The following is a 144179-nucleotide window of genomic DNA, read 5'->3' as shown; positions in this document are numbered from 1 at the left end:
TCATCTTTCTAATTTTTTTCTTTTTCTTTCAAAATTTATTTAGGAATATGACTTTCTGAGTGTGTCAGGAGGTTTAGGGAAAGATTTTGACAAAGTCAAAAACAAGATATCAATAAAATTTATATTCATAAAGATGTGGTCTCCTAAAGAATATCATATGTAAACACCTACAGATCCCCTTCTCAGAATTCATCAAGGATGCCATCTATACCAGTAATTAGATTGATCTTGTAAGATTTCTTTTAGTAATGGGAAAATGGATATTTTGTTAGCAGATATTGCTATTTCTTTGTTCATTTTCTGGGGAAATTATATTTGTGATGTTTTATGAAATGTCCTCAAATTTTTATTGTCTTCAGCATAAATATTTTCTGCTTATTCTTCATCTAGTTTATCTGTGTCCTTTTTTGAATTCGTCATGCAAAAATCAGGAACCAGGATCTTAATGTCATTATGTGGTAGCTTCAATCTTGACAGCTTTGGGAATTTTTTTTTATTTTTTCTGTTTTTCATCTTTTTGTTGTGGTTTGAGTTCTTTCTGTAATAGTTCTTGGGATAATCAAATTCAATTTTATCATTTATCTCTATTTGTCTGATTCTAGATGTTTCACATATGTAGCACCTTCCAAAACACCAGATCTCCAAAATCCAAGATTTGAGGAAATTCAGTCATCTAAGCTCTAGAACTCACAATGAGGGCTGATTGATGAGTTTGCCATATGGATCACTATTTCTAGCCAATGCAAACCAATCTAATTCAGTAAACATTTGTTAACTATGGCTCATAACACAGTGTTTTGTGCTGGTAATACATTTAATAAAAAGACAGTTCCTGCCCTTACAGTTTATAATCTAATATGGTAGAGAAAGGGAGACTTCATTGGTTCCTTGAAATCTGAGACCATATCCACTAGCTAGAATATTTTAGTAGTGTCCTGAAGTTTCCCCCTTTGTTTTCTGTCACAGAATCTTAAAGATGAAAGATGCCCAGTGAATATATAGTCTAATCTGTTCTTGAGTAAAATTTCATTTCATAGTCTCTCTAACATGTGAAAATCCAGCTTGAAAATCTTTAGTGATCTATTCTACTTTGAGTGAAATTATTGGATAGTTTCCAATAATACCTAAATTTGCCTCTATGCATCTCCCTCTTATTGTTCCTACTTCTGGCTTCTAAGGTCAAGAACTCTCATCTGTCTTCCACCAGACAATTCTTCAAATATTTGAAAACAATTGTTTTGCTTATTCTCCCTGACTTCTCCAGGATCTCTTCCCTCTTTAATCTATCATTCATATTGCTTCCATAATATGTATGTACCATGTATAAATACAGAGGATTTCACTCATCTGATCAAAATTTTTCCGTCAATCCCTATCGCTTAAGTTTGTGTTCCTTTGCCTATCACTCAAGGCCCTTTAAAACTGGTTCTCAACCTAACCCTCCATTTCCATATACTTCTCTCTCCTTAGACACCATACTTTATCCAAATGGAATTCTGTTCTCTTTACTTTCCTACTGATGCAGAGAATTATGAATGCAGAAAATTTCTAATTAGAAACAAATTCTGTAATCTTGTATATTGTGGAAGGCTGTATGCTCCTGAGATGTAAGTTGCCTGATCCTGAGATGTAAATTGACTCCTATTATTTCATTGTTAGATATAAAATTTGTATCCTGCCTCCTTATTTCCAACCCCTAGTTTCCAGCCTTCCACCTGATTTCGAGTCATGTAAGGAGGAAAAGATTTCCCCTTTTTTCCCCTTCAATGCCCAGATAATGGGCAAGGCTATAAAAAAACCTGAGCTGGACCCCCCACTGGCTGGTCCACCCTCTGGCCCAGTCAGTTCTGTCTGACTGTTTTCCTTTCTTCCTCCCCCTTACCTCTCTGTCTGTTTCTGTTTCCCAAGCAACTTCACCTAATGTCCTAAAATGCTTGTTGACTCACTGGGAGGAGAAAAGTTTTAACTTGTATACTTTGTAAGCCTTTTATAATAAAAATCCTGAGCAGTTTTAAAAATCCCAGGGAGCATGCAAATTCCTTCATTTTTCAGGAACTCATGATCTCTATCATTATTTATTTGGTTACCCCAAATCACATCAGCAACACTACCTCTGTCTTTTTTTCACACTGTTCCCCATTCCTGTAATACTATTCTCTCCCAAACCTCACCCTCAAATTCTTTTTCTTTTTTCCATTGAATTCCTGATCATCTCTTAATATCAAATTCAAATATCACATTATCCAGAAATCTTTTCCTTACCTCTGGTCTCCATCTCAGTAAGAAATGACTTTTCACTCCTTGGATTCCACATGATACTATTTTTTTACTTCTTATCCAAAGAACTTGTCATATATTATTTTTGAATTATGCTTATTTTATCAGAATGATATATTACCCAACTAAACTGTGAGTTCCATGATGGCAGGTGTCATGTCTTATCTAAACTTTGTAACTTCTTTAGAATTTGATTGGCTGTTAATAGATATTTAATAAATATGTTTAGTTAAAATTTTCAAATCTATAACCCACAATTTAAATAACCTAAGATCTCTGGACTCCAAAAATTTAAGGCAAAATCTTTATAAGGACAAGATTCTATAAAAGGAAGTAGAAAGATATGTCTATCTATCTCTCTCTCCCCTTCTTCTCTCCCTCCTTCCCTCTTATCTCTTTTTTTGTTCTCTTGTTCCCTCCCTTTCTCCTTTTTCTCCTTTCCTTTTCCTCAGCTTCTTTTCCCTCTACCTCTCCCTATACTCAAGTAAACATATCCAGAATAGTTATGCTTCTCTAAAGCAATTTCCAGTCCTTTAACTCTGAGGATTACTGTCTGTGTGTCTATTGACCTACTACCTCAGAGTTGCATTGGGAACAAGTACTATAAAATGCTAAGTACTGTCATTTACATTTAAATAATAAATTTTTGCAGAACTCATTGCACAAAACCCCCAAAATGTCTACCTATACTGATATGCAGCTGAATACAAGGGAAAATGGTTTTTCATTTGAGAAGAGGGCTGTGAAAGTGCTTTGAAAATAAGCCTAGACTGGTGAGGTGGCCCCAGGAGGTGCTATTATCACCTTCATTTGTAATAGTAATTATCTGTAAACCCAGTAAAATCTCAGCCAATTTGGAAGATTTTGCAGGTTCCATTAATAATACTATGGCAATGTTCTGTCATTTCCTGTAATACAACACTAATACAGAAATATCACATCCATTAAGCAAAGATAAGACCTAGGGAGACTAACCAACGTGTCTTGTTTAGAGTAAAATTACTCATGAGGCCTGTTGGGTGATTTACCAGCCATTCCCAACCTGTGCAGAAACTAGAGAGAAAAATCAATTAATTTCCATGAATGTTAATGAACTCAACTTGTTATGAGAGCAAGGGTAACTCAGAAAAAAAAAAGAAACCATTTGAAAATACAGTGCCCTAAACCATGGAGTCTCTGAGGGAGACAGGTGTATGTTTCACTTAGTCTCAGATATTATCTATGCAAATACATACTTATTAAAAGCTTTTTGTGTTGATGATGAAGACATACAATTGTGTGGTAGACTTAACCTTTGCAAAAAATCTAGCAGACATTTGCAGACCTTAGGGGATGTATTGATTGTAGATGCTTAGTAAATTATGTATTCACCATAAAGTAAACCTAGCAGTATATCAGTTTAACTCTGAATATGAAATCCATCTCCCATCTTCTGAGAGTATTGCAGTGTTGTACCATGAGAATACTATCAGTGAAACAGAGAGCCAAAGAAAGTAGAGAATAAATGGGAAACTGAATATATGCATATTCTTTTAAGAACTGTTCCCAGTCCAACTCTCCAATCACGTGTAAACTGCTTTAAGGGCAGGAATCATGTATACATTTATTTGTCACCCCTAAGACCTGGTAAACAGGAAGAAATTATTACACATTGTTAAGCAATCATTAAAAAAATACTGAGTTAAAATTGTTTTGCAGAATGGTCAGTGGCATATATTCTGATTAATTAATCCTTCTGGTTAATAGGGATGCTACCTTTACTATATGTAGATTCTTAATTTTCAAAAAATAAACATACCTTAGAGGCAGAGGGATCCATAACCAAATTCCCTGGTCCCAGCTACAGAGGTACTTTTGTGCAGGTGGCATGACCAATACACAAGGGAAAGAAGATGATCAACCAGGAGAAGTATACTCTCTACACTTGTGCTATTTTTTTTTCTTGAAGGGACTTTGACAGTGGGCAAGAGCTGAGTTTCCATTCTGGAAAACTCAACAGACTTTATTCTGGGTCTAAAAAAGACAGAAATATAGAAAGAACATTGACAGATGGTGGAAAAGGCAAGACTTAAAACCTCACTCCTCTGCTTATTCAAGTCATTCTGCCTTCAGGAGAGACTTCCAGGTATCTTGTAAATCGTATGTATTGAACTAATGACTGACCTGATTCTGATCATTTAGGGTGGTAAATGAAATTTGCCAATAAAACAAAAAAATCTATTTTTATTCCTCTTTCAAAATGTAGCAACTGAATACTGATCTGTGAGATTCTGCTGGTGATCATTCTAATAGCTCAACAGGGTAGTAGGTTAGATAAAGAACTAAGCAAGTAGGTTTCTTGCTTTCCTATAGAAAATGGGGATGAGTCTAAAAATCCCAGAAATTTAGCAAACTGGTGCATTGATATCTTTATTTTAATTCATTGCTAATATTACTATTAAAGAACAATACACAATTATAGAATACTTCAGGAATGGAACAAGATGAGGTATATTCCTTAGAACATGGGGATATGGATGAGCTATTGATATGATTGAGTAATCATCAATCCTATACTAAAATAAAAAAGAAAAAGTATGGTAATATGAGGCTATCATTTGTAGTTAACTGAATACTACTTAGGAATGTACAAGTATTCAAAATCATGACTATTGTCTTTATTGTCTTGTATCATAGAACCTCTAAATCAGAAGGGATCTCAGAAATCCAACTCAAACATGAGCAATAATTCTTTCTAAAAACTAGGGAATTCTTAATTTGTAGTCTATGGATTTTAACTATAGGTAGATGAGGGAGACAGAAAGGAAAGACATATTAATATATTTCAATATAATTGGTTTCCTCTCTTATCCTGAAGTAGAGGAATATTATACAGAAAAATATGTTTTATAGCTGTTCCCTCTCTACTGACCATATACCTTTTATTAAGACTGACATCCTCCAACCCATCCCATTGTCCAAGCTATGAGATTAGGTCAGTAAACTTTTAGTAAACTATCTCCTCCCTTCCAATCAAGAATGTCTAGTAAATTTTTGCTCCCAGGCACAAAAGAAGCTCCTATCAACCAATAATGAATACATGCCTTAGTCTGAAAGAATTGTCTTTGACACCCCTCATCTACCTATCCCAAATTACCTCATCTTTGCTCTCTGAGTTACTGTCCCCATCCACATATAACTAACTACCTTATTTTCCTGCTATTTTAAAAGCTTATTCACTCCTCAGATGAGTTGTTCTTCATCCTTTGATAGGGCAGCCTACTCGGGGGGAGCATGTTCCCCCAAATAAATTCTCCTGCCCCTTCTTTCCTGCTCATCTTCTCCTGAGGCTGATGCATTTTTTTGATGATGCTGAGGCTAAACCCCTTAGAATATCAGAAACTTTCTGCCTTTAGTCTTTCTTTCCCTTAGTTTCTGCTATATTACATGTACTACAACAATATTTAAGCAAACTTTTTTGTACTTAATGTTTTTTTCTGTGTCAGAGTTGACCTTTCAAGTGAATTCTTTAACTTTGCTTGAACCCCTAAAACCTTTAGCTGGTCACATTTTCTAACAACATTTCTATGTATTTTATGCATTTAAAAGCATGAGAAGGAATTTACAAATTCCTTCCTGAGAAGGAATTTATAGATTTCATCAGAATATCCCCTCTTCTCTCCTTCCCCCCATCTCAATCCTAATCCTCCCCCCAAAATAGTCACTTTGCTTAAAGATATCTGGTAAGAATTCATTATTTCCTTAGGCATCCTATTTCACTTTGAATGACTCTAATTGTTAGATTCTTTTTTCCCTTCTATCAAATTTAAATCTTTCCCTCTGCAACTTTCATTCATTGATCTTTTTTTCTAATATTTGGGACCAGAAAGAATAAACCGCATCCTCCACCCACATGATAACTCTTCAGATATTGACGACATATTGGTATCATATGAATTCAGATTCTGACTCTGTTCTTCAATGCCTATGTGAATGACCTCCCTGAGTCTCAGTTTCCTCATCTATAAAATGATGATGAGATTAGATTGTATGTTCTTTAACTCCAAGCTCTTCCAGTTCTGAGACAATAATCTGATCCAGTGACAACTACTATCCTGAAGTAGGAAGCCCCTTTACAACATTCCTGGCAAATGATTATTCAATTAGGAGAAAGCTTAGAAGAGGGTACATTTCAGGAGATCTCTGAAGGCTGAACTGTAATGTTTACTAAGCAGTTAGAAGTTCCAGAAATGATGTCAACTGGGGTGGCTAGGTGGTGTAGTGGACAAAGCACTGGCCTTGGAGTCAGGAGTACCTGGGTTTCAAATCCGGTCTCAGCCCTAGCTGTGTGGCCTTGGGCAAGCCACTTAACCCCATTTGCCTTGCAAAAAAAAGAAAAGAAAAGAAATGATGTCAACGCAAAATTTTAACACTTTATTTCCCCCCCGCCTATTTTGGGTTATTTTTTTTTTTACTCAAAAATAGTCTAGCAGAACAAGTAAAAAGGAGGGGAAAAAATCTAGAAAATTATCACTCCCCTCCAAATATCTTTTAACAGTTTTAGACCATTGTACTATTTAATGATTTGAGGAGGTTTTATATTGTCATATCCAAAGCTCTATCACCATCCCCACAGATATAGTAGTATGTCAAGTTTTGAAAATTGCTTAACAGACATTTCATTTTAGTATTACAACCACTCTCTGAATTAGAATGAGATATTTTGTTAATCTCATTATACAAATAAGGAAACTGAACTTCAGAGATGCTAAACTCTGCCCATGATCACATAATTCATAAGAATTGGAGGTGAGATTTGAAACAAGGATTTCCTGAATAAGAATTCAACATATTCTCCAATTTCTCCATATATATCTTCCTTCTCAAAAATACAAGAGAGGTCAGTCTGACATGAAAGAATCTCCCTTGGACTTTTTTTTTTTTGCCAAAGACTTGCAAAGAATCAAGAATGCTAAAAATAAATAAATAACAAAAGAAAACAAAATATTTTCCTATAAAAAGGTTGACAAAATTGAGTCATCACCATGTAGACATCTATTTAGGTTATTTTTCAAGTTATTTAATCAAGAGCATTAATTAAACTACAACTACATGCCAAATATTTGTACTAGGGAGCCAAATATTGAAGTGAAGGAGTGCTGCACCTTCAAGCAATATAGATTATATTTAAACATCCCTTCTTTTTTTTCCCTGTAGCAGTCACAGATATCCTTCATTTATGAGACAGCCTTCCAGGATTAAAAAGGTAGTCTGTAACCATGAAGGAGAATTCTTCTTCTGTGAAGCTAATGAGATAACTTGGTTGTACCAGCTTCAGCAAATAGGCATTACTTTCAGAGAGTTGAGAAATGAATAAATGGCAAACACAATGATGTGTTGTTGTTTCTAAAACAAACAATGAAGTATCTGCCCAGGGGCAGGCATACATTCCAATAAAAAAAGGATTGTAATTCACCATAAATATTTGAATACCTATATTGGTTCCCAGGTTTTCTGGCATGTGATAAGCATAGTTATCTGTCAATTCTGTTAATTAAACCTGGGTGGAAAGAACATCATTACCCTATGTCAGCTAGAGTCTAGTAAAACAGCATGAAACAATGGCAAGATCACTGTCTCTTGAGATGGAGACCCTGCATTCAAACACCATCTCTGATACTTACTAACATTATAACCTTAGACAATTCACTTAAACTCCTCTGACCTGAGTTTGCTTATTTGTAAAATGAAGGGAAAGAGGATAAGTTGAACAAGATGGTTTCTGTGGTTCTTTTTCACTCCACATCTCTGATTCAATGAAATTACTGTGGGGCAGCTAGGTCATGCAGTGGTTAGAGCACCTGCCTTGGAGTCAGGTGGAACTGAGTTCAAATTTGACCTCAGACACTTAATAATTACCTAGCCTTGGGCAAAGTTCCTTAACCCCATTGCCTTGCAAAAACCAAAGGAAAAAAAAAGAAATTGCTGTGTTCTCTGACTTGCTGACTCAAGGAGAAATTCTATTCCCATGTGCTTTCAGAGGAGATGGCAAACTTTTTGAGTCTGGAAACTCTCTGATACTAATTAACTTACTGTGGTACATTGTGCAAATCATTCCTCCTCTCTGGACCTCAATAATAAAATGAAACAATTGGTTATTCAATTTCTTTAAAGTAATTGGGGGGGCAAGATGGCAGAGTTAAAACCAGGGACTCCTGTGAGTTCTCCCCCAAACCTCTCAAAATACCTTTAATAATGACTCTAAACAAATTCTAGCATGGCAGAGCCCATAAAAAGACTGAGTGAAATAATTTTCTAGTCTAAAATAACTTGAAAGGTCTGAGGGAAAGGTCTGTTATACTAGGGTTAAAAAAGGGCCCAAAGCACAGCCTGGGATGTACCAGACCAAACTGGCTCCAGTCATCCAGAAATAAAACCATGGGCATCTGGGTCCCTGGGGGGACAGCAATGGTGATTTCCAGACCTCTCAGCCCAGGTATTGACAAGGACAATTGGAAAAAGCAGAAGGAAAACTCTGCCACACCAGAGTAAGAGCAGAGCCCACTCAAGTGCAGGCCTCAGGACAGACCCAGATCCAGGGGACCAGGAGCAGAACTACAGCTGCTCCTAGAGTGCTCAGCCACAAACAGTAAGGGTCTAGGAAGAGATTGCAAAGGTCTCTGCTATCCTTGAGTCAGGACTTTGTGGCTTTGCTCATATTCATATCCAGGTGGAAATTTGGGGTCGCTGTCTCAGGAAAAGAAGCATAAACAAAAGACGGCTTACTGCAAGCAACAAGCAGGTACTCTCTTCATGTTTCCAGGGCAGAAAGGAGTACTTGTGATCATCTGTAGACTAGATCACAGGCCAGGAGAGGAGTCATATCCTCTCTAAAGACCTTGGAGGAATTGAGAACTTATAGATTCTTGGAGGTATCCCTGAAAACAGTTGCAAAAACACTCAGAAGCTTGATACAGAGCATCCTCCACACTGGAAGCAGAGTCCCACTGTAACAAAGAGTTAAACTCAAGTCATAGACTGAAACAATGAGCAAACATCTGAAGAAAAGATAATCTAACCACAGATAATTACTTTGGTCCTATGGAGGATCAAACTACACATCAGAAGAAAAAAGTCAAAGCTCCTATATCTATACCTTTCAAGAAAAATATAAATTGGTCTCAGGCTATGGAAGAGCTCAAAAATGATTTTGAAAGTAAAGTAAGGAAGGAAGAGCAAAAATTGGGAAGAGAAATGAGAGTGATATGTAAAAATCATGAAAACCAAGTCATCAGCTTGGTAAAGGAGATATAAAAAATTAATGAAGAAAATAACATTATAAAAACCAATTTGGGTTAAATGGACAAAAGCAATTCTACAAGCCAATGAGAAGAATACCTAAAAAAACAAACAAAAAAAAAAAACAAAAGGAGTCCCAAAACCTCTCTGAAGGAAACAATTCCTGCAAATGTAGAATGGAGCTAAGAGAAGCTGATGACTTTCTGAGAAATCAAGAAACAATGAAACAAAAACAAAAGAATGAAAAACTACAAGAAAAAAGAGAAATATCTTTGTTGGGGGGCAGAGCCAAGATGGGGACAGGAGAAGAGCCTCTCTTAGGTGCTCTCTCAAAATTTATAAAATAAAGACCCTAACTAAATTTTTGAGAGACAGAACCCACAGAGGGATCCAGTGAGACAATCCTCCAGACAATGGTAACCTGGAAAATGGCAGAAAGGCTCCGCTTCATGGGGTTAGAGGGGTAGCCACCAGAGTGAAGGAACTTCAGCCTCCTGGAGGCAACCCCAGGGCACCTGGGAGCCTTAAGTCATGGCAGCAGGGGCAGTTTCCTGATGTACACCCTGGGGAGCACCAGGCACAACTTGGAAGGTCATTAGGGGGGGCCTCTGCCAGAGCAAGCACATGAAGCCCAGACCTCAGGGCACTCAGCAAGCAGCTTGGCCAAGCAGCCCAGATGCAGGAAACAGAAGCAGGCAGAGCCGGTAAGCAGGAGACCCCAGGCAACTGAGCCTTGGCTGCTCAGCAGCCCTAAGTTAGGGGAGGGGTGAGAGACTTCTGAGGTCTGTCCTCTATACCTGAAACTGGACTCTGGGGCACTGACCACATTTAGATCCTGATCACAGTCTAGGCCCTCCATAGAACAGCAGGTTCACCCAACCTCAGTCCCGTGGCAGAGGGGTGCACTTGTGGTCATTCACAGACCAGGAGGGAAGACAGAGCCTCACATACGGAGATCCTTCTGGAGGGTCCCAATAATTCTCAAAAGCTCAGGAAGCACCCCCAAAACAGTCACAGACTGGGAAAATGAATAAACAGAGGAAAAAAGAGGAGCACCATTGAGAAGTACATTATCAATGATCCCAAAAAGGATCAAAATACTCAATCTGAATAAGAGGAAGTACAAGCACCTGCATCTAAAGACTCCAAGAGAAACAGAAATTGGGCTCAGGCTATGACAGAGCTCAAAAAAGATTTTGAGTGAAATGGAAGAAAAATTGGGAAAAGAAATGAGAGAGATGCAGGAAAAACATGAAAAAGAAGTCAGCAGCTTAGTTAAGGAGATTCAAAAGATTGCTGAAGAAAATAACATGTTAAAAACCAGCATAAGTCAAATGGATAAAACAGTTCAAAAAGTTATTGAGGAGAAGAATGCTTTAAAAAGCAGAATTGGCCAGATGGAAAAAGAGATAAGAAAGCTCTTTGAGGAAAACAAATCCTTCAGAAGTAGAATGGAGCTAAAGGAAACTGCTAGTTTTACAAGAAGTCAAGACACAATACTTCAAAACCAAAAGAAGTAAAAATTAGAAGAAAATGTGAAAAATCTCATTGAAAAAACAACTGATTTGGAAAAGTTTCAGGAAAGATAATTTAAAAATTATTAGGCTACATGAAATTCAAGATCAGGAAAAGAGCCTTGCCAACATTTTTAAAGAATCCCTACAGAAAAATTGCCCAGATATCCTAGAAGCAGAGGGTAAAATAGAAATTGAGAGAATCCACCAATCTCCCCCAGAAAGAGATGCAAAAAAAAAAAAGAAAACAACCCCCCAAGGAATATTATAGCCAAGTTCCAGAGCTCCCAAGTCAAAGAGGAAATATTACAAGCAGCCAGAAGGACATAATCCATATATTGTGGAGCTGCACTCAGGATCACACAGGACTTAGCAGCAACTATATTTAAGGCTCATAGGGCTTGGAATATAATATTCCTGAAGGCAAAAGAGCTCGGAACTCAACCGGGAATCAACTATCCAGCAAAACTGAATGTCCTCTTCCAGGGAAAAGGTGAACTTTCAGTGAACTAGGGGAATTTCAACTGTTCCTTTTTAAATGGCCAGAGCTGAACAGAAAGTTTGATCTTCAAATACAGGACTCAGGTGAAGCTTAGAGAGTGGAGGAGAAGGTTAAAACATGAGGGACTTAATGATGATGAACTACATGTATTTCTGCATAGAAAAATAATACTGATAATACTCATAAGAAACTTCTCATTTAATAGAGCAGGTAGAAGGAGCTTTTATAGATGAAGCACAGAAGAGAGCTGAATTTGAAGATATAATATATTGTAAAATGGAATCAATGGCTAAAAGGGAAATGTAATGGGAGTAAGAGAACAGAGAGTTGGAATAGGCTAAGATATTTCATATAATAATTTTTTTTATTACAATGAGCTATTGCAATGATATGGAAGGGGGAAAGGCAAGGGGGAATGAGGTAATATTCATTCTCATCCCAGGTGACTCAGAGAGGAAACAGCATATATACTCAATGGGGTATAGACATCTAGAGTAAGAAGGAGAGAAGGGAGATGGGAGGAAGTGGGGAATGTGAGTGATGAAGGAGAGGGTAGACCATGGGGGAGAGTGGTCAGATATAACACATTTTCTTTTTTACTTCTTGCAAGGGTCTGGAATTCGATGTCCTATCCGGGACCACAGAGGCAGGTAGTTGCTGGGCCTTAGGGGTGGTATGTGGGCTCAGAGCCTCTTGGCCCCAGGGCTGGTGATCAGTCTGCTGTGCCACTCAGCCACCCTACAGCACATTTAAGAAGAGGGACAGAGTGAAAGGAGAGAGAAAATAGAGTGTATGGTAGTGGGGAAGAATCAATGGAGAGAATTGCAATCAGCAATGATAACAGTGGAAAAATATGGAAGTAGCTTTTGTGATGGATTTATCCTAAAGAATGTGATCCACCCACAACAGAGCTGGTGGCTTCAGAACACAGACTGAAGAATATTTATTATTATTATTATTATTATTATTATTATTATTATTATTATTATTATTATTATTTGGGGGGAGCTGCAGGAGAGATGGAGTTTTGGGTGGCTTTCCCAGGGCATCATAGCTGTGTGATTGTTGGGTGTTTGAGGCTAGATTTGAGCCTGGGTGCTCCTGACTCCAGGGCAGGTGCTCTGTCCACTGTGCCACCTGGCCACATTATTATTATTATTATTATTATTATTATTATTATTATTATTATTATTATTATATTTTGTTTGATTTTGAGTTTGGGTGTTCCTGACACCAGAGCCAGTGCTCTGTCCACTGTTCCGCCTAGCTGCCCCTATTATTATAATTTTTTTAATTTTAATTTTAATATTTTCCTCTTTCCTTTACTTTATTGCTCATGAGGGTCTATATTTTTTAGGGGGAGGGGGTATTACATTTACTCAAACAAGAATATTTTAGTAATATATAAAAAACCATCATTTGTACAAAAAGAAAATAAATATAATAAAAAAGAAAAAAAGAAATATCTCAACAGAAAAGCACTGTCCTGGAAAACAGATAAGAAGAGATGATTTAAAAATTATTAGAATACCTGAAAGTCATGATTATAAAAAGAGCTTAAATATATTTTTCAAGAAATTCTCCAGGAAAACTATTTTGATATCATTGAAGCAGTGGCTAAAAAAGAATCTACAGATCATCGCCTGAAAGAGATCTCAAAATGAAAACTGCCAGAAATATCATCACCAGCAAGGAAACAATTCAAATGTAGTAGAGTTACATTCAAAATAACACAAGGCTTAGCAGTTTCTACATAAAGGGTTTGTAGGACTTGGAATATGATTTTCTAGAAGGCAAAAGAGATTGAATTGAAACCAAGAATTATTTACCCAGCAAAACTTAACATACTCTTTCAGGGTAAAATATGGGCATTCAATGAAGTAAGGGACTTTCAAACTTTCCTAATGAAATGACCAGAACTGAAGAGAAATTTTTTTAGTTATTTTATTTTTTCAAAGATATGCTATGAAAGTTTTTTCAACATTAATTCATATGCATAGCTATATTTTTAAGTTACAAAATTTCTTCCACCCTCCCTTTAAAGGCTCCCTTCCCTCAGCAGCTAAAAATCAAGTTAATTGTAAATACATATTTTTGATAAACATGTTTACAGATTAGTTATTTTTGGTATGAGGAATTAGGATTAAGGGAAAGAGATATATAAGAAATAATTTTAATAGTGTTCATCATATTCTTAAGTTTTCTTTAATTTTGTTTTGTTTTTCTTCCTCTGGATGGGTATAGAATTGTCCATAGAAGGTCTAATACAGTTGTCCTAGCTCTTTGAACTGCTAAGAGGAATTATTTCCATCAGGGTTGATCATTTCACAATGATGATGTTAAGGTGTACATTGTTCTCTTGGTTTTGCTTCCTCACCTCAGCACCAGATCCTGTAACTCATTCCATGTTTTTCTTGACTCTGACCATTTATGATTTCTTATAGACCTATAGTATTCCATAGTATTCATGTACCATAACTTCATTAGCTATTTCCTAATTGATGGGCTTCTCCTCATTTTCCAAATCTTTGCCACAAAAAAAGAGCTGCAATGAATATTTTGGAACATGTGGGATTTTTCCCTTTTTTTTTTTTTTAACAATTTCTTCTGGATATAGGCCTAGAATTGGAATTTCTGGATCAAAGGGAAAGAACTGTTTTTGTTTTTGTTTGTTTCTTTTTTATAAGGCAGTGGGGTTAAGTGACTTGCCCAAGGTCACACAACTAGGTAATTGTTAAGTGTCTGAGGCCAAATTTAAACTCAGGTATTCCTGACTCCAGAGCCAGTGCTCTACCCAGGAAAGAACAGTTTTATTGCTCTTTGGGCATAGCTCCATATTGCTCTCCAGAATGATTGGATCCATTCACAACTCCGCCAGGAATACATCAATGTCCCAATCCTCCCACACAACCTCTCCAGCATTGATCATTTTCCCTTTTTCTCATCTTAGCCAATCTGATAGGTGTGAGTTGATATTTCATAGTTGTTTCAATTTTTACTTCTCTAATCAATAATGATTTGAGCATTTTTACATACGATTATATATAGCTTTAATTTCTTCATTTGAAAACTGTCTATTCACATCCTTTGACCATTTATCAATTGGTGAATGACTTTTAACCTTATAAATTTGATGCAATTCTCTATATATGTTAGAAATGAGACCTTTATCAGATTTCTGCTTTCCTTCTGATTTTGGCGACATTGATTTTATTTGTGCAACAACTTTTTAATTTATTATATTTGAAATCATTCATTTTGCAGTTTGTAATGTACTTTACTTCTTGCTTGTTCTTATATTTATCCCCTTTCCATAGATCTTATAGGTGGAGTATCTTGGTCTATTCATTTATCTATAGTGTTTCCCTTTATGTCTAAATCCTGTACTCAGTTTGAGTTTATTTTTGTATTGGGTGTGAGATGTGGATCTTTGCCCAGTTTTTGCCATATGATTTTCCTGTTTTCCCAACAACTTTTGTCAAATACTGAGTTCTTTTTCCAGAAGCTGATGTCACTGGGTTTGTCAAACAAGAGATTGCTAGTCATTTACGATGGTTTCCTTTGAACCTATTCTAATGCACTGGTCCATTAATCTATTTCTCAACCAGTACCAGGCAGCTTTGATGACTACCATTTTATAATATAGTTTTAGATCTGGCAGAGCTAGGTCACATTCCTTTACATTTTGTTTCATCAGTTCCCTTGCTGTTCTTGAACTTTTATTGTTTGTTTCAGATGAATTTTGTTATTATTTTATTCCATTATTTGGTAGTTTGAGTGGTATGGCACTGAATAAATAATTCAATTTGGGTAGAATACCATTTTTATTATATTAGCTTGACCTAACCATGAGCAATTGACATTTTTCCAATTATTTAGATCTGACTTTATTTGGGCGAGAAGTGCTTTATAACTGTGTTCCTACAGTTTCTGGATTTCTCTTGGGAGGGCATTTCCCAAGTATTTAAAGTTGTCAATACTTACTTTAAATGGAATTTCTCTTTCTATCTCTTGCTCTTGGACTTTCTTGTCTATATATAGAAATGCTGATGAATTATGTGGTTTTATTTCCTATCCTGCTACTTTGCTGAAGTTGTTAATTGGTTCAATGATTTTTAAAGATGATTCTCTTGGGTTTTCTAAGTATACCAACATATCGTCTGTAAAGAGTAAAAGCTTTGCTTCCTCATTGCCAATTCTGATTCCTTCAAATCATTTCTCTTCTCTTATTGCTACAGCTAGAATTTGTAATACTAGATTGAATAGGAATGGTGATGGACATCAAATAATATAGTTTTAGAGAGATACTTTTTATTATGTTAAGGAAAACTCCATTTATTCATACATTTTCTATAGAAATGGAAGTTGTACTTTATCAAAGGTTTTTTTTCAGCTTCTATTGAGATAATTCTATGATTTATGTTGGTTTTGCTATTGATATGCTCAATTATGTTGAGTGTTTTGTTATTATTGAACCATCCTTGCCTACCTGGTATAAAACTTACCTGAACATGGTGTATCATCCTATTAATAACTTGATGTAGTCTCATGGCTAAAATTTTGTTTAAGATTTTTGCATCAATATTCATTAGAGGGATTGGTCTATAATTTTCTTTGTCTGTTTTGATTTTTCCTTGTTTAGATATCAGCACCATGTTGGTGTCATAAAAGGAACTTACCAGAACTCCTTCTTCTCCTATTTTTTAAAATAGTTTGTGTAAAATACAAATTAATGGTTAAATGTTTGGTAGAATTCACTTGTAAGGGGAGGCTAGGAGGCACAGTGGATACAGCACAGGCCCTGGAGTCAGGAGTACCTGAGTTCAAATCTGGCCTCAGACACTTAATAATTACCTAGCTGTGTGGCCTTGGGCAAGCCACTTAACTCCATTCGCCTTGCAAAAAACTAAAAAAAAAAAAAAAAAAGATTCACTTGTAAACACATCAGAACCTGGACACTTTTTCTTAAGAAGTTCATTGATGGTTTCTACATTTTTTTTCTGAAATGAGGTTATTTACATGTCTTCTTCTATTAATCTGGGAAGTATGTATTTTTGTAAATGTTCGTTAATTTCACTCAGTTTATCCAATTTATTGGCATACAGTTTGGCAAAATAGCTCCGAATTATCTCTTTAATTTCTTACTCGGTGGTTAGTTCACCCTTTTTCTTTTTGATATTGTTGATTTGGCTATTTTCTTTCTTTTCTAAAATCAGATTAACCAAAGACTTGTCTATTTTATTGACTTTTTCATTAAAACAACTCAGTTTTATTTATGAGATGAATATTTTTCTTCCTTTTAATTTTATTACTCTCTCCCTTGATTTTCAGAATTTCTAATTTGGTAATTAATTGGGGATCTTTAATTTGTTCTTTTTCTAGCTTTTTTAGTTGCATACCTAATTCATTGATCTCTTCTCTCTCTATTTTATTCATATAGATATTTAGGGATATAAAATTTATCCTCAAAACTTCCTTAGCTGCATCCCATAAATTTTCTTATGATGTCTCATTAGTATCATTTACTTGGATATAATTATTGATTATTTCTACTATTTGCTGTTTGATCTACCCATTATTTAAGAAAAAGTTACGGGGCGGCTAGGTGGTGTAGTGGATAAAGCACCGGCCCTGGAGTCAGGAGTACCTGGGTTCAAATCCAGTCTCAGACACTTAATAATTACCTAGCTGTGTGGCCTTGGGCAAGCCACTTAACTCTGTTTGCCTTGCAAAAACCTAAAAAAAAATAAAAAATAAGATAGTTATTTAATTTCCAAATAGTTTTTAATTTATTTTTCCATGACCTTTTATTACATGTAATTTTTATTGCATCATGGCCTGAGAAGTGTGTACTTATTATTCCTGCCTTTCCGTATTTGATTATAAGGTTTTTGTGCCCTAGTACATGGTCAATTTTGTTAGATGCCATGAAAAAGGTATATTCTTTTCTATCCTCATTAAGTTTTCTCCAGAGGTTTATTATATCTAAGTTTTCTAAGATTTCATTCACCTTCTTAACTTCCTTCTTGTTTATTTTGTGGTTAGATTTATCTAATTTTGAGAAAGAGACAGAGGTTGAGTTCCCTGATTATTGAAGTTTTGCTGTTTATGTCTCTTTGTAATTCACTTAGCTTTTCCTCCAGGAATTTGGATGCTACACCACTAGGTGCATTCATGTTTAGTATTGATATACCAGTGGTACCTTTTAAGAAGATGTGGTTTCCTACCTTGTTCCTTTTAATGAGATTGTATTTTGCTTTTACTTTATCTGAGATCAGGATTACTCTCCCTGATTTCTTTTTTACTTTAGCTGAGCCATAGTAAATTTGGTTCCATCCTTTTACCTTTACCCCATATTTATCTCTCTACTGTCTTGTAAACAACATATTGCAGGATGCTGGTTTTTAATCCATTCAGTTATCCAATTCTGTTTTATGGGACAGTTTATCCCATTCACATTAATTTCAGATTACTAATTCTGTATTTCCCTCTGTGCTTCTTCCATTTATGTTTTTCTCTTTCCTTTCCTCTTAACCAAAATTTTACTCCCCTTTCCCCTTTAACTTTTCTTTTAAAATTTAACTTTCAGCTTATTTTCACTTATAATTTTGTCTTTCCTTTATCAGTCTCTTCTTCATTTATCTTCCCCTTCCCCCAATCCTCCTTCCCTGTAGATCCAAATGAGAAGTTTCCTTATTCCCTCTCTGGGACAAATATATCAAATAGAATTTACTCAGTGTTCACACTATTCCCTCTACAATAATAAATCTTTCTTCCTCTTTACCTGGTGTTATTTGTCACTCCAGTACTATTAATCAGGTATCACAGTTTGATTATTTGATTGCTTGATAAGCTCAAATTGTTATCAAAATATTATCACAGATTGATTGCATGATAAGCAGCATTGTCTTAAATTATATCAAATGATAATTACAATCATTTTTTACTTTACTCCCTTTTCAAGTACCCTCCAAGGACACACCATCTTCTTCATGAGTCAAGGTATCATCCAAAGCCAAATCCTTTCTTGAACTATTTGTACCCCTCCCCCCACATCTATTTCTCTCATACTTTACCCCCCTCACACACACACAGTGTACTTAACCCCTTAGTAAGTGAATCAAGAATTTAAGTCAAACTTTTATTTAATTAACTACTAGAATTTTGAAGGGCTTTAAGTACTGGGAGGTTCTGAAGGTCTTACTTGAGAACTTTACAAATGATTATAAGTTATGGGAGACACTGACACAGGACTGCCCAGTTTATGATGACCTCATCAGAGAAAGTGTTAAGCTTTGTCAGTATAGGAGAATTAAAACAGGATAATGGGACACTTAAGTTTAGGAGTAAACCCCTGCTTTTTATCAAGGCTTTTTGTCTCAGTCATTTTGGACCTATTCAATGGAGAGATAAGACCCAACTATACTTAGATCCTTTAAGTCCAATCTCTTCAATTATATTTAACCCTTTAATTATCCTAGGAGTAATAAATTTCTCAAGAATTAGAAGTGCTATATCTTCCCTTTTAGGATTATATACAATTTGATGGTCTTGACCAACATTTGTCTTGTTTTGTTTTTTCCCTTCCACTTTTTATTTATTTTTCAATGCAACTCTTGAGTTGTGTATTTGGTGATTGAATTCTCTGTTCAGTTCTGGTCTTTGTGTCAGGAAATTCTGAAAGTCTTCTATTCTGTTGAATACCCATCTTTTCCCTTGATAGCATATACTGATTTTTGCAGGGTAGTAAATTCCGAGTTGTAATCCCAGGTCCTTTATCCTCTGATATATAATATTCCATGTCTTCCGGTCCTTCAGTGCTGAGGCTGATAAGTCCAGTGTAAGTCTGGTTGTATTTCCTTTGTATTTAAATTGTTTTCTTTTTTCTGCTTACAATGCCTTTATTTCTCCTTTATTTGAGAGTTCTGGCATTTGGCTATAACAGTCCTTAGAGTTTTTATCCTGGGTTTGCTTTGTGGAGGTGTTCTGTGTTTTCTTTCAGTGATTCCATTGCCTTCTTATTTTAGTAGATTTGTATAGTTTTCCCCTAATAATTTCCTGCATGATATTTTCCAGGTTCTCTTTTTGATCTAGGTTTTTTGGTAGTACAATGATTCATAGATTATCTTCCCTGGATCTATTTTCCAGGTTGTTTGTTTTTCCTGAAAGGTACTTTACATTTTCTTCATTTTTTTCAGCCTTTGTATTTTGTTTGATGGGTTTTTATGGTCTTATAGTTTCATTGTTTTCTAATTGTTCAGTTCTAATTTTAGGGTTTATTTTCTTCAATTTGAACAGAAATTTTGATCTTTAAGTACAGGACTCAGGTGAAACATAGAGAGGGTGGACTGTATGGACAAATCATTAGGGACTTAATGGTGTTGAGGCACTTGTATTCCTGCATGGGAAGATGATACCAATAACTCATATGAACTTCTCATTTATTAGGGTAGTTAGAAGGAACATAGACAAGGCACAGGAGGGAACTGAATTTGAACATATAATATATTAAAAAGTGGAGTTAATTGGAAAGAATTAAGTAATTAATTAATCCTGGGAGAAAAGAGGAGACACAAAATCAGATAAGTTATTTTACATATAAGTGGAAAGAAAAAGTGGAATGGAAAAAGGGAAAGGTGAGGGAAAATAGGAGTGGAAAGGAATGGGAGAAATGGGATAGATGGAGGGGAGGGGGTTATAGGTGAGAGAAAAGAGAGAAAAGATCATAGGAGAGGGTAATCAGATGCTTCACAATTTTGAGAGACAGTGCAAGGAGAGGGGAAAGAATAGAATTAATGAGGTTGAGGGGAATAGGATGGAGGGAAATAACAGCTAGCAATAGCAATGAAGGTGAAAAAATGTTAGTTATTTCTCTGACGGACTTATGATAATTCTATCCACGCAAAGACAGAGTTGATGATATCTGAATATAGATCAAAGCATACTTTTTTCTTTTATTTTTCTTGAGATTTCTTTTTCTTTGTGGGGTTGTGAGTTATGTTTACTTTTTTTTTCTAAGTTTTTGCAAGGCAAATAGGGTTAAGTGGCTTGCCTAAGGCCACACAGCTAGGTATTTATTAAGTGTCTGAGGTCAGATTTGAACTCAGGTACTCCTGACTCCAGGGTCGGTGCTCTATCCACTGTGCCACCTAGCTGCCCCAGTTATGTTTACTTTTTTCTTTTCTTTTCTTTCTTTTTTAAAGATTTTATTTGAGTTTTGAGTTTTACAATTTTTCTCCCAATCTTACTTCCCTCCCCCACCCCACCTCCATGGAAAGCAATCTGTCAGTCTTTATTTTGTTTCCATGTTGTACATTAATCCAAATTGAGTGTGATGAGAGAGAAATTACATCCTTAAGGAAGAAACAAAAAGTATAAGAGATAACAAGATTAAACAATAAGATGTCTGTTTTTTTCCTAAATTAAAGGGAATAGTCCTTGAAATTTGTTCAAACTCCGTGGTTATTTATCTGGATACAGATGGTATTCTTCATTGCAGATATCCCAAAATTGTCCCTGGTTGTTGCACTGATGGAACAAGCAAGTCCATCAAGGTTGAACATCACCCCCATGTTGCTGATAGGGTGTACAGTGTTTTTCTGGTTCTGCTCATCTCACTCAGCATTAGTTCATGCAAATCCCTCCAGGATTCCCTAAATTCCCATCCCTCCTTGTTTCTAATAGAACAATAGTGTTACATGACATATATATACCACATTTTGCTAAGCCATTCTCCAATTGAAGGACATTTACTTGATTTCCAATTCTTTGCCATCACAAATAGGGCTGCTATGAATACTTTTGTACAAGTGATGTTTTTACCCTTTTTCATCATCTCTTCAGGGTATAGACGAAGTAGTGGTATTGTTGGATCAAAAGGTATGCTCATTTTTGTTGCCCTTTGGGCATAGTTCCAAATTTCTCTCCAGAAAGGTTGGATGAGTTCACAGCTCCACCAACAATGTAATAGTGTCCCAGATTTCCCACAACCCTTCCAACAATGATCATTATCCTTCCTGATCATATTGGCCAGTCTGAGAGGTGTGAAGTGGTACCTCATGTTTACTTTTACAACATGACTATTAGTGTAATGCTTTCATGGCTATACATTTTTAACCTACACCAAGTGAGTAACTTGATTTCTTAATGTGAAGTGGAGTGGAAGGAAGGGAGAGAATCTGCAACTCAAGGTTTTGGAAGTAAATGTAGAAACTTGCTTTTGAATGTAGCTGGGTGTAAAAATTTTAAAATAATTTTAAAATTCTACAAAAATATACTTTCTGCTTATCATAGTGGCTATACTGAGATAGGTTAAAACACATCTGAACCTTTACTAACACAGTTGTTGTTTTTGTTATTATTTGTCCTTGGTTCACAAAAAGGACCATGACATTATAAAGGTGATGTCATGACTTGCAAATGAATTGGATTTAAGTGAAGGAAGTATTGTCACAAGACTCACTTTCTCCTTTGGAACCATCTGGATCCAGTGGTAAGATATAGATCAGGATGACTGGAGATGACCGTAGTTAGAGAGGAAAACTGTGACTTTTCAAAGTAAGGTTTTTGGGTTGAAGGGAATAGAAATAAGGGAAAGGTCATTGGAAGTTCGAAATGGAGGGGTGGGATTGAATAATGGAAATTCAGAATTACTGGGATAAGATGGCTATGACAAGCTGGAATCATTGAGTAATGAGTTCAAATATCATCCTTTTTAGAATTGATCTTGGGTATCAGAAAGATATATGTGGCTGGAAAGCTGATAGAGTGGATTGGGAGCAATATCCTATGATCACTGACATGCAGCTAGTAGATGTCAGATGATAGAAGAACCCTTATCTTCTGACTACAAGTAGAATGTCCTTCCTATTACATCCCACTTAGTTGGCCCAATAAGAAAGTGGAATAGAGAAAATTTGTGGGTATCACAAAATTTTATTTGCTTCATATATCTTCATCCAATTTGCTATAGTCTGATAATTCCACCATTAGAATCACTGATGAGTTCAGTCAAGAAGGTATTAGGTAAGGAAAGAAATAATGGGCATTTCTGGAGAAGACCATAATTAAATTTGTCATTAATTATTTTAGCTTATTAGATTACTTATGTAATGTTTGGTACACTGATTAGTCAAGTTTTATAGAACAAATGAATTTTATTGAAAATTCACTATAGCAAAAAACAATGTAGATAGTACAGCAGGGCTAGACTAAGGAATCAGGCTATGGAAAACTGGAGGTTTATTATTGCAAGCCTAGGGATTAATCCGTTAACTGAGGATTAACCCTATCACTGAGGGTTTAAAAAGTGAAAAAGAAACAGAAAGTATCTTTCAAAACTTTTTCTTCCTCAGAATTTTCCCAAGACCAGTTCTTGGATTTTTAACAAAGGATGAGTAGGATAGAGCATTTCAGAGATAGGGATAAGAAATGATAAAAGGCCAGAGGCAGGAAAGGACAGGTCATGCTTTTTAGAATAGTATGTAGTCCAGTTTAGTTGGACAGGATGTTTGCAGATAAAAATTCCATTCATCACCTACATGCTTCCCCATATCCAGTAGTTTGACATAATGCTGACAGTTAGCTGATTGACTGAAGTTTTTATTTTTGACCCATATGCTCAGAATCTCCAGGCATTGCCACAAGCTCAGAGAAGAAAAAGAAAGCAGAGAAAATACAGAGCTTGTTGTAAATTCTGACCCTCAGTGGAGGTTCTATATGAATACTGAAAAGAGGAAATTAACTCTTTCATTTCTTAATCTACTTGAAATCCAATTTTGCCACACGCAACTTTGAGGAAATATTGTTTGGATTTTAGATGAAACAAGCTCTCTGGTCCTATTGAAGACTTGTATTGTAGTAAGAATATATTTTTTAAATCACCAAAATATATTTCCACTGAGCTCTTGTCTTGTGCCTTCTTTAGAAGTGTCTTCGAAAAAAATCTATGCATGTGTTAGGTTTTAAAATGCAAATAAGTAGATTTTTATAAATTAGACCAGAAAAGTACTCAGGGATAAATGTCAGCTAAAGGACAATTCTGTACTGGAACACAGAGGCTGACAGAGGCTAGATGGTTTCATAAATTGTTTCCTTACTAATTTCTTTTCCATTCCAATTTCAATAAATTGGTTTGCTCTCCATAATTTCATTAAACCTACATAGCAAAGGAAGGCAAAAAGCAGAGAATGAAATTGGAATGGAGGTGACCAAAGTTTTGTGGAAGCAGATTTCATTAGTCAAATAGTCCTTTCACTTCCTGGTTGCTTGGTTGCTAATTAAATGAAAATCTCCCTAGTTGAAAATTTCCTCTCGTGTATTTTAACATACTTCCCTTGGATGTTCCTAACAATTCCCAGACAGGCTTTGACTTATATTTACATTTAAATGGATATCTATATGTACCCACTTCACTGTTCTTTAGGTGGGAATTTTCCCTCAGACTTACTTCCCTATTAGTTTTGTGGAGTTTGAAATATTCTCCCTAACTCCACAAAACTAATCAGTTGCTACATCTTGTTGATTCTATCCCTCAGATCTCTCTCATTTATCCTTTCTTTCTCTTCTCACTATAAACACTATCTCTCACCTGGATGTTTCAATAGCTGTTTAATTGGTCTCTCTACCTTGTTTCTCCCCTTTCCATACATCTTTCACAAAGTCATCAAATTGATTTTCCTGTCTAATGAAATTATTCCTTTACTTGATAAATTTCAATAGCTCCCTACTGCCTCTAGAATCAAATACATACTTCTCTTTTTGGTATTTAAAACCCTTTACAACCTGACTTCAACCACTTTTTCCAGTCTTAAATATTGTCCATCTTCTTGCACTCAGTTCAAACAAACCATTTGATGGCACTGTCTCCTATCTCTGTGCCTCTTGTTGACTTCCCCTGGGGCCTAAACTGAACAAATATTCCTCTCCCTATCCTCTTATATTCCTTAGTTTCCTCAAAGTTCAGCTTATATCCAACTTTCTAAATGAAGCCTTTCCTAGTTCCCTAAGCTGTTAGGGTTTCTCTCTATAATTACATGACATTTGTTTTACATTTATTTACATATGTCCATGATGCCCAAAAGAATATAAAATCTTTGATGGCAGGGATTCTTTCATTTTCTTTGTTTTTGTTGTTCTAAAAGCTAGCATAATGCCTGGCACAGGATAAGTACTGAATAAACTGATTAATAGATCAGGGCCTCTGATCAGTCACTACATCCTATGACTCTGAGACATATCAGCTACTTCAGTTTAATTCAACAAACACTGAAGAGCCTACTGTGTTTATTGCCCTATATTTCCAGAATAAATCCCTGTCACAGTACAACTAGACAGAGAAGGGCTAGATCCCCTCAGAGCATTTTCCAAGGACCATGTAGATTTCACTTAGAACAAAATGTCTAAAGACATTGGAAGACTCATTTTTATCAATTCTGTTATGAGTTCTATTTCACTGTTAAGTCATGTTCCTACTTTTCATCAAATTACATCCACAGAAAAGGTTATTTCAAGCTTTACATATGGATTCATTATACATTTTGCCCAATAAGAACATCTTGCTATAGAGATCATTTCGAAAGCATCAGGTGTCTTTTTCATTTATATGAAAGCAATGGAAATGAGTTTCCATGTGCATGGTTCATATTTTTTGTGCAAATTTGAAAATTACAAACCATACCTAAGGGTATTAGATGGTGTGCTCTCTTATCTGTGCTTGAAAAACCTATTTTGTTAAAGTCCAAAAATATCCTCTCTCAGTCATTTAATGCTGCTGGTTCCTAAACAATAGTGATTGATTTTGTTTGGTCTGGCAAACACAAATTATCCCATAATCATTTCAGCCTGCCAGCCATTCTTACATTGACTTGTTTGTGTTTTAAAGAAGAACATGCAGTGATTGTCATGAAAAATGGAAAGGGTTAGAGGCAAATAAAAGATTTCTTGTACCAAGAAAAAATGCAGCTACTTTAATTTTCTACACCACATGAATTTTGTTTGATACTGAAGTAAAGTGAATTTAAAAATAGAGAGCACTTCAGTTTTCAAGCAAACTGGTCCTACAGATACCCATTATGTGCTTTTAGATTCATAGGTTTGTGCTACACTGTGATGAGGCAGACCCTAAATAGGATGACATTTTCTACCTTTCTCCTTTTTATTTATAAAGGTTTCTTTAGCTCAGATGGCACCACATCAACTAGTCTACATCTGGATAATGGTGTAATGATACCTTCCATTTGTATAATGCTTCGTCTTTTTTCAAAGTCTCTTCACATGTATTATTTCATTTGATTTTATAGAGAATATTTGCTACTATCACAAAGGTACTTATACATAAATATTCAGAGTTCTTTTTCCATAAAAAAACAAACTTCCATAATTAATCACACCTCAAGAACACAATAAACTCAAATTTCTATTCTTTCCTTTTGGCATTTCTCGCTCTTCTTTTCTGATTTGACGTATTTTACCCTGCCAGGCGAATTTTGTATGCATTTACATGCTTCAGCATATCTTTAGGTGAGAGAACATAAATTGTTGTACTTCCTCTTTCTTTCTTCCTTTCAAAAAGGATTCAAATACTCTTTCTAGGTAGTCATAGTTCATTCATTTTCACGCCTATAATCTTGGTCAACTTATTCCCAAAGTCTTTCCTTAAAAGCATGTTAGATTGTTAATGTGGAGGTGGGGGAAGGAAACAGAGTATGAGAAGACAGAGTTATAAACTGGTCCAACAATTTTAGAGAACAATATAGTATTTTATTTTTTAAAAAAAGATTGAGGTGGGTAGGTGGAATAATTACCTAGCTGTGCGGCATTGAGCAAGCCACTTAACCCCATTGCCTTGCAAAAACTAAAAAAAAAAAAAAAAAAAAAGACTAGATTGTCCCTAGCTGTTGGTCCAGAGATTATTCTGCTGAGTATATACAAGGTACAGAAGAGGGTAGGGTGTGCTTAAAGTCTTAGTATAATTTTAAGCAATTAAAACTTATTAAATTAAATTACTAAATCTTAAAACTACACTGTCTTTGGAAACCCTCTGTATTTAAAGGAGTCAAGGATAGAAAGAAAGGTCACTGCTTATTTTTGTAGACTTCTTTGGATATTTCCTTTGAAATCAAATTTCCCTGTTTTTTTCCTTTTAAGCTTTTCAGTCTTTACTCTTCACCACGTCCTTTTTATCTATTGTCTCTTCCCTTTTTCAACTAGTTTTTCTTTTTAGGAAAAAAAAAAATTTCCTGATGAACAGTTTTTGTACATGCGCAAATGGAATTTGAAATCTGTCCCCAATTATTGGTATTTTCTACCTTGTTCTCTATGTATTGAATTTTAAACAGTTTTGCTTCAACCAAGATGATACAGCTATTGAATGTCAGGTTTTAGATATGAACCAGATTTTTGAGACTAAAAGAAGGAGAATAGTTGAAGACATTTTCTTTAAAGGAAGATTTAAGCTTCGTTTTAAAGATGGGCTAATAGTTACATAAACAGGGGGTAATAGGATAGTATTTCAGAAAAGATTAGTTTTCTAGCCTTGCAAACAGTAAAAGTATCATTTATACAAGCAATATATGGTTTTAGGTCTATCAACAACCTATTCACTGAGAAAAGAAACGGGGAGGAAGGAGGGAAAAGATTAAGGCAAAAAGAGATCTCTAAGGCTCAAACAAAATCTGTACCTTGGCAAAGTTCAGTCTAAAAGTCTATTGCACAATCATTACTGTGTTGCTGTTTCTGTGTAAAAAGTTAATATCTTTTCAGGCAACATTCTATAAAAGGATAACAATGAAATCATTGACACTAGAAGATTTATAAGGAAGGACCCTGAAATTTTTCTGTTCCCCTGGTGCACATAAGACTCACTTGATTCTCATATCTCCCCTGTGAGCTAGTTAGAATAGTTTTTATTATCCCCATTTCACAGATGAAGAAGCAGAAATTTTCCTTCATTCTTGTGTTTATAGTAAACAATTGACACTTATCCTTTTCAAAATCCCATCTATCTAAAATGCAAAATAAAGAAGCAGCTGGCACAGCAAAGACACCACAAAAGCAAAACCTAATCCTAATTGTCAGTCCTTCCTTCTTGAAGTGTGTGAGATGATTGCTTTTGTGGGAACAGTAGGGAGGGAACCAAACCTTTACCTAAATGAAAAGACTGGATTTTACACTACTTTAGGCCATCTTTATTCATGATCACAAACTTTTACATAGTTCTTTACAGTTTGAAAAGAGATTTACATGCATGATTTCAATTGATCCTCACATCCTTCACCCTGTGAAATAACAGCCATTGATATTTTTATCTCATAATTGATGAAACTGATGAATAGGAGGCTAAAGGACTTGTCAGTGGTCACATACTGACAAAGTGTCTGAAGTGCAACTCTAACCCATATCTTCCTAACTCCATCCGGTGCTATTCTTCTTATATTTCACTTGTCTGTGTGTGTGTGTGTGTGTTTATTTATTTATTTCATGAGCAAGTTAGGCAATTATCATTACAAGTAACAGGGCATGAAGGTAGGAAGCTTAGTGGGACCAAGCAATTGAAATGAACCTCAGGACTTTCTGTCTTGTCCAAGACTGTATAAGGGAATGAAATTAAAGAAAAGAATAGGTTAGAGGAAACCCTCAAGGATTCTTTAAACAATGCAATACATGATGACGTACAGCGTGTACTGTGCCCCAGACTTAGTTTTAAACTATGTTGTCTAACTTTCCTGATAAAATACAACATCCATTCCTGTTTTAAAAAATCACTAGAAAGTTTAGGGATAAATGGAGCTTTCCATAAAATAATAAATAGTATCTATATAAAACCATCAACCAATATTTTATGTAATGGGAATAAACTTGGAGCATTTCCATTAAATCAGGAGGTGAAACAATGATGTCCATCACCATTACTATTCAATCTAGTATTAGGAATGCTAGCTATAGAAATAAGAGAAGAAAAAGAAATTGAAGGAATGAGAATTGGCAATGAAGAAGAAAAGCTTTCACTCTTTGCAGATGATATGATGGTATACTTAGAAAAACTCAAGAAAAGCATTTAAAAACTCCTTGAAACAACAAATTCAGCAAGGTAGCAAGACATAAAATATAAATATTTATAATACCAGTAATACCAAGACTAGACCTTTATCCAGAAGAAATCATAAAAAAATGGGAAAGTTCCCACATGTTCCAAAATATTTATATCAGCTCTTTGTGTAGTGGCAAAGAATTGGAAAATGAGGGGATGCTGATCTACTAAGGAAAGGCTAAATAAGTTATGGTACATGAATACTATGGAATACTATAGTTCTATAAGAAACCATAAATGGTTAGAGTCGAGAGAAGCATGGAATGAGTTGCAAGATCTGATGCTGAGCAAAGGGAGCCAAGAGCACACATTAACAACATTGTGGGATCAGTCTTAATGGAAGCAGCTTCTCTCAGCAGTTCAGAGATCTAGGGCAACCATATTAGATCCTATGGGCAATATTATCCCCATCCAGAGGAAGAAACAAAACAAAACAAAACACAAAAACAAAAACAATCCTATAGACACTTTATAAAAAAGTATCTCTTATGTGTATCTCTTTCCCTTAATCCTAATTCCTCATGCCAAAAATGACTAATCCATAAACATGTTTTCTATAATTCTGCAAAAGATTATCCGAGAAACATTCTCATCTACTTTCTGTCTCTTAGAATTCCAAATTCAGCTCCAGTGGCATCTATACTAGGTCACTCTTTATACTGTCTCCAGTTTCTAATGCCCCTCCCATGTTACTTTGTAAATTAAGATAGTTAAGAAAGAAAAAGAAACCCTGAGAGTCACACCCTCCTAGAATGATTTTTTTCCTTTTGGACCTTGCGAAAAAGGAAAAGCCTTTTGCTTTCTTATCTGCCTTAATCACTGAGGAACCTCAGGGTCTTACCTTCTCAGCTTGATTTTTTGTTTGAAGTGGTCTCTTTGCCTCATCTCTGTTACCTAACCCTAACTACTGGATGGTCATTTTTGTCTCAGTCAGACTGTGACCTGAGAAAGAACAAGCTTTAGAAGGTCAAGGTATTCAGGGCCATCTTCAGTCATCCTGATCTCTATCTGGCCAATGGATCCAAATGACTATGGAAGAGAAAGTGTGACTTTGCATTGCACCCCCCCATTTAAATTCAATTCATTTGCATATCATGGCATCACCTTTCTGATTTCCTGGTCTTCTTCAAGAAGGACAAACCAATACTTTGTATACACACACACACACACACACACATACATATACAGATATACACCAGATATATACACTTATATATGTGTGTGTGTATTTAATGCATATATATGTATATATATTCATGTAAGCATGTATATATGTATATATATATGTATGTGCTTTGTCCCACAATAAAATGTAAGCTTCTTGAGAACTATGCCTAAATTTCATTAATACATTTTGAAGGAAAAAAAATTTCTTAAATGTTTATTATATACCAGATATTGTACTAAGTGTTGGGGATGCAATTTTTTAAAAATGACTGTACCCTCATGGAATTTGCATTTTAAGAGACTGATAATACATTGAACTCAGGAAAGGGAAGGCAGAATTATTTTTTTTTTCTGGGAGGTAGAAAGAAGGTGGTGGGAAAAGAAGGTACACACAGGTTGGCAGGCACTTGAGTGGCTTCTGCTCGGTCATACTGAATAGTCATACTGTTCAGTTTTTTGTAATCCCATTTTGGATTTTCCTGGCTAAGATACCAGAGTGGTTTGTCATTTATTACTCCAGCTCAGTCACAAATAAGTTGACTGAGGCTTAAGTGATTTGTCCAGGTTCACACAATTAGTAAATATCTGAGGTCACATTTGAACTCAGGTCTTCCAAACTTTAGTACTGGTGCTCTTTTTACTATACCACTGTGGGGCCAGCAAGGCAATAAAGCAGACTAAATGAACTAGTTTGTGCTTACTTAGTTGCCAGTCAAATGGACTGGGCTTTAGGGGAGAGATCTGAAAATAAGATTTACTTCCTCTCTAGGGTCTGAGGCTTAGATTCTAGAAAAATCACGGAGGGTAAAGTGTCCACATAGAAGGTACTTAAATACTTACTGTTGATGATAATACCAGAATGATGTTGGATAAGATTTGTTAAATGTATGGATATGGGGATTGAGTAAATAAACAAGAAGAGTCAAGGATGATATCAAGGCCACTCTGCAAAAAACAAACTGTATTATGTTCTATTTAAAAAAGTATAAAGGACTTCAGTGCATTGTATTGATGGAATAGGACTGCCATTGATATTAATGTTATTGAAAATGAATGGTAGAAAATTTTTAAATGTCTGAAATGAACAAAAAGTAGATATAATTTATATTTTTAAATCATAATATTGTTGAAACATATTCTGAGGGGTTTTTTTGCTTTGTGGTTGTTATTGTTGTTGTTTAATTCAAGAATAACTCCAGAGCTACAAGCCTGGATGACTAGGAGCGTGTTGTTTTCAATACTATTTTTAGAATACTATATTTGGAAATAAAGTTTGGAAGCAGGGGCAGCACCAAGATGATCAGGTAATAACAGCAACCAAGTCAAAGTCTCCCAATATTCCCCTCCAAACCAATTTGAAACAACTACTGAAAATCAAATTCTGGAGCAATAGAGGCAAGATTGGAGTGAGACATTTTTTCCTAGACTAGACTTGGAATTCTTCAGGAGAAGTCTGTGACAGTAAGGTGACAACTGGCCTGAAGCAAAAGTGGTCACAGCACTAGCTGTGGGCCTTGGAATTGACAGCAACAGCCAGCCAGTAGCAATATCCCCTCAAACTCTCTGCCCAGAAGCAACTTGTCAGGTGGAGATGACAGGATCCCATTTGTTGGCACTAGGTACAGGACCTAGAAACAGTTCTGGATCAGTGTTTCAGGGCAGAGAAGAGCACTTGCAGTTAGTCACAAGAGAGTAGAGTCCTTGTTCATAGGTACAAGGCAGAGAGGAGCACTAGTGTTTATGACTACAGGAGAGCAGGGGAACTAGTCACAGGTCCAGGACCAAGAGAAGCACAAGCTTGTGCTTGTGAGGGAGCAGAAGAGCAGGAGCCCTTCTTGAATAAAGAACAGATCACACCACCTTGGAAGCACAGAAAACTTTCAGATCCTTAGAACTAGCTCTGAAAATAGCAACACAGAAAAGCCTGAAACTGGGCCCCTGCTTCCTCACCCTAAGGTGAGCAGAATCAACTTAACATAAAGTTTATTCAAGAAATAGACTGGAAAAGTAAGAAAACAGCAACAAAAGCAACAAAGAATTTGACCATAAGAAGCAACTATGGTGGTAGGGAAGAAAAGAAAAACAACTCAGAAGTTAACAACTATATGAAAACAGTTACATGTAAAACCTCAAAGAAAAAGTGAAAATTAGACACACTATCAAGAAGAATTCCTGAAAAAGTAAAAGAAATTAAAAGTGGTAAAGAAAAAAATCGAGGGAAAAATGATTGATACAAGAAGATTATCAAAAGAGAGAACTAATAGCTTTGCAAAAAAAAAAAAAGTCTTACTCCAACCTTGAAACTATTGCTCCAGAATTTGATTTGAATTGTTGATTCAGATTTGTTTGGAGGGGAATGTTGAGAGATTTTTGACCTGATTATTGCTATTACTTGGTCATCTTGGTACTGCCCCTCTCACAAAAAAATAAATTAAGAAAATGGCATCTTAAAAAGCAGAATTGGCCAATTGGAAAAAGAGAAACAAAAGCTCACTAGAGAAGGTAGCTCTATAAAATTAGAACTAGTCAAGTGCAAACTAATGACTCTATAAGACATCAAAAAATCCATATAACAAAGTCTAAAGAACTAAGAATAAAAGAGGATATGAAATATATAATTGATATATTGCTTGTCTTCTCAATGGGCAAATGGAGGGAAGGAGAGAAATGTGAAACTCAAAATTTTGTAAATAAATGCTAAAAGATGAATATTTAAAAAAAACAAAATTTGTGAAGGTGTAGTACTTTGGGCGCAGGAATGGAAATATAATTACTTTCATTTTAGGCATCTTGGCACTGAATTGTCTAGAGTACTTTCTAGCCACCTCAGGATCATCTCTCCCCATATGCATTTAACAAGTTGTACTCTTCTTACATTCTCAGAATTTCTCTGTAGCTTCATTCAGTCTATTCTCATTCCCAGCAGTTTCAGGAAAATATGTTACACAGCTGTTTATCCCAAATAACCAGTTAAACTGAGTTTTTAAATTTTAATTCTATCCCTATTATAGGACTTCTTTATTTGTCCACAGACCCCTCTTCTCATCACTAAGGAATACATAAATAGATTTCAAAGGATCTATAAACCTAGGTGAGAAAAAATAAATTTATTTTTATATTCATTAAGCTCCAACTAAAATTTATCATTTCCTTCTATGATTAACTTTAAAAATATTCTATGAAATGATCCATCAGCTTTACTAGACTATCAAAGGGATTCATGACATAAAAAAAAGATTAAGAACTGCTCTGCATCAAGAAGTTCTTTGCTAATTATTATTCCACCTTCTCTCTTGTATCTCCAACTTCTTCCTTTATTCATTTTCCTTCATTCACTCCTAGATCTATACGATCTAGATTTTCTGAGTTCTATCACAAAGTTCTTGCCTTAATTTCACAGGGTTCTAGTCTATGAATGTAACTCACTTAGTCTTACATCACTTATGACCTGGAACAAGTTACTTGCCCTTTTCAGGCTTCTATTTTCTCTTCTGTAAAACTAGAATGTTGAACTGGCTGGTTTCTAAAATCTCTTCCAGTTCTAAGAGTTTATGATTTTGGAGTTATTATAGTGGTAAGTACCAGATAAGTCTCCACACTCTTGGTACCTGAGAAATAATGACTAATGAAAATCAATAGGGTACAAACTTTCCAGGGAACTGTGTGCAGCTTGAAAAGTGAGTATCATCGAAACATTCCAACAAAGAGGAGATAGGTGCCAAGTCAGCAATCTGGAAATACCCTTTTGGGTAAAATAGGAAGCAATTATACTCCATCAGATTCTTCTGAACAATTCACCTTGACAGCCATTGCCATTTTAACTTCCATCTCCCCAGTAAATATGTCCTACTTTAAATCTAATTGCTCTTCTAGTCAGAAGCAGTGACTTTCTCTGTTCTGGATTAGATTATCTAAATGTAAATGTACATTTTGCTACACATCTGACATTTCCATTGTTTGAATTTTTCTAGTCCAATCTACCAGGTAGACAGGTGCCACAAGGCTTGATTGTACGAAATTGTCACAAAGCATCATTTCTTCTAATCAACCCCTTTTCACCCAAAACCCCCACAGCATTCTAAGTGAATAATATACTATGGAATGGGGGATAGTGTAGGAGAGCAAGATTATTTTTCGATTTCCACATATCTTAGTCTTTTAGTGCCCATCAACTTCACTTTCATTCTTGGTGACTATTTTATGTACTTTTAATGTCCTAACAATAGAGAAATTCTAGGAGATTTTGCATGATATAAAACTTGAATACACCTAACACAAGTTTTCTGATCCAATTTTCATTTTTTAAAAAGATTCTTCTCTATAATACCCCTAAAATAGGGTATCTTTTAGTCTTTCCTTAAAGATCTCAAGTGACAGGGAACCCTCTACCTCAGAAGGGAATCTATTCCATTTTGTCTGTGTGTGTTTGTGTGTGCGTGTGTATTCTGTAGCTTATAACTAATTGTAAGCTTATAGGGATAAGGTTTAACTTTGGAGGATCCTTGCCTAGTTTCTTTTTAATTTCATACAACCACCTATGGATGCTTCTAGGAACATCAAAATTAATCTTTATTGGTCTATATCCAAAAAAGGGCAAAGACTTTTATCTTCCATATAGGTATTTAAGCTAACAAAAAATTGGGTACAGGAAAGATTTTGAGCCAGAAAAACTCAACAAATTTGAATCTGAGCCATAAACAGTAGGCACCAAACTATTTCCCTCTCTGGTGATTCTCAGTATGGAATCTCAGAAGTACCTCCTTGAGTAGAGTTTCCCTGAAAGATCTGACTACTAGAGGGCCAAAGAATCTATCTTTGTGGTAAGCCTTGTCTCCTTAGATACACATACATATCTCCTGAATTATCATGCAACCCTGAATTGGTACCCACCCACTCAAAGAAAACGGAAGAATTTGGGGATTACTAGACAGTTAACTCATCTAGCTTTTGAATTCCATCTCCTAGAAGTATAAATTTTCCTCTCAATTTATAGCATTACTCTATTGTTGAAATTCCCCTAAATTGAGAAATAATTACATTGCTAAACTCCCCACCCCAACCCTCAACAGCAGATATTACCTTCCTTTGAGACCTACACAGTCCAAGCAAAACATAATGCCAATGAAGGGCAAAGATCTGGTTTACTCCAAAGATCTGTCCTTTCCAGTCCCAGTTTGGTCCAGGAATAGCTATTTAATCTGAGAATGCCTTCATTTCCATTCAATGTGGTAGAGTGATGAACTGGAACACATAATTTCTGAGAGAGATCATACACACTGAAGTCATCACTAGAGTGAACTGATTTGTGTGTACCCAACTTCCTTCTAATCTCTCCTTCCAGCTCTTCACAATCTGTGTCTCTCTTCTCATCTTTCTAAAAACCAAACTCAAAGGTATTGTGCAGGTATTTAAACTGTTTATGGGGAGTCTATCAGACAACAAAGGATAAGACAACAAATTTGTGACATCAAAAAAGGTAAATTTATGCTCTTACACCTAGAAGGAATATCAAAAGGGGAGAGGAGGAAAAAAAGATATCTAATAATTGTTTTCATTTTTATGAAGCATTAATAAAAGGAAATGGATGATAAGAAGCTCTACTTTCAATTAGGAGGGTTAAAACTTCCTTTCCTATCCCCCTATTCCTATCTACATATAAAGAATTGACTTACATGACCAATCTATTTTTAAACAGAAGCAAGATTTACTGACAATGAACTCTCCAATTCGGATTGCAAAAAGTGAATGAATAGGAATCCACCTGAGATGACTTTGGTGAATTACTGCTTGGCAACAGGAGGATGGATGACCCCTTGAGTTCCTCTCAGGACTAATAGTAATTATGGAAACAAGTTTCTGGGAATTCTTTGGACTCACTGTTTTATCATGTTCATGTCAGAACCTAACTGGAGAGTATTAGAAGATGAAGGTCTAAGATAAGTAGCCACAAACACTGATGGTGTTAGACTGAGTTTGGAATGAACAAAATCCTCTTCAAATCTCTAATGTAGGTCAGCTGGGTAAGCAATATTGCAAACCAGAATTAGTACTGTAGTTATGTAGGCATAAAGTATACTAGTCCTGAGTGGAGCTTAAAGTACAAGAGAGACTGAGAAAATGAAAGCATGTTTATTGAGAAACAGACATGCTTGCAGTAAAGATATGTGTATGCAGTTCATTATACAGCAAGTGTGACCAAGAGAATCAGAAATGTAGTTGACCCAACCAGTGATCACACAATATACAAAACACAGAAGCAGAAATTATTAAAAAAAAAAAAAAAGACCCAGGTTTTCGGTCAAATCAAACAAAACAACCAACTCCCTGGCATTTCTTCCGCTTTTGGCCTCCTATTCCCCAGTAAATTCCAGTGACTTTGAATTCTTTGATTGGCACCTACTAAAGCCATTCACTATAGTCCTTTGTTCCTTCTATAATCCACTGGTAACTTCTACAATCCATCTCTGGTAACTGACTCATCTAGACTCTTTTGTATTGGACCAGCTGTCCTCCCAAATTGGCCTTCTCTTGCTACCCTAGAGCAGGATTACCTTTTCTTCCATGGGGAATTTTCCTAATGACTTGCACCTGGCAACTCTGCCCCAAGCAATAAATTAAACTATAGCTAGACTTTGAAGAAATGATTAAGCCAAGTAAGACAGATGAAAGGGAAAGAGAAATTGAAAGAAGTCAGAGTTAAAATCACAGTGAAACTAAAGGGTAACTGTGAAGATAGGTCACTGCCAAAATGAGTTAACTGTCAAATAATAAATTCAAATTAAAGCTATTTCCATACTGCATTTGATGAAGTATTCTGGCTCCACCCTTTTGATCTTCTTACAATGAACCAAAGTTAAACAGACCAGATTCAGATACCCCAGAATTTATAAAAAGAAAATGGTAACACCAACTTTTATTTCTTTAGTAGATGTTTTAATTGTTTATATCTACAGTCTGATTTTATCAATACATCTCCTAGGAAAGAGATTGATATAATTATCCACATTTGATAAGTAAGAAAATCTAGAACCAAAAAAGTTTAGTTACTTTTATCAAAATTACACAGTGAGTCCATAATCAAATCTTAGGTCTCTTAATTCTCAACCCTGCCTTCTTCCAAGACTTTTTTCTTTTACTGATTTATTATACTATTTTTTTGTGATTTTCCTCTACTAGCATGGGCTGCCTACCCTAGTTTATTCCAATATCACTAGAGCAGCATTCACTAGAATGAATGGCTATTATTCTGTCTTGGATACCAACAGTTGCAGACTTCCAAGGTAATATATTCACCTCTTTAAAAAGTACACACATTATATTATTTAAATCTTAATAAGAAAGCTCTCCAGCGGAATTCTATTCCAAAGACTGAATGTGATATGGGAAAGACCTAGCTTTTAAAAAGTCAAGATCTCCTAGGCCATCTCCAGTCATCCTGATTCACATGTGGCCACTGGACCCAAATAACTCTGGAGGAGAAATTGAGACTGGTGACTTTGTACAGCACCCTCTCATTCCAGTTTACTTGCAGGTCATTGCATGACATCCTTGAAGTCATGGTCTTTGAAAACAAAAGACAAATATCAATCATTTCAAAGATTCACTCACATCATTACCTTGCATTCTCAAAGTAAAGTATAAGCTAAGGAACATCTATTTTGGATAGAACTCTACCCAGCCATTAAGCAAGATGTAAGACTTAGAAATAATATAAATCCATAGAAGACCAAACTCTCCCTCTCAGAATCCTAACCTACCTTCAAAGTTCATCTCAGATGTTGCCCCATCTATAAAGTTTTCTAATTCTTGTTTTTATCCTTCTCAAATTACTTGGCTTTTACCTAAATGTAGATGCTATGTTTTCATAGTAGAATGTAAGCTCCTTGAGGACAGGAGAGGTTTCTAGTTTGATGTCTGTATTCTTAGCAGTAAGCACAGAATCTGGCATATAATGCATATTGAATACATTTTTTGTTAGATCAGGGGAACAATCAACAATGTAGGAAACTATAGTGCACATTTATTAATGATGAATGATTATGATCTAGTGTTTTATAAAATTAATGTAATATACATTATTGCAAATTCATGTCTTATAAAATAAAGTGCTTTATCAGGTACTGAGGATTCAGGAAGGCATAATAGTAGAGAGAGTTTTTGAGTGGGATTAGTCACAAAATTTCATCCTGATATCCCATCAAGGCATAGAGATTGAAATTTGAAGGCCAAGCTAATATAGTACTATCATATTATGGTTCTGTTGAGAGATTTATTTTCTTATCCAATGACCAACTTCTGAATACTAAGACATTCTTCATGAGTAAGGTATTAGGAATCACAATTCTTAGGGCAGCTACCCATTTTCAATCAACAGTAGACACTTTAAATGTGAGATGCTTTACTATCGACCTGTGCATTAATGTTTAGAATAAGGAAGAGTTGGAAGAATTGGAAGCATAAAATCCAAGTTTGTTACTCAAAAGATATAATTCCAAAAGAAGATGATATCTAATATATAAACATACAAATATAAGGATTAAGAGAGGTAGAGAAGGTCTTTAGAGTTTAAAAGTTGAGGAACTGATAACTAAATTACTAGAGAGCTCATTAGTAGATTTCAATGAGGTCTCATCACATGCCATATTTTGGTTCTTGATTTAAACATGGGACTACGACAGTTGGTTTCCAGAGTAGACATGAATTAGCACAAGTGGAAAGTGACCTCTACAAGGATTCCTTACAGATACGCTTTTGGACATAGTTATAGGAAATTTTTTACATTGATTTAGGGAAGAGAAAAAAAGCACAGGAAGAGTCTACAATGTTGGAAAGGCTTTAGAGATAGAAGGACCAACCTAGTTTAGTATAAAGCATCTCATCATCAGAAGATTTGGGTTGCAATTTGAATTATTATGATGAAATCAAGGATTTTTCAAAATATTTAAATAGAATTTCAGAAACTCTCCCGTATCTCCACTCCAACGTCAGTATCCTGGAGCAGGCTGGTAAATCCCACTTTGCTACCCTCTCCTTTTTTAGTACAAGGTTTCTGTTGTATGCTGCCAAGGTCATATTGCCTAACTCTGATGATGCCCCCATCTCTAAACATCAAACACTTCCTGAGAGGTTACTGGGTGAAGAGTCTGTGCTAAGAGAATTCCCTATTCAGTTAAGTATGCTGAAGAAACATATTGCATAGGAAATACAATGCTAAACTTGGAATCAGAAAGACCTGGATTCAAAGCTCACCTTAGACCTTTACTGGTTATGAGACCCTTGGCAAATGTTCTCAAATTTTTGAACCCAAATATGTTTATCTTTAAAATGATGAGGATCCAATGACCAATTTCTGATGAGGATCAAATGAGATAATGTGTATCTAATTTTTGTTTTTCACTTGTTTCAGTTGTATCTGACACTTCATTACTTCAGCTGGGGTTTTCCTGGCAAAAACATTTATGTGGTTTAGCATATCCTTCTTCAGTTCATTTTACAGATGAGGAAATTGAGGCAAACAGGATTAAGTGATGTTTAGGCCCTAGTCAGTAGGTGACTAAGACCAGATTTGTACTCAGGAAGAGGATTTTTACTGACTTCAAACCTGGCACTTTATCCATTGTAGCTGTGTATCTTTTAACACACATACACATATATACTTGTATGTGTGTGTGTGTGTGTGTGCCTGTGTATGTGTACTTTTTCCCAAGTGTTTCTTCAGGGATTTTTTTTTAAACTGTCCTATGAGTTCACTGAAGTAGAAAGCCCCCAGGGAGGAATTTTTACTACCACAATCTGGGATCATTTCTTCAATTTAGAATACTGTGATATTATAGGACTCTTCCAGGCCAGTGGAATATGAACTCAGGTTTCCTTAGTTCTAGGAGTAGCTCACTGTTCATTATGTCATAATTGCCTCTAATACCCAGAAAATGAGGTATTTCAATCTACATATTAACTTACTAACAATGTGTTGTTCTTAAATATTTCTAATAAAGATAAAGAAAAGTATTTGGTATAGATATCACGTTAACTGGCTTAATTGAAAATGCAATTATATTGGTTAACTAAGTATCAGATACTTCAAAAAGAACTTGAATTTAGGTTATAAGTGATAAATATTTTTGCAGTCCAACTAGTCTAACTTCATTTTATTTTTTAATGACTAGAAATATCTGTGGGTATTTTATTTTCTTAGCAACTTGATCAAAATATTCCTGGAGTAATTAGATGATTATGTAAGAGGACATGACTTTAATCATCTAGAAAAAGCAGAAACTACTCCTGTTCAAATAAGAACTTTTGAAAAGTTACCTTGTTAAGCTAACAGGAACATCAGTTTTTCAGAGATACAAGAAACTGTCCATCCTCTGAGTCCAGAAAGCTAAGAAATCATTGGATAACAGAAACTTGCTATGGAAACGTCTCCCTACTTGGACATCTGATCCCATTTCTTTATGTAAATCAATGTATTCATGTAAAAAGATACATGTGCACACATATCTCTAATTTTAAAGTATCTTCCAGATAGTAATAAATAATAATACTAAATCATTCAACTTTTATCTACTAACAACTAGATTTTTACTGAAGGCAGTCAATTGTTCCAGATATTTTCTTTTCTAAATAACCCCCTCCTATTATTACCCTTTCTTCTATCATCCTAAAATGAAGAATTGTAGGATGGTAGATTTATAGGCTTATATACAAAAGGGACCTGAGTCTAACCTCCATTTTTACAATTTCTTCCTAAACATGTTTATGTAATGAAATCAGAGTAGTTTTTTCTTCCTTTGACTTCTTTTAGCTAATTACCTTTAGTAATTTATTTACTTTTTTTTTTCATTTACACAAGACCTCTTCTGCCCTTTATAGTACTAAGGTATTACATATGAAGAGAAGTTTAAAGTGATAATTTCTTACCTAGGTCTTACATGTTTCCCCATAGGGACAGAGAGAAAAATGTAAGTTAGCTCCTACCCACAAGGACCTTACACTCTACTTCAGTGCATAGATTAGACATATTTGACACATTAAAAGTAAATACAACATTATTTAAGGGTAAGGGGGGAATTAATTAGAGTTGTTTTATTTTTAGGTTAGCCATGGAGGGACCTCGGGAATCCAAAAGATGGCAATGAGGAGGTGAAACAATACAGACAAAAAAGAACAGATTGTGCAAAGATGTGGAGGACAGGAAATGAATACTTTGTATAAAGGACAACAAGTAAGCCACTTTAACTGGAACATTGAATTCTATATAAGGGGAAGGAAAATGAAATTGGTCTGGAAAGATAGGTAAGGAATTCAATCTATAGCTTCCCCTTCCCTCCTTTTGTGGAGCATCTGGGACTTTGGGTTGGAAAGCATGAAAGAATGTCATCACAGAAAGTAACATGATGATAATGTTTGTCCTTCATTCTTGAAGACATAGGTGATGTCATAACAAGCAATCGAGTTGAGTTGAAGGAGTGCTGTGCTAAGTCATCAACCTCACCTTCTCCTCCAGAGTCATCTGGGTCCAGTGGCCAGATATGGATCAGGGTAACTGGAGATGGCTCTTCAGCCAAGTAAATAAGGTTTAAGTGACTTGCCCAGGGTCACACAGATAGTAAGTATCAAGTGTCTGAGACCAGAGATATAAAGGCACATGCCTTTCTCTTTCTGGTCTGGCCAATGAGATCATATATCTTTGATCCATGATGGGCTAACCAAGGCAAGAGGCAGTTAAAGATACCAGTTAGGGACTATATATCTGAGACCAGGCAAAGCAAAACTCTCATATGTTCAAATTCACACTGACGTCTGAGTTCCACACTTTGTCCTGCACTGAGATTCCAGATTGTCAGATTCCAGAGTTTTTGTATCTCTTTTATTTCCCAGAACTCCTGGGGTCTGGATGAATGGAAGACCCATAATTACTAAGCAGATGCATATTACCACTTGTTCTCTCATTGCTAAAAATTGTAAATTTCCTTCTAAATTCTCTGTTGAGTAAAATCAATTTCTATGAATAGTCTACACAAGTTTGTATGCTTTTTTGACTAGCCAACTCCATTATGCCAGGTCATTTATAGTATGCATTGAAATATAGTAAAATCAAAAAGGAGTTAGGAACTGACATGTAGGTGGGGAGTAAAGAATTAGTTCTGATTGGGCAAATTCACAACATCCATATACCTCTTGAAAAAAGTTAGTATTGCTCTAGAGAAAGAGAAAAATTAGAGAAATTAAAGGGCAGTGACTTTGCCAAAATTCCAGAGAGCTCAGAATTTATTCAGTACTTTTAATTAATTGAGCTTGTGTAAACTTTAAGACTAAATATGACCCAAGATCCTAGTCATTTTTCCTAAACAGGACTGAGTGATTTACTACCTCTATCACCTGGCAGTTAATAATGAATTGGAACTAGACTATGAAAGATTTTAAATGTCAAATTAATCAGTATGTATTTTATCCTAGTAGCAAGAGGGAGCCACTGGATCTACTTGAATGTCAGAATAGTTTGTAGTTTAGTAAGATCACTTTGTTAACTTGTGGAAGATGAATTGAAAATGGAAGAGGTTAAAGTCAGGGAGATCAGTTAGGAGTCTTATGCAATAGATCAGATTTGGCTTTGAATTGTTTTTGTTGTTGCTGTTATTGTTAGTGTTACTTGTCCTTCCTTTTCAAAAATGACCAATGATATCACAGTTAATATCTTGATTTGTATATGAATTAGATTTAAAAAAAGGCAGAGTTGTGCAAAGTTGTCAGTCTCATTTTCTTTTCCAGTCATCAAAGTCCAGCAGCAAAACAAAAGGGCAGAAGAAAAGAATAGAGAAAGATTGAACTAAAGGCTGAGCAGAATTACATAAAGATTCAAAGGATTAAAAGACAAAAGCTGCAAAGCAACAGTCCAAGTTTTATAACAAATCTGTAATGGATAACAATCAGATCAACATAGGGATTTTCTTCAACTTTACTTATGATAATGGTAATTTAGTAAGAATAAAGATTTACAGTTTGGAATGGTAAAAGGTCAAGTTGGCAAGATATTCTAAAGTAGTATCTAATGAAACTTTAAAATGGAAAACCATGAAGTTAATGTTATGTATGAAGGCAAATGAAACAGCAGGGAAGATGACTTGAGAGAATAAAATGAATCAAGAAACAAAAGATAACGATAATGAAGGAAAGAATTGTGTGTATGTGTGTGCATGTATGTGTGTGTGTTTTCTGTGTGTGTGTGTGTGTGTAGAGAGAGAGAGAGAGAGAGAGAGAGAGAGAGAGAGAGATGGAGAGACAGAGAGGAAGAGGAATGGAAGAAGTATAAGGCCAACAGACTGTAATGTGAAGATGTCATTTGTTAATCATCCAGAGATGGTGAGACAAAATTCTGACCATATAAGTATGTGGCAGCAGTAGGGAAGAGAAGGAAAACTTATTATAGAAGAAGCTGAGAAATTTAAAAGTCATTTAAATAAATATTGAAGTTCTCAATAATGATTGCAAATCCCCTAGGTACTTAAATCATTAAGGACACGGGGAAATAACTGGAAAATTGAAACAAGAATGAAATGAAAATGGTGAGAAGGTGGTATAGACAGATTTCAGAATAAGAAATTCCATTCTATCTCTTTGCATCATATTCTCTTCTGAGCCGATTCTTCTATCTTCTTCCCTCCTCAATTAATCAAACTCATTTGTTAAAACACACACTACTTGTGACTATACTACTACTGTTAATGGATAAACCTAGCCTACCTACATATATATTACATCACTTTTCCTTATAGAGCTATATCTATGGAATTATTATTTGACCTATGTGTTATTGCAAATTATATGTATCCATGATACATTGCCCCATATGGCACATTTTAAAGAAGTTCAGGTTTATTTTCATTTTGCAGGGGAATTTTTTTCATTTACTCATGCATTACTCCTCAGTAGTCATAGGATCATAGATCTAGAGGTAGAAGGAACACTGAGTCCATCTATTCAACTCCTTCATTTTATATATGAAAAAACTGAGGTCTAGGGAAGTATAGTGCCTTACTCACAGAAAGTCACCCTAGTATCAAGCATCAGAAGCAGTTCTTCTAACTCCAGAGAGAGCCCTTTGCCTTGAAACACCCTGCCTCTTGGGCCACTCATCTTTTCTTCATTTCTCCTCATGATTCATATTACAGAATTCCTTTCCTTCACCAGTAAACACCAGGTCTCAATATTCCAAAATTATTGAAAGGGAAAACTTATTTGGCTTGTGAATTTATTATTGAATTTATGCCACTCCATAGATGAGGACTGTCCTGACTGTCAGAAATTTGCTGTGGTTTTAAATTAGTGACACTCTATCTACCTTGAATAATTTTTCATGGTTGTTTTAGAACATATATAAAAGTGTTTTGAGAAGCTGATAGTAATGGGAAGTACTATTCCTCTTTTAGGGAAAATGTCATAGCTGTAAAAAAATCTGAGATTCTCAGTGCCTTGTTAAGTCTGTCTGCAGTTCAATTTTCAATTAATCTGACTCTAAACAATGAGCACTCATATAACTGGTAAAGGAATATCATTAGAAATGAATAAAAATGAGATATGAAATTCATTTGGACATTATGGAAGTTAAATAAACATGGCTAATTTCTTTTCATATCAGACATTAAGGGAAATTAATAAAAATAACTAAAAACCTTGTTAAAAATAAGACATGATCCAAGAAATCACTGTCCAAGTAAGTTCAAAGGTAACTTGTTATTCCATGGTTTTATTATAATGAAGAGAAAGATAAATTGTTGAGCACTAAGGAGACAGTGCTATGTCTGCCATAAATTACAGAGGATTACTCATAACAAATTATGCTTGGCAAACTTTATGGCTTTGTGGCTATCATTTCAAAAGTAATGAAGGAAATGCATCATGGGTTATGGATTTGGATTTTAGTAAAGGATTTGATTGTAGTGCCCCACAAAATTTTACTGGGAAAATTAATACAAATTGGTTTTTATGTGAAGCGGTTACATGGACTGAAAACTGGAAATATGGAAGGAAGTCAACGACATGCAGGTAACTAGAATAAATAGCAAGGGAACCAGCTTTGGAAGGAAGAAAGGCTAGCTAGTTTCTGCCAAGCAACAACATTAAGAGTTGATTTGAAATGATGCTTTATGATTTGGAAGAGGGAATAAGCATAACTATGGTCAAATAGACATGGGCTATTAAGCAGGAGAATACTGCCAACACTGATTTAAATAATAACTCACTTCTGTATAGTGTTTTACAACTTGCTAAGCCTTTTCCATATACTGTCTCATTTGATCCACATATAGAATCATTAATTTGATCTGCTCATAGTCTCTAAATATCAGGCAAAGTTCATTAATGATATTTCTTCTTCAGGACTTACAGGGCTCTAGCAAGAAAGAACTTCCTCCACTACAACCCTTTAAATCCTACCCGCCCTTCAAAGGTTAGTCAAATACCAACCTCTCCAAGAATACTTTTTTGGACCAAAGTGATCCCTCCCTCCCTCAAGCACAGAGCATTTACTGTCACTATCAGTTCCTTTATCAGAGAGGCAGTGTAGAATAGTAGAATGAAAATTTGGAGCCAGGGAACTGTCTTCAAATTCTGACTCTTCTCCTTACCTAGCTGTGTAACTAAGAGCAATTCACTTTGACTCTTTGGACCTCTGAGTCTGACCAGATGATATCTCCAATCTCTGCTAGAACCATATGCATTATATGTATGTCATCCTTATATTATTATTATTATTTAACTCTTCAGATGTGGATGGAATTTAATTGAGATCAATGTAAAGTTTTATATTGACCCCTCCCTCCCCCCCAAATAGCAAGTTCATACAAAAATAGATGGGTAAAATGTGGTTTGATACCATTTTGCAGGCAAAATATCTGGATATTTGAATGGATTGCTAGAATCCATTGTAAGACTCAATAATGCACTATGTCATCTTCTCTCCTTCATCCCCACCTCCTTCCATACCCATCCAATCAACTTTTATGTGTCATGGACCCCTTTGGCAGTCTGCTAGAACCCTTCTGAGAAAGATGCTTTTCAATGAATAAAATAAAACACATAGGCTAATAAAGGTATTGTTGTTGAAATATACTTTTCAAAAAAAATTTAAGAAGAAATTCATGCACTTGTACAAAAATATTCATAGCAGCCCTGTTTGTGGTGGCAAAGAATTGGAAATCAAGTAAATGTCCTTCAACTGGGGAATGGCTTAGCAAAATATGGTATATGTGTGTCATGGGACACTATTGTTCTATTAGAAACCAAGAGGGATGAGAATTCAGGGAAGCCTGGAGGGATTTGCATGAACTGATGCTGGGTGAAATAAGCAGAAACAGAAAAACACTGTATACCCTAACAGCAACATGGGGATGATGATCAACCCTGATGGACTTGCTCATTCCATCAATGCAACAACCAGGGACAATTTGGAGCTGTCTACAATGGAGAGTGCCATCTGTATCCAGATAAAGAGCTGTGGAGTTTGAACAAAGTTCAGGGACTATTCCCTTTAATTTAGGGAAAAAAATCAGATATCTTATTGTCTGATCTTGTTATCTCTTATACTTTTTGTTTCTTCCTTAAGGATGTAATTTCTCATCACACTCAATTTGGATCAATGTACAACATGGAAACAAAGTAAAGACCGACAAATTGCTTTCTGTGGGGGGTGGGAGTAGGGAAGTAAGATTGGGGGAAAAATTGTAAAACTCAAAATCTTTAATAAAGAAGAAGTTCATGAACTCTGGGTTAAGCACCCCTACTCAATCATATGTCTTGAAGCCATTCTTTACTCACACAGTCACCACAAAAGTTCAAGCCCTCCTCATCTCTTTCCTCTTCAATCTATCCTTCATGTAATGGACAGCCAAGAAGTAGCTAGTGGATAGAGCACTAGACCTGCCTGGAATCAGGAAGATGAGTTCAAATCCAACCTCAGACACTTACTGGCAATGTGAAAATCTGGACAAGTCACTTACTTGCCTCAGTTTTCCCCAACGGCAAAATGGAGATAATAGAAACTACTTCCCATGTTTACTTTCAGGATAAAATGAAATAATATTTCTAAAGTACTTATTCTGCTGCTTCACACACTGTAGGCACTTAATATTAATATTTGCTTCCTTCCTGACAAGCAATCTTCCTAAGTCACAGGTCTAATCATGGTTCCCAGCTCATGATAGTGCCTCATTGAAGTTTCTGTCCATTTTGACAATAATTTCCTGAGTCACAACTCTGACTAAGTCACTTGAGAATAACCATTCCTTTTCTTTGTTTTCTATGGACACATTTTCTAAAGGAGTAGAGGAAGAACTTAGGTAAAAGTTTAAGCCTTTGGCTAGACTGAAAATTACGCACTTCCTTTCTGGATTGATTGCCAGGCCGATTGCCTGCAGGCCGGAGTTCCCAAGGCAGTGTCCTTTGGGGAATAAACAAAAAAGGAACCATGTACTGTGATTCATATCAGGATAAGGTAAATTATGGGAACAGTTCTAGAAGGGAGGCTTGTCTGTTTACTGAACTTTGCCTCTCCTCCATATCCTGAATGCAAGTCTCAGCACAGTCAGAAGGCCAGAAGGGACCAGGAGAGGTCATTTATTGACCTCACCCTTAGCCCTAAAGTAGAAGTATCCCATGAATCATATAGGCTTTCAGGGCATTTCACATAAGACCTTTTGAATTGGAAATTGCCATGGGGTTTTATAGATGGAAAAAAACTATAAAGTCTCTTTTCTTCTTCTTTTTATTGGAGCTATTTAATTTTTACTATGGAAGTTGAGCAAGAGGCTGAAAGGGATACAGAATCTACTCAGCCCAGTGCAGGCAGCATATGGTTATTCAAAGCCAGCCTCTAAGGACTCCACTCTCCACAGGAGGTCATGGAGGGAAAGTTGTCAAAGCCTTTAATCCAGCCTAGCTAGCCTAACATGGTATACTTTCATAGCAAAAGGGAAGATAGTCTTGTTGCTCCCATCGGGAAAATAGTTCTTACATCCACAACCTAATCCAGTTAAGCTAAGCAAGATGCTGAGAGAGACCAGGCTGGATTAGGACATGTTTGGGAAATCAGTAAGGCAGTCAGTTAAGGTCTAAAACTAGGTAGCCCTGGGAGAGGGGAAATGGGGAGGGACCTGTAGCAGACATAAAAAGAGCCAAGGAAAAAGGGAGTTGCTGTCCCTGTCTCAGGAACCTAAGCATCTAAATTATGGAGCCCTAACACAAAGCCCATCTACTCCACCATAGATAGATGTCTTGCACCTAAGTCCACAACACTAACGGCTTGACATTCTTTATTGGGGGACATGGTGTCTCCCCACTCTGAGTAATTTCCCTGGCTATTCCCCATACCTAGAACTCTCTCTCCTCATTTCTGCCTCTTGGTTAACCTGACTTCCTTTAGATCTGCTAAAGTCGTACCTTCTACAAGAAATCTATCCAAATCTTCCTTAATCTTAGTACCTTCCCTCTGAGGTTGTCTCAAATTTTGCCTGTGTTTATCTTGTTAATACACTGTTTTTGTGTATAGTCCCCCTCTATTAAAATTGTAGACTCCTTTGAGGAAAAAAAGGCAAACATGAACATTTAAGTATCTAATGAGTATCTACTGGTTATAGGATTCTGAGGAAGTACTTTATAGGAAATCTGGTGGTAACTGAACCTGGAGCTAGGAAGACCCAATTTCAAATTTAGCCTCAGAAACTTATTAGCTATGACCTTGGGCAAATCACTTAAATTCTGCCTCAGTTTCTTCAATCATAAAATGGGAATAATAATAGCACGTATCTCCCAGAGTGATTTTGAACAAATGAGATAATATCTATAAAGTGTCTTACTTAGCACAGTGTCTAACACATCATTCCTTTCTCTTCATTCTGTGCTTATCACTGAGGAAGGAAAAAAGAAGAGAAAACAAGGTGCTTAGATTCCAGTTAGGGAGATCCAAAATCTGCATGTAAATATAACAAAACCAGGAAACTTGTGGCAAGATCAAATGATATCATCAGTAAATAAAAGATGAAGGAAATGCTTTTCATCGGAGGAAGAGGTCAGCAGTAGCCTGAGCAGGCAGGGCTCCCACTGGAGCAGGAAAGAGCTATCTTGTTCAAAACTTTTGTACATGTGAAGAGTAGAAACAAAATATCCTAAACCATTTAATTCCCCACCACTAACCTGCTTGAGATTATTTATCAGGGGACGCTGCATCTCCCCACACTGAACAATTACACTGACCATTCACCATATCTGAATCTCTCTCTCCTCAGACAAAGATGCTGATCTTCATCATCTCCATTTCCTGTGTAATTTTAACGAGTGTAAAGCAATTGCCACAATATAGAGGCCAAAAGAGCCACAAAGCTGCCTTAGTCAGCATACCCAAAGGCAACACCAGTTTAGAATACAAACTAATTTGTAACACACTTCAGAGGAGATTGAATATAAGCAATATCATCTCATTAAATGTCAAAAATCAGAGGAGACAAAAATAAGTCCATAGAAACCTTGGCGTCTCTGCTAAAGTTGTACTTTCTACAAGAAGTCTATCCCAGTCTTAATCTTAGTATCTTTCCTCTGAGATTATATCAAATTTTGCCTACAATTATCTTGTTAATACATTGTTTCTGAGTATTGTCTCCTCTATTAAAACTGTAAATTCCTTGGGGAAAAAAAGGCAAACACGATTACTTAAGTGTCAGACATACAGCCCTGTGGCCCACGGTCTCCAGAGTGAGGAACGAGATCAAAATGTAATTAGGAGGGGCGGCTAGGTGGCGCAGTGGATAGAGAACTGGCCTTGGAGTCAGGAGTATCTGAGTTCAAATGCAGCCTAAGACACTTAATAATTACCTAGCTGTGTGGCCTTGGGCAAGCCACTTAACCCCATTGCCTTGCAAAATCTAAAAAAAAAAAAAAAATGTAATTAGGAGGGGGCAGCTAGCTGGTGTAGGAAATAGAGCACCAGCCGTGGAGTCAGGAGGAAATGAATTCAAATCCAGACTCAGACACTTAATGCTTCCCCAGCTGTGTGACCTGAAGCAAATAACTTGACCCCATTACATTGCAAAAACCAAATAAAATGTAAGTGGGAAATAGCAACATAAATAAAAATACAATAAAACATAGATAACATTACATTTTAAAAACTAACCTGGCAAGGATCACTATGCTCTGATTAATGACCTCATCTCTATTTGAATTTGATACTATGAATAGATTAGAGTTTTATACTGAATTTCAAAGCATAGGAAGTATATAAAAACACAATAAAACATAGTAGTAAGAGTACTGAATTTAGAATTTTAAATTCTACATTCATTTGCTGCTTCTTGTGACTTACCACAAGCAGCCTAACTTGCAAGAGCTCCAGAGTATTCTGGTAAATTAGCAACTAGGATGTGAGGAGGTGAGAGGATGTTTACACAACACACATTTAAATTTAATCTGTTATTAACCCTTTCTGAAGTCTAGATAACAGCAAAACAATAAATCAAGACCTGATTAGTAGCTTGTGTTAAAACCTCAGGTGTGAATGCTAGCATCAACTTTAAGATCCACTAACCAGGAGATGCTCTACTACACCCCTTCCTGAGCTACAACTTTCTCATTTGTAAATTGGGAGGTTTAGATGAGATGACCTTTACAATCCCTTCCAGCTCCAAGTGTAAGGTCCTATGTACAAATTTAAAGGAAAGGCCATACAAGACAGGGAATAGTATATTTAAAGCAGGGGCTGGGAACCTCTGGCTTACTTTCTGTACTGGTGTGGGATTGCCAAAGCAACTGCCTGCGGGGACTTGAAATTCAATATATTTAGTAGTTTTTCAGGGGTGAAAAATTAAATATTTGACCAAATATAGCCCAAGTATGATGTTATAAATATCCAAATGGTCCTTGACAGAAAAATTCTAAAGGATCATAGGCCTTTGTCTAAAAATTAAGCAATTATTAAAAAAATAGAACTTGCTGCTTTTATAAACTATTTTCTTCTATTTTAGTAAGAAAATTAAACCCAACAGTTGTGTATAAATCTCAGAATCTCTGATTTTTATCCCATCTTTTCCTTTCTAGTCTCAGAGATAGAAACACATTTCTCCCTTATCAAAATAGAAGATGCAATAGCATGAAGAGGAAAATGTCCCTAAAGAATGTTTACTGTCTCATATGTGAGAGGAAAGAAGAAATCAGGAGAGAAGATGAATTTCTACATAAGACTTCCTTTCAGAAAACAGCCAAGGGCAGCTAGTATTTATATTAAGGCAGGAACCAGATCATTTCATGTCAAATTTACCTGAGTAAGTAAACAAGTAGTGGAAATTATAAAAGGCAAAGAAAACCTGGGAAAAAAGTCAAGACAGTTTCCTATGAATAATAACTCATTCTTGATTCCATAAATAGGGACTCTAGCCAAGGGACCATTCAAACTTCAAAAAGGAAGGAAACAAGAATTTATTACAGATCCAGGCAGGTCATTTCACCTCTGTTTGCCTCACCTGTAAAATAGGGGTGATAATAGCAACTATTTCCTAGTGCAATTGTGAGGATTAAGATATTATTTGCAAAATGTTTAGTAAAGTGCTTGGCACATAAACTGCGCCATGTAAATGTTATATATTATTATTATTTAATATGTGCTTGCAAGCACAATAGTAGATGAATTATAAATATAATGGTGTATGGCTAACTGTAGGTGATTCAGTGGATGAAATGGTGGGCCTGTAGTCAGGAAGACCTATGTTCAAATCCAGCCTCAGACATTTACTAGCTGAATGACTCTGGGCAAGACATTTAATTTCTATTTGTCTTAATCTACTGATGAAGAAAATGGCAAACTACTCCAGTATCCATGCCAATTAAACCCCAAATGGGATCATGAAGAGTCAGGCACAACTGAACAACAACAATATAGATTACTGATAAATAATAAAAGGCTAAATATAAGAGAGAGTTATGATCCTCACAAAATCCCAAATGATAAGTGATATTATCTGCATTTTAAAATATATGAAACAGAGATTAAATGACTGCCTGGAGTCACAGAACTAGTATGTGTCTGAGATCAGATTCAAACTCTAGTCTTCTTCTTTCTAAGTTCAGAATTCTATTAATTTTGCCACAGCCATTTCTAAGAACTAATCACCAGGTTAATAATAGTTAAAATGGAAGTCAAGGAGAATTTCCCAGAGGCCTACAGAAAGGGCATTACATTTCTGCTCCTGTTAGTGGCAAATAACAGCATAAGTATACAAAATGCAAGATAGTCTCCCTTCCAGAAAAGTTGGGAATGAGGAAATGTCTTTCTATTCTCCAGTCTATCAGGGAGAATAAAGGGTTCCTGAAAATAATGGAAGAAGTGCTTTAAGGGGAAAAACAAATGGGGGGACAAGAATCTGAAAAAGAAGAGAGGATTCTTAACTAAGTCAAGAGGGAGGAGGATAAAAGAATGCAACACAGAGAAGAAAGGGATTTATATGACAGAGTTTAAGTTCTTTCTTAGGTAGTGAGAATGAACAGTGGAAAGCAATTCCTCTCCAGATGATCAAAATTATCAAAAGGACAGAAGTTAGAGAACAATAGAGGAAAAAAAAAACATGAGTTGCCCCTCATGGAAGGAATGTTCCGACTAAATCTCTGGACTACACTTTTAATAAGTTTAACACTCCTCTATCTAAACTTTACCCTTGTGATTTTTCCATGAACATTTAAGGCTCTTCAGTTTCACAGACATGCAAAGAGGATCATTATCATGGGTAGATAGAAAGATCAATACAGTATAGAGATATTTTTTTGAAAACAGCTGATATCCAGAGAAAAATTAAGAACATTTTTCCCTATGCAACTGTTTATACAAAGTACTAAAAGTTACTGAGATTCAAATTTTAAATATATGAGTTGTACTTATTCTCAGCTTATCTCACCTTCCTTATTTTTCAAATTATTTAATGATAAATCTAGTTGTAAAGAATAACAGAATAATAATTTATTGTTCTATATGTTGCTGGCTTACTATATTTTTGAAAGCTTTTCCACTCTTAGACCATTTGATCATTCCAGCACCTTTATTAATTAGCCTAAATATTATCATAACAAGATCATAGCTTTAGAATTAGGCCTTCAAGATCATCTAGTCTTAGTTCTTAACCTGAGATCAATGAACTTTTAAAAAATATATTCCTTTATAACTCAGTTTAATTATATATTTTTGCTTTGTGCATCGTTTTATACATTTAAAAAAATATTCTGAGAAGAGCTCTATTGGCTTCATTAAAGGATCATTTGGTAGTCTACCAACAAATGCTTAACAACTGGCTGTCTGGGGGAAAAAAATGTGTGCATTTCACACTTTTTAGTTTATAGTATTAACATTTCTCACCATTACGTTCTTAATTCCAGACAACCAACAAAACAGAACAACAAGCAAGTCCTGATTTGTAGCATTTTGCTGATTTATGAAGTATAAATACAAAAAACTTAACAATCAGTTTTCTTAAACCAGTAACAAATGACTTCAGCACATCACTGGATCCATGACACAAAAATGATTAGGATCCAGTCTCCTTATTTTACAGATTAGACTGAGAAACGTGCAGTGATTTGTCCAAGAACACAAAGTTCTTAATTCTTCTACTGGATTTGGTGTAAGAAAGATCTAGGTTAAAACATGTCTCTGATATTTACTAAATGTGTAACCATTGCCAAGTCAATAAACCTCTTTAAGCTTTAGGCAGCTCAGTGGAGCTGCTACCTGTATATATGGAAAGTGTTCCTTCACAGAAAAAATTGCAAATCCTCAACATGTTAATTTATGCTTTATTTTTTAAAAATATTTTATTAATTTTCCAATTATGTACAATAGCATTTTATCATTTTTTGTAAGATTTTGAATTTTACAATTTTCCCACACCCTCCCTTCCCTCCCCCCATGCCCCCACGGAAGGCAGTCTGATAATCTTTACATTGTTTCCATGCTATACATTGATCATAATTGAATATGTTGAGAGAGAAATCATATTCTTAAGGAGAAAATAAAATGTTAGAGATAGCAAAATTATGCTGTACATAAGACACTTTAAATAAAAGAAGGTGATAGACTTTGGACTTTCTTTAAACTCCACAATTCTTTCTCTGTATAAAGGTAGTATTCTCCATCACAGGGACTCTAAAATTGTCCCTTATTATTGCTCTGATGGAATGAGCAAGTCCATTAAGGTTGATCATCACCCCCATGTTGGTTTTAGGGTGTACAATGTTCTTCTGGTTCTGCTCATCTCACTCAGCATCAGTTCATACAAGTCTTTCCAGGATTCTCTGAAATCCCACCCCCTCTTGGTTTCTAGTAGAACAATAGTGTTCCATAACATACATATACCACAATTTGTTCAGCCATTCCCCAATTGGTGGACATTAAACTGAATTTCCAAGTCTTTTGCCGCCACAAACATAGCTGATATGAATATTTTTGTACAAGTGATGTTTTTACCCTTTTTCATGATCTCTTCAAGATATAGACCCAGTAGTGGTATTGTTGCAGCTGATGGTTTCTTGACCCCAAAATGAATAACTGACCCAAGATGAATCACAACTCAGACTCAGGAATGCAGGTTTTGGAGAGAAGATAGAGATTTATTAGAAGATGTTACAACACATAAGAAAGGTGATAGAAAAGTTGAGTTTAAGGAGTAGACCACATGCATTGATGATTGAACTGGTCAGGCCAGGGTTTTCAGCAGGAGTCTGGAAACATCAGAAAGAGAGGGAGCCCCTTCCTCAATCTCCTTAAATTCTCCCTCAGAGTCCATGGGAGTGGTGGTGACCTGGGAGTGACCCAAATCCCATATTGGAGATTTTGCCTTTTGGGGAGGGGGTCTCTTTTAGGTGATCTTGAGTGTTTCTAAAGCCTGTGCTTCCTGGGTTTACAGCTAGAAGACCAAAAAATCCAAATCAGGTTGAAGGTCAGGCCCTCAGGTGTGGCCTAAATTAGAAGGAAGACTGAAGATTCCCTTAACAATGTAAAGGAAAGATTTACAAAGTTTGTCTCCAACTGATCTCTGTATCAGTATTGCTGGATCAAAGGGCATGTACATTTTTATTGCCCTTTGGGCATAATTCCAGGTTACTCTCCAGAACAGTTGGATGAGTTCACAGCTCCACCAACAATGTATTAGTGTCCCAGATTTCCCACATCCCTTCCTACATTGAACACTGTCCTTTTTTGGTCATATTGGCCAATCTGATAGGTATGAGAAGGTATCTCAGAGCTGCTTTAATTTGCATTTCTGTAATCAGTAATCATTTAGAGCATTTTTTCATGTGACTATGGATAGCTTTGATTTCCTCATCTGTAAATTGCCTTTGCAAATCCTTTGACCATTTGTCAATTGGGGAATGGCTTGTTTTTTTAAAAGTTTGACTCTGTTCTCAGTATATTTTAGAAATGAATCTTTTGTCAGAAATACTAGTTGTAAAAATTGTTTTTCAATTTACTACACTTCTTTTGATCTTGGTCACAATGGTTTTGTTTGTCCAAAAGCTTTCTAATTTAATGTAATTGAAATTATCTAGTTTCTTTTTAATGATGCTCTCCATTTCTCCCTTGGTCATAAACTGCTGCCCTTTCCATAGATCTGATAGATAAATTATTCCTTGATCTCCTGGTTAGCTTATAATATTGACTTTTATGTCTAATATGCTTCATTTTTAACATAAAACAGGGAAGAGTAAGGTTGAAAAATCACTTGGTGACTAGAGATCTCAGAAGTTTGAGGTAACTGTCCTCCCCCTGGTGAATTAACCTGATACAAGTGTAAACTTTTCAGAATGAGAACCACATGAGGCCCTCTTAGCCTTGGACTTCTCAAACTTCACAGCATGACTGAAGGCTTCTTTTACTTTCTAGTCACCAAACATGTATTCTTGTGAGACCAAGGGAAGATTTGCTCACTTGTATTATTTAGGAAAGCAATTATCTACCTGAAACTTTAATTTCCCAGTGGTCAGTCAAATGAGACAAGAATCCCCTTCCAGTAATCCAAGGTTCTAACTCTAGCCTTGCCAATGGACTTCAATTCTCACCTTGAGTTAGTCACTTCAACCAAGGCACCTGGATTACAATTCCAACTTTATCACTTAACATGTTACATTTTTCTTGGACAAGTCATTTTGCCCTCTTTGAACCTCAGTTTCTACATTAAGAAATAGCTCTGGGGCGGCTAGGTGGCACAGTGGATAGAGCACCGGCCCTGGAGTCAGGAGTACCTGGGTTCAAATCAGGCCTCAGACACTTAATAATTATCTAGTCCTGTGGCCTTGGGCAAGCCACTTAACCCCATTTGCCTTGCAAAAACCTAAAAGAAATAGCTCTTCTATTTTCAAGGCTAACTCTTGAAATTAATCCTTGATTCCACTCTCTTTTCAACTTCTCTAACAGATTCTCCCCTCTTTAATTCTCTCTCATACACAAATGTATTTGTATACATATGTATGTGTGTGTATATATACATACACACACACACACACACACACACAGATATGTATATATCTTTTATGTAGCCAACTATTTACATTAGAAATAGAATTGTGATTTCTCATTAGAATGTGAATTCCTTGAGGGTAGGTACTGTTTTGACCTTAATTTGTATCCCTCCTCCTCTTCCCCCAGAGTACCCATCAAATGCTATATATTTTATAAATGTTTGGTGATCACTCCATAAAACCTTTGAATTTGCTACTTCACTGCTACGAACTTCAATTTCCTTCAAAGTTCTATCTAAGTGACCTCTGAGATTTCTCTGGTATGAAAATTATATGATCCTGAAAGTAAATGACATTAAAGAGTTCTTCCAGTTTCATCCAGAACTCTCAGGCTTTCAGTACTAGTAAGTTCATAAATTGAAAGAAAAAAAAATTCCATCAGAGTCAAGAGAATCAGTAACTGATAATAGGAGAAAAAAACCTCAGCAAAGTAATATTAGGACCTTGCTGTTAACAGGAATTACAATTACAAAATATAATTTAAGGGTTGTTTGCCCAACTTGGTAGTCATTTGCTTAGTGCTCTCTTCCAAAAGAGACACATCATGGTTTCTAAGACTGAATTGATGAATAATAGCTTACATTTATGTTCACTGCTTTACTTTCCACACTTTTCAAAATATTTCAATATATAGTGTTTCATTTTGTCCTTAAAATAACATTGTAAGACATATCTTTGACAGAAGAGTGATAATGTGACATAGTGGATAAAGAGTTGAACTCAGAGCCAGGAAGGACTGGGTTCAACTCCTACTTCAAACACAAATTGGTTGTGTGATCCAGGACCAATAGCTTAACCACTTAGTGTTCTTAATAACTTTCAAGAGAAAAAAAAAAAGATTTACTTTTTACCTTGGTAGAAAGAGTTTCCTGAACTAGCAGGTCAATTCAGTAATCATATATTAAACATCTACTACATGTCACACACTATACAACAAAGAAAAATTTAAATATCATCCCTGAATTGAGATTATGATCTAATGAAAGAAGATAATACCCAAAAGGAAGCTGAAAAGAGTGGAAGTGGGGAGTTGAATCCAAACAGTGATGCTGGGGAAATGGAGAGATATTTGGAAGAGATTTATTAAATTATTATGTCCCTGGGCAAGTCTCCTCATTTTTCTGAGATTTTCTTATCTGACAAATAGACATAATTATATCTTGTTTTAATTATAGGGTATAAGAAAAATCAAAGTATAGTGGATGAAGAACTGACCTTGTAATAAAGAACAATATGAGTTTTCATCCTGCCTTGGACACATTCTTGTGTCCTGTAACCTTGGTCAAGGCATTTAACTTCTCCATAGTCAGGAAACTCTTAAAAACTCCACACAGCAGATAATCAATATGCTTTATTAGAATGGGTTTTCTCACCAGGAGTTCCTTGTGCCAAGGAAATCATAGATCCAGTTCAAAAGGAGGTTGGGGGAGAAGAAGACTGTTATAAGAACAGAAAAGAAAAGAAAAGGCACTACAAAAATATATTAGTATAAGCAATGTGGTGCTGGTAAATAATTAGTGACTCTCTCTCTAAAAACATATGGCACACTTTTAAGTTTAATCTTCAATATTAGCAAATTCATATCTTTAATTAGTCTAGACAATCAAGAAAATAATAAATCAAACCCAGATTTGTAGCACTTATTGATCCACCAGGCAAAAATGCTCACACTTGCAATTTAACAATCACCTCTCAAACTGATTCTGAGATGACTATAGCTCCCTTCTGAATAAGTGATTTATTTTTATTCAATGGAGTAGAGCATGCAGGTCTAATTGATCATACCCCTACAGGTCCTTACCCCAGGATCACTAATCCATAGATAAGGATCCCTGTGAGCTCTCTGGGGAAAGTTTTGAAAAGTAATATTATCAATGTTTTATTGTATTTTTGTTTATTTGGTTAAGAATTTTCCAAATATATATTTTAAACCCCTTACACACCCTTCTTCCTCTGCCTCTCCCTTCACCTCCTTGTTTGACACCTCTACCTTACTTTTCCATCTGCACTTTGCAAATGTTTTATTTACTTCCTTTTGTGTTTATAACACTTTCAATGAACAGCCTAGCAGTGAATTAGAGGGAGCTTTAGTTTGAGAGGAAAAATTTTTGAATTGGTCAAGTCAAAACTCCTATCTGGGTGTCAGCTGTCTCACATATAAAATAAGGCAATGATGTTGATTGGTCATTTTCAGTCATGTTTGATTCTTTAGAACCCCATCTGATATTTTCTTGGCAAAGATACTGGAGTGGTTTGCTGTTTCCCTTTTTCAATTCATTTTACTGATGAAGAAACTGAGGAATAGAGGATTAAAAGACTTGACCAGAGTCACCCAGCTAATAAATGTCTGAAACTGGATTTGGACTCACATCTTCCAGACTTCAAGCCCCACGTTCTAGCCACTGAACCACTAGTTTTCCTAAAATAAAGAATTAGACTGGATGATCCTTCGGAGCTTTCACACTGTGTTTCTAATCCTTTGCAGATTCTAGATGACTACATATCTATTGCTATCTCTTGACCATGCCTATGAAACCAATCATAGGAATGTTCTTGAGTGGATACATGGCTTTCTAGGTCACTTAAATGTCTCCCATTTTCAAATAAACTCTTAATATTTGTTTTTCTACAAGGAGAAGGAGGCAGTGATAAGAGGCCTGTTAATACTTGAAAAACCTTTGGCAGTGGGCATTAGAAAGAAGATGCCAATGGAACTGTTAACCATGACAGATTCTTCTCAGTTCATCCTAGCCTTCTGTAGTGACAAGCAAGTTCATAAATGAGAGAGATGGCATTTCCACCACAGTCAAGGGATTTAGTTACTTTAATAAAAATTTTAAAAGCACGCTGCCAGAATCTTGCTGTCAATGGGGATTTCAGCTGGTAAGTCATTTGGAGGACTTCTGCTGAGTGTTCTATTCAAGCTTGACATTTCTAAGAGTCCAGGAACTGCTCTGATTTGCCCAGAAGGAGGCCCACTTATGGAAGACCTGTCATGATTTCTAAGAGGCATCAGTGGAGTAGTTCAAATTCTAAGAAAATAACATGAAGACAGATTTTTCACATTTCTGAGTAAAAATGCTTCAAACAAATTTCTTCCCCAGTGTCTGTTAAATGGTTGACTGATTTTTGACAATGGTCCCCATAAAGTTCTGGCAGTGACAAACTATTAAGAAATTATAAGTCTATCTCAAAGAGAGGTACCTAAGTGGTCCAATAAATAGAATTCTAGGCCTGAAATGTGGAAGACCTGAGTTAAAAGGTGATCTTAGACACTTGCTATCTCTGTTACCCTGGGCAAGTCATTTAACATTTGTCTGCCTCAGTTTCCTCAACTGTAAAATGGGATGATAATAACACCTTTCTCACTGGGTTATTATAAGGACAAAATTAGATGATATTGGTAAAGTATTTAGTATGGTTTCTGGCAAATAACAAGTGCTCAATAAATGCTTGTTTTTTTCCTCCTTCCCAGGATCCTTCCACACCTATTAAGCATCTGGGCTTTGTGCTTCCCTGTAGAAATTTGTGGATAACGAATTTTGAATTTTGAGCAGCCATTTGGTAGCCTGAAGAAAATAAACATTTTCATGAATAATCTTATGCACAGTATAGTTAGATCAAAGGCATAGGCATAATGAATCAGGAGGATACCTGACTTCACAGTGTTTTGAGGTTTTCAAAAAGAATTCCATGAAACAAAAGTTTCTCCCTCATCAGCTTGCCATACCAGAGAAAATAATTGAAAATAATAACAATAATGATGATGATGATGATGATGATGATGTTTATATAGTACTTACATGCCAGACACTGTACTAAGGGTTTTATATTAGAGATACAATTAGAAGTTTCCTTTGAGACTATCAAATCTAAACACTTAATTTGTTGATAAGAAAACTGATGAGTAGAGAGATCAAGTATCCAACTTATTCAGAATCACATAACTTTAAGGGTCTGTGGAAAAATTTTAACAAGAGTCTACTCTGACTTCTAGTCCATAATATTCTATTCACTATTTCATGATACTTCTCATATTCCTGGGAGTTACTGAATTATTTTTAATTATGACAATAAAATATAAATCCCCTAAGAAGTTATATGTGAAGATGTCAGATGTTAGTCATTAATATCACCTTTCAAATTTGTTCAGTTTTTATTAAACTCCCTACTAAGTGAAAGTTTTAAATGATCTCTCTCTCTCTCTCTCTCTCTCTCTCTGTCTCCCTTTGTCTATCTCTGTCTCTCTTTTTCTTTCTCCCCCTTTCTCTCTTTCACTTTCCCTTTTAGTGTACCTAAAATACAATAATCTTTTATTAAAATTTTAAAGTAACTACAAATAAATTAATAAATACAGAATGATTAATGATGATTACAGAGAGGAACTGTAGATATATTGATACACCAATTCATTGTTCAATCATTTTCAATTATATCAAATTCTTTGTGACTCAATTTAAGGTTTTCTTAACAAAGATACTGGAATGGTTTGCCATTTCCTTCTCTGGCTCATTTTACAGATGAGGAAACTATGGCAAACAGAGTTAAGTGACTTGCATAGAGTTACATAGTTAGTATTAAGTATCTGAATCCAGATTTGAACTCAAGATAATGAGTCTTGCTGACTCCAGACCCATTACTCTATCCACTGTATCACCTAGCTGCCCCCACATTAATCCATACCAGAATTAAATTAAAATTTGGGATTATGTAGATTCATGATAGTGGGTTTTTCCTTTCTTTTCTTCTTGTGCTATTTCTACCATTTTGAGTGTGCCAATAATTATTTCATTATTGGGAGGGAAAACCGAGCCAACACACAACTAGTGACAGTGCAGCAGAAAAGGAGTGGGCAGCTTTCAGAGATCTGGTGTACAGCACTGCATTTACTCATTTGGGTCAGAATACTCACAAACACCAAGACTGGTTTGTTGAAAATGACGGGGGAGATATTTTTTTCCAGTTGAAAGTTTATGGGAGCCAAGATGGCAACAAGAAGGGATACAGTCTTAGGAGCTCTCTGATAAAATTCATCAGCTAAGGATTCTAACTAAACTTTCGAGAGACAGAACCCACAGAGGGACCCAGTGAGGCAGTTCTCCTACTCAAGGTAACCCGGAAAAGAGCAGAAAGGCTCTGCTCCCCGGGATCGGAGAGGGAGCCTGATAGAGGGGTGGCCCACCAGAGTCAAAGAACTTCAGCCTCCCAGAGGCAGACCCAGGGTGCTGGAAGTCTCAGATCACAGCAGTGGGGGAGTCTCCTGAGCTGCACCCCGAGGAGCACCGGGCACAAAGTGGGGGACCAGAGGGGGACCTCTGCCAAGAGCGAGCAGGTGGAGCCCAGCCCTCAGGGCACACAGCAAGCAGCATGGTCTTTCCCCAGCCCTGATCCAGGAAACAGAAGCAGGCAGAGCCTGTAAGCAGGAGCCCCCAGGGCATGAGCCCATTGAGCTGAGGGGGGAGAGTGAAGAGAGAGAGAGAGAGAAACTGGGAGCTTGGTCCTCTGCCCCTGGAACAGGACTCTGGGGCTCTGACCACATTCAGATCCTGATCGCAGTCTAGGCCCCCCCATAGAACAGCAGGGCCCCCCAAACTCAGCCCCGTGGCAGAGGGAAGTGCTTATGGTCATTCACAGACTAGGAGGGAGGACAGAGCCTCACACACTGAGGCCCTGGTGGGAGTGTCCCAAAAGCTCAGGAAGCACCCCTAAAACCAGGCCCAGGCTGGGAAAATGAGCAAGCAAAGAAACAAAAGGAAGACTATTGAGAAATATTTTGCAAATGAGCCCAAGAAGGATCAACATACTCAGTCTGAACATGAGGAAGCACAAGCTCCTGCATCTAAAGACTCCAAGAAAAACAGAAATTGGGCTCAGGCTAGGATAGAGTTCAAAAAAGACTTTGAAAATCAAATGAGGGAGTTGTAAGAAAAACTGGGAAAAGAAAGGAGAGAGATGCAGGAAAAACATGAAAATGAAGTCAGCAGCTTAGTCAAGGAAATCCAAAAAAATGCTGAAGAAAATAGCATGCTAAAAACCAACTTAGGTCAAATGAATAAAACAGTTCAAAAAGTTATTGAGGAGAAGAATGCTTTAAAAAGCAAAATTGGCCAGATGGAAAAAGAGATAAGAAAACTCTCTGAGGAGAACAAATCCTTCAGACAAAGAATAGAATTCAGGGAGATTGATGAATTTACCAAAAATCAGGAATCAATACTTCAAAACCAAAAAAAATGAAAAATTAGAAGAAAATGTGAAATATCTCATTGAGAAAACAACTGATATGGAAAACAGACTTACGAAAGATAATTTAAAAATTATTGGAATACCTGAAAGTCATGATCAGGAAAAGAGCCTTGACATCATTTTCAAAGAATTACTACAGGAAAATTGCCCTGATATTCTAGAAGCAGAGGGCGAAATAGAAATGGAGAGAATCCACCGATCCCACAGAGAAAGAGATCCCAAAAAAACAACCCCTAGAAATATTATAGCCAAGTTCCAGAACTCCCAAGTCAAAGAGAAAATATTACAAGCAGCCAGAAGGACACAGTTCAAATATCATGGAGCTGCAGTCAGGATCACACAGGACTTAGCAGCAGCTACATTGGAAGCTCATAGGGCTTGGAATACAATATACCGGAAGGCAAAAGAGCTTAGAATGCAGCCAAGAATGAACTACCCAGCAAGGCTGAATGTCCTCTTCCAGGGAAAAAGATGGACTTTCAATGATCCAGGGGAATTTCAAAGGTTCCTATTGGAATGGCCAGAGCTAAACAGAAGGTTTGATCTTCAAACTCAGGACTCAGGTGAAGCATGGAGATTGGAGGAGAGGGGGGGGAAATATGAGGGACTTAATGAGGCTGAACTGCATGTATAGAAAAATGATACTGATAATATTCATATGAACCTTCTCAGTTAATAGAGCAGGTAGAGAAAGCTTTTACAGTTGAAGCACAGGAGAAAGCTGAATTTGAAGATAAAATATGCTGTAAAAATGGAGTCAATAGAAAAAAAAGGGAAATGGAATGGGAGAAAGAAAAAGGAGAGGGGGAATAGGCCAAGATATTTCACATAAGATTTTTTTTTATTACAATGAGCTATTGCAATGATATGGAAGTGGGGAGGCAAGGGGGAATGAGGGAACCTTTGCTCTCATCAGAGATGTCTAGGAGAGGAAACAGCATATATACTCAATGGGGTATAGACATCTGGAGTAAGAAGGAGCGGGGAGCAGGGGGAAGGGGTGGGGATGTGAATAAAGGAGGAGAGGATGGACCATGGAGGGTTAGTGGCCAGATATAACACATTTTCTTTCTTACTTCTTGCAAGGGGCTGGAATTGGAAGGCCTGCCTAGGACCACAGGGCCAGGTGGATTCTGGGCCTAAGGGGTGGTATGGGGACTCAGGGCTTCTTGGCCCCAGGACCAGGGATCTGTCAGCGACCCTACAGCAGAGTCAGAGTGAAAGGAGAGATAAAATAAAGTACATGGTAGTGGAGAAATAAGAAAGGAGGGAGTTGCGATCAGCAATGGCAATGGTGGAAAAATAAGGAAATAACTTTTGTGATGGACTTATCATAAAGAATGAGATCCACACATGACAGAGTTGGTGTTGGAACAAAGACTCAAGCACATTTTTTGTTATTATTATTTGGGGGAGGGTGCAGGACAAGTGGGGTTGGATGGCCTGCCTGGGGCCACATAGCGGAGTGATCTTTGGGTGTCTGGGGCCGGATTTGAACCCAGGTGCTCCTGGCTCAAGGGCCAATGCTCTGTCTGCCACCCAGCCACCCCTACTATTATTACTATTTTATTTTATTTTGGGGCTTTTTTTCTTTCTTTTTTTTTTGTTTTTTGTAGGGCAGTGGGGATCGGGTGGCATGCATGTCGCACAGCTGGGTGATTGTTGGGTTTACGAGGCTGGATATGGACTTGGGTACTCATGGCTCCAGGGCTGGTGCCTCATCCATTGTGCCACCTGGCTATACCTACAATTATTACTATTTTTTTAATTTTAATTTTTTTCTCTCCCCTTTACTTTTTTCGCCCAAGCAAGTCTATCTATATTCATGGGGGAGGAGGGGTATTTTGTTTACTTGTAAACAAGAATATTTTATTAATGTAAAAAAAACATTTGTACAAAATTAGAATAAAAAATAAATTTAAAAAAGAAAAAATAAAAAATAAAAAAAATAAAAAATATTTTATTATTCTTTAGTTAATAAAAGTAGATATAAAAAATTTGTAGGCAAAATCCCTTTGGTATTTGTAAAAGACTGGACACCTACCTGTTCCTTATTCTTTTAGATTCTCCCCTTTGGATGTGTCATACAGAAAGTACAAGCAATCAACAAAGCTCAGGATGGGCCCTGAATGCCTGTAACTGAAAACCTGCTTAGAAAATGCACTCTGGCTGCTTGTTGTTGGAATAATTCAATGGATTCACAAACACTCATAGCTGACACAACCAAAAGCATATATCTGTCACATAGGCTGCTGAAATTCTCATAAGGCTCTGAAATCTTCGGCAATCTGGAAAACAATCTTCATTCAGTCTCTGGAGGGAAATGATATAAAGAATAGTAGGTCTTGTTACTGGGATGGAGATGGGGATTTAACATCTGTGCAGGATGAGTCACTTTTGTCTGACTTCACCTCATTTTTCCCACTACTGATGCTGCTTTCTACAACTCAGCTAAACATTGCATGGACCAGGAGCAGCTAAGTGGCACAGGTAATAGAGCACTGGCCCTGGAGTCAGGAGGGCATGAGTTCAAATCCAGTCTCAGACACTTAATAATTACCGAGCTGTGTAACCTTGGTAAGTGGCCCCATTGCCTTGAAAAAAAAAAAAAAAACCAAAACATTGCATGGACTAGAGAGGGAAAAAAAAGAAGTAGGAAAATGGTGATATCAATCCAGATTTTGGATACCATACCTTCAATCAGTTTGGATCTGGGGTTCAAATTGTTTGGAAAAAATATCTTGAGTCACATATTGTTCTTTAATTCTTCTTTGTTTTATCCTTCTTTGATTTAAGCTTCAAAACTATTTTCATTTCAAAAAGAAAGTCTCAAATAAAGTTTTTTTTTTCTACCAGGGAAATTTTTTGAGAAAAATTTAAGTAGTATAGGTATTAATTTTTCCTTACAAATTTGATAGAAGTCTCTAATAACTCCATTTGACTATTTAATAGTTCAAATTAGTGCCCATTAATTTAGATAATTTATAATTTGACAACTTTAATTTCTTTTGTATTCTTTGTTTTGGTGGTATATAATTGTACATAGTAGGTTCATAAAATTCTTTTTCTTTCTTTCAGTGTTGTGACAGAATCTTATTCATTTTTTACTTGTTAATTTGATTTTATACCCTAGTTTTTAAATACTGTAGCTAAAATTTTATCTCTTTGTTGTTCTTTTCAAAGAACCAACAGTTTTTTTTATATTTTTACTTATCAGTTTTATATATATATATGGTTTTAAATTCATCTATTCAGTTTTCAGTTTTCAAATTTTCATCTTATGTACTTATTTTGGGTTTATTTATTGAAAAATTTTTTTAAATTTTATGTTCAGTTTATTAGTTATTTCTCTTTTATAGATTTTATTTTAATTTCAAATTCTCTTATTTTCACTCCTCCTCCACCTATTAATACAATAAGAAATTAAAATATGAAATCATGCACATTAACTATGTTCCAAAAAGGAAAGAAAAAGAAAGAGTGAAATGGTATATTTCAATCTGCGCTCTAAGCTCATCGGTGATGTGGAAATGAGCTTTTTTTTATCCTGAGTCCTTTGCAAGTTATTAGTTGATCATAGTTACTACTTCTTTTACAGTTGGCTATCTTCACAATATTGCTATTACTATATAAATTATTGTTTTGATCCTCTCACTTCATTTTCCATTAGTTCATATAAGTCTTCCCAGGTTTTTCTGAAACTACTCCCTTTATCATTTCTTATAGTACAATAATATTCCATTACAATCATATACCTCATCTTGTTCATCCATTCCCCAACTGATGAGCATTTCCTTAATTTCTTCTTTAATACCACAGGAAAGAGCTGCTATAAATATTTTTGTACAAATGAAATCTTCCTTTTCCTTTGACCTTTTTGGAATTCAAACTTAGTAGTGGTAGTACTTATCAAAGGGCATGCACAATTTTGTAGTTATACTTTTAAATTATTTTCCAGAATGGTGGATCAGTTCACAATTCCACCAACAGTGTATTAATATCATAATTTCTCTATATTCCCTCCAGCATTTGTCTTTTTCCTTTTTTTGCCATGTTAAGTCAATGTGAGAGGTATTAGGTGGTACCCCAAAGTTGTTTTCATTTGCATCTAAATATTAATAATTTGGAGAATTTTTTCAAGTGACAATTGATAGCCTTGAATTCTTTTTCTAAAAACTGTTCATATATTTTAACCATTTATCAAAAGGAGAATGGCACTTATATTTTTTTTAAAAAATTGACTCAGCTCCTTAAATATTTGAGAAATGGTATCTTTAACAGAGAAACTTGCTGCAACGTTGTCCCCAAATTTCTTGCCTTTTTTTTTCTAATTTTTGACTGCATTAGTTTTGCTTGTGAGAAAAACTTTAACATTTAAATATTTTACTTTCTGAGATCCCTCTGTTTTTTTATTTGGTCATAAACTCTTCCCTCATCCATAAATCTGATATAAATTTTCCATATTTCCATAATTCGCATATATCACCTGCTATGTCTAAACACAAATCAATTTTTACTTTAGTTTGGCATACATAGTAAGATGTTCATCCATGCTTATTTTCTGCTGGATCACTTTACAGTTTTAATAGCAATTTTATCAAATAGTGAGTTCTTACCCCCAAATCTTGGATCTTTGGTTTTATGAGACACTAAATCATTGTAATCATATACTTCTGTACACCACTTATTTAATCCATTCCACTGATCAACCATGATATTTCTTATGCAGCAATAATTGTAATTACCTTTTTTATTCTATAGTTTGAGATCTCAATATACAAGGTCATCTTCCTTCACTTTTTCATTTATTACCTTGACCTTTTATTCTCCTGATTCAATTTTGTTATTATTTTTTCTACCTTGCCAAAATTTTTTTGGCTTAGTTGGTATGGCATTGAATCCAGATATTTGGAAAATATTGCCATTTTAGGATATTAGGATCACTCTTCATGCAATAAAAAGTTTTTCTTTATTTGATTCTCTTGAGTTCTCTAATCATCTTATCATCTGCACAGAATGGTAGTTTTGTTGCATTAGCTATGCTTATTACTTTGATTTCTTTTTCTTAGCTTAATTGTCATAATTAGCATTTCTAGAACCATATTGAATTAAAAAAATGTCATAAATGGACATCCTTGTTCAACCTGGATCTTACTGGGAAAGATTCTAGTTTATCTCTATTAAAGATAATTATGATAATGCTTTCTCTTGTTTTTAGAAAGAGCCTACAAATCATTTTATGAAAAATTCTACTTATTCCAATGCTTCCTGCTGTTTTTAATTGGGATGAGTGTTGTGTTTTATCAAATGTGTTTTCTGAATCTATTATAATCATATGGCAATAGTTGTCTTTGTCATTGTTTTGTTCAATGTAGTATATGTCCATTGTAATACAATGCTTTTAACATTTTTGCCTCAATATTCATTAGGAAAATTTCTCTATTGTGTCTCTTCCTGATTTCTGTCAAAACTATATTTGTATCATAAGAAGAATTTAGTAGGACTCATTGTTCTCCTGTTACTTTCCCCCACCCCCCACCCCATATAGTACTGTAATTAATTGTTCTTTAAATGATTGGTAGAATAAACTTGTAAATTCATCTGGTTCTGGGGATTTTTTGAAAGAAGTCCTCTGATGTCTTGTTCAACTACATTTTTTTTTGCAAAGATGGAGGTATTTAAATTTTCTATTTGAGCTATTGTTAATCTAGGCAATTTAATCTTTTGTACACTTTAATCTGTTTCATTAAAATTATCGGTTTCATTGCCAAATAGTTGAATAAACTTATTCTTAATTTCATTTTTTTATCTTCATTAATTGTTCATTCTCCCTTTTAATTTTTGATACTAGTATTTTGGTTTTGTTTTTTAAAAATCAGATTGAAAGTTAAAAACAAAAAATAAAGGAAATTAAAAATAAAAAATAAAAATTAATAAAATTAGTCAATGGTTTATATATTTTTCCATAAAATTACATCTTAGTTTTTTAATTAATTCAATTTTATGTTGAATTTTATTAATCTCCATTTTGGTTTTGAGAATTTTTATTTTGCAATTAATTGGGGATATTAATTTGTTCTCTTTCTAGTTTGTTTTACTTGTATGATAAATTTTTTGATCTGCTCTTTCTCTCCTTTATTAATGTAAACTTTTAGATTTAGAAATACTCTCCTATGTACTGTTTTGGCTACATCTCACAAATTTTTGTATGTTGGCATACTGTTATTATCTTTAAATTATTCATGGTTTCTATGATTAATTATTTGCATACTCATTTTAAGATTATTTAATTTCTAATTAATATTTAATATGTGCTTCACAGACCCCTTATTGATTGTAATTTTGGAATTATAGTTCAAAAAATTTCAGTGAGGTTTTTTTATGTTCTAATACCTGGTTGATTTTTAAAAATGAGTTATGAATAGATGAGAATAGTAAAATTCCTTTCTATTCCCAATTGTTATTTTATATAAAGATATCATGACTAACTCTTTTTTTTAAATTAATTTATTTATTTACTTTGAATTTTACAATTTTCCTCCTAATCTTGCTTCTCTCCCCCTGCTCCCCATAGAAGGAAGTCTGTTAGTCTTTACATTGTTCCCATGGTATACATTGATGTAAATTGAATGTGATGAGAGAGAGAAATCTTAAGGAATAAAAATAAAGTATAAGAGATAACAAGATAACAGGATTTTGCCTAAATTAAAGGTCTTTAAATGAAAGTCTTTCATCTTTCTTCAAACGCCACAATTCTTTCTCTGGATACAGACAGAATTCTCCATCACAAAATTGTGCCTGATTGTTGAACTGATGGAATGAGCAAGTTCATTAAGGTTGATCATCAACCCTTTGTTGCTGTTAAGGTATACAATGTTTTTCTGGTTCTACTCATCTTGCTCAGCATCAGTTCATGGAAATTCTTCCAGGCTTCCCTGATTCCCATCCCTCCTGGTTTCTAATAGAACAATAATGTTCCATCAAATACATATACCACACTTTATTTAGCCAATCCCCAATTGATGGACATTCACTCAATTTCCATTTCTTTGCCATCACAAACTATGCTATGGATATTTTTGCACAAGTGATGTTTTTAACCTTTTTCATAATCTCTTCAGGGCATCGTCTCAGTAGTGGTATTGTTGGATCAAAGGTCATACACATTTTTGTTGCCCTTTAGGCTTAATGCCAAATTGTTCTCCAGAAAGACTGGATGAGTTCACAGCTCCAGCAACAATGTTTTAGTGTCCCAGATTTCCAACATCCCTTCCAACATTGATCATTGCCCTTTCTGTCATATTAGCCAGTCTGAAAGGTGTGAGATGCTACCTCAGAGATGCTTTAATTTGCATTTCTCTAATAATTAGTGATTTAGAGAAATTTTTCATATGACTATAGATTGCTTTGATTTCTTCATCTATAAACTGCCTTTGCATATCCTTTGACCATTTGTCAATTGGGGAATGGCTTGTTTTTTTTAAAAAAATTTGATCTTATTACAGTGGTTTTGTTTGTGCAAACGCTTCTTAATTCAATAGAAATTATCTAGTTTGTTTTTAATGATGTTCTCCATCGCTTCCTTGGTCATAAACTGTCTCCCTTTCCATAGATTTGACTTGATTCCTTGATCTCCTAGTATGCTTATAATATTGTGTTTTATGTCTAAATCCTGTATCCATTTTGATCTTATCTTGGTATAGGGTGTGACATGTTGGTCTAATCCAAGTTTCTGACATAGTAACTTCCAATTTTCCTAACAGTTTTTATTGAAGATAGGGTTTTTATCCCAACAGCTGGACTCTGGATTTATCAAACCACAGACTACTATAATCATTTTCTGCTATTGGACCTTGTCTATTCCACTGATCCATCACTCTATTTCTTAGCCTATACCAGACAGTTTTGATGACTGATGCTTTATAATATAATTTCAGATCTAGTAGGGATAAGCCACCTTCTTTTGCACTTTTTTCATTAAATCCCTGGAAATTCTTGACTTTTTATTTCTCCATTGGATTTACTTACAATTGTTTCTAGCTCATTAAAGTAATTTTTTTTTTGGTATTTTGACTGGTAGGGCACAAAATAAGTAGTTTAATTTAGGTAGACTTGTTATTTTTATTATTTTAGCTTGGCCTATCCATGGGCAGTTGATATTTGCCCAGTTAAATCTGATTTTATTTGTGTGAGAATTGTTTTGTAACTGTTTTCAAAAGGTTTCTGAGTCTGCCTTGGCAGGTAGATTCCCAAGTATTCTATAATGTCTGAAGTTACTTTGAATTGGATTTCTCTTTGTAGTTTTTTCTGCTGCAACTTGCTAGTCATATATAGAAATGTTGAGGATTTATGAGGGTTTATTTTATATCCTACAACTTTGCTAAAATTGTTAATTATTTCTAGCAGTTTTTAGATGACTTTTTGGGATTCTGTAGGAATACCATCATGTTATCTGCAAAGAGTAAGAGTTTTGTCTCTTCCTTCCCAATTCTAATTCCTTCCAGTTCTTTTTCTTCTCTAATTGCCGCAGCTAACAATTCTGATATGATATTGGATAGTAGTGGTGAAAATGGGCATCCTTGTTTCACCCCTGATCTTATTGTAATGCCTCTAGCCTCTCCCCATTGCATATAATGCTTGTTGATGGTTTCAGATAATTATTGCTTATTATTCTAAGGAACAATCCATTTATTCCCACACTCTCTAGTGTTTTTATTAGGAATGGGTACTGTATTTTGTCAAAAACTTTCTCAGCATCTATTGATATAATCATATGATTCCTGATAGTTTTGTTATTGATATAATTAATTATACTAACACTTTTCCTAATATTGAACCAACCCTGCATTCCTGTGATAAATCCCCCTTGGTCATAATGTATTATCCTAGTGATAACTTATTTAATTGTTTTGCTAAGATTTTATTTTAGATTTTTGTATCTATATTCATCAGGGAGATAAGTCTATAATTTTCTTTCTCTGTTTTAACTTTTCCTGGTTTATGTATCAGTACCATATTGGTGACATAGAAAAAGTTATGCAAAGTTCCATCTTCTATTTTTCCAAAGAGTTTATATAGAATTAGGACCAGTTGTTCCTTAAATGTTTGATAGAATTTACTTGTGCATCCATTTGGTTTGGAGATTTTTTCTTAGGGAGTTCAATAATGGCTTGATGAAATTCATTTTCTGAGATAAGGTTATTTAGGTATTTAATTTCCTCTTCATCTAAACTGGGCAACTTATTTTTTTGTAAATATTCATCCATTTCACTTAGATTATCAAATTTATTGGCATAGAGTTGGGCAAAATAATTCCAAATGCATTACTTTAATTTCCTCCTCATTGGTGGTGAGTTCACCTTTTTCATTTATTATACAAGCAAATTCATTTTCTTCTTTTTTTTAATCAATTAACCAGAGGCTTATCAATTCTATTGATTTTTTTCCTAAAACTAATTCTTGGCTTTATTTATTAGTTCAATAATTTTCTTGCTTTCTATTTTATTAATTTCTCCTTTAATACTTAGGATTTCTAATTTTGTATGTAAAGGGGGTTTTAATTTAATTTTTAAATTTTTACTTAATTTTAATTTTTAATTTAATTCTTTCTCTAATTTTTTTAGTTGCATATTTAGTTCATTGATTTCCTCTTTCTCTAATTTATCCAAGTAAGCATTTAAAGATATAATATATATATATATATGTATATATATGACCTGACAGCTGCCTTGGTTGTATCCCATAAGTTTGGGTATTTTGTTTCATTATTGTCATTATCTAGGATGAAATAATTAATTCTTTTTTATTATTTGTTGTTCAATAAACTCATTCTTTAAAATGGGGTTATTTAGTTTCCAATTAACTTTGGGTCTATATCTCCCTGGCCCAATATTGCATGTGATTTTTATTGCATTATGATCTGAGAAAAATGTATTCAATATTTTTGCCTTTCTGCAATTAATTATTGGGTGTTTTATCCCCTAATACATAATCAATTTTTGTATAAGTGTCATGTACTGCAGAAAAAAAAGCATATTCCTTTCTATCCCCATTCAATTTCCTCCAAAGGTCTATCATGTCTAGGTTTTCCAACAATATGGTTACCTCCTTAACTTCCTTCTTGTTTATTTTATAGTTAGATTTCTAAATCTGAGAGCTGGAAGTTGAGATCTCCCACTAGTACAATTTTGCTATGTCTTCCTGTAACTTCTTCAACTTCTCCTCTACGAATTTGGATGCTATACCATTTGGTGCATACATATTTAGTATTTATTGTCTATGCTACCTTTTAGGAGGATGGTTTCCTTCCTTATCTCTTTTAATGATATCTCTTTTTGTAGATGCTTTGTCTGAATTAAGGATTGCTATCCCTGCTTTTTTCTCTTCAGCTGAAGCAAAATATATTTTGCTCCAACCTTGTGCCTTTACTGTATATGTATCTCTCTACTTCAAACGAGTTTCTTGTAAGCAGCATACTGTAGGATTCTGGTTTTTAATCCACTCTGCTATTAGCTTATGTTTGAAGAGAGAGTTCATCCCATTCATATTCAAAGTATAATTATTAACTCTCTATTGCCTTCGGTGTTATCTTCCCTCATTTGTATTTTCCCCCTTTTTTTCACTTTATCCATATTCCCCAGTATTTTGCTTCTGAATACCACCACATTCAGTATGTTTGCCCTCCTATATCCAACCCCCTCTCCTTTCTTTCCCCTTTCCTTTGCCCCTTTCTCCTTCCCTTCCTTCTGTTAGTTCCCCCTTTTCCTCCTCCCCTCCCCTTTCCCCCTTTTAATACTTTAGAGGTAAGATAAGTTTCTTAACTTAACTGAGTGTATGTATGCTAACATTAAGCCAAATATGATGAGACTAAGATTCAGGCAGTTCTCATGCCCTACCTTCTTCTCCTATATTGCAATAGGTCCTTTGTACTACTTATTGTAATGAGATCTACCCCATTCAATCTCCTCCATCCTCCCATATCTTTACTGTCCCCCTTTTTAAGGAGGTATTGCTTTTAAATCATTCTATCTGAGTCATAGAAAAGTCATGCGTGTCACAACTAACTCTTAACAAATTCTATTCATTTCCTTAATTTCTTTCTTCTTTATTTTATGGTTAGATGTAACTAGGTCTGGGAGAAGTAAATTAAGGTGCCACATTAGTTGTCTTGTCCTGTCTATTCCTTCTTTTAACTCAATTTTGACTTCAAAACTTTGGAGCTATTTCATTTGGTGCATATCTTTTCAATGTTGATATAAATTAATTTTATCTGGTACAATTTAGCAAAATGTAATTTTTCTAATTATCTCTTTTAATTAGGTCTATGCTTCTTTTTTATTTTTGTTTTGAGATTAGTTTTGCTCTTTCTGCCTTTTCTTACTTCTTCTGAAGCATCTGCTCTAGCATTTTATTTTAATTATGTATGTATATTTCTATTTCTTGTGTGTTTCTTGTAAACAACATATTATTGTATTCTGGATTCTAGTCCATTCTTCTATCTTCTTCCACTTTGAGTAAATTCAGGGGCAGCTAGGTGGCACAATGGATAGAGCACAGGCCCTGGAGTCAGGAGGACCCAAGTTCAAATATGACCTTAGAGATGCTTATTAATTACCTAGCTATGTGACCTTGGACAAAATCACTTAACCTCACTGCTTTGCAAAAAAAAATTAAAAGAGTGAATTCATTCCCTTGAATTAATATTTAGGATTATTGTTTATTTCCCTCTATCCTATTCTCTTATATTGATTCTTTTTTTTAAATCTTGTCCCCCTTTTGAGTCTGTTTTGCTTCTGATCATTGCTTCCATTCATCTACCCTCCCTGTTCCAACCTGTTTTCTCTTAGTCCCTCTTCCATCTACTTCCTGTTGAAAAAGATGAATTTCTGTATCCCCTACTATGTTTATGCATAGGCCACCCCCTTTTCTCCTTTCCAAGGTAAAAACTCTTTGTTGTTTGCCTCTTTCACATGAAATAATTCCCCCCATTCTTCCTCTCCATTCCATCTTTTCCCAGTAAATCACTTTTTCTCACCCTTCTATTCTCCTTTTGAGACTGTCCCAATATAATAGGATCTAAACTAAACCTAAGTAGAATTCTTCTAACTGCCCCAAAGATCATATTGTTCTTAGGCATTATATCTATTGCATTACATTCCCATATAGGAATGTAAATACTTTAACCTTGAATTTCATTATAGAAATCACATTTGGTAGGAAGAAAGTGAAGATTAAGATACTCTTACACTAATAAAGGGATAACAATCAAGAGGTGAGCCTGAACCTAAAAATTATTTCCCTTAAGCTAACAAAATGTAGAGGGACAGATAGCCTAATTCTAGGCTCATAACCCTTTCTCCAAGAAGTACAAGTGGCAGCATCTGGCATCAACCTCTTGCTCCACTCCTGGTGAAGGTGGGGGAAAAGACAATAGATCTATTTAGGCCTCCCTAAGAGTCATATCTAGACATATTCATGTGAACAAATATAGCCTATGTGTTTCTGCACCTTTTTTAAAAAAATGTATTTCTTTACCATGTACTTTTCTTTCATTCTCTTTTCTTTCTATATATATTCTTAAAATTTTATCTCTGAATCAGGATCTAGATTCATATTTATTTGTTCTTTGTTCTCTTTATATTCCCAATGCAGCTTCTGATTTATTAAATATATATTATCTTTTCTAATCAATTTCTTTGGTATAATCTACCAACTCCAAATTTATTCATACCAGCCTGTCCTTTTTCCAAAATAAAATAATAGCAATGATATTTTTATAGTGTTCTATCACAAAAGTTTTGTATATGTCATCTTACTAAATGCCCACAATAAAACTGAGTCAGGGCAACATTCTAGTATTGCAATGAGAAAATGAGGATTTACACACACACACACACACACACACACACACACACACACACACACAGCCAGTTTCATATTAGAAAGAAAAATAAAGGAGTAGGCAGAGATAGTTTCATCATGCAGGCAACAAGCAAGAAGAGAAGTCATTTCATAGAACAGCTAAGTCATTTTGTACTGATGAGCATTTGCAGAAGACCACCATGAGTAACAGCATAGCTAATATACCAACATCTATTGTACAGCTAAGGGGGTAGAATAAGTTCTGTGGATTTATTTTATATTCTCTTCCTTTATTGGATTTATTACTTCAATTTGTTAATTAATTGCTTCTTTTAAGTTTTCAAAGTAAAACTTTTTATATCCTGCCAATAGAGATAATTTTTGTTTCTTTTGTATCTGTATTTATTCCCCCAGTTTCTTTTTCTTACCCAATTATTCTTGTCAACAATTTTAACAATATGTCTAGTAATAATGGAAAGAATGTTCACCTTTGCTTTACCTCTGATTCTATTGAAGAAGTTTTTAATGCTTCTCCATTACCAATAACGCTAGTTTTTGCCTTTAGATAACCAGTATGCTTTCCATTACCCCCCCAAAATGCCTTAACCAATGTAAAATTAAGTTAAATCAATATTCCCCATTATAGCAAAGTTGTACTTAATTGGATCCTAATTCTCAAAAACAAGCAACCAGAATTTCCTGCTATAATTATCTGTGAGACTAGGTCATATGCAGAAATTAAATATCAACAAATGTCTAATTAATATATGGAACTCATAGGCGAAGAAATTTTCCACTACAAATGTAGATGCCAAATGTTCTGCATTTTATAATTGGAACTTTTGCAGGACACAAGTAGGATGTTACTCCTCACTATGCCTAATTTATTGGTCGATTAATTTTAATACCTGGATAAATGAAGACAGAGGTTGTATATAGTCTTTACTTTGTGTCCTGAATACTCAAAGTAGGCATGTATACCTTGTGGAGGCTCAGTAAATATATACTGATAGATGCTAGACTATATAATCCAATCCACATCAATTTGGGTGTGCAAAAGTACTGTTCCAATTACTGTAGAATAATAATGGGTCTAAGAGTAGATAAGAATAAAAAAAATCTAAGGGTTATCTGTATAGTTTATTTATACTCAGATATGTTTGTCTAGATGTAGGTCAAAGAAAGATATGAACACATAGTTCTCTTCCACTCTTTAATTCTTTAATTCCTATTAGAAGAGGATCAGAAGACTAGGATAACAACTCTGGTCATTTTGCTATGTTCTTTTCTGGGATACTAGGCAAGAATTTTATCAATCTGCCATGCTAAATATTATTAGCCTAGGGAAATACTTTCTAGTTTCAAACCATTCTCCTAGTTAATGCTCCTTAGAGGGAAGGAATATTTCCTCTCTCTCTCTCTCTCTCTCTCTCTCTCTCTCTCTCTCTCTCTCTCTCTATATATATATATATATATATATATATATATATATATATATATATATATATATTAACTTGATCCCTTCTCACCAAAGGACAATTACACAAAGACTATCACACAAAATGAATAGTGAATAAAGTCATTTATCCAGGCCAATAGCAAAGAAAAATCAGAGAAGTTGTACAGATTAGAATTTGTCAGGCAGTGTGAATGAGCCATATCTTATCTAAGGAGAAATTCTCCAAAGTCTTTGGTATGGCACATTGGTACAGGGATGCTTTTCTCAGCTTGCCACAACAGGAATGTGGTAAGGGAACAGAATCTTTCCTCCATGAAAGAGATCCAGGAAAGACTTAAAGAACTTGTTGCTCTACATCTTGGTGGACTATTTGTTGCTTTTGGGGGGGGGGGGGCTATTTTTCACCAGGGACCTCTTCCTCTAAGTGAACCATGAAAGTGAGCCTTAAAGCAAATTGAAAATCTCTCTCCTCACAGAGTTGTGGGATTAAGTGTAAATCACTTATAGTAGAGAACTAGTAAACAGTAAATGAATACCTTTTTCTTTTCCCTTTCTTTGCCTACTTTCTTCAAAATTCTCAACAACTGCATAACTCATATAGGCGCAGAGTATCGTTAACCATTCTTTACAACAATGAGGAAAATCTATATGCTAATCTTGAGTCCTCTTATTTAGAACACTCTGTGTTTATATGCCACACCACCAACCAGAGATGTCAACTACTGCTATAGACACAATGACATCATGATGAAAGTGTCCCAGATCTTGAATTCCCACATTAAAAGAAATTGAAGTTGGTTGTGAAATGTAAATATCTGAAAAACCCTGTTATTTATACCTTAGTTCTGATATGTCCAAAATTCACTCCAAGATTCAACCTTCCTCCAACTAAAATTTTAGAATGTCAGAATCTGAAAGGAAATGATCTATTTAAATCTCTTCATTTTGTGGAATGAGAAAATGAGATCAGAATTGCTGCCTTCAGATTCCCACTTTTCCTTTCTTATTGTTTAGTCATGTCCAATTCTTCATGAGTTTTACCATATTGTCTGAATTATATGTCCAGGGTCATACAGTTAACATCTGAGGCTGGATTTGAACTTAATTTTCCTGACTTGAGGCTCTGTGTTCTATCCAAAGAACCACCTTCCCCAATTATATGAAAGAGTTGGTAAATGGAAAGCAAATACTATAATCCTACAAGAGACAGATTTAACTTCCTTTGGAGTTTCATGCTTTTTATGATCAGCACTACAAATGATTTCATTAAACTTTCTTTTCTTTACATAAACCCTTTGATGACCCTCTCTTATTGAGTTCATCTTCTCATCCATATATCTGCCCTGTAATCTTGCACTGAATAATTCTGGTTACATTCCTTTCTAGGTGATGTATATGTTTTCACAAGTTTTATACAATCTCCTCCTGTTTTTCTGCAACATTTTTGTCACTTTTTTCTCCATATAGTTGCTTTCTCTATCACCAGTCCAAATTCTCTCTCAGTACTCAAGGATTAATTAATGAGGTTTTAGATTTCATCAGTCAGGTATGATACCCTTGCTCTTCATCTGGTTGACACCAAGCTGCTACTGAGCCACCAATTGTGCTGTAAAAAAACTAGAAAAAGCGAGGAAAATAAAACTAACTGGCAGCAGCTCACACTTGTTATTAAAGCAAAAAAATTTAAAAATTGTATTTAACATGGTGATTTATGCCATTTCTTCTCATCGTCTTACACTGCTGGGCCTTTAATACACTATATTCTGAACTATTTTTTAGAGACATAAGCAGTAGAAATGATTATCGTGTGAATTCCTAGTAGAAGCACTAGAATATTCTATAGTTCACTAAGAAACACCATAACAATTATCTCACTTATTTCCATTATACAGATGGAAGAATTTAGCTAAGATTAAGCAATTGACCAAGTAACATAATATGAGTGATAGCATTCTATAAATGTGAAAAATCTGTGGGCTACTAGACTGCTAAGGGGATGCTGGCCTCCTCACTCTGAACATTCATTTGGGGCCAAGCCTCAGAAAGGGGAGAAGCAGAGCTGCAAATAACATCAGATTTTAGAATTTGGGCTTTGTGCTCCAACCCAGGGAATTCAATTCTCTGACAGACCAAGACAAAACCTGAGCTGAGACCTAGGACCTGGAAAAGAGAATTTGCATTTTCATGGGAAAGAACAAAATCAGACCTGAGAACAATGGGAAGATAAACATATCACTTTCACAGGTCAGAAATCTGTAGAAGATTGTTGCTTAAATGACAGTCTTTGCAGGAACACTAGCACATAACAAATGCCACTCCTTTTGTCAGCAACATCTGAATTATGAAATCTATGTCAACTGAGCATACTTTCTCAAATTTCAAAATTTCAGCTTTCAAAAAAATTTGAGAATTCTAGCATGTCAGAAAATGCAACTTTCAAAAATGTCCCTGCAGATTGTATTAGAAATATATATATATATATATATATATATATATATATATATATATTTGTGTCTGTATGTTTATAAGAATGTGTATCTGTGCATGCATATTTGCATGTATATATGCAAATATATATCTATTCAAATGCACATGCATAGCCTATGCATATATATATATATATACAGTTTTTCAAGTATCCCTCTCTAGATAGACCTACAAATCTATGTATTCCACATTCCACTAAGTGTCATTATTAGATTATTAGGAGCCTTTTCTTTTTCTTTACCTTAAGTCCAACTTTTTCTCTTTGCAACTTTTATTCATTGTTCCTCATTATCATCTCTCCCCATTACTTTAGTTTGGTCTTGAAAAAAAAGGAAGAAAAAGACTTAAAGGAATTCTTACCTATGTCATATGGCATGATATAGATATGATTTGACATTTTGGATAGTAAGACTGAAGAAAAAAATATAGGTCATTTTCTTAGCACAGCATTTTATAAGGTAGCATGGCATATTAGCCCTGAATAAAGAGGAAAGTGGAGAATGATAATTCAATGCCCAATTATGTCTCTAATCATCTAGGTCATGGTTCAAATGTAGGTAATTATGTGTTACTCAAGCACTTGATGACCCCTTATCTGTTCCTTACTTAGGTTAAAATATAATCCACACTTCAAATGCAATTGCAAATTCAAATTGCAATGTGCAAGATACTGAGTTAGGGAGTGGGAATTTTAAAAATGGGGGTTGGGGGGACCAGAACAGAAAAGCCCTTGTCCTTGGGATGCTTTTATTCTACTGGAATAAAAAAGTAGTCACTTAAGCAACAACATAAGGGTTCCAAAATACATATAATATTTCTGAGCACCTTGATCAATTCAGTGTAATAAAATTCAACAATTTTTAAGTGCCAACTATGAGTCAAATACTATATCATTATTTGAGGTGATTGGAGTAGAAGATAAAAAGGAAGGAAGAAAACAAACATTCTTAAGAACCTATTATATACCAGGAAACAACCCTAGGAAGCAGGTTAGGGAAATGGATATATAAAGAGGTTAAATGATTTACCCAGGTGTCAGAAGCTGAATTCGAACTCTGGTTTATCCTGACTCCAGACAAAACATTAAATCAAGTGTTCCATCTAGTTGCCTTTGATAAAACTAAAAGAAAACAATTCTGTAGCTTATATTCTACCAGGAAAGGATATAACATGTATAAAAACAAATACAAAATATCTACAAGGTAATACTAATTTCAAAGTAGAAAGAATGCTAATATTGGTATCTGAGCTGTGTTTTGAAGAAGGCTACAGACTCTTCAAAGTAAAAGTGAGGAGAAAGGGTATTCTAGACATGGGGAACAACTTGTGGTCTGCTTCATCTCCTATCTCCTTACATTTTGCATATCATTCCTAAAATGTACTTCTTCCTCATGGTTTTTGTTCTAGTAGAATAAAAATTAGAATCCCTAATTTCCTTTTTTTTCAGTTCAAGCAATACCTCCTACATGAAACCTTTCTCCAACCCCCTAGTTATTAGTGCCTCCTTACCCCAAAATACCTTTTGTCTATTTTGTGTGTATTCCATACATGTTTATGTAATTCTCCACTACTATGTTTGATTCTAGTATGATGAGGCAGATTTCATAATGGTTCAAGTTTAGAGAAAGGATATCTTTGAAAGGGTAGTTGTAAAATGACTCATGATTATTTCTTTAGTTAGAAATAAAAAAAAAAGAAAGAACCAAAATGCTTTAATGATAGACTGAGGTGGAGAAGGGTTCAGATTTCAGACTTGTTCAAGGAAAAGTCATTCTCTCTCTGTTCCACTCTCTTCCACAGCTGTCCTAGAACTCATTCAGGGAACAAAGAGATATCATGAAATCTAAGGACAAGTTCAACCACAAGTGATGGTTAAAGAAAAATCTTTAACAGAATTGACTTTTATAGAATTAAAAAAAACATAATTAGAAATCAATATCTATTATAACTGTGAAATAAAGGAAGGGTATACAATCACATCCACTATATACATATATATATGTATTGTGTATATGTATATATATATATATATATATATGTTTATGTATGTATATGCTGTCTCTTTCAACAGAGCATAAGGGTAAATATGCAAATTACCCCTAGGTATATGGGACCATTTCCATTAGGTCTTATATTCCTGGGAAATAGCCACAGTAAAAGCATTCTAGACCCAATTTATTTTTAAAAAATGAATATTAAATTAAATTAATTTTTCAACTAAATTTCAAGATGCATGTCTACAGATAACCTCAGAAAACTGAGAGAGTTGGATATACAAAGGCAGTAGCAATGAAGGAGTCCTTATACATCTCAAGTCTCATCTGGTCATGAGATTTCTTTAACTTTAAATATTCGATTTATTTATCCCATCTAATATGCACACAAGCGTACATTTACATATAAATATACATGTTTGTATATCTAATCTCCTTGTTCCTCCCTTCAAAACCATACCTAATCCATCAAAGTTGGAAGAAAAAAATAAATATATACAGAAATATGTATATATAAAAATATAAATTAAATTTTAACAAAATATATTTTCTTCAATCTGCTATGTATCAGGTTTGGACCTGAAGGAAAGGAGCATGGGATGGATTCATTTGCTTCTCTTTAGTCATTCTTCTGGTATATATGATTTTTTAATATAATTTTATTTTAAAATGTCACACAAAATAAATCTTTTTTCTCCCTTTGCATTGAAAGATTTGTTTTGTTTTGGAGAGGAACAGCTTTTCAAGAGGTCACAGAAAATGTCAATGAAATAAGCAATATTCTTCCCAGCTGGCAGGCTTTTACCTTTGTACTCAGGAAGTTAAAAACACAGGACTAGGTACTAGGGATTTCCAGGTCCAAGTCTGGCCATCATATGACCTTTATCAACATATTTGCTTTCTCTGGGAATTTAGTTTTATTCATGTTGGTATCCTGGGCAACGAACGAAGTCAGTAAAGGGGGGGGTTGTTTGTTCTTTGTCTTATGTCTCTTAAACAAAAGAAGCAAATGGTCTGAATCATATTTAAAAACTCCTGAAATTTCACCTCCTGACAACTGCATCTTCACCTCTCACCACAGAGAGAGCTCCTGTATCTAAAGATAAGCATTGCTCAGAAAGAACAAAGAACTCAGAAGAAAGTGCAAATCAACCAAAGGGAGTGAATCTGGAGAGAGCCTGGCAGGTAGGTGGATCAGGGAACAAAAAAATCTATTTGATGTTTCTGTTAGCTCTAAACCAAGGAAATGGAATTAGAAAAAGAAACCATATGAGAAGATTCTTTGAAGAAGGTCATTTTGCTGATGCTAATAATAGCTACCATACATAAGGAGCAAAAAATAATCATTAAAAAATAGGAAAGGGAGTAGGCTGGGATCACTAACAGGTTGGTGATGCATTGAAAACTCCAGGTTAGGATGGCAGAACCATGGCTAACTCATCAACAGTAACTAGAGAGGGGTGGGCATTCAAAGTGCTTCCTTGAAAGGTTCATAGTCTTCAGGGAAGAGAATTGCCAGAAAGTTAAATGTCTACAGACTAAAGGAAAAGAATATAAATGAACTGTCCTTTCCTAAAGGCACTTCTTTAGGAGTTGGGGGAGGGAGTGGGGGGGGGGGAATTTTCAAAAGTCATGATCTGTAAAGTCATGATCAGGAACTACAAAAATTCTCCTCCCCATTTCCTATCAGCACCTTTGATCCTTCTACCTTCCTTAACTTACAATTTATTATCCTACCTTAATCAAAAGTCAGACATCAGGTGAAGAGCAAAAAAGTATTTGTGCGCGCACACACACACACACACACACACACACACACGAACATACTGAATAGACCATCTATTTACAAATGTTTATGCATAGTACTCCCAGATTTATATATCTGATCTTATCTTCCTCATGGTCTCCAAGGCTCTCATATTAGCATAATAATATAAACTTATTGCTAGAAGGGACCTCTGGTCATTAAGTACAATCTTTCCATTCTACAAATGAAGGCCCAGGAAGTTAAATGATTCATCCAAGTTTAAAAATATAAAAGACAGCATTTGAACCCATACCTTTTGACTTCAGAGTCAGTACAATCTGTACTACACCATTGATGCCATTATTATTACCTGCCTAAGGAACATCCTTCTGGATTTCCTTTCAGATTTGATATTTCCAAATCACAATCATCTCTGCCCCTCACCCTAAATCCAATACTTCCCTCCAAATTTCCCTATTTCTATTGAAAGTTCCACTTTCTTCCCATTCACCCAAGTTTTCACACTGGGATTCATCCTTGATTTCTTTCTCCCTTACAATTAATATCAGCCAATAACTAAATCCTACAAATTCCATTTATAGAACATCTCTTATATCCATTCCCCTTCTCTCTTTCAACCACTACCTTAGCTCAGCCCTAATCAGCTCTTACCTGGATTAAAGCAGCAATATCTCCTGGTTCTAGTCTCTTCCCTTTCCATTCCATCCTCCACACAACTGCCAAAATTCATCTTCCTAAAGCACTGGTCTGAACATTTGACTCCCCAACTTGGAAATCTGAAGTGATTCCTCATAAACTCTAGGATAAAATACAAATTCCTCCACCAGCTACCAGAAGCTCTTATGAATCTTATATATAATATATTACATAAAAATATTTCATATAACACATATATTTTACATAATATATAGTGTGCATATATGTACACTTCTTCAGCCCATATCAATCATTAAGTGCTCTCATCTAATGATGATGATGTTCTTTCTTTATTCTTTTTTTAATTTTTTTATTCTCATTTTGTACAAATGTTGTTTTTTACATTAATAAAATATACTTGTTTACAAGTAAACAAAATACCCCTCCCCCATGAATATAGATAGACTTGCTTGGGAAAAAAAGTAAAGGGGGGAGAAAAAAATTAAAATTAAAAAAATAATAGTAATAATTGTAGGTATGGCCTGGTGGTACAATGGACGAAGCACCAGCCCTGGAGCCACGAGCACCCCAGTCCATATCCAGCCTCGTAGACCCAATAATCACCCAGACATGTGACATGCAAGCCACCAGATCCCCACTGCCTTGCAAAAACCAAAAAGAAGAAAGAAAAAAAAGGACCCAAAATAAAATAAAATAGTAATAATAGTAGGGGTGGCTGGGTGGCAGACAGAGCATTGGCCCTTGAGCCAGGAGGACCTGGGTCCAAATCCGGCCCCAGACACCCAAAGATCACCCTGCTATGTGGCCCCAGGCAGGCCACCCAGCCCCACTTGCCCTGCACCCTCCCCCAAATAATAATAACCAAAAAATGTGCTTCAGTCTTTGTTCCAACACCATCAACTCTGTTGTGAGTGGATCACATTATTTATGATAAGTCCAACACAAAAGTTACTTCCATATTTTTCCAACGTTGCCATTGCTGATTGCAACTCCCTCCTTTCTTATTTTTCTGCTACCATGTACTCTATTTTCTCTCTCCTTTCACTCTGACTCTGCTGTAGAGTCGCTGACAGATCCCTGGTCCTGGGGCCAAGAAGCCCTGAGCCCCCATACCACCCCTTAGGCCCAGAATCCACCTGGCCCTATGGTCCTGGGCAGGCCATCCAATCCCAGCCCCTTGCAAGAAGTAAAAAAGAAAATGCGTTATATCTGAACACTGTGCCCCCATGGTCCATCCTCTCCTCCTTTATTCACATCCCCACCTCTTCCCCCTGCTCCCCCCCTCCTTCTTACTCCAGTTGTCTATACCCCATTGAGTATATTTGCTGTTTCCTCTCCTAGCCATCTCTGATGAGAGCGAAGGTTCCCTCATTCCCCCTTGCCTCCCCCCCTTCCATATCATTGCAATAGCTCATTGTAATAAAAAAATCTTATTATGTGAAATATCTTGAACTATTCCTGCTCAGCTTTTTCTTTCTCCCTTTCCATTTCCTTTCTTTTCCTATTGACTCCATTTTTACACCATATTTTATCTTCGAATTCAGCTTTCTCCTGTGCTTCAACTATAAAAGCTCCCTCTACCTGCTCTATTAACTGAGATGGTTCATATGAATATTATCAGTATCATTTTTCTATACATGCAGTTCATCCTCATTAAGTCCGTCATATTTACCCTCCTCTCCTCCAATCTCCATGCTTCACCTGAGTCCTGTATCTGAATATCAAACCTTCTGTTCAGCTCTGGCCATTCCAAAAGGAACCTTTGAAATTCCCCTGGATCATTGAAAGTCCATCTTTTTCCCTGGGAGAGGACATTCAGCCTTGCTGGGTAGTTCATTCTTGGCTGCATTCTAAGCTCTTTTGCCTTCCGGTATATTGTATTCCAAGCCCTATGAGCTTCCAATGTAGCTGCTGCTAAGTCCTGTGTGATCCTGACTGCAGCTCCATGATATTTGAACTGTGTCCTTCTGACTGCTTGTAATATTTTTCTCTTTGACTTGGGAGTTCTGGAACTTGGCTATAAAATTCCTGGGGGTTGTTTTTTGGGGATCTCTTTCTCAGGGGGATCGGTGGATTCTCTCCATTTCTATTTTGCCCTCTGCTTCTAGAATATCAGGGCAATTTTCCTGTAGTAATTCTTTGAAAATGACGTCAAGGCTCTTTTCCTGATCATGACTTTCAGGTATTCCAATAATTTTTAAATTATCTTTCCTAAGTCTGTTTTCCATATCAGTTGTTTTTTCAATGAGGTATTTCACATTTTCTTCTAATTTTTCATTTTTTTGGTTTTGAAGTATTGATTCCTGATTTCTGGTAAATTCATCAATCTCCCTGAGTTCTATTCTTTGTCTGAAGGATTTGTTCTTCTCAGAGAGTTTTCTTATCTCTTTTTCCATCTGGCCAATTTTGCTTTTTAAAGCATTCTTTTCCTCAATAACTTTTTGAACTGTTTTATCCATTTGACCTAAGCTGGTTTTTAGCATGCTATTTTCTTCAGCATTTTGGGGGGTTTCCTTGACTAAGCTGCTAACTTCATTTTCATGTTTTTCCTGCATCTCTCTCCTTTCTTTTCCCAGTTTTTCTTCCAACTCCCTCATTTGATTTTCAAAGTCTTTTTTGAACTCTATCATAGCCTGAGCCCAATTTCTGTTTTTCTTGGAGTCTTTAGATGCAGGAGCTTGTGCTTCCTCATGTTCAGACTGAGTATTTTGATCCTTCTTGGGCTCATTTGCAAAATATTTCTCAATGGTCTTCCTCTTGTTTCTTTGCTTGTTCATTTTCCCAGCCTAAGCCTGTTTTTTGGGGTGCTTCCTGAGCTTTTGGGACACTCCCACAAGGGTCTCAGTGTGTGAGGTTCTGTCCTCCCTCCTGGTCTGTGAATGAACATAAGCGCCCCCTTCTGCCACAGGCCGAGGTGGGGGACCCTGTTGTTCTATGGGGGCGCCTAAACTGGGATCAGCATGTGAATGTGGTCAGAGCCCCAGAGTCCTGTTCCAGGGACAGAGGACCAAGCTCTGCAGTCTCTCTCTTCACTCCCCTCCCTCAGCTCAATGGGCTCATGCCCTGGGGGCTCCTGCTTAGCAGTTCTGCCTGCTTCTGTTTCCCAGTCTGGGCTGCTGAAAGACCAAGCTGCTTGCTGTGTGCCCTGAGGGCTGGGCTCCACGTGCTCGCTTTGGCAGAGTTCCCCCGCTGTTCCCCCACTTTGTGCCCAGTGCTCCCCCGAGTGCAACTCAGGAGACACCCCCGCTGCTGTGAGCCACAGCTCCCAGCGCCCTGGGGCTGCATCCCGGAGGCTGAAGTTCTTGCGCTCTGGCGGGCCACCCCTGTGGCTGGCCGCCCCTCCAACCCCGGGGAGCAGAGCCTTTCTGCTCTTTTCCAGGTTACCTTGAGTAGGAGAACTGCCTCACTGGGTCCCTTTGTGTGTTCTGTTTCTCGAAAGTTTAGAGTCCTTAGCTTCTGAGTTTTTATCAGAGAGCGCCTAAGACTCGATCCCTTTATGTCGCCCCATTACACCATCCTTTCTTTATTCTTGAAGAAGATCATGACATCATTATGCACATGAATTTGGGGGTGGTGAAGGTGGTAATGTGCTAAGTCACCAGCCTCATTTTCTCTTCCAGAGTCATTTGGGTCCAGTAGTCTGATTTGAATGAAAATGACTGGAGACAGCCCTGGATGCCAGGCAAACAAGGTTAAGTGATTTCACCAAGGTCCAGCAGGTAATAAGTGTCTGAGGCTGGATTTGAACTCAGATTCTCTAATATTTCTAACTTAATGCACTGTCAGACCCTCTAACTCAGTATCAGGAAAACTGAATTCATTTTTTCCCAAAAGACAAAAATGCCAGCACTATCTTCTGAATTACTAAAATTAGAACATTAGATTCATGTTTCACTATTCCTTCTCACTTTGAACTTACCAGTCTCTCTTTTCATAGGAGAGCTAACTCTCTGAATATGCTCATGTTAACATTGCCACCATTGTTCCCTAGGACTTTGCACCAGAATCAAGCTTCCTTTTCTCAAGCATCATCAGTCCTTTCCTATTCACCAGCTCCTACCCCTCTGCCTACCAACACATTTTAGACCTCCTTAATGTTAAAAAGTCGAGCTTCAACTTATCTATGGTATCTATTTGCCATCCTATTTCATCTCTCTCTTTTCTTTTCTATGAAACTTATTGAGGAAAAAATACCTTATGGTTGCCTCTATTTTCTTATTTCCCAGTCTCTTCTCAACCCTGTTCAGTTTGGTTCCCATCCAAAACTCCCTACCAAAAGTCATTTGGGGCCATCAATGACTTTATAATCACCAAATTTAATGTCTTTCTATTTCTTGTCAAATGATAGAGAGTTTGGGGTTGGGGAAGAGTGCAGAGAGAGTAATTGCAGAGTACTGAAGTTGGAGTCAGGAAAGTCATAGGATTAGATTTAGAACTGGAGATGTCCTTAGAAGTTATGAATACCAAATCATTATTCTACAGATTAGAAAACATAAATACAAAGAGGTTATGTCTTTCTCAGGATCACTCAGCAAGTAAGTGGTTAAGCTAGAATTTGAATCTGGACTTTGTCACTTAATGGCTGTTAGCCTTTGTTTCCTTGCCTATAAAAAGAAAATAATTATAGCATTTATTGCACAGGTTATTGTGTTGATCCGGTGAAATAATGTTAAGTAATTTACAAAACTCTAAAGCATTATATAAAGCATAGCTATTTTTAGTTCCCATCCTCTTGATCTATATGCAATTCTCACCCAATCCTCTGAATAATCTCAAATTCTTTCACTTCAGATAAATTCTACTTTCCATCTATGTTTTGCAATCTGACTACTCTTATTCTGTCTTCTTTACCTGCTCATCACCCTCTTTCTGACCCCTTAATGAGGTCTCTTTCAATGATCTATCTTGGTCTTTTCTAGCTATTTTCTCCCTTGTGAATTTCCACAGTCTAAATAGATGACTTAAAAACTTATCTCTAATCCTATACTCTCTTATAATCTCCACATCATCAAGTCCCATGGCCTATTGAATATTTCCATTTTAGGTATTCAGCCATTTCAAACTTTACTGGTTTAAAATTTAGTTGCTATTGCTACTGCTATTGTTGCTGATGTCATTTTAATCTATTCAGGTTTGAAATCTATCTCCTTATTAGATTTCCAAGTCCTTGAGGAGGATTGTCTTATCCAAATTTTGTACCTTTATCCCTTCCTCTACCTAGCAAAGCAATAAGCATATGATAGATGCTCAATAAATATATTAGGTTATACTAGTCCCCTAGTTATACTAGTCCCCATTTTTACTTCTTATTTTTATGTCAGTATGCTTTTGCTCACAATACTCTATTTAGAATGGACACCTCACTCGTCCTCCCCCATTTCTGTTCACATCCTCCCATTCTCTACAAAGTTCAACTCCAAAATCATTGCCTCCATGAAAATTTCCATGAGGGTCCTAATCCCTTCCATCAAGAATCATTTTTTCTCAACATTCTCATAGTACTTTGGTCACTTTCCTTGCACATATTCATTCTTTCTTTTATTACAAACTAAACCAGTCCTCACTTAGATGAAAAAACTTGTTAGGACAAGTTCTGTATGTGTGTGTATGTTTACATGTGTGTTTGAAACTTTAGAGTCTAGCCAAGTGCACTGCATGATAAAGCAACTTAATAAATGTTTCTTAAATTGAATTGTGCTCTCACAATTTTCACAATCTCATATGATAAGTAATAAATTCACAATATACCTCCACCCTTAATAACATGCTTTTAAGGCATGACACTTTTGATGATTAAAGCTCAGTCAAATTCACTTAGGACTTTTTGTTTCTTTTAGGAAAAAATTAGAAAAATTCCTTAGTATGTTCCTTCAGAGGAATTTTGGTCAAAGTATACACCTTGCTGACACTGAATATTAAGGTAGAAGAAAAGCTAAATTCACTAAATTACCATCATGTTTATGACTTGGAAGGAAGGACTGAATGAACTAGAGAGATTTAAAATTAAAAAGAAATAAAAGGCATAATTTGATAAAATTTGAGGATTCAAAAAAACTGAACAAGTCACCTGTAATTACATTAAAAGATTATTGAGACTCACAAAAAAGTCATACTTTAAATATTGTTTGGAAAAGAGAAATCTGCTTCAATCTAATGAGCAACCATTTTGCTAGATCATTAATAAACAAAAAAAACAGTAATAAAATTGGAGTAACATCTCTTCATTTCCCATCAATTATTCTGTTTGGTTTCACCTCAAACACCATATCTGCTGTGTACTTTCTGCCCCACTTCACTACTTTTCAGCTTCCTTTTGTGAATTGAATTTCCCCAATAGATTGTAAACTCCTTGAGGGCAGGGATTTTGTTTTTCTTATTTGTATCCCAAAATTTTAGCATCATGCCTGGTTCATATTTGGAATTTAATATTTTTTGATTATTTGATTATTTTGAGTATTTGATTATTTTGATTATTTTGATTATTGACTAATTTTTGATATATTTTTTGATTATTGACTCTGTAATTACAAGTGCCTCAGAGAGACTGAGACAAAGACACAGTATGGTTCAAATAGCACCTCCTATCAATAACTTACAGTAGAGTCAGAAAGATCTATATCCAGTTCTTACTTCTGCTATTCTTTGAGTGTGTTATCTTGGTCAAGTCATTTACTCTTTCTGTAGTCTCAAGAAATTGAGGTTATAATTGCAGAACAGGTAAAAATACATAGTCTAAGCAAACTCCCTCTGCAAATATATATTGGGCCATGCAAGTGCATTTGAAGAGAGACTATAGTACAACTGGGCAAGTTGCCTAGCATTTCTTTGTGTCAATCAAGCAATAACTTTTCTAAAGCTCCTTCCATGTATTAAAATAAGAAGCACAGGAATACAAAAAGAGACAAAATATAGACTCTGTCCAAGGAGCATACAGTCTAATGGGGGAGACAACATGCACGCATACGTATATATACGCATATATATACATATATGTATGTATGTAGGCATATATATATGTTTGTGTGTGTGTGTGAGTGTGCATACACATTGAACAAGCTATATGCATAGGATATAATTGAGAAGAAGCACTAAAATTAAGAGAAGTTGGGAAAAGTTTAATGTAAAAGATGGAATTTTAGTTGGAACTTGAAAGAAACCAGAAAAGAAAAGTAGGCAGAGATGAGGATGGATAGCATTTTAAGCTTGGGGGCTAGTCACATAAAATGCCCAATGCCAGTGGATAGTGTTCTTATTAAAGAAAAAGGAAGTCAATTTTACTGAATCATAAAGTAAGGAGATTAGAAAGGTAGAAGAGGATTAGATTATAAAAAATCTTTTAAGGTCAGAGGATTTGATTCAAATCCTGTAGAAGAGAGTGAGTCACTGGAGTTTATTGAATAAGGGGAAACATTATCAGACTTAACTTTGGGAAAATCATTTTTCTTACTGAATGGAGTACAGATTGGAGTGGGAAAACTTCAAGAAGGCCAACCTATCAGAAAGATATTTGTTGCAAAGATAAAAATCAACAGGTCTTGGCAACAGATAGATTAAATGGGTGGGGTGTGGGTAATGGGGAGAGAGAAAGTGAAGAGCAAAGAATCACTCATAGATTGTGAGCCTGAGGGACTGGAAGCAAGGAATTGCCCTATACTGAAGTCAGAAAGGTATTTGGTGGGAAGGGTTTGGTGGAGTGGCAGAAAAATAATAAATTCCTTTCTGGATATGCTGAGTTTGTTGCCTATTGGAAATTGAGTAATTTGGATATGTGAGATTGGACATCTGCAAAGTTGGGCAAGATAGATAGATTTGAGAAATCTCAATATAAAGATAGTAGTCCATGAGAGCTAATGAAGAGAGGGTGATCAACAGTGTCAAAGAGAGATTAAAGAGAATAAGGATTGAAAAAAAGGCATTGGATTTGGTGATTAAAAAATTCTTAGGCACTTGGAAAGAATAGTATCAGTGAAATGAGAGTTGGAAGCTTGGTTATAAGGGGATCAGAAGAGACTGAGAGGAGAGAAAAATGGAAGGACCTATCGTAGACTATTCTTTAAGGAGTTTAGCTACTAAATGCAGAAGAGATCTATGATATTAGTTAACATATGTAAGGATCAAAGCAGGGGTTTTTCAGGATGGTGTAGACATAAGCATGTGCAAGCTGAAAAAATGGAAAGATTGAAAATCTGAAAGTGTAAGGATGAGAAAAGAGACAATCAAAAGAAAGAAACAGTCTGAATGGGATCACTAGTATTGGTTTTAGAAAATTATCTGGAGAATTGAAAGGTTTGATGTTTGGTCCATGGTTACATGCCTAGCATGAATCAGAAAGACTACTTGTATACATTTTTCTAAGTTTCAAGGCCAATCCTTTCCTACTATACTACATTTCTTATTATGTTATATGCTCGCTTTCCTAAATTAAATTTTGACTGAATGAAGCCATATTCAGTGGTGCATAATTTGCTTCAATGCTTTATTAGAACCCCTGAAATAATAAGTCACATTAGAACAAAGGGTACTACTACTGTATATTTTCTACCTTACATTTTCTAAATCACCTTAAAAGAATGTGATCATAAAAGAAGATGGGCTGGCATTTTATTGTGAAAAAAAATAGATGGACAATCTTAGAACTGCCCTAGTGCCCATGAAATATGAAAGGAAAAAAGTATAGAGGAAGCAACTTTGGGTAGATCTTATTGAGGAAGAATCATTTAAAAGAAAAAAGAATGAATAAATAGCATATTATTACTAATAGAGGAAATGTCCACATTTATTATATTATAGATTCATTGAAATACTGCAGCTTATTTTCCAGATCAGCATAATTCAAAGTGTACTTTTTATTTACTTTAACTCTTCCTTTCAAAAGGTCTATTTATGAATTTCAAAATGTTAGTATTAAGGCACACGATGTAGAAGAAATCAACAGAAAGCAAAGCATTTGTACAGGGTTTGATAGCTATATTAGGTATACTCCATTATGGTCATTCATCATAAGTGGGAAACTATATTTCATCATTCTCACAGAATGGTGAGTGATTTTTTTAATTTAGTATTTTATTTTTTCCCAATTACATGTAAAGACAATTTTTAACTTTTAAAATAATTTTGGGGGGTGACTAGGTGGAGCAGTGTATAGAGCAACTGGCCCTGGAGTTGAGTACCTGAGTTCAAATCCAACCTCAGACACTTAATAATTACCTAGCTGTGTGGCCTTGGGCAAACCACTTAACCCCATTGCCTTGTAAAAATCTAAAAAAATAATCTAAAAAATTTTTTTTATTTCCTGCACATCGTTCCCCACATCCTCCCCCACCATAATAAGTTAAGTAATTTGATATAGGTTATTATCTGTACAATTATGTAAAACATATTTCTATATCAGACATGTCATGGAAGAAGAATGTGAACAAAAGAGAAAAATGTATACCCCCAAAAATGACAAATGAGATACTTCAATATGCATTTAGACTCTATCAGTTGTATCTTCAGTATATGGAAAGCAATTTTCATAATTAGTTCATTGGAATGGTCTTGAATCATTGTGTTTCTGAGAATAACTAAGTCATTCAAAGTTGTTTATACTATAATATTAAAGGCAGGTAAGTGGCACAGTGCATAGAGCACTGGTCTTGGAGTCAGGAAGATGGGATTTTGAATCCAGTCCCAGACACTTACCACTTACTTGCTATGTCCTTGGGTAAGTCACTTTATACTGACTGCCTCACATCCAGGGCCATTTCCAGTTGTCCAGATTCATATCTGGTCACTGGATCCAGATGGCTCTGGAGGAGAAAGTGAGGTTGGTGACTAAGCACAGCACTCCCTCTCTCAAATCAAAGTTCATGTGTTTATCATGGCATTACCTCCCTGATGTTGTAGTCTTCTTTGGAAACCAAGATCTTACGATATTGCTGTTACTGTGTACAATGTTCTCCTGACAAAAAAATTATCAGTCTTTATTTATTATTTAAATATTTTATTTATTTATTATTCTAACTACATGCAAAGGTACTTTTCAACAATTTTGAGAGTAACATTTTTCTCCCTTCCTTCCCTCCCCCCAACAGAATGCAATCTAATATAAGTTATATAACTATGCTAAACATAGATCCATATTAATCATATTATTAAGGAAGAATCTAATAAAATTTAAAAAATAGGGAGGAAAAAAGATGCAATATGTAAAACAACTTTTAAAAATTGAAGATAGTAAGATTTGGTCTTCATTCAAATTCCACAGTTCCTTCTCTGGATATAGATGGTATTTTCCTTCACAAGGCTCTTAGAATTATCTTAAATTTTGTATTACTGAAATGAGCAAGTCTCTCACAGATGATCATCACCCAATATTTCTGTTAGTTTATATGATGTTCTTCTGATTCTGCTTATTTCACTTAGCATCAGTTCATCCAAGTCAGTCCAGGTTATTCTACAATCCTGTCCTTCATGATTTCTTATAGAATAATAATGTTACATCACATTCATAAGCCACAATTTATTTGTTCAGTCATTTCCCCAATTAATTTCCAATTCTTTGCCACTTTAAAAAGAGTTGCTATAAATATTTTTATACACATGGGTTCTCACTCTTTTTTTGTGGTCTCTTGGGGATACAGACCTAGTAGTGGTATTGTTGGTATGCATAGTTTTATTGCCTTTGATCATAAAGAATGATCAGTCTTAACACGGTGACAGGACAAACAGAAAACAAACTAACCCTAACCTAAGATAACCAATCTTCCCAAAATACATAGCACTGCACTTTGTCCACAGCAGATCATTAATATGTTAACCATGCTTTCACCACTCAGCATGTCTCCAATGCCCCTTCAAACATTTATAGAATTCCCTGTAGAATTCTGATACTTTTGAATTTGGACCAAATGCATTTCCCTAAAGTTATTCAATTCCTTTTAACTTTATGATATTCTACAGGACAACAAAAAGTTAATTCTTCGTTTCTGTTAAAAACAAAGATGAAAAAGCTAAGATACTAACTAGATGGAATTTGTATTAGCTGCCTAGAAAGATTTTCTGATTGTTCAAATTTGAGACTTAGAACATCATACTTCACACGACTGCTTGAATACAGTATGAATCATATAAATGTTTCTTGAATTTAACACAATACTAAAGAAATTTGTAGAGACTCCTTGTAGGATATTTTTTAAAAAATATTTTTGAGATTCATTGGAACCAGGCAAATTTAATGAACTTTTATGCATCGGCCACCACAGAAGTCTTGATTTGAGGTACAGTGTCACCATTCTGATATAATTGCTTTATCACCACACTTTAATTTCCCCAGAAACTTCCAATATTGGCCTTTAGATGTTTGCGTCTCAATTTTCAGTCCTACCATTCATCACTTAATTCCAAGTTTCTTGACACCAATGGTGGACTTCCTTCCCAGTGTCTTCTGTGAAGTTAGCATGCAACTCTTTAAAGAAGAGTTATTTTGCACTAATCACCACAAGGACCAATTCTAGATTTGTAAATAGAAAAAGGAGGAACTTAAAAGTTTGCAGAAGACTTGGAACTTCCCCATGTTCTTCCAGGCAATGAACTTCTGCCCTTATGTGATTACATCATTTCTTCTAATCTCAACTTCACCCCTGAAATCTGACAAGTCAGTCTTGACTGTCTAGATAAGACTGAAAAAGTTCAAGGTCTGGGTTTCCTTTTCATGGTAGATTCAATTTGCCAAGCCTCTCTCAGACCTTCTAGAACCAGTTTTCCAGTCCTTGTTACAAGTGCTAGTGGGTGATCAAGTACATAGGTGACACTTCAATACATCAAAGGAACTTTAATCTCATCAATCCATTGTAAAACATACCCCATTTACCTTAATATTCACATTATTACTTCAATATTTTATTTATACCAGTGGAACACTAAGAATTTTCATTTTTTATCCCTTAATCTTAATCACTTAACTGGCCTATCTCTGTTTGTAGTTCTTAATATCCATGGTGATATCTTTTTTTTTTTTTACCATTTATTCAATAGCACTTCTTCAACCTAAAGCCACTTTACATCATCCTACTGGTCCTTAGGACAGATGTAGTTTTGATTTGCCTGAGAGCATGGTATTACCGTATGACTATGAATCTCCCACATGAAAGATTCATAGTCATATAGTCAGTCACACTGAATACTGGCATTAAAAAAAAAAAGATAGACTTTTGCTACAGACAGATCTTAGGATAATGGAAAGTGTTTTGCGATTTCACAAATGCAACCCAGTTTTCCTCCTCCTATTTACTTCTTAACGTAGTCTATCATGTTCATTGTGACTCTCTAACATGTATGTATATGTATATTTGTTTATATATATACATATATATTCATATATGCTAAACCAATGAATTGCATTCCATGATCTAGGGATGTATTTTCCTATCCAATTTCCTCTTTAAATGACTTATCCAATCTCTCTTTTTAAAAATTTTTTATTTATTTAAGGCAATGGGGTGTTAAGTGACTTGGTCAAGAGCACACAGCTAGGCAAATAATAAATATCTGAGGCCAGATTTGAACTCAGGTACTCCTTACTCCAGGGCCAGTGCTCTATCCACTGTGCCACCAAGCTGTCCCTTAGTCCAATCTCTTTTTGAGTGAACTCAAAATTTAATTCCCATTGTGTCCCAAGGTTCATTGAGATCAACACAATGTCACCTGAAAATGGTATTATCTGGAAACCTTCCAGGTCAAATCTACTGTAGAATTATAGAATGAGATAATTAGCACTAAAAAATTATTTATAGGTCCCTCATTTCACAAATGAAGAAACTGACTCCAAAGGAGATTAAATGACTTGATCAAATCATATTGGTAGAAAGTAGCAGAGTGAGGATTCTGAGACCAGATTCTCTGATGACAAATTCCACAGTTTTTCACTATACCATGCATATAGTTCCCACAAGTTTCCATACAGCATGATCTCAAGAACTTTTACAAATCCATCTTCCCTCTTCTAAACATTTTATAGTTTTCTATGTCTTTTCTAAAATGTTGCCTTACAATACTTCCAACATGATCTGGCTAGACAAGACCATAAGGGATTTGTAAACAATCTGGTTGCCTAGAAAAATAATGTTTTATTTAAATTTTGTGAAAGACATTTTCATGACATTGCTAAATATTTTAAAAGAGCTTATCTCCATGTGGTTTGATCACCTGTTGCTGATAACTGTTGAAACAAGTTATCTCTGTTATACTTCTCAAGGAATTCTGTTCAATTTTAATATATTCATAGGAGACACCTTGTTAGAGAAGAGCCCCCAAGGCTGCACTTCGATTCCAGTGACTTTATCTAAATTTAATCAGCTTAAGTATTCTTCCTCACATCTCTCAGGCTAAAAACTTGGAGTTTTCTTTGACTTTTCCCTGTCCTTCATGCTACATAGCTAGTAAGCAGCAAAATCCTATTATTACTTTCATCTAAATGTCTCTCCAATTCACCCTTTCTTCTCCATTCTCAGTGGGCTTTCTCCTTATTATTGATTCTTTCTCCAGATATCTGAATTACCACCACTTTGTAGCTTGTTTCTCAGATATCAGTCTTTTGCCCATCCATTCTAAACACTGCCACAAAGCTAGTCATCCTAAAACACTTATTTCATCATGTCACTCCCTTACAGATGACTCTACAACTGTTCCCTACTTCGTACTCAATAAAGTACAAGTTTTCCTTACGGTCTCTTTAAAGCACTATCCTCTTACTCTATGTGCTTTGTCATTCAAATATTATTTTCCCTTTTTTGTTGTCTCATTAATGTCTTTTGCTAACGCAGTGATTTCTCCTTAATCTTGTGAAATTCTAACATTTATAAAGGCCTTGAACTTCTTTCAGTTCTATTATCAATTTCTCAACCCCTTACCAATTATGTTTACTCTAATTTTAGGTGTCAGAAATAAAGGTCTATTTAACTATTCGACATCAATTAATATTTAATACAAAGGGATATTTGTTCAGTCCAAACATCACCCCCCCTCCAACATCTAGGAATAGACTCTCATATGTATTCCATTCAGTTCCTATGTAGCAGTGTTCATGTCCACCAAGTTGATGTGCAAATGTGCCATTACTGTTTGAAAAGTTCCTGTCTCATCTACCTATGATCTGGAGCCTCAATGGTCACTCCCAAAGATCTCAATCTGCTTCTTCAGATCTTTATGCTCTGCTGTCTGTGAAGCCTGAGTCCAGAATGCTGAGTTGTCAGGGTGTCCTCCTGACTTTTGGAAACTCACTTTCAGCCTGTTTGACCCAAAACAGAAAAGAGTCAATGAATAAAGCAAGGACAAAGGAACATTTCTTGTGACATCATGGATTCAGAGGGAAGAAAGAACCAAGTTTCTAACCTTTCCATATTTCTCATTGTGAATGGAGTCACACCACTGGAGCAAAAATAGCCAGAAAAAATGGCAAAAATTGACTCACGCTCTTTGAAAACCTCTTTAGCTAATCAGAGCCTCTCATTCACACACGTTTAACCAAGCAGAACCGTTTAACCAAGCAGAACCAATTAAAGAATATCTACATAGTCTCTCCAAGACATTTCCACTGTGCATTATCATGACTCCTGGTAACAGGATCCTAGTCTTCTCTGTGCGAAAAGACTTTATTCTTATATTAAAGAAAAACAATTAAGCAAAAGCAACACAGCAACTATATTTGACAGCACAGACTCGATTTTATATCCACCAAAATAATGGGGACTCACTTCTTCTAAGAAAGCTGAGTCAAACTTCAATTTTCAAAAGAAGTAACTGAGGCACAGGACACTCACAGTCATAGATTTAGAATGAAAAGGGATCTTAGACAGTTTTTTTCAGTTTAAACCCATTATAAAGATAAGAAAACTCAGGCACCAGTTGGTTAAGTAATTTACTCAAGGCCTACAGATGAATCACAAATGGAAATTTTGAACCAAGATCTTCTGTCTCTTGATCTGACAATAAGATCCAATCAGCACACAAGTGGTAAGAATCAGATTAAAACCCATTATGTCTGAACTCTGATTCAGTTCTTGTGCTCTTTCAACTATATATAATATATATATATATATATATATATATATATGTATATATACCTTGTTGCCTTTCTTACAAAAGGCATAATAAGTGGTTTGTTTAGCTCTACATCCCAGTCCATTTCACTCAGTAGGTTCGGGGAAGGAAGCTCCATTTCCAGACAGCCTTTTGTGGGCCACTGACTGGGCTTGGAACATTTAGAGGCAGATTTTACTAACCCCTGCCAAGGACTCATCCATTATAACTCCAGGAGAAAGCCTCGGGTAGAGCAGCAGCCATAACTAAGAGATTTCTTTGTCCTGCTCTTGTTCCTCTGGGCTATGGATTGTTGCTCTTTTCCTCCCAATGGAAAATAGAAGATCAATAGGCATGTCATTGGGTCCAGACAAATGGCTTGATTGCTTAGAAAACAAATTACTTTGACTATTTGTCCCTTCCTTTTCCAGGCTTTTATCTTTGTCACACTCCCCATCTTCCTTGCACCTGAGGGTGCTTTCCTATTTCTGTCATCAAATTATTTTCTGGCTTCTAAATATCTGGAGAAAATTGATTTTATTATCTCCATTTTGTTAAATAAAAATGCTGGGACCAAATTAATTTTCAGCAAAGTAATCTATCCTTAAGTCACTGTCACCTTGTCTAATCTCTACAGGTTAACCTCTTGATGTTTGCAAATCTTCTATCCCCTTGGGTAAGGACCAAACTGCCCCTCTTGAAAGAGATAACAGTGGATCGAACAATTATCCTCATCCTCATCTTCATCTTCATCCTAATTATAAATTTATTCAGGGTATGATCATAAGATGCTAGATAAAGCAAGTAGAATAGCCTGAAGCAACATAAGAAGTGATGAATGAAATTAGTGAGACATCAAATTATAGATGATTTAATGAAAAGAGGACTAGATTTAAAAGTCATGCAAATTCTCTTCTAATCTCAGTTGTGCTACTAAACTAGTTCATTTATCCTGCCTGAGATTTGCTTTTTTTTAATTTGTAAAATCAAGAACTCAGACTAGGTCCCTTTCACTTACTAATTCTTCATTTCTATGAGCTATAAAATATGTATAATCATATTTGTTCTACCTACCCTACCTCATAGAGATGTCGCAGAGAGAAAAATAAAGTGAAAACACTTGGAAAATATAATTAAATGCCATATATTAGATGTAATGTATTATTGTCATAATTATATGATTAAATCCCAACTGAGTACCAAAGATTCTAAGAAATATAGGAATCCTTCCAATGTAACTTAGTAGGGGAGTAGACAGCAATGAGCAAGTCATTTGGAAACTGCTCTTATTTTCAAGTCTAAGATGCTGCCTAGGGATCCAGAGCTATGAGTAAAAGGTGAGTGAAACAGTGAGAGTGAATTTGTCAATATAAGGCAATTGTATGATTAAGCTAAGATGACCTTACTGTTTGTGGCTTCTATGCTAATGTACTAGAATCACAAATAATCCTTATTGTTTAAACTAAACTATATTCCTTCAGAATGCTTACCTCTGGTCTTCATTCTCCTTGTCTATACCATCATAAACCATTAGGGAAGGCACAACATTTTGGCCATCCTTTTTAAAATGTGCAACAGTTGGTTCATGTTAATCCATCAATAATTGAGGGTAGAAGAGAGAGGAATAATGGTGACTTTTTTAAAGATATGAATTCAACAAATAAAGTTAGAAGTTATTATTTATTTCATATAATCTATAAATAAGAAACAACCTCAAAGGCCAATTAGTGGGCATGAGACAGGAATCTCTTCTCCAGTGTTTTTGATGGGTTATATCCTACCTATGCTTGAATAGGGTCAGAGGTGAAAAACTCACTACTTTTCAAGGCAACTGTTTCCATTACTAGATAGTTCATAATTGGCCCTAGTTCTCTTAAAACAGAATATTTCTATTCCCTCTTCTTTATGATATGTCTTCATGAAAGAAGTAGAAGACAGTCAATGACTTGTAAAGTAGTTTTTCACCTCTGACCTTATTGAAGCATAGGTAGGATATATACTACTCTTCTCCAAATTCAAAAATTCTAGTTCACTCAAATAATCTATCATTTTCAGTTTTCAAAAGAGGTAACTGAGCCACAGAGCAATCAGAGGATCATATCCTCCAAATCGTATCTAGGGATTCACATCATGCAAGAGCAAAGGGACAAATTCATTTAGTCTGAGGGTCATTACTAGCAAAACTCCTTTAAGATAAAAAAAAAACTCTTTCGAGCTAAATACACCCTGGAAACAGACTGCAATTTTACCCAGCCTGTAATTTATATCACGAACAAAATGGCTACCCCCTGGATCCTGTACTTCACAATCCAGGATGAGAAAGATATTGCCTCAGAAATCATCCACACTGTCCTGATGCTGACTTTTATTCTCCATTGGGTGCTTTTTAGATTGTATTTTACTACCTGTGTCAGAGACCAATACTGGTCAAGACTTATTACTCACCAATGAGCTGTAAAGAGAGTGCTGAAAAGGGCATTGGAGGCTCCTGCAAATATACATCACCCTATGTGAGGCTCAGATGTCCGTAGCCAGGGCGTTTATTAGCATTAGGCTTTCATTACTGCCCTTTCAGCTTTACTTCCAGGCATCCCATTTCAGCTCAAGCCTTGGGGCATATCAAGGTGCCCAGAAGTTCAAGAATCCTGGGAACACTGCTGATCTTGTTTATAAAGACCCCAAACCAAGAGCAGAGTGAGGGTTAGTGAATGTGATGTGAAGTTGGTTTATTAATGCACTAGAGAATACCAGCAGCAAGAGACACTCTGTTTACACAGACTCCTATAATCCAAAACACCACTTATCAAAGAGATTTAAGAACTGCTATGCATTTGGAAGGTGAAACTGGAGTGGATGCATAATGACTACAACTCCCTCAGCTGATCATACCCATTGATCCATCAATACCACTAGGCATGAACCTCAAAGATGCCAAAGAAACCTATGCACTAAAGTACTTATAATATTTCCTGGCATAGCAAATAACTGTAACAAATTTGTCCATCACCTGGGGAGTGGCTGAACAGATTGTTGCCTGTAAATGCAATAGGATATTATCATGTATTGAATTTGAAGGGTGACTTGTATGATCTGATGAAGAGTCAAAGGAACAAAACCAGGAGAACAATTTATGGAATGGCTGCAATATTTTAGGGGAAAATAATGTAAAATGGAAAAGTATGAATTCTGATCACTGCAGAGATCAGTTATGATTTCAGAAAACTAGTAATGCTACTCTTCTCTTGGCAGAAAAGTTATACACAATAAGTATAACAGGCAATGTGTGAACTTGTTCCTTACTGTGACCAGAGAAAACTTCTGTTTTGGGATTAGATGGAAGTTGTGGAGTCAATTAGTAGATAGTGAAAGAGATGCAAAATTAAAACAAAGAAAAGAACATTAATGCAACATTAAAAGTACACAGAAAAGAACCAAAAAAGTTCAAAAGGGGTCACAAATAAATGGGGTAATGTTTTGCTAACACATTAAATTCAATATGTATTTTAAAATGTAATTAACTATAGCTTATGGTTTAATATGAGTCACTTTTTATTTTTTTATTTTTATTTATTTAAGGCAATGGGCTTAAGTGACTTGTCTGAGGTCACACAGCTAGGCAATTATTGTACCTGAGGCTGCATTTGAATTCATGTCCTCCTAACTCCAGGGCCATTGTTCTCTGTACCACCTAGTTACAACTATGAACCAATTTTTTAAAAATGCCAAACTGTTTGTTTTGGTTTATCACCGAGTTCATAATAAATACCCATGTATATGTATAAAATCACTTTTTTATTTAGAGAGATGGGGAACTGTGGATATGGAAAATTGAATATATCATCAGACTCAATTGATGAGTTTGTTAGTTTTCTTAAACCACTGTTATTATTTTTTTTAATTCTTTGCAAAAATGCATAACTCCTTGGAATGGAAAAGGAAGGAATAGATTTAAAAATGAAAATTATCTAAAAACAAAAAAATTAGTGATTTTTTAAAGCTTATTTTTATACAAACACTTTCTTTATTAAAAACCAAAAACCTTGTCAGGTAGACAGTACAAGTATGATTATCCTCATTTTATATGAATGGAAATAGAAACTCAGAGAAGCCAAGTAACTTTTCCAGATGGTCCAGTTAGTAAGTATCAGAGTCCTCATAAATCAGTCCTCAAATCTAATCCTATGACTCCAAGAGAACTTCAAGAAATTTTTAATGTAGTTGGAGGAAAAAACATAGAAAAGTGAATGAAAAGTGAAATAACAGGAAAACAAAGTACAACTCAACAGGACAGGACAAGTGATGAATATATATTTATTAAGCATCTACTATATGCCAGTGTTTACTATGATGCCTCTACATCATTTGTAATTATATTTTGGAATGAAACAAATAATATAGTAGTTCAAAAAAATGAAGATGACAAAATCATAGAATGTTTGATGGGGAGGGACTTTTATAGATCTTTTTGTTAAGAGGTTTAAAACTGAAGTGCATGAATGTTAAAACAAAATAAATATTCTTCAGAAAATAAATATTAATACTATATAAATAAAATTCTATAAGAAATGTAAAATATTCCCAACTGTATAAAAGAATGTTCAATAAAAGAGCTTTAAATCAAAACAACCCTAAGGTTTCACTTCATATTCTGAAAAATTGACAAGGATTACTCAAAATGGCAATACTCAATGCCATAGTGGTTGTTGAATGATGATCACTCTAATACATTATTGGTGGAGCTGGAAAATTATGCAACAATTTTGGAAGGCTATTTGGAATTATGTAAATAAAGTGATGAAGATTTCAATATCCATTGAACTCTTTTTGTGATAACAAAGAAAAAGAAGTAAAGCAGATGCCCATTGATTGGGAAATGGCTAAAACTTTTGCGTATAGAGGGGCGGCTAGGTGGCATAGTGGATAAAACACCGGCCCTGGTGTCAGGAGTGCCTGAGTTAAAATCCGATCTCAGACATTTACTAATTACCTAGCTGTGTGGCCTTGGGCAAGCCACTTAACCCCATTTGCCTTGCAAAAACCTAAAACAAAAAAAACAAAAAACAAACAAACAAAAAGAAATGTAATGAAATAATATTGTTGTAAGAAGTTAGATATGTGATGAATATTGACCTCTTTATCAAGAGAAGATTCACATGAAACATGAGATTGAAGGCTAGTAAGTTATACAACATTTGGGTTAGATAGGTAGTTTGATCCTAATTCACCAGGCTAACCAATTGATTATAAGGAAAGGTTTAAACTTTTGGAACCCTAGGCTATATGTTAGAGGCATAAGATATCTTTTGCCTATTTGCAAAAAAAATGTAATAGCACTCATATTTTCCTAGGGAGAATGTAAGTCCCTTGAAGGTAGGGATTATTTCATTTTAGTCTATGTATCCCAGAGTTCAACATGGTAGAAACTTAAGAGATCTATGTTGAATTGAACTAAATTGAATAGGAAAATAATACCCACTCTGGAGGGATGGAGTATGTACTTTTATTATTCACTAGTTTGACATCTGTCACAAGTGGTCTGGAGGGGTTAGGCTTGCTAAAACAATTGCATGTCTCTAAATAGTCTCTAGGAGTCTTCTCAAATCAAGGAGTTATAAATCTATATTTCATTTCTTTGATTTTTTGCAAGGCAATGGAGTTAAATGACTAGCCCAAGGTTACACAGCTAAGTAATTATTAAGTGTCTGAGGTCAAATTTGAACTCAGGTCCTCCTGACTCAAGGGTCAGTGTTCTATCTATATTTTATTTTTATAGTATATCAAGATCCACAGTGTACTTTATTCACAACAACCTTGTGAGGTAAGAATTATGTATAATCCCCATTTTACAGATGAGGAAACTGAGACTTAGAAAAGCAAAGTGACTTACCTATAGTCATATAGCTGTAACTCAAATCTGGGTAATCTGACAATATTTTTTGTATTATGTAAAATAAATATAGTACTATGTAATAAAATATGTAATACAACAAATGAAATAAATTCAATATATAGCATTATAGAACACAAATTTAAGACCAAAGGATCTTTATTTATATGTGTGTTTAAAGTAGCATAATAGAAAAAAATGGACCCAGAGGTATATTCAGAGACCCTAGCTTCTTGCTTGGCTTAATCCCTGAAACTAGGTGTCTTGGTTTCCACACTAATGAAATAGGATCAATAATAATTATACTATATGTTTTCCAGGACTGTTGTGGAGATGAAATGAGATGATGATGATGATGATGATGATGATGATGATGTTGAAGATGACAATTAATAGCATTTTAAAAGCACCTTAAGATTTGCAAAGTATTTTACAAATATTTTCATTTTGTTTGATTTGGGAGAAAAGATATATCATAATTACCAATTTATGGATGAAGAAACTCAAAGTTTTAAGTAACTTACCCAGGGACTCACAAATAATGTGTCTAAGGGAAGATTTCAGGTCTTCCTTATTCCAGGTCTGCCTCTCTATTCACTAAGACACATAAATAATTCTGTAAACATAAAAATATGTGAATATGACCCATAATAGCATCATCCTTATTATCTGAGACAACAATCATATTATCCATAGCAACAATGCACATGGGAAGCTGAGAGGCCTGAGCCCTAGATCCAACCAGGCCACTAACTAATATAAGTATTCTGGATTTCTCATCTGTAAATATTTACAGCAACTTTTTCATGGTGGAAAAAAATTACTTGGAAACTAAAGGAATGCCCATCAACTGAGGTATGGTTGAAAAATTTGTGTTATTTGAATGTGGTGAAATTCTACAGTGCTCTATGAAAAAGGAATAGATGTGGGGCGGCTAGGTGGCGTGGTGGATAAAGCACCAGCCTTGGAGTCAGGAATACCTGGGTTCAAATCTGGTCTCAGACACTTAATAATTATGTAGCTGTGTGGCCTTGGGCAAGCCACTTAACCCAATTTTCCTTTCAGAAACCTAAAAAAAAAGGGATAGATGATCTCAAAGAGACATGGAAAGACATATGAAGTGATATAGAGTGAAATGGGCCCTAGTAGAACAATCAATACCATAATCTCAATATTATAAAATTGAATAATTTTGAAGACTTCTATAAAGTGATGAAAAATGAATTTAGAGGAAGCAGGACAGCAATTTATACAACACCAACAGTTTTAAAAGAAAAAGTATATTGAAAGGTATAAAAAAAATCTAAAATAGTAACTATCCATGATTCCAGATATCTTATGAGGAAGCATGCTATCCACATCCTGAGAGGTGATGAATGGAAGGTTGAAGAATGAGAATTAAACTTTTTGAATATGATACATGAAAATATCTTTTTGACTTTTATATGGTTTTTTCTGAATTTGTTTTTTCCCTTTTATTTTTCAAGATAGGATTAGGGATAGAAGAGAGAAAAAATAGATTTCTGCTCATTAAAATTTTTTCATTAAAATATATATCAATCACAGGATAGGTAACTAACTTACTTTATCATCATTTGCAGCATGCTAAGCCCATGCTATGGATAGTAACTGACAAATTGATGACTAGATGAATTAGAATTATAAATGCTTTTGCCTGCAGTGTTTCCAGATTTAGGAAAAAATCCCACAGAATGAGAATAAACTAGCTCAGTATATCAGTTTTAGTACAAATAGGATTTGTGGGGTTTGAATTAGGGCATGTAGAAGTATCCTCTAATTTCTAGAACTCTAGTAATACACTATTTGGTATTTACGGTGCTGGGACCCTTGTAACAGATCATTAATTCTCTTGTGTAGGATTTTATGAAATTTTTGGATCTATGAAATGGAGTACCTTTCTGATCACAGAAATGGCTGGATCAAGTTTAGCTGTTAATACATATACATAGAACATGATTACCGGATAGAAGACAAGCTTTCCCTTCAGTCCCAGAGCAGAAGGATGGGTTTATGAAATCCATTTTTTTCCATCAATCTTGTTGCAACAGCTGTTCAATTAAATCTATTTTTTTCCTCAAGCCAAGAAAGAGTTTGTGTCTCTGCCTGTTCTGACAGGGATGATGTTTCGGAGGCCCTCCCAAGCTTACTGGCAATCCAATAGCCATAGATAGATATAGTAGAATTATGAAGGATAAAGTTAGCCTCCTTTTACAGAAGCTGCATGGCTAAGAAATGTCAGCTAATTGAAATAGAAATGGAAGGGTTGGGACAAAGGGAATAGGAGGCAGGAGGGGAGAGGGGGATAGAAAGAAAGAAGGAACAAAGGGGAGAGTAGAGAAGAAAGAAAGAGGGAGGAGATGAGGAGACAAGGAGAAAGAGGAGAGGAGAGAAAGAAAAATGAGGAAAAATGAGTTGGGGAAAATGTTGAATGCAGGAAAACATTAATCAACACTGAAGTGACACTAGGACACAGAAAAAAGTAGAGATATAATTGCTAAAGTTTGCCTCAGTTGTTTCTTTTCCCCCTAGTCATAGCAGTCCAAAAGAAAGTCAGATAAAATGCCAGTGTCCTTGTTTAAAGAGTTAAAACTTTTTTTACATCACAAATAAAACTCCCTCTCTCCCCTCCCCCCCCAAAATATAGGTGAATGTCTGGATATAATCAGTTTCAGGGTCAAATAGAGTATATTTCCAGAATAAGGACACAATATCAGGAAGTATTAGTCTAATTGAAATTACAAGGAACAACATGAAATAGGCAGGTATTATACCCAAACAAATGTACATAAGATAGTTTAGATCATATAGTAAGAATTAGAAGTAGATATGAGGTATTCCAATGTCTGACACATTTTATAGATCAGGAAATTGAGTCAGAGGTAAGTTAAGTGACTTGCCCAATATACCCATGTATTAACAGTAAAACTGATAATTTGAAACCAAGTCTCCCATCTCAGTATGTAGTGCTCTTTCCATGTTAAAACATATATCCAAAGTATTGTAAAATTACAATAATTTCCTAAAATTCAACCTGTGCGACACTAAACTTATAGATTATTTATATAAAATAAACCAGAAACTGAAAAATTGTGAAAAACTACAAAGAGTAAAACAGCAGAATTCAAAAAGTAAGTCAAAACATTGTTGGGGTAAATGTTACAAGAATTCTAGTTTGCTATCTCTATAGGCAAGATACATATCTCAGTGGTTATCCTGTTTTTTTATATCCCTATCCATTTTATAACCAATAATATTGGTATTGGTTGGATTCAATGAACCTTGAGCAAGCTACTGGTATTAATATACCTCCCCAGGAGAAACAATAAGATACAGTTGAAAGAGTACTGAAACTGGAGTCACAGGATCTGGTTTGAATCCTGAATCTGCAAATAATTAATTAATGGTGGTAAATCTTTTGAGCCTCCTCTAAAAGAGAGGATTGGACTATATCACCTCTAAACCTAGCTTGTAACCTGTATTTGAATTACCTTGTTCACTAGCTATGTATATATTCTCGGGCAGGTCACAAGCTGTTTCTCCATTGGCAAAATGAGGCTAATCATGTCTTCACAACCTTTTTCACAGAGTTGTTAAGAAGAAACTACCTTATAAATAATGAAATAATATACAAATGTGAACTATTATTTGCCTGGAGAATTTTTTTGACTGATGACTAGAATATTCCAATCCACTTAGCAAATATATAACCATCAGTATTTTAGTATTTTATGATTCAGTCTCTTGTGAGTATATTTAGTGTGAATCTGAACTATAAAGTCTGATCATCTACCCATTCTACCTCACTTCCTAATGTTACATTTTGAAAGTGAGGTCCTCAACATCATAGCTGAGGATTGTGTGTTTTACCTGCGGTCATTCCACTAGAAGACAGATGAAGAAATTGAGGCCTAGGGAGAAGTACCTTAGTGGATGAAGTGAGCTTCAAACCCATATCCTTTGAAGTCAAAGTTTTTGCCCTTCTCATTGTTCAGTAATGCTTTGCAATGACATGGATGCAAAAGGCTCAATTGCTATTCATGCTATGATGAGAACAATCTAACTATAACACCTGGTCTGTGTAAGACATATGCATTTCAAAAGTGAAGAGGTAGATTAAAGAAGGCCTTAATAACTAAAAGTCTAGTCCAATTAACTAAAGAGTCTGTTCTTTATCCATAGGCAATGAGTGCCTATTCAAGGTTTGCAGGATGGGATCATAACCCTAGAATTTGAAGAGACCATAGAGATCATTGAACCCAAACCCTATATTTTGCTGATGGCCCAGAGAGCTTTGTTGTTTAATCATTCAGTTGTATCTGATTCTTTGTGATCCCTTGGTTCATATTTGACCATGGAGTCTTCTTGGCAAAGGTCCTGGAGTGGTTTCTCATTTTCATTCTCCAGTGAAACAGAGGTCAGATGACTTTCCCAGGGTCACACAATTGTCTGAGATCTCATATGAACTCAAACCTTCCTGCCTGCATACCCAGAACTCTATTCACTGAGTCATCTAGTTGTTTCTGCCTAACAGAAAAGTTTATTCTCCACATCTTTCCCTAATCTATCTTTCCAGTCTCATTGGATTGACTCCCTCTGTACTCTGTAGTTCAACTAGTTGGCCACCTCTCTGTTCCTTATCCTCCATCTTTCATCTTTGTTCCTTTGCGCTGGACTTCTCCTCTGCCTAGAATAGACTTCTATCTTACCTACCTCTTTTTCTTTAAGATATAATCAGGAACGATCTTCTGCATGAATCCTTTCCTGTTCCCTCTACCCCCCATCTATCAAACTGCCTAGTATAAACAGTCTTCCAAAAACATTAGTACAGTGTAAAGCTACTAAATCTTAAAGCTAAACTGACTATATTTGTATTTATTGGCTTTATATTGATACTGTTTATATTTCTATATGAACCTGTTCTTTAGGAGTAGGGATTATTTCATTCTTTACCCTTATGTTCCATTCACTTATATTCCAATCACAATTTCAGACACAATGCCTGGAACATAGTAGATATTTAACAAATACTTGTTGATTGATTGTCCAGGGTAACATAGCTAGAGCAGGATTTGAACTCAGTTCTTTCTGATTCTTAAGTCCATCAATTCACTACACCCTAGGAATTATACTCAGCTCCAGGAAGCATGTGGCCCAAAACATTCCTGGATATTGCCAAAACCAGGTTAAAATATTATTGGGAAATATTTAATGAAATAAATTGTGATAAATATGTGTATATATATATATATATATATATGTATATTACATTTTAAAACTAGGTCAACATACAACCACAGGAATGCTCATGTACAGATTAGTAGCCCTTGTTTCAATTTGAGTTTGACATCATTGAACTACATTCTACTACTTCCCATAGGGAAATAATATAATAAAAATGCAACAGCAAAACTTATTATAATTTTCCTGTATTTCTAGAGTACACTCTACAAATCGGGATTTGGATGAGAGGATAGGGGCCAGTGGATAATAGAAGAGAAATCTAAAGATGAGCTTTCTCAGTTACTGAGACACTACCATAATACTCTTTCAACCAATGGATCTTTTCAACATTCAGTTACATTCATGTGAACCATAGATTTAAAGTTGAAAGTATCAAGTGTGACTCCTTCAGATGGGATACAGACACCTTAGATGTCTCATCTGGTTAATGAGTAACTAAGGCAAAATTTTTCCTCAGAGTAAAATACCTGGAAAATTATTATAGTACACACAGGGCATTATTCTTGGAGGTTTCTACCTTCCACCCTAGTATATATTCAGCTTTATCTTGGACTAGCTAGTAGAGCTCAAGCACCAACCCAAACTAATAATAATAATAATAATATATATATATATATATATTAAAATCTACTGCTTAATAGAACTGATTCTAGACTAATAAAATCTACTTGACTGAGTTATATTGGAAAATGAGAGTAATTAGAGAAAATTTGGAGAAAATAAACACAAAGATTTAAGTCATTCTCAAATGCATTTTCTCTATCAAAACTTATGGCCTATATTGGATTCCCATTCAAATATTCTATAATGACTGGAGATGCCCTTCTATGTGATTGACAGTAGAATGGATTCATCCTTTGTTTTTCCACAAATACTTCCTTCAGGCACTGGCACATAACTCCCTTTGGCCTTTCTAATGTTGTAGCATAAATACATAATGACTAGAATGATACCATCTGTTTACATCAAGGGCACTATGAGATTCCATGTACTCCTTGCTGCATTTAAAAAAAAAAAATAAAGCAAAGCATCAAAATCCAATATGACAAGGAAGCTTTTGTGTACTAAGAGATAGCTACATTTCTTTATTTTTTAATTCAATTTTTTACAGTGAAATGTAAGATAGTTTTCAGCATTCATTTTTGTAAAATTTTCTCCCTAAGATAACAAGTAATCTTATATAGGGAATACATGGACAATCATATTACACATATTTTCAAATTAGACATGCCGTGAAAGAAGAATTAAAAGCAAAAAAAAAACAAAACATGAGAAAGAAAAAAACAAAAAAAAGTGAAAATAGTATACTTTAATCTGCATTCAGATTCCATAGTTCTTTCTCTTAATGTGGATGATATTTTCCATCATTAATATTTTGGAATTATCTTTGATCACTATATTGCTAAGGAGAACTAAATCTGTCATAGTTGAGCATCTCACATTTCTTTACATATATTTATGATAAGAGTTTGAGGCTTCATTTTTGCTTAGAATGATTTTGGGAAATTAGAAATAATTCAGATGATCATAATATATGGGATAAGAATCCATCTAAAAATATAGACTCCTCTGGGCGAAAAAAAAGTTTATTTTGGCTTTTCTTGAGAAAAGGGTGTGCTCCAAAGTCTCACAAAGGTAGTAAAGATCAAGGAGCTGTCCTGAATTGACAGTCAAGTAAGATTATATGGCCTAAATTTACAGACGAGGAGATCAAAGCGATCCATATTCATATGAAAAATTGCTATAAATCATTAATTATTAGGGAAATGCAAATTAAAGCATCTCTGAGGTACCACCTCACACCTCTCAGACTGGCCAATATAACCAGAAAGGACAATGATCATTGTTGGAAGGGTTGTGGGAAATCTAGGACACTACTACATTGTTGGTGGAGCTCTGAACTCATTCAACCTTTCTGGAGATCAGTATGGAACTATGCCCAAAGGGCAATCAAAATGTACATACCCTTTGATCCAGTAATACCATTACTAGGCCTATACTCTGAAGAGATGATGAAAAAGGGTAAAAACATCACTTGTACAAAAATATTCATAGTAGCCCTGTTTGTGGTGGCGAAGAATTAGAAATCAAGTAAATGTCCTTCAATTGGGGAATGGTTTAGCAAATTGTGGTATATGTATGTCATGGAACACTATTGTTCTATTAGAAACCAGGAAAGATGGGAATTCAGGGAAGCCTGGAGGGATTTGTATAAACTGATGCTAAGTGAGATAAGCAGAAAAAGGAAAACCTTGTACACCCTTACAGCAAAATGTGGGTGATGATCAACCTTCATGGACTTGCTCATTCCATCAGTGCAAAAATCAGGGACAATTTGGGGCTGTCTGTGGTGGAGAACAGCAGCTGTGTCCAGAGAAAGAAGTGTGGAGTTTGAACAAAAACCAAGGACTATTACCTTTAATTTATGAAAAAAAAACTGATATCTTATTGTATGATCTTGCTATCTCTTTTACTTTATGTTTCTTCCTTAAGGATATGATTTCTCTCTCATCACATTCAATTTGGATCAATGTATACCATGGAAACAATGTAAAGACTGGAAAATTGCCTTCTGTGGGGGGGGGAGGGAAGTAAGATTAGGGGGGGAAATTGTAAATCTCAAAATAAATAAAATCTTTAAAAATAAAAAAATTGATTGTATAGCCTAATGCGATCCTCTCCTCCTTCCTATCGTCCCTTTCTGTCAACAAATTGGTTAGTCTTCAGAGTTAAATTCTACTTGTGAAAATCTACCCCATCAACAAAGAAAAGAATGAAAAGTATTCATAAAATATTACCTCACCATCCAAATGGTGAGAAAAACCTTCAGGATTATAACTATCTTACTGAAGTAATGTAACTTGTCTTGGAATACAAGGTCTAGGAACACTGTACTTATCATCAAACAAGAGGAGTCTTATGAGTTTCCTTGGAATGCAAGGTTTTTCTCACGTGAACAGTCTATAGTTCTCCCAGTTAAGATAGTTTTATCATCAAATAGATAATTAACTAAAAATGCTAAGTCTCTCTGGAAATAGTCCATTATTCTCCCCCCCTACCTCCAACAGAGTCTGGAGAGTGCCTGGCTTGGAATGCAAGGTCTGTCTCCCTCTTTCTTCTAAGAATAGTGTAAAAGTGATATTGTTTTAATGATTTTTAACCCTGAGAGGACTTCACTAGAAATATTAACTCTTAAAAGGGAATATCCCACTCAATAATAATAGGCTAATAGATCTAGAGATGATACTTCAGTGACTAAGCATAAGATCATAGATATAAAATTGAAAATATTTAAGAAATTAGCTAGTCATAGGATTGTAGGGCAAATGTGAATAGGTATGGCATATTATCTGACACCCAAATTCCCCTTATCCTTGTCTGTCTCTCTGTGACTCTCAACTGGTTGATACACCTCAATCAATACACCTATAATCAGCTTGATAAGTCCAGGAAGGAAGGATCCCAGAGGTGGGAGACAGCCATGACCATGACATGGCTCTTCTTAGGCTTTTGTGTCTATATTCACAATTTTATCCTCTGAGTCCCTGACAGTGTGCTTCCCATTTACACATGTGAGTCACCATTAACTCTTAAATCTGAAATATTAAACAAGAAGGAAAAAATCAAGAATAATCATAATATAACATTTATTCAGTAAAAAGTAAAGGACAAGAATAATAAAAAATAAAACCATCAGCACATAAATTCTGAAATGCACATAGTTTGAGAGACAATAATAGAGAAGATGAAATACACATTTAGCAGTAAGGCACATAATTAGGGGAACCCAAGTGCATAGGACCACTGACAACTGAGGACTCCAGGCCAAGATATAGTCAGCCTCTTTAATAATAAGCTACGCCTCATCACCTGTTCCTCTTCTGGGTCGCTCTGCTCTCAAGCTAAAGAAAGTTGTTTTGTGTGCTACTCTCAGACATCTGAAGCAGTTTTAAATTCTTTTGACTAACAAAAACCTGCAGCAAGAGGTTTACAGAAATTTTCAGAAGTGAGCTTTTGACTGGATACCAAGGCAATATGTCATTCTTTGGTAAAAGCAGCTCTTTTCAGGGAAAGCAGTTCTCTTTAATCTTGTGACTGGCAAAACTGGCCAAGTCTTGCTTTCTATAAAGTTTGAGGGATCTTCTTCTCCCGAGAATAAATGCACAGTGAAAGATAATATTAAGGGATTTTCCCCTCTCTTAAACTTTAGATAGTTCCAGAGAGGAAAGCATCTTTCCCCAAATCATCTCTTCATGTGCAGCAGAGTATTCTCCTTTCCTCCAATTAGCTTCTCCAAACAGCAGATCTTTCCTCCCATGAGATCAGCATTTCATATCAACAAGGCTCTAGTCAACTGGTCTCAGATTTATGAACCAGTCTACTCCTGTGCCTTTCTACTTCTGTAGTCTTCTGTGATCTGTCTCCTGGTGTATTGATAATAGCTCCTCTGAAATTTCTCCTGTTCTGAACTTTTCTAGTTACTGATTCTGATTTCTTGATATTGCTTTTGATTTCAGGATCATAAGAGATCTAGAATTAAAATTAGAAGGAATCTAAGCAGCAACTATTTCAGTTCCTTCATTGTAAAATTTTTGACTTATTGAAAATGACAGAAGTACTAAAGTGTCAGAGGGATTTGAACAGAGGTCTCTGATTCCAGGGTCAATGTTGTTTTTCTGTCTCCCATACCAGAGCTCCCAAATATTTCCAGTTGTTTCTATGTCTCTCTGGATAAATGCTTTACTTCCATTACAAGAATCTTCAGATTACTATAATGTAGTCTTACCATGCTACAAACAGAAGTTTAGCCTCAAAGAAGAATCACAATGATAGCCAAATTAGAGTATCAACAGGAAACAAAGGGATCATCAATTGTTTTATTAGTCATTTTAAGAATTTACTTATTTTAAGGGTTTATTAAGGATTTTTAAAGGTTTATTAGCAGGCAGTGTGTGAAATAGTGAGGTTATAAAAACAAAAGTGAAATGACTATTTCCTTCAAAGAATTTATATTTTAATGGACTTTTTAGTGGTTCAGTAGATAGAGCATTAGCCCTGGAATCAGGAGGACTTTAATTCCATCTGCCCTCAGACCCTTAACATTTATTAGCTGTGTGACCCTGGGCAAATCACTTAACTCTAATTGCCTCACATCCACGGCTGATTCCAGTTGTCTTGATTCATATCTGATCTCTAGACCCTATGGCTCCAGAGGAGGAAGTGAGGCTGGTGATTTTGTATAGCCTCCTTTTGCTCATTCATGTGCTTGTCATGGCATCACCTTCCTGATATCATGATCTTCTACAAGAATGAAGGAAAACAAAACAATAACGTTTTAAAGGAGAAGAAGGGATAAAGAGACAGAGAGACTGAGACAGAAACAATAAGAGACAGATTGGACCCAGAAATATTAAGACAGAAGTAGAGTGAGAAAGGAGAGCTACCATAAAAAGTCAATGTATGAGAGAAAACCTAGCATATATATACAAGCATACATACATACACACACACACACACATACACACACACACACATATATATATATATGCATGCACACACACATTGAATAAAGATTGATTTATTACTATAGGGAGAGTACTAACAGTCATAGGAATCTCTAAAAGATTATTAGAGAAGGTATCACTTGAATGGAGATTTAAAAATCAGGCTACAGCAGTAAGTCAAAAAACTAGAAAACAGAAATCAGAAATGTCAGCAGGTAGTCCAGGAAGGAAGGAGACCAGAAGTCAGGTTGAGATAATGAGATAATGAAAGGGTGAGATCCCATAATGTTGTACAGATCAAGAAAGGATCAAATGTGGGCATGGTGCGTTATGGGGAGTTTTCTGTAAATTAGCTGGTCGGGTCCTATTCAGTCTCTCAGTGATCTGCACATGAAAGTCATCAAACAGGAAGTAGAATTGCAATTGATCAGTCATAAATATTCTTCAGAACAAAGTGTTTGGTATAAGAAAATGGATTGCTACCAAGGAGACTAGGAGCAATGTCTGGGATTCTAGCACAAAGGACTAGTGCTATAAAACTTGAAAATCAGAATTATGACAATTTGACTTAGAATAGAAAATTTTCCAGTCTAATCTTCATCATTAAACATAATAGAAAAAAGTGGATAGTTATGTCCATTTTGGGGGCAGGCAGTTTTGCCACTTCCATGGATGTGAAGGAGAATTCAGACTGTTTCATTTGCATTTCTTTAATTATTTGTAATTCAGAGCATTTTTAATATACTTATGGATAGCCTGTATTTTTTTTTACCTTGAGAATTGCTTCTTTATATCCTTTCACTTTTTTTGAACTAAAGAATGGTTTATTCTTATAAATTTGGATCAATTCCATAAATATATTGGAAATAATACTATCTTAGAAAATTACAGCAAATATTTTCCCCAGTTAATTGTTTTTGTCCTAATTTTAGATAGTTTTGTGTGTGTGAATGTGTGTGTGCAAAATCATTTTACTTTTATTTTATCAAAATTATCTAATTTAAGGGGCAGCTAGGTGGCATAGTGGATAAAGCACCGGCCCTGGAGTCAGGAGTGCCTAGGTTCAAATCCGGTCTCAGACACTTAATATTACCTAGCTGTGTGGCCTTGGGCAAGCCACTTAACCCCATTTGCCTTGCAAAAACCTAAAAAAAATTATCTAATTTAATTTCTGATTTCTTCTTTATTGCTTGCTCAAGAACTGTTCCCTTATTTTCAAATGCAAAAAGCTATTTCTCCCTACTTCCTCTAATTGGTTTATGCTGTGATATTTTCTTTGTTTAATGATAAATTACTTTCCAGAATGCTTGTTATAATTCACAACTCTACCAATAAAGACTCCAGACAAGTAGTCTAGATCAAAGTATATAAACTCAAGTAGTAAAAAGGAATCTGATACTACACTACCTTTTATTCAATTTAGGAAGTTTTTCTGTTATACAGAAAGGAACTAAACTCTAAATTTAGCTAATCTGTCTCAGGACACTTAAAAGAGAAATAAAAGCTACAGTGGGGAAAGAAAAGATTAGACTCTCTGGGCCTCAATTTCCTCTTCTGTAAAATAAGAGGACTGAAATAGATAACCTTTAAAGTCTATTTTTATAATTAATTTTTATTTTTTCCAATTAAATGCAAAGATAGTTTTCAACATTCATCTATTTGCAAATTTATAAAGTCCACATATTTCTACAACTCTCCCTTCCCTCCCCTACCCATGGCAGCAAACAATCTAATAAAGTTGTACAAGTGTTTAACATATTTCTCTATTAGTCATGTTGTGAAAGAGGAAATAGAACCAAAGGGGGAAAAAAAGCAAGAGAAAGAATGACAAAATATAAAAAAAGTATAAAAAATATAAAAAAGTGAATATATTGAATTTTTTCTACATTCAGGCTGCAGTTGGGTTTTTTTTGTTTACTTGTTTTTTTTCTGGATGTGAATGTTATTTTCCATTGCAGATCCATCAGGGTTGTCTTTGATCCGAACCATTGAGAGGTGCTATGTCTGTCATAGTTTATCCATTTCACAACATTGTTGTTCATGTGTACAATGTTCTCCTTGTACTCAGTTCTTGTAATCTTTTCAAACTTTTCTGAAGTCCAGCCAGTCATTATTTTTTACAGAAGTTATTCTGTAAATACTGTTAAGTATTCCATCACATTCATTTACCATAGATTGTTTAGCTATTCCTCCATTGATGAACATTCCCTCAATCTAATTCTTTGCTACTATAGAGTTTCAATAAATATTTTTTGTATATGAAGTCTTTTATCCTTTTTTAATGATCTTTTTTTGGTGTATAGACCTAGTAATGATATTACTGGATCAAAGGGGATATATAATTTTATTACCTTTTGGGCATAGTTCCAAATTGTTCTCCAGAAAGGTTAGATCAAGTCATAACTCCACCAAGAATGTATCTCAGTTTTCCCACATCCTTTCCAACACTGATCATTTTTCTTTTTTGTGATCTTAGCCAGTCTGATAGGTGTGAGGTGTTACCTCAGAATTGTTTTAATTTGAACTTCTCTAATCAGTAATGATTTGGAACATTTTTTATATGATTAAATATAGTTTTAATTTCATCATCTGAAAATTGGCTGTACATATTCTTTGACAATCAATTAAAGATTACTTGTATTCTTATAAATTTGATTGAGTTTTGTATATATTTTAGAAAAGAATACTTTATTAGAAATACTGGTGGTGAAAATTGTTTCCCAGTTTTTCTGCATCCCTTCTAATCTAGCTGCATTGGGGTTTTTGTGAAAAAATTTTTAAATTTAACCCAATAAAAATCATCCATTTTGCAATTTATAATTTTCTCTATCTCTTGTTTGGTCATAAACTTCTCTCCTCTCTATAGATCCAACAGATAAGAGTATTTCTTGTTCTCTTAATTGGCCTGTGGCATTATCCTTTATATCTAAATCCTCTACCCATTTTGGCCTTATTTTGGTATACGCTATGATATGTTGGTCTATGCCTAGTTTTTGCCTTTATATTTTCCAGTTTTTTCAGCAGTTTTTGTCAAATAGTGAGTGCTTATGCTAGAAACTAGAGTCTATGGGGATTATCAAATATTAGATTACTGTAGCTATTTTATACCTAATATATAATGACTATAGTAACTTGTAATCTCTTTGGTAAAATTTTATTTAAAATGTTAGCTTCAAGGTTCATTAGGGAGATTGGTTTATAATTTTCTTTTACTGTTCTGAATCTTCCTGGTTTAGGTATCAGCACCATTTTGAGTCATAAAAGGAATTTGACAGAACTCCATCTATTTTTTTCTAGTAGTTTATATAGAATAGGATTAATTGTTTTTTAATGTTTGGTTGAATTCTTTAAAGCTTCTTCTAATTTAATCTATGACCTTAAGACAGTAACCAATTCTCGTTCATGACCAACCTGCCCTGTTCTAATTTACTGTATTTGTCAAATAGCAAATGGCCTCACTCACTTGACTAAGGAAGACCATAAAATCATTCCCTGTGCACGAATCCTTCATATATACCCCTTCCAGGAAGCTTTGGAGACCTCAGAAGAAAAGTCCAAATGTTAAAAACTATTGATAGGGGGCAGAGCCAAGATGGCGACAAGAAGGGATCCAGTCTTAGGAGCTCTCTGATAAAACTCATCAGCTAAGGACTCTAAACTTTCGAGAGACAGAACCCACAACGGGACTCAGTGAGGCAGTTCTGCTACTCAAGGTAACCTGGAAAAGAGCAGAAAGGCTCTGCTCCCCAGGATCAGAGAGGCAGCCTGCCAAAGGGGTGGCCCACCTGAGCCAAAGAACTTCAGGCTCCCGGAAGGCAGACACAGGGCCCTGGGAGCCTCAGCTCACAGCAGCGGGGGAGTCTCCTGAGCTGCACCCTGAGGAGCACCAGGTACAAAGTGGGGGAACAGCTGGGGACCTCTGCCAGAACGAGCATGTGGAGCCCAGCCCTCGGGGCACACGGAGCAGCTTGGTCTTTCTTCAGCCCAGACTGGGAAAGAGAAGCAGGTGGAGCTGGTAAGCAGGAGCCCCCAGGTCATGAACCCATTGAGCTGAGGGAGGGGAGTGAAGAGAAACTGGGAGCTCTGTCCTCTGCCTCTGGAACAGGACTCTGGGGCTCTGACCACATTCAGATCCTGATCACAGTCTAGGCCCCCCCATAGAACAGCAGGCCCCCACCCCCACCTCAGCCCCGTGGCAGAGGGAGGTGCTTCTGGTCATTCACAGACCAGGAGGGAGGACAGAGCCTCACACACTGAGACCCTTGTGGGAGTGTCCCAAAAGCTCAGGAAGCACCCCAAACCAGGCCCAGGTTGGGAAAATGAGCAAGCAGAGAAACAAAAAGAAGACTATTGAGAAATATTTTGCAAATGAGCCCAAGAAGGATCAAAATACTCAGTCTGAAGATGAGGAAACACAAGCTCCTGTATCTAAAGACTCAAAGAAAAACAGAAATTGGGCTCAGGCTATGACAGAGCTCAAAAGAACTTTGAAAATCAAATGAGGGAGTTGGAAGAAAAACTGGGAAAAGAAAGGAGAGAGATGCAGGAAAAACATGAAAATGAAGTCAGCAGCTTAGTCAAGGAAATCCAAAAAAATGCTGAAGAAAATAGCATGCTAAAAAACAGCTTAGGTCAAATGGATAAAACAGTTCAAAAAGTTATTGAGGAGAAGAATGCTTTAAAAAGCAAAATTGGCCAGATGGAAAAAGAGATAAGAAAACTCTCTGAGGAGAACAAATCCTTCAGACAAAGAATAGAATTCAGGGAGATTGATGAATTTACCAGAAATCAGGAATCAATACTTCAAAACCAAAAAAATGAAAAATTAGAAGAAAATGTGAAATATCTCATTGAAAAAACAACTGATATGGAAAACAGACTTCGGAGAGATAATTTAAAAATTATTGGAATACCTGAAAGTCATGTTCAGGAAAAGAGCCTAAACATCATTTTCAAAGAATTACTACAGGAAAATTGCCCTGATATTCTAGAAGCAGAGGGCAAAATAGAAATGGAGAGAATCCACCGATCCCCCAGAGAAAAAGATTCAAAAAAACCAACCCCCAGGAATATTATAGCCAAGTTCCAGAACTCCCAGCCAGAAGGACACAGTTCAAATATCGTGGAGCTGCAGTCAGGATCACACAGGACTTAGCAGCAACTACATTGGAAGCTCGTAGGGCTTGGAATACAATATACCAGAAGGCAAAAGAGCTTAGAATGCAGCCAAGAATGAACTACCCAGCAAGGCTGAATGTCCTCTTCCAGGGAAAAAGATGGATTTTCAATGAACCAGGGGAATTTCAAAGGTTCTTTTTGGAATGGCCAGAGCTGAACAGAAGGTTTGATCTTCAGATACAGGACTCAGGTGAAGCATGGAGATTAGAGGAGAGGGGGGAAATATGAGGGACTTAAGGAGGATGAACTGCATGCATTCCTGCATAAAAAATGACACTGATAATACTCATATGAACCTTCTCAGTTAATAGAGCAGGTAGAGAGAGCTTTTATAGTTGAAGCACAGGAGAAAGCTGAATTTGAAGATCAAATATGGTGTAAAAATGGAGTCAATAGAAAAAAAGGGAAATGGAATGGGAGAAAGAAAAAGTAGAGGGGGAATAGTCCAAGATATTTCACATAAGATTTTTTTTTATTACAATGAGCTATTGCAATGATATGGAAGTGGGGAGGCAAGGGGGAATGAGGGAACCTTTGCTCTCATCAGAGATGGCTAGGAGAGGAAACAGCATATATACTCATATAGACATCTGGAGTAAGAAGGAGGGGGGAGCAGGGGGAAGGGGTGGGGATGTGAATAAAGGAGGAGAGGATGGACCATGGGGGGAGAGTAGTCAGATATAACACATTTTCTTTCTTACTTCTTGCAAGGGGCTGGGATTGGAAGGCCTGCCCAGGATCATGGGGCCAGGTGGATTCTGGGCCTAAGGGGTGGTATGGGGGCTCAGGGCTTCTTGGTCCCAGGACCAGAGATCTGTCTGCTGAGCCAGTCAACAGCAGAGTCAGAGTGAAAGGAGAGAGAAAATAGAGTACGTGGGAGTAGAGAAATAAGAAAGGAGGGAGTTGTGATCAGCAATGGCAACATTGGAAAAATATGGAAGTAACTTTTGTGATGGACTTATCATAAAGAATGAGATCCACCCATGACAGAGTTGTTGGTGTTGGAACAAAGACTCAAGCACATTTTTTGTTATTATTATTTGAGGGAGGGTGCAGGGCAGGTGGGGCTGGATGGCCTGCCTGGGGCCACATAGCGGAGTGATCTTTGGGTGTCTGGGGCCAGATTTGGACCCAGGTGCTCCTGGCTCAAGGGCCAATGCTCTGTCTGCCACCCAACCACCCCTACTATTATTACTATTTTATTTTATTTTGGGGCTTTTTTTTTCTTTCTTCTTTTTGGTTTTTGCAGGGCAGTGGGGATCAGGTGGATTGCATGCCACATGGCTGGGTGATTATTGGGTCTATGAGGCTGGATATGGACTTGGGTGCCCGTGGCTCCAGGGCTGGTGCTTCGTCCATTGCGCCACCTGGCCATACCTACAATTATTACTATTGTTTTTTATTTTAATTTTTTTCTCTCCCCTTTACTTTTTTTGCCCAAGCAAGTCTATCTATATTCATGGGGGAGGAGGGGTATTTTGTTTACTTGTAAACAAGAATATTTTATTAATGTACAAAAACATTTGTACAAAATGAGAATAAAAAATAAATTTAAAAAAACTATTGATATTATCCAAATGTCAATCTATCATTCCATTTTATACAATGAGCAAAGTCAAGAACCAAAAGAATTCAACTCTGGAATTCTTTCAGTTGATGGATGAGATTTTGAATAAGAAGGTAAGTGTAGACTTGGTCTTTACCATTGTTGTAGAATTAAAGTAAACATTGGAGATAAGACTTCAAACATCATCAATTAGGTCTATGAAGAACAGTAAAAGATAAAGAGCCTACAAAAGTAATCCTCATGCAGAGCAAGAAATTCTCCTTGCTTCCGTTTTTAAAATAAATAAAACAAAACAAAAACACCAGAAAGAACTGTTTTCCTATGTTGTTCCTTCACCCTAGGAGAAATACCAGTAGGAGTTATATAATCCAGGGTGAGGAGGCTCCAAACAATGAAGGAAGTTTCAGCATGAGTGCACAGGAAACAAATGATATTGGGGTCCAGAAAGTCAGAAGCACAGATCTTAGAAGCTGTCTATTCCAATCCCTCTTTTTTTTTTTTACAAATAAAGAAATTAAGGTACAGTAGCAGTTATTTGTCTAAGTTCCCATAGGTAGTAAGGAACATATTTAGAATTCAAAGCCAGGTTCTCTTATTCTAAATTCATTGCCATTCCATATCATATCACTTTAACAGTTCCACCAATAAAAATGAAAAAAGAATTATAACTAGATATGAGGTCACTTAGTCTAAATATCTCATTTTACAGATAGTACTTATGATATTAAGCGAAGTTAAATGACTTTCCCAAGGATATATGAATTAAGTGATAGATTCAGCATTCAAACTCAGGTCTAGCAATTCTAGTCTTCTTTCCACTTCCAACTTAGTGAAAATAATCCTTGCTAAATGATGAATATAAAGTAATATGATAGAAAGTTTTCTAACAAAAAGACCTAGAAAAACATAAGTACAGTTTTAAAATCATTTTAACAGTTGACTCACTGCACAGCTGGATTTAACATCTATCATAACCCTGTTTTCTTAAAAATAGCTACATAAAAAGGATGGGAAAAGTGGCAAAGGAAAAAGCATCCTTCCTGATCTAATAGAAAGCATTATAGGACTGGATGATAAGGGTGGACATAACATTGGGTATTTACATCTCCAAAGATGAGCAAAAAGGAGATTTACCTTTTTTCTCTCTCTCTCAACTTTTCTCAAAAGTATTCAGTGAGGTAGCATTCACAAAAATTACAGGTCCAGGAACTGGGAGTATTAAAAATAACCTGTGGAAACTTGCTGAGCAAACTTTGATCGTTAACCAGTCAATTGCTTGCATTGTCCAAGCTGCCAAGGTGGGGATCCTTTGGTCCTCCTGTTTCTGAGAACAAATTGTGACACACTCTACCAGCAAAGCACGGTGTGAAACTTTCTTAACAGGCTGTCATGCTGTAGGCAAAAAGAGCAGAAATGACACCACTAGTGCAAGGACTTTTCTTCTTTGCTTTCCACATTTCACAGTTAAGACCACATTTAATTACCCTGAAATTAGACCTTCAGTTTTTCTGCTGTAGAGGCAGTTGGTCTCATTCCTGAATTGAATTTACTATTTGCATTAAGTATGTATGTAATCTTTTAATGTATATTTTAAATACATGATATGATGACAAGATAATAGTTTTGCCTTATTTCTTAACAAACAGAAGACAATAGATCCATGTGGGTTCAGTCCCTTCCAAAAGAGTCAGTCTAAGCATTTATACATGTATTATATTAATTTTGTAAGATACAGATATTTGAAAATCCTCTTTGAGAAGAACCTACATAGTCACATAATAACAGAGAGGGAGAGAGAGAAAGAGAGAGAGAGAGAGAGAGAGAGAAAGAAAGAGAGAGAGAGAGAGAGAATCAATAACTTTATAGTTTTACCTCTACTTGGAAGTAATACTCAGTTTGATTACCCACCTCATTTACCAGACTTGCATCTAAATAACTCTTAGCCATTTCCATTAATTAAATCTACTCTTAAAGGAGAAATATTCAAAAGAAATTCCATGGGTTCTCGAGGCCATTCCCAAAGAGAAGTTTCATAATTAGTTCTTGCAATGACAGATAAGTTGGAATAAGTACATAGAACTCCATGAGAAATGGCTCAGAAAGGAATAGAATTCATTTGAATAAATAATTTCTAGTATGACTATGGGGAAGAAAAATTTCTCATCACCCTGTGGCCATCCCTTGCTCTATATTCTTACATATATATATATATATATATATATATATGTATATATATATATATATATACACATATGTGTGTGTATTTTGCTGTCTAGTAATTAAGTGTTAATTTCCAGTTTCAAGACAATTATGAAAATAAGAATATATGCCCAGAATGCTCTGCCTGAGTTTTCATTAGGCCCGCAGCCTAATTTCCTTAGGCTTTGCATATTTTTATTTCTATGACTATACTATATAACTTGATGTTTAAATGTTGCCCTGGGCACAATTTTCATAGTGTTTCTCAAAGATTGTTGTGGGGAAACTGGTGCCCAGAAAGGAAATGGAATAAGGAATTATCAGAGTATTAAGTATTAATTAGCTTTGTTTTTGACAGTCTATCAAGAATGGAGCCTAAAAGTTAGATGTCTGAAAATAAAAGAAGACACCACCAGGTGTCTAACCTGAAAGTTTCTCCTGATGGAAAAAAGACACTAAAGATAGAAGTATAAACAGAAAAATTCTCCTCAGACAGATAACCTAGAAAGCCAAGAGTTATCCACAGATGAGGAAGAAAGAACAGGAGCTGGTCTGCAGTTACAGAAGGGGAAATCTTGAGTGAAAGGAAAGCAGTGTAAAAGTGCAAAAAAGAAAAAAAAACTTTCATCAGGAAAAAAAAGATCATGGCACTACACATAAATAATAAGCAAATGATTTCTATGATAAAATATTCCATTTCAACCAAATACAAGCTGGTTGACAGTCATAAATAGGAAATGAGAAAGGCAAAAGGATGTGTATGACCCACTCAATAAATTCAGCATCCGAGAAAGGCAAAATTAAAGGATGAATATGGCCCACTCAATAAATTCAGTATCAGAATAAAATAAATTCAAAAAATATTGAGTAGGAACTTGTACTCAGTAAGTATTTACTCAATGATAATTCTCTATTAACTCTAGGATCAAATTAAAAAGTCCCCTGACTTTTAAAGCTCTTCAAAATCTAGCTTTTTTCCTACCTTTTCAACCTTCTCACACTTTATTCCCCTCCATTTATTATGCAATCCAGTGACAATGGATTTCTTATATTCTTTACACATCATGATCCATTTCCTAAATCAGTGCATTTTCATTGGCTTTCCTCTATACCTGGAATTTTCATCCTTCTCATTTCCATCTCTTTGATTCCTTGACTTTTTTCAAGTATTAGCTAAAACCTCAATTTCTATCAAAAAAAAAAAAAATTCTATACAGCCAAGTTTTTAGAGAAAAGGTGGGAGCTTCCAAATTCCTTTCCAACTTTTAAATAATGTCTCAAAATAAATTCTAGAGCAACTGCTCCCACAGAAGGAAGGGATGAAACAATTTTCCATCCCAAGAAAACTTAGATATCAATTTTCAGGAAATTACCAAGAGACCCCATTCCAACTTTTTGATGCCTTTGCTTCTGGGGAGGTGGAAGGGTAGTGGGCAGCATTAAACTGTCTTAAAAATGAAGGTTTTCAAGATGGTGGCAAGAAAATAGGAAGCTCCTGGAGCTTTGCCTGAAACAACTTTTAATGAAACCTCTAAACAGATCCTAGGGTTACAGAATGCACCAAAAAAAAAAAACAAAAAAACAGAGTAAGAATTTTTCAGAGTTCTGGTCAAGATGGTGGAGAGAAGACAGGCACTGTGCTAAAGGTCTCCTGATCTTCCCTCATATATGATATGAAATAAAGTTCTTAACAAAAATCTGATGTACAAAACCCAGAAAGAAAAACCAGGAGAAGAGCATCCACTGCAGCACCTGTCTTCCAAGATGGTGGGTGAGTCCCAGTGCAGAGGACAGATTGTGCAGGAGCACAGGACCCAACAAAAATGGGAGCTGGATCAGCCTCAGATTAGCCTGATTAGTGGTGGGGCAGGAACCCAGGAGCCTGAGGGTCTGAGAATTGAACTGGATTGATCAGAGATGGGTTAGAGCCTGGTAAGTCACAGGGGCTCAGGTCAACTAGGTAGCAGGAGGCATTGGTTGTGGCGCTAACCATCTGGACCTTGGGGGCAGGGCTAGAGGGAGAGTTCCAGTGTGGGAGAGTTGCAGACATGGATCTATGGTCTCCTCTAGTCAGGAGGAACTCAGAGTCCACACCTCCATTTCAGCTGAAGCCTCTTCCCAGAACAAAGACAATTACAACCCACCTTCTGTCCCAGGCTAAGGCCTAACAGCAGAACTAGCTCAGCTGTGAATACATAGAGTGATGACCTCACCCCAGGGTATAGGCCACCATTGATGAAAGATAAAAGTATTTAACAGCTTCAATCACTCCCTCCAGGCCAAGGGAGAGGGCCTCAATCAAGGTCACAGACACTCCAGAAAAAGCAACCAGCACCCCCTACTGGCCAGCTGGAGATATTAAATTCAGTGAGCAAAACCTCTAGCACCACCTACTGGCCAGCTGGAAATGTTACACTCAGTGAGTAAAACCTCTGTGAACCAGACCCTCTCCAACACAAGTTCTTAGGACAATGAAGAAAGGCTAGCACAAAGGAGGGTTCATAGAAAAATTTATAGAAGGAAAAGACACTAACTCAGAGAGAGCTAGAACCTCTGAGGAGAATATGACCTGCTATCCAGCTCAGTCTTCCTTGAAGAAATAAGAATGGAGTTTAAAAAACAATTGGAAAATTTGGAAGAGAAAATTAACACCTTGCAACAGCAAAACAATTCTCTCAAAACCTCACTTGGTCAAATGGAACACTCTTACAAAAATAGAATACCAATTGGAAAAGGAGTTCCAAAAGGTAAATGAAGAAAATTCTCTTTTACTTTTTTCTTTTAGGTTTTTGCAAGGCAAATGGGGGTTAAGTGGCTTGCCGAAGGCCACAGAGCTAGGTAATTATTAAGTGTTCCTGAGGCCTGATTTGAAGTCAGGGACTGCTGACTCCAGGGTCAGTGCTCTATCCACTGTGCCACCTAGCAGCCCCAGAAAATTCTTCTCTTAAAAAAAAGAATGGAATTGATGGAAACTAATGACTTCATGAGACAACAAGGTTCTATTAAACCAAACCAAAACATTGAAAAAATAGAAGAAAATGTAAAATAACTTCATCAGCAAAGCCACTGACCTTCAAAACAGATCAAGAAGGGAGAACCTGAGAATTACAGGCCTTCCTGCAAACATTGAAAAGGAAAAAAGCCTGGACTTAATATTATAGGACTTAGTGAAGGAAAATTTCCCTGATATCTTGGAACCAGAGGGCAAAATAGTTATTGAAAGAATACATCAATCACCTCCAGAAAGAGATCCTAAAATGAAAACACCAAGGAATGTTATCAGATAAGCAAGCAGCCTTAAAGAAACAATTTAAATACCAAGGAGCCACAGAAAGGATTACACAGGACCTGGCTGCATCAATATTAAGGGATCCAAGGGCTTGGAATGAGATATTCTGAAGAGTAAGGGAGCTTGGAATGCAGTCAAGAACCCACTACCTGGCAAAACTGAGCCTTATCTTCTATATGAAAAGATGGTCATTTAACAAAATGGGAGACTTCCAATAATTCCTGATGAAAAGACCAGAACTAAGTAAACTTTGGACATCAAACAGGAAGTTCAAGAGACATGTGAAAAGGTTAACAAAAAGAGAGGGTAAAGAAAAAAACAACTGCTATCCAACAAGATGAAACTGGCTATATCCCACCACAGGAAAAAGATTCTCATAACTCATGAGAATTGTAGCTCCATCAGAGAGAATATACTTAGCCAGAAGTGATGGACACTCATGACTTATCCATGAGACTGCTATCCAATGGGAAGAAACTGGCTATATCCCTATTTGGGAGATCAATAAATAGATCAATAAATAGATAAATAAAATCTAAAAATTCTTGAGAATTGTAACTCTATTAGAGAGAATATACTTAGCCAAAAGTGATGGATACTCATGACTTTCTGTGACTCAGAATGATTTAAAAATACTACCTCCTTAAAAAGGGGGACATGAAGGAGACAGGAGGATGAAGGGAATTGAATGGGAAAAATGTCATTACATTAAGAGGTACAAAAGACCTATTGTAATACAGGGGAAGAAAGGAGGAGATGAGAAACACCTGAATTTTTCTCTTATCATACTTGGCTTAAAGTTGACTTACACACACACTCAGTTAACTTAAGAAACATTTTAACTTTCAAGTATTAAAAAGGGGGAAAAGGAAGGGGGGACAGAGACAGGGAGGGGGAGAAAGGGGGGAACTAACAGAAGGAAGGGAAGAAAAAAGGGAAAAGGGAAAGAGAAAAGAAAGGGGAGGGATGGATATGGGAGGGCAAACATATTGAAGGTGGTGGTATTCAGAAAAAATTCTGGGGAATACGGATAATGAGAAAAAGGGGGAGATACAGAACTAAGATATCATGGAGGGCAACAAAGAGTTAGTAATTATATTTTAAATGTGAATGGGACGAACTCTCCTTTAAAATGTAATCAAATAGCAGAATGGGTTAAAAACTAGAATCCTACAATATGCTGCTTAAAAGAAACTCATTTGAAGCAGAGACTAGAATCCTACAATATGCTGCTTAAAAGAAACTCATTTGAAGCAGAGAGATACATATAGAATAAAGGTAAAAGGTTGGAGCAAAATATATTTTTCTTCAGTTGTGAAAAAAGCAGGGGTAGCAATCTCTATCTCAGACAAAGCAGCTGCAAATATATATAGTGTTAGAAGAGATAAGGAAGGAAACTATAGCCTTCTAAAAGGTATTATAGACAATAAAGTGATTTAAATACTGAATATGTATGCACCTAATAGAATAGCATCCATATGCTTAGAGGAGAAGGTGAAAGAACTACAGGAAGACAGACAACAAAATTTTACTAGTGGAAGACCTCAGCCTCCCACCCTGAGATTTAGATAAATCTAATCATAAAATAAACCAGAAAGAAGGAGGTAAATAAATTGTTAGAAAATACAGATATGATAGACTTATGGAGGAAATCAGAGAAAGAATTGTGGAATTTGAACTAAGATCAAAGACTATTACCTTCAATGTAGAAAAAAGCCCATTATCTTATTATATAATTTTGCTATCTGTTATACTTTATTTTTCTTCCTTAAGGATATGATTTCTCTCTCATCACATTCAATTTGGATGCAATGTATAGACTGGCAAATTGTCTTCTGGGGGGAAACAAGATTGGGAAAAATTGTAAAACTCAAAATAAATAAAATCTTTGAAAAATTATTGATCAAAAAATAATTTTTCAGGGAGATATCTTGAAGGAATTTCAGGAAAAGTCTGACACATGAATCAAAGAGAAGGATAGTCCAGTGGTAGGAGAGTGGGGAAGCCAGTGAGTGTTTTTTGACCTCAGTCCAACTAAAGTCCAAGTAGTGAGGGTCCCACCCCAGTTCTGAGAGCAAACTTTCAGACCCTGGGAAGCTGTTGCTGTTGTGGTGTTATGCTACCCTAGCTTGGGGAACAAACTGGGAACACTGGAATCCCAAGAGTGGAAAATCAGGCACTGGAACCACAACCTCTAGCAGAAAAAAGTTTGGTACTAAATACCCTTCACCACAAGAACAGAGTTTAAAAATGCAATAATTATTGACAGCTTCTTTATTTATAGGAGCAATTTAAAGCACCTTCCCAGAAGAGGAAAGCAGTGAAAAAATGACCATATTTGAACTCTAAGAGGTTGATGAACTGATCTCAACTACCAAAAAACCTCTTGGAAGAGCTCAAAAAAAGATTTTTAAAAATCAAAGAAGAGAGGAAGAAAAAAAATTAAGAAAACAAACTAGAGTCATTCGAGAGAATAATGAAAAGTTAGCTGAAGAAAACAGTAATTTTAAGAGTAAAATTGACCAGCTAAAAAATGAAAATTAACCAATTGTAAAAGGAAACCAAAAAGGCAACCAAAGAAAATGAAACCATAAAAAATGGTAACTAATAACCCTACAAGACACCAAGGTTTCATCAAACAAAACCAAAAGACTGAAAAAATAGAAGAAAGTATAAAGTACCACTCAGGAAAAAATGACTGACCTGAAAAAATTGATCCAATAGGGATAATTTATATCTCATTGATCTACCTAAAAACTATGATCAGAAAAAAAATCTGGTCAATATAATGCAGAAAATCATCATAGAAAATTACCCTAATAAGTTAGAACAAGAAGATTAAAATGTTCTTTGAAAGAATCCATTGATCACCTCTAGTAAGAGATCCCAAAATAAAAACTCCAAGGATTAATTCTCAATTAAAGGAGAAAATACTATAAGTAACCAAAGAGAAGCAATTTAAATACCAGGGAGTCATAGCCTGGATTACACAGGACTCATCACCTCCAACATTACAGGATCAAAGGGCCTGGAAGAAGATGTTCTGGAGGACAAAGGAACTTGAAGTAAAACCAAGAATTAACTACCCTGAAAAGTATTCTTTCAGGGGAAAAGATGAATTTTCAAGAAAATGGAGGACTTTCAACCATACCTGATAAAAAGACCAAAAGTCATCAGAAAATTTGATCTTCAAATACAAGACTCAAATGATACATAAATAGGTAAATGGGAGGGAGGGTAATGTTAGTTAATAAAACTAAATCATCCATATTCCTACACAGAAAGATAATATTTGTAACTCTTGAGAACTATATTTCTCTTAGGACAGTTTGAAAGGAATATATTTATTTATTAATTTGTTTGTTTTATTTTGGTTTTGGTTTTGTGGGACAATAGGGTTAAGTGACTTGCCGAAGATCACACAGCTAATAAGTATCAAGGGCCTGAGACCAGAGTTAAACTCAAGTTCTCCTGATTCCAGGGCTGATGCTCTATCCAGTGCACCATCTAGCAAGCCCTAAAAAGAATATATTTAATCAACGGGTTTGAGTATAAAATGACTGTGATATGATCAAACTCTAGTTCTTCCGGGTTGTATTTATATTGGGACTATGATTTGATGAGGTTTATAAATAAATCAATCAATTAATCAATCCCTGATAATTGTATTTCTAATAGGACAGGTATTCTTTAACATAAGGTGTGGGTACAAAGCAGTAAGCTCTAATCCATTATGTTTAATATTGATGGACATTTATTGTACTGGTGTATCTGAAATGACCATATTTTCCAAATTCTATTCATTCATCAAATATTTATCAAATGCCTAAGACAGGCTCTCAAACTTTTTGGTCTCAAGATACTTTACACTCTTACAAATTATTCATTTAAAATACATATAATCTTATTCTATTCATTCATCCCACATTTATTAAAGGACCAAGACAGAATTTCTCACCTCTTTAATCTCAGGGGCCCTTATCACTCTTACAAATTATTAAGGACTCCTCAAAGAGCTTTTCTTCATGTGGGTTTTATCTACTGATAAATATACTTAACAAATATTAAAATTTAGCATGATTAAGAAAATAGATTTGGATTTCCTGTCTCAGATTCATGGATACCCTTTAATGATTTTAGGGACCATGTCTTTAATAACTTCTGGCCTAAATTTTAAGGTACTTGTAGTGAAAAATACCATCCATATCCAGAGAAGGAACTGTGGAGTTTAAATGAAGATCAAAGTTTATTATCTTCAATTTTTAAAAGTTGTCTTATGTATTATTTAATTTTGTGATCTTTCATGTGTATTTCTTCCTTTTGGATCATGGTTTCAAATGAATTAGATTGCCTTCTATGGGAGGAAGGAGGGGAGGGAAGGCAGGAAGGGAAAAAAATTGTAAAACTCAAAATCTTGCAGTGAAAATGATTGGTAAAAATTATTGTATGTACTTGGACAAACAAATAAAATATTTATATAATATGAAAAAAGAATTGATTGCTTGATTTATAATCATCATTTCATAGTCATTTCATACCCACAGCTTCTGTCCAAGTACATTCCCCTCAACAGGTCCATTAGAAATACAATTCTCAAAAAACCAAAAGCATCATCAAATTCTAATCTATTTAATAGCACACTCGCTTTTCAATATACCTCTTTGGAAATACAATCTTCATGAGTTAAATTATAATGTAAAGCAAAATAACTTCATGATTTATTTATACCCAGGCCATCTAAGTATACTCTTTTCCACTGTTCCAATAGAAATAGAAACCTAAAATATCTAATGTAACTAAAGTATCATGTAAAGAAAAATCACTTCAAACTCCATTTACCCATACCCTCTACTAAGTACCCTCCATCCAACTATATCAATCCTAATGATCTTATTAGCTAAAGCAGCATCACTTTCATGATCAATGTATTTCCATTCTCTCTCTTCCTCTCTCTCTCTCTCTCTCTCTCTCTCTCTCTCTCTCTCTCTCTCTCTGTCTCTGTCTCTCTCTCTCTCTGTCTCTCTCTCTCTCTCTCTCTCTCTCACTCTCTCTCTCTCTCTCTCTCTTCATATAACTATCCTAAGAGAGAAATATCATTCTCAAGAGTTACAAGTACTGTCCTCCCCTGCAGGGATGTATACAGTTTAATGTTGTTGACTAATTTTTTTCTCCTTTTGGTTTACCTTTTTATGTATCTCTTCAGTCTCTCTATGAATCTCTATTAAAATTTCTTTTCTTTTTAATTAGATAAGTTTGAAAATTTTCTATTTCATTGAAAATCCACCTTTTTCCTGAAAGAATATGCTGAATTTTTCAGGGTAGTTGATTCTTAGTTTTAATCCAAGATCCTTTGCCCTCAGAAATATCTTATTCCAAGTTCTCTGATCCTCCAATATTAAAGCTTTTAAATGCTGAGTAATTCTGTTTGTGGTTCCTTGGTATTTATATTGCATCTTGTTGGCTGGTTGAAGTATTTTCTCTGAAATTTGGCTACAATATTCCTTGGAGTTTTTATTCTGGAATCTTTTTCTGGAAGTGTTCAATGAATTTTTTCAAGTACTATTTTGTCCTCTTGTTCTAGGATATTAGGGTAGTTTTCAATGATATTATACAGGCACTTTGTTTTTTGATCATAGTTTTCAGGTAGACTACTAAATTGTACATTATCTCTTCTGGATCATTTTTCCTGAGAGGTGCTTAACTTTTTCTTCTATTTTTTAACTTTTTGGTTTTGTTTGGTGGAATCTTGGTGTCTCTTGGAATCATTAGTTTCCATTTGTCCAATTTAATTTTTAGGGTTTTATTTTCTTCAGTTAGTTTTTGCATTTCATTTTACAGTCAGTTTATTTTATTTTTAAATGATTTGTTTGCCTTTTCCAATTGGTTACTTTTACTTTTTGATGTTAAATTCCTTTTCTATTTTGTCAATATTACTTTTAAAAGAGTTGATTTCTTCAACCAATTTTTCATAATTTTCTTACATGGCTCTCATTTCTTCTCCATTAGTCTTCTTTCTCTTTCCCTTTGTTTTAAAATCCTTTTGGGGATCTTCCAAGAGTTTTTTTGGGGGGTTTGAGATCAATTCATAAATTCCTTTAAGGTTTTACAATGTATACATTTTGTCACTGCTTTCCTCTGCTGTGATGATGCATTTATTGTCCCTATCACAGTAGTAGCTGTCTATGTAAACCTTTTTTTTGGGGGGGGGTTGCTCTTTTTTTGAGAACTAAGCCCTATTCCTGGGACACAGGGAGTCTAATCTCAAGCGTTTTGTGCTGGGGCTGAAATCTGGTCCCTGTCTTATTGCATGCCATTGGAATTGCCTATACGGTGGTTTATTCTCTGTTTTAGGATAGCCCCAACTTTCTGCTTGACTACATCATTGCCTGTGCAGCAGTTTGTTCCCTGCATTGATGTAGCCCAACTGAGTCTCATTTGTTGCATCAATGTTCCCAGGACTTAAGCTTTGTCTTCCAAGCTGGAGTTGGGATCTTTATTGCTATCCTGCTGCAACTTTGGCTTACTGAATCTTTACCTGAGCTAAGATGTGACTAAGAGTCTCTCACTGATTTTTCAGCTCTTGCTTCTCACCTGGGTAGAAGTGTGTGGAGGCTTCTTTTAAAGTTGTTTTGAGAAGAGTTCCAGGAGCTTCCTAGCTTTGTACCAACATCTTGGCTCCCCTAAGGCAATTCTGTCTTGAATGAATTTAAAGATACAACAAGAATATTTAGAACAGAATTTTTAAAAGACCTCTTTGACTTCGGTGGTATGAATCCAATTAATAGACCAACTATATAAAAAAGTAATTTTTAAAACCCTGATTTCAGCTATAATTATCATGAATAATTGTATTCTCTCAAATCTTTGACATGGAGTCTAAAGCTTTTTAAGACCTACACACAACAGAATATGCTGCAGACTCTTGTTACCCCCACACTGTCATTTCTCCCTTTATACTATATCTCATGTATGTTGCTTCTCTCCTCTGATGCCATCATCATCATTTTGATGAAGGTTCTCATCACTTTGTATCTGCACTATTGCAGTAACCTGCTAGTTGTTCTTCTTGACTCAAGATTTTCCCTATTCCAATCCATCCTCCACTCAACTCTCATATTGATCTTGAAAGCATCGAACTGACCATGTCATCTCTCTCCTATTCAATAAAATGTCAATGGTTCCTTGATATCTTCCTGATCAACTATAAAATTATATTTGACACATCATTTATTACCTTTCCAATTTTCCTACACCTTACCCTTTTTAGCATCCCACACCACTGACTAGTATTCCCACAAGATATTCTACCTAGCAACTCCAGACATTTCATTGACTTGCCCCATGACTGGGATTCACTTTTCTCTCATCTTCATTACTGGGCCTCTGTCTTCATTCCAGTTCCAGCTAAAATGCCACCTTCTACAGAAAGCCTATCCTATTCTCTTTTAATCTTAGTGCTGGGGCAGCTAGCTGGTGCAGTGCTTAGAGAACTAGACTTGGGAGTCAGGGAGACAGAAATTCAAATCCAATCTCAAACACTTGACATTAGCTGTGTTATCCTAGGCAAGTTACTTAACCCTGATTCCCTCACATCCAAGGCCATCTCCAGTTGTCTTGATTCATATCTGGACACTGGATCCAAAAGGCTCTAGAGGAGAAAGTAAAGCTGGTGACAAAGCACAGTACTTCTTCATTCAAATCTAATTCATGTGCTTGTCATATCACCTCCCCTGATATCATGGTCTTCTTCAAGAATGAAGGACAAACCTCATCATCATTAATGCTAGTGCCTTCCAAAGTATTCTGTAAATATATCATTTATATATAGATATTTGCAACTTGTGTTCCCAGTTAGACCCTGAGTTCCTTGAGATCAGGGATTAAATTTTATCCCCTATCTTTGTATGTCTAATACTTAACACAAATGCCTAGCATATGGTAAGTGCTCATTTAATTTTTTTCTTGACTGGCAGAATGATTATAGCTCTAGTCATTATGAAGTTCATAGGAGGAAAGATAGAGTTATCTAGGAACACTCCTAAATATAGACATGAAATACCACCAAAACAGAAGTGACTTGAAAAAATTAGCGGAGGCCTATGGAAAGGCACTGGAAAATTAAATCACAATATGACCAGTGTATACAGAAGAAAACTAAAATATCTACTGATTAAAGGCAACAAAAAGAAAACATATGAATTGGATCTGGAAAACCAAATTATATCAGTAATTACAGATTTACTTAATTAACAATCGAAAGAAAAAAGCAAAACTCTGTCAATATAAAGAAACAAATAGGTCAAGTCAATTAATATTTTTCAGAGTCTACTATGTGCTAGGCCTGTAATTAGTATTGAAGACACAAAATTTTTGGTCTTATATGACCAAAAAACATTCTCAGAGGTATCATGGTAAGTGCTTCATAAACTTTTATTGACTGACAACTAGAGCTTTGACTCTGGGGTCTGAGATCTGAGTTTGTGTTCTACCTCTGATTTTTATCTTTGTGAATTTGGAAAGTCATTGGAACTCCATGGTTCTCAGTCTAATTTTTGGAGAATGTTTGGACTAGTTGACTTCCGAAAATCTCTTTTTTTTCTCTCTACATCTAAAATGCTATGAAAATATTAATTGGACCAAAAATGAAATAGTAATGTTATATACCAAATATCTAATGAAAAACAGAACAGCTCATTAATGGAGGTATCCAATATTAGTTTCACCACAAATTGGAAATTGCACATTCAGATAAGATCCATAATTATTGATCCAATGCCTCATGTTGGTTCATGAGTTATTAGCAAATAATTTTAGCAACATTTTTCCTCTCTGATGCAAGCATTATTCTATCTTAATTGAAAGCCTTATATATTGTCAAAAGATGAGATTACCAATAACTTCTCTAGACATAAATCAAATATGTTTGTGTACTTGATACAAAACATTCATGATCTGTATCAATTTTTACATCTATAAACACCTGAAAAAGAACAATATAATTAGCCTCAGAGCAAAAAAAAAAAGGCATGTCAAAATATCATAGGTATATAAAGAGCAATTCATTATTAACAAAGTACCCAAAAAGTTGTATAATATTTATACCACCTGAATGATTAGGACACCTTTGACTCAGTTCTGTATTCATGGTTTAGCAATATACTGCAAATATATAATACATACCCAAGACTTGTAGTGCATTTATTGTCTACATGAAAAACTTTTCTCTATTTAAAACATATAGCCAACTCAATAATGTTGAAGACAATTTATATAAATATGGAATTTCCTGGAAGAAAGTTTAAGTCTACCATAGTTTCACTTAGTCTGTAGTCCATTATCACAATTCTTGAATACAATTGAATACAGCTTTAAAGTCAAAGAGGGAGCATAATAAATTATCATATTAATGATGTCAAATTATTTAGCTCCACTGCAAAACACTAAGCATGCCCTTCATCTCTTCATCATTCTACATTAATGAATTCAGAATATCATATGAACTCAATAAGTTATAAAAAATGTTTAATGAACATCTAGAAATAATAACAGTTGAAGTATTTGATTTTTAAGTTAGAGGTCAAATTGAGCAAATGAATGATAGTGATGCTTATAAATTGGTCTGCTCTTGGCAAAGTGTCAAACATAAGGTCAATAAAAAGAAAGCAAAGATTGTGTATATTAAGAAATTGGCTGGTATTGTGGAGTAAAAGTTTAACTGGAAAAACACATTAAGAGAAATTAACATTTCTTCCACAAAGGTTTAACTGTATAATCTTGGTTTAGTAAAATGGACAACAATGCATCTTAAAGGTACAAATAAACACTCATACATTTTTTAATAAACGCAGAAAGAAATACCATAAGGCAGCAATGGATCAAATATTTTCTCATTAAATGAGGATGAAAATTGATAAATATTCTACATAATAGATTAATATCCTTTCAAAAAGTTAATTTCACAATGCAATATATAGTTAAGGCTAACGAGTGATGTGTTGTTTGGTTATTCAGTCTTATCCAATTCTTCATGACCTTATAGACCACATTGTTGATGGGATTTTCTTGGCAAAGATACTAGGGTGGTTTGCCATTTTCTTCTTCAGTGGATTAAGGCAAACAGAAGTTAAGTGATTTGCCTGGGTCATATGACTTTTAAGTGTCTCAAGTCAAGTCTTCCTAACTCCAGATTCAATGTTGTATCCACTGAACCACCTCCTCTCACAAGTGGTTTGCATTACTATATTTGTCAAATGTATGAAATTTGTTTCTATAAGAGATGCTATGTTCAGTATTATCCATGAAGATTGTGTGTCTACCTGGGCCTCTTCAGATGAAGCTCTTTGGGAGACATGATACCTCTAATCTCTTCTACAAACCTTCCCAAAAGAAACTTATGAGGAGGAGAATGATCACATTTCTCTCCTTAGAAAAAGGAGTTATCAAGATAAAATTAAGTCTATTTTCCCTCCCCCCAAAATTATTATTAGTTTAACGGAAATTTCTCTTGGGTTCCTACTGATCCTACTAATCAGTAGTACTTAGGAGAGATAGAGGAATGCCAAATTATATATGCGAAGCTTCTCTCTATTCCCACAAAATGCCAGTTACCCTATGACACACATAGTAAATAGCTAAAATATATCAAGGTTTGCAAGTTGATAAGAAACAGAAAGCAGAGAAATATACAGATGAAAATATACCAGATAATGTACGGAGTAAATAAATTCTTCCATTGAGATACATCTCTTCTCAACTAAGAGAAAGTCCCAGATCTGCTCAAGAGAAAATTCTTCAGTATTTGGTACAGGAATCTGGAGTTACAGAAATTATCAAGGTAGTAAATGTTGACTTTCCCCCACAAACTTTCTCTTTCTCCTAGGAACTAAAGAGATTCTTGAATTACAGGTCTTCCTTCTTGAACCTAGAAACCAAAAGTCCATGATCTCTCTTCTCTCATACTCTTGACAACTGCCGCTCATGTATTCTCAGAATACCAATTGCTACCAAGGAAAAGTCTTAAGCGAAAGAGCTTTGTATCCAGATTTACATCAGCACAGAGGCAATGCGGGAAAGAGGAAGAGACCATCCAAGGGCAACATTATATATAACAACAATATAGCAACAAAGAAGCAAATAATTTAGAAAGTAACTGCTTACAGAAAGAGGTGAGTTTTAGATAGTAATACAAGGCCAAGTCATAGATACTCAAAACTACAGAAAATTCTTTCTTAAGAGATTAGACTTATTGATCAACTTAAACTTTATCAGTTGGTATAATATGATACAATATTATGTACAACATATCACTGCTGGTTGTAAAAATTAGCAATAACTAAGAAAGCCATGATCAAGTAGCCAGAGCAATAGATTAAATGATCTCTATTCTTCATAAACTAGCATATATATATACATATATATATATATATATATATACATATATATATATATATCATTCCCCAATTGACAGTCAAAGAATATGAATACAGTTTTCAAATGATGAAATTAAAGCTATATATATATATATATATATATATATATATATATATATAATAGAATCATATGAAAAAATGTTCCAAATCATTATTGATTATAGAGAAATGCAAATTAAAACAACAATGAGATATCACCTCACACTTCTCAGGTTGACTGAGATGAGAAAAAGGGAAAATGGTCAATGATCAATGTTAGAGAGGTTATGAAGGGATCAGGACATTGGCACATTGCTGGTGGAGTTGTGAACGGATCCAACCATTATGGAAAGCAATATGGAACTATGCCCAAAGAGCAATAAAACTGTTCATATTGACCCAGCAATTCCAATTCTAGGTCTATATCCAGAAGAAATTATAAAAAATGAGAAATGTCCTATATGTTCCAAAATATTCATAGCAGCATTTTGTAGTGTAGAAATTGAGGGGATGCTCATTAATTGTAGAATGGCTAACAAGTTACAGTACATGAGTACTATGGAATATTATTGTTCTATAAGAAACCATAAATGGCCAGAATCTAGCATGAAGTGATTTACAGTATCTGATGCTCAGTAAAGGGAACAGAAACAAGAGAACAATGTACATATTAACAATAACATTGTGAGATAATCAACATTAATGAAAGCAGCTCCTCTCAGCAATCCAGAGAGCTGGGACAACCATATTAGATCGACTATAGACAATGTTATCCCCATACAGAGGAAGAAAAAAACCCAAAACAAATAAAGAATAGCCAACCCTTTATAATCTGATGAACGCTTTATAAAAATTATCTCTTATGCATTTCTTTCCCTTAATCCTACTTCATCATACTGAAAATGACTAATATGTTTATCCAAAGTTTATATCTACAATACTAACCTGACTGTTTGCTGCTGAAGGGAGGGTGGGATGGGAGGATGGAAAGAAATTTTGTAACTTAAAATATACATGTGTATATGAATGAAAATAAATAAATGAATTTTTAAAAATAAATGAACTATCAGATAATAAATTTCCATTCTTCAAATACAAATCTGAAAACATACTTGAGAATCTAGCATGTAAACTGTATTGGTACTGGAGTATTAACATATGAAATTAAAAATGTAAAGAAATTAAAAACTACAATATAGTGAATATCAATAAACCAAAACTGCTCATGTACATGAGCAAAAACATGAAGTTTTTAATAGATTGTGCTCTTCTGAACACTTATAACTTTCTCAATGCATGCAATGAAAAGGCATCAAAAGGATCACCTACTAGAAGAAATCAAATCCATGGAAACAGGATGAAGTACCTATCTTCAGTGCAAAACGGGAGGGAGTTATTGCTGAACAGTGACATTACCACGAGGGGGTCACAGTTATAGGAAAACATATGTCAATGGGGAACAGCAAAGGTATGTGGCTCCCCTGGGCAGCATACTCATGTCATGATGGCTCAGAAGTGCAGTGGAATATTCACTCCAATCCCCAAGTCCTAAAGTCTCTCAGGACTCAAACTTACATGGGATTTTTAGACAAATAATGGAAATACTCCTCCAGTGGGATAATCTGGAACAGAATAAAGAGTATCCTCTGAATTGCCTAATAAGAAATGAGAAATGAAAAAAAATGAGAAATGAGGAGCAGGGAGTTTATTAATCATGAAGCATTAAAATGACTGGGAAAAGGGAAATATCAAGTCTCCTGAGTGAGTTAAGCACTAGTTTTCATTTGGGGGAATTGTATAAGGAAACATTCAAATAGAGGAAACAGTCAAATAGAGTTTTATCATGTCAAAATATTATATCCATTATCCTATCTACTACTGAAGTCTACATCCCACTGCTATACTTCAACTGCAAAAACAAAAAATAGATAGCAACTTGTCCCAGAAACATTTCTAGCTGGGCTCCACCAAACAAAAGATAAAAATAATGAAATAGTAATAATATTGTGAAATACTTTACATGTCTCAAGAAATATTTCAAATTTCATTTGAGCCTTATAATAGTTTTTTGAAGGTCAAGACTTGGACGGGGCAAGTGTTTACATGTCTGCATTTTAGATATTCCACTCTGATATATCATCAGTGCATGGAAGGAGACCTAGATTCTTTATCAGAGCCCTAGTACTGGTATATCCCTCTGAGTTAAAATGATTTTGGTTATGTAGATGGTGAGATACTACTTAGCAAAGGACAAGTCAAGAGCAATTTGAAGGTAAGTCACCAAGTGGGGAATATTTTTAGCCACATGTTATAAACTTATTAGTATAAAGTTATTAGCAAGTAAAAGCATCCCTCACTAATCATTTTACAGTATTTCAGAATAATTCAAGTATTCATACATGAGGTTCAGGCTGTCCATATGACTTTCCCAAGTAACATGTCTAAATCAGTGGCAGTCCAGACCTAGAATTCAAACCTCCTGATTCCTGCAATAGTCTTTTTCCCATATCACATATATCATTCAGAGTGATACATGCATATAAGTCATTCCTTCTATTAGGCAAGGGTATGCAGTACTATCAGAGGTCATTCATATTTGTATCCATATTGTTTACTCAAGCACAATATTTCTTCTATCAAAATGCTGTATTCTCCACACTTCAAAGTTTGCAAGTTACAAGAGTTTCTTCTATGAACTACATCGTTTTGGTTTCTTTCAGAACCAGACATATGTGAGTGTATTCTTTGAAATCATTCAGTAGAATCAGACAGTATATTTCATTTGCATAAATTTGCCTCTTCAGAATACGCCATGAATGGCTTTAGCTTTCCATATACAATTGCAATTTAGTTTGGGGCTATTTTTCTATGCCTGTTTTTTGATTATTCATCAGTGGACCTTACCAAAATCTGTACAATAGCCTCACAAACTGTGATTTCTAATTGTTGCAAAAGACATTCTGCTCGTCAGTGCCACTTACCCAATTTTTTTTTTACTGCCACATGAGTCACCCTCTCCATCAAGACATCCTCACTAGCCTGTGATGTGAGCAATGAGCTGTTTTCTACTTTGCCGGATGCAGTCATAGGAATGTGATTCAAAGAACAATTTTGGCCCTGCAATTGGCAATAATTCTGAAGCTGCTGGTGGCATTTGTCTGCCTGACATCATGTCCTAGGGATTTCCCATGCATCACAAAGGCAGGTAGTGAGCAATGTGTCTTATGGTCCTCCTGGGAAAGTTTCAGCAAAGGCATGGCAGGTTGCCGTCACTGGGGGCCCTGTAGTAGAGTGCAGACTAGAACAATTCCTAACCATAAAATCCTGAGAAGCTTGCCATGTATTGCATGATGCCTATGCAGATGTTCACGTATAAGCTGTCCTTCTCTTTCACATGGTATGCCTTATAGCTCCCAGAAGACAGTCCTGAAAACCACATTTCAAATTTATATTTCCTACAGCATCATAAATATTGCCATCTTCTTTGAATCTCTGTTATTAGCATTCACTGTGACATTCCATTAACAGAGAACAACAAACACCACAGATTAAATACTCAATACATTTGTTCTTCCAAATGGTTCTGAAAATATAACTGAGATTCAACGCCATGGAAATGAATTTTTCCCAACTTCCCTCCTCCCATCATCATTCTAGATTTTTCATAAAGGAGACTCTCTGATATCTATAAATTACTGCAAAAATGCATTTTTTTAAAAAATCACTCAACCCAATACCATGTTAGTACTATCTATGAATACTTATAGAAAAACATGTCACAAAGCACTTTCAGGGATTCTAGTTTAAGCAAATGATGAGTTCACTTGGTTTTAAAGAAAGTGTATGTCTCTGAAAAGCCTGGTGTCTGCAGAAAAATGATTCTGATACATTTGGTCACTACTCTCCACTTTCCTTCCAAATGATATATGAGGCTTTCAGGAGGAATGCCCATAATATAGGGCCAAATAAAATCATAACTGGTCAAAGTGGCAGAAACTATTTATTAAATGAGAATTACTGGATGTTTTTAAAGATGAAAGAGATATTAGAGATCTTGTAGTCCAAAGCTCTTGTTTTATAGATAAAGAAATGACAGAACAGAGCTGAATGAGTTCAAAACAAAAGATAAGGAAACAAATCAGTGGTATTCAGGACTACACTCAATGACTCCCATTCAAATATTCTCTTTATTACATTAAAAATTTATGGTCAGTCTTGGTGGTCTTCTTGGCCCTAGAAAATGGTATTAGAATAGCAGTAAAAATGCTAGCCTTGGAGGAGGAAGACCTTGATTTGAGTCCCATCTCTGTCAAAATAATTGTGACCAGGAGCATGTCATTTCTATTCTTGAGACCTAAGTCTTCTCATCTATATAATGAAATGGAGTGGATTAGATGACTCTTAAAACTACTTTGAGCTGGAGCTTTCTATAATTCTAAAAAGGATAGAGGAAGTCATTGTTTTGCCTCTCAAAAAAATAATTATCCAAAAGGCAATAATTAAGCTTTATACATTTCAGTCTGAGCTATTGAAGTCAAAATGTAAAGGTTCTCATGGTTTTCATCCTTTTAGACATGCATATTCATGTGGAAAACTAATAAGCAAATATTCTTTATTTACAATATAGTTTGAGAACTATTGCCATTATTGTTCATTGTAATTGCCTTCTTATCTGCATATCACATTTCTCTCTTTTCCAACTTTCCCAAAATTCCAAAAATATCTTCTCATATTATGCTATGGGATCATAGTTTTAGAACTGGAAGAAACCATATATATGACAAACATTAATGTAACACATATTGAAAGTTAGAAAGGATAAGTGATTTCCCTAAAGTTATGCAACAAATGGCAGGAGGTAAAATTTTGACCAGGTGTTTTGCCTCCATATCTATCAATCCCTCTACTCCCCGACAACTTGGATGTCCCCAACCCATGCCCACCTCTCTTTTCCCTAAATTCCTATAGAAAATGTAATTTATCTC

The sequence above is a fragment of the Macrotis lagotis genome, chromosome 1 (assembly GCF_037893015.1).
Source record: "Macrotis lagotis isolate mMagLag1 chromosome 1, bilby.v1.9.chrom.fasta, whole genome shotgun sequence".
Classification (NCBI taxonomy): Eukaryota; Metazoa; Chordata; class Mammalia; order Peramelemorphia; family Peramelidae; genus Macrotis; species Macrotis lagotis.
This window is presented reverse-complemented; position numbering follows the sequence as displayed.